The sequence below is a fragment of the Onychostoma macrolepis genome, chromosome 15 (assembly GCF_012432095.1).
Source record: "Onychostoma macrolepis isolate SWU-2019 chromosome 15, ASM1243209v1, whole genome shotgun sequence".
Classification (NCBI taxonomy): domain Eukaryota; kingdom Metazoa; phylum Chordata; class Actinopteri; order Cypriniformes; family Cyprinidae; genus Onychostoma; species Onychostoma macrolepis.
The window spans coordinates 24,807,827-24,920,530 of NC_081169.1; the positions used below are offsets into that span (position 1 = coordinate 24,807,827).

General features: G+C 37.4%; 3 protein-coding genes and 4 long non-coding RNA genes across 12 annotated transcripts; 3 read left to right on the forward strand and 4 right to left on the reverse strand.

Annotated features, from left to right (window-relative positions):
• Window positions 1-20,499: 20,499 nt before the first annotated feature.
• Window positions 20,500-31,440, reverse strand: LOC131554226 (B-cell receptor CD22-like). Its single transcript, XM_058799425.1, has 8 exons — window positions 31,431-31,440; window positions 31,124-31,375; window positions 29,264-29,515; window positions 28,880-29,143; window positions 28,694-28,775; window positions 28,495-28,578; window positions 27,754-27,829; window positions 20,500-22,126 (listed from the first exon to the last, which is right to left on the reverse strand). Exons 1-8 carry the CDS (start codon window positions 31,438-31,440, stop codon window positions 22,061-22,063), a joined length of 1,086 nt encoding a protein of 361 aa, XP_058655408.1. The 3' UTR covers window positions 20,500-22,060.
• On the reverse strand, window positions 31,190-40,964 carry LOC131554086 (sialoadhesin-like). The gene is made up of 5 exons (XM_058799164.1): window positions 40,927-40,964; window positions 40,739-40,805; window positions 35,329-35,688; window positions 34,815-35,104; window positions 31,190-31,375 (listed from the first exon to the last, which is right to left on the reverse strand). Exons 2-4 carry the CDS (start codon window positions 40,782-40,784, stop codon window positions 34,929-34,931), a joined length of 582 nt encoding a protein of 193 aa, XP_058655147.1. The 5' UTR covers window positions 40,785-40,805; window positions 40,927-40,964; the 3' UTR covers window positions 31,190-31,375; window positions 34,815-34,928.
• A 492-nt stretch (window positions 40,965-41,456) lies between these two features.
• Window positions 41,457-46,351, reverse strand: LOC131554088 (uncharacterized). Its single transcript, XR_009274327.1, has 6 exons — window positions 44,095-46,351; window positions 43,934-44,002; window positions 43,363-43,487; window positions 42,792-43,240; window positions 42,523-42,599; window positions 41,457-42,219 (listed from the first exon to the last, which is right to left on the reverse strand). It is a non-coding gene; the product is annotated as an uncharacterized LOC131554088 (long non-coding RNA).
• Window positions 46,352-55,001: 8,650 nt separating this feature from the next.
• Window positions 55,002-66,227, forward strand: LOC131554090 (uncharacterized). Its single transcript, XR_009274329.1, has 3 exons — window positions 55,002-55,121; window positions 61,266-61,450; window positions 63,669-66,227. It is a non-coding gene; the product is annotated as an uncharacterized LOC131554090 (long non-coding RNA).
• Window positions 55,115-67,422, reverse strand: LOC131554084 (sialic acid-binding Ig-like lectin 13). 6 transcript variants are annotated; one of them, XM_058799156.1, is made up of 10 exons: window positions 67,228-67,422; window positions 66,961-67,027; window positions 61,694-62,053; window positions 61,179-61,469; window positions 58,507-58,770; window positions 58,321-58,402; window positions 58,123-58,206; window positions 57,358-57,433; window positions 56,185-56,262; window positions 55,115-55,639 (listed from the first exon to the last, which is right to left on the reverse strand). In XM_058799156.1, the coding sequence occupies exons 2-10, from the start codon at window positions 67,004-67,006 to the stop codon at window positions 55,574-55,576; spliced, it is 1,347 nt and encodes a 448-aa protein (XP_058655139.1). In that variant the 5' UTR covers window positions 67,007-67,027; window positions 67,228-67,422; the 3' UTR covers window positions 55,115-55,573. The 6 variants fall into 6 exon arrangements, with proteins under 6 accessions (XP_058655139.1, XP_058655142.1, XP_058655138.1 ...); XM_058799159.1 differs by lacking the exons at window positions 66,961-67,027; window positions 67,228-67,422 and adding an exon at window positions 66,723-66,949 and having other exon boundaries at window positions 61,694-61,797; window positions 61,915-62,053; XM_058799155.1 differs by lacking the exons at window positions 66,961-67,027; window positions 67,228-67,422 and adding an exon at window positions 66,723-66,949 and having other exon boundaries at window positions 57,358-57,430.
• An 8,534-nt stretch (window positions 67,423-75,956) lies between these two features.
• LOC131554087 (uncharacterized) lies at window positions 75,957-77,557 on the forward strand. Its single transcript, XR_009274326.1, has 3 exons — window positions 75,957-75,992; window positions 76,250-76,312; window positions 76,932-77,557. It is a non-coding gene; the product is annotated as an uncharacterized LOC131554087 (long non-coding RNA).
• Window positions 77,558-105,068: 27,511 nt separating this feature from the next.
• LOC131554091 (uncharacterized) lies at window positions 105,069-106,049 on the forward strand. The gene is made up of 3 exons (XR_009274330.1): window positions 105,069-105,370; window positions 105,805-105,890; window positions 106,023-106,049. It is a non-coding gene; the product is annotated as an uncharacterized LOC131554091 (long non-coding RNA).
• Window positions 106,050-112,704: the final 6,655 nt, after the last annotated feature.

A 112,704-nucleotide genomic window follows, 5' to 3' on the forward strand; every position in this document is an offset into this window, starting at 1 on the left:
TCTCTCGCACTGTAAAAAGCATCAAAACTGTGTGCAAACATCAACTGAGAAGTTACATTATTCTTTACCTAACTCTTAAAAACTTCAATAAAAATATAAGCCATGATACTACTGTCATCAAAAATTCTAATAAATTTATAATGAGTTAGATGGTATTTTGGAAATTTTGGTAGCTATGCTCTACTCCATATAAAAATGATTATGATGGTCCTGGATCAACATTGATTAATTTAAACTGTATTGATTATGATGGTCCAGGATCAACAATGATTAATTTAAACTGTATTGATTATGACGGTCCAGGATCAACATTAGTGAATTTAGACGGTAACTTTATTTCGACAGTCCACTTTAGACATTCTACTAACAGTAAGTAACTTTGCAACTACATGTCAACTAGCAGTCATTAGAGTATTAGTAGACTGTCTGCTTAATATCTTCTAACATTTTATTTTGATGGGTCTACAACATACAACATACTGACTATGAGAAACTTTGCAAGTACGTCAACTTATTCTACTAACAATAAACCTACCCTACTGAGAGTTATTAGACATGTAGTTGACATGTAGTTACAAAGTTACTTATAGTTAGTAGAATGTCTAAAGTGAACTACCAAAATAAAGTGTAACCATTTAGACTTATTGATTATGATGGTCCTGGATCAACATTAGTAAATTTAAACTGTATTGATTATGATGGTCCAGGATCAACATAATTGAATTTAGACCGTATTGATTATGATTACGATGGTCCAGGATCAACATTGGTGAATTTAGACTGTATTGATTATGATTACGATGGTCCAGGATCATCATTGGTGAATTTAGACTGTATTGATTATGATGGTCCTGGATCAACATTAGTAAATTTAAACTGTATTGATTATGATGGTCCAGGATCAACATAATTGAATTTAGACCGTATTGATTATGATTACGATGGTCCAGGATCAACATTGGTGAATTTAGACTGTATTGATTATGATTACGATGGTCCAGGATCATCATTGGTGAATTTAGACTGTATTGATTATGATGGTCCTGGATCAACATTAGTAAATTTAAACTGTATTGATTATGATGGTCCTGGATCAACATTAGTACATTTAAACTGTATTGATTATGATGGTCCTGGATCAACATTAGTAAATTTAAACTGTATTGATTATGATGGTCCTGGATCAACATTAGTAAATTTAAACTGTATTGATTATGATGGTCCTGGATCAACATTAGTACATTTAGACTTACTGAAATTGTGATGATCCAGGATCAACATGCCAACACACATGGCACTTTTATTTTGAAATGACTTTACTACTTCCAGCTGCTCATTCAAACACACAAGGGAGATAAATAATGCACTCTCATAACAATCTAAAACATTTTTCAAAATATGAACTCCATAAAGTTAACATTGCAATAATTCATCAACATTGGATATTTGGATCATAAACAATCGCTAGGCATTAATGCATTAACTGATCATAAAATGCTATGAAACCTGTAGACCGAGCAATAGCAATAGTGCAACGTTGTTACTATGAAACAGGGTACATGTTTAATTAAATCACAGCCTTTTGAAAGGTAACAACCACAAGCCATATCGCGGTTACCCCTCCCCCACCCTCAAGCTTTTTATGACCGTAAATAAAAAAAATACCAAAATCTATGAATTGACTTTTTATTCGCGCATACACACCTACGTTCATTTTACTGCGCACACACAGCTACTTTTGGTCACAAAGGCGGGGGAAATACTTTAGCACTCATTAGCTAAAATGCACACCTGTTGAATGCAGTTGTTCAGTGTAGCATTACACTCATGTAAGTATTCAATTTCATGTATGTTTTAAATGTAATAAATACACTTATAATATTACATTTTGAGTAACAAGGAAGCTGAAAAAAGGAAGATATACAGAATAACTTACCTCTTTGGGGTCTGTCTGCATGAAAAAAGGAGGGAAAGATTCAAAAATGGATTGACCATGTTGGGTCGGCACACACTGATGACATCAGAGGGTTGATTGGTTGATTGAAATGTTGATCCAGGACCAACAAAGCGTGTTAATCCAGGATCGCATCCTACTTGGCAAAATCACGGTCACCGTCACGGATGATACCCAGATTTACCTCTCCAAATGACTATAGCCCCATTGACTCCCTCTGCCAATGCATTGATTAAATTAACAGTTTGATGTGTCAGAACTTTCTTCAGTTAAACGAGCAGAAAACTGAAGTCATTGCATTTGGAAACAAAGATGAAGTTCTCAAGGTGAATGCACACCTTGACTCTAGGGGTCAAACAACTAAAAATCAAGTCAAAAATCTTGGGGTGATCCTGGAGACAGACCTTAGTTTCAGTAGTCATGTCAAAGCAGTAACTAAATCAGCATACTATCATCTGAAAAACATTGTAAGAATTAGATTTTGTTTCCAGTCAAGGCTTGGAGAAACTTGTTCATGCCTTTATCACCAGCAGGGTGGATTATTGTAATGGTCTCCTCACCGGCCTTCCCAAGAAGACCATTAGACAGCTGCAGCTCATCCAGAACGCTGCTGCCAGGATTCTGACTAGAACCAGAAAATCTGAGCATATCACACCAGCCCTCAGGTCCTTACACTGGCTTCCAGTTACATTTAGAATTGATTTTAAAGTACCTTTACTCGTTTATAAATTACTCAATGGCCTAGGACCTAAACATTGATATGCTCACTGAATATAAACCTAACAGACCACTCAGATCATTAGGATCAAATCAGTTAGAAATACCAAGGGTTCACACAAAACAAGGGGAGTCCGCTTTTAGCTATTATACCTCCCACAGTTGGAACCAGCTTCCAGAAGAGATTAGATGTGCTAAAACATTAGCCACAATTAGATCCAGATTCAAAACTCATCTGTTTAGCTGTGCATTTGTTGAATAAGCACTGTGCTACGTCCAAACTGACTGCACTGTATTTTATGTATAATCATTTTTATTTCTAACTGTTCTAATTCATTTTAAATCATTTTAAAATTCTGGTTTTATTGTTGATTATTTTTTTATGATTATTTTACTTCCTTTTATGTAAAGCACTTTGAATTACCATTGTGTATGAAATGTGCTATATAAATAAACTTGCCTTGCCTTGCCTAAGGTCAAAAGAGGTCATCCAGTCTCTATGATTTTTTAAATATGTCTCTTTCCCTCTCTCTGTGTAAATACATGGTATTTTATTATACACCGAAATGTAATAAGGGTTTGATAAAACTCTGTTTGAGCAATAGTAGTAGATGAGCTCACTAATCAGAGATTCAGTAACACACTATGAAACAAACACAACGTGTAGCCTATTCTGAAGCTAAAACAGGTCATGTATTTGAGAAAACAGAAGTCAAAACCGTAGGTTTTTTTTTATTTTTTGGTCAGTATGGACCACTATTGATGTGACTGTGACCGTTGTGTGGGCTTGAATTTAACCTGTCTTAATTTGAACAGGATGTGGATTAGAAATTATATCTTGTGACTTCTCTGTATGTCATCATGTGTGGTTAATGGGTAAACATTTGGACTGTTAAAACAAACTTTGTGAGGTTCATTTCTGAGGAGCTACTTTGACCTTTGTCTGTCACCATCTCTACTATCTCTGCTGTTTGAGGTGCTGTAAAAAAGGCGATGATGAAACGGGGCTTGCAAAATCTTACAAAATTTAACTTTGCTGTTTATTTAATATCTGCATTATCTTTATTTAAAAGTGTCCCTATATTGTATTTGTAACACTTAATGGCTGAATTCTGTGTGCATTAGAAAACAAGATACCAATTTGTTTCAAGTTGTGATTTTTATTTAAAAATTCCACCAAAATCATACCTCATCTTTGAGAATTTAAGATCAGTTTTAAATCACAATAGTGTTGGAGATTATTTATCCAAAGATGGCTATTATTCAGATACAACAAATGCATATTTGAAATGCTGACTTGGACATGGTTTTCAGAAATATACTACAATTTATCATACATAAAATTCATGGCTTCCACTGATAATGAACAAGGGGAACGTCCTTTTTAAAGACAAGCAGGAACTACTCAAAAATTATTTAAATATTTGAATGGAACAGTTCTCTGAATATTTCCAAAACAGACTGTTATAAATCACACCCACCTCGATTTTTCAAGAGGTTTCAAGAGGTCCTGACATTTTCCACTAGGGGTCAGTATTGACTGTAAACTGAACAAGGTCTGTCAGCTTTGTGAAATGTTCTCCTCTACAAAGGCAGGATTGCACATTTCCCAACTCTGCACTGAAAATTCTTCCTGCTGAGACTCCAGTGTTGATGATAGATGGCAGTAACGGATGCGACTGCCTCTCGCAAGATTTAGTTTTGCCACACTGTAGTCTTTCTTGGACAGTACTTTTGAGTATTTGTCTTTCCGTAAGGCGTCAGCAAAAGGAACTTTGTCCTTTGGGTCATCCTCAGTGAGCTTTTCATTTCTCCTAATATTTTTTCTTGAGTCCTGGGTCATCAGAGGCCTAGATGTTCCATTGCCCATGATATATTGTGAAATGTGATGCTCTGGAGGGAAAAAAAGGATTAGAGTTCATTCTTGCTCAGAAATTATAAAATATGAACATACATAAACCACACTTATTACATGCAAAAGCAAATAAGGAATAGTATTCACTGACTGACCTGAGATGATTATGAATGGATGTCTCATTTGGTTTGCAATCGGTTGTGGATTTAAATAGTGCCCCATATTTAACTTCCTGTTTCAGCTCTCAGTGATTGATGTGAACAGCTTTGTGTTAGATTAGTTGTTTCTGTTATTTGACTGGATTGTGGAAATTAAATAAAGAATAGGATTACAGAACACAGTGGATCCTCTGATCCTTTACATCAATTGGTCAGTGATGAAGCATTATCCTCACAATCATTGATAGTAGCTATTTAAACTGACATTGATTCAATAAGCTCTGTGTAAACATTGACTGGCTGATGTGATTACATTTGAAGATTTTTCAGAGATGGTCTTTTTCAGCAATTTCATGGTGCTTACAAACAAACCTTAGCTGAAATTAACTGGGGAAATTTAGTGCTTTACTTGCTCACATAAATAAATGAATAAATAAATATATAAATAAATAAAAATAAATAAATAAATAAATACTTAGATCAAAAGTATATTTAATAAATTAAACAGTTTATTATGAATAAATAAAAGTTTTCTAATATTTCTTTGGATTATGCAATGTATTGCTAATATGTTAGGGGACGATAATTTCTAAGATTTTTAGTTCAAGATTTTTCAATGAGCCACAAGTCAAGTCAAGTCAAGTCATGTCATCTTTATTTATATAGCGCTTTTAACAATACAGATTGTGTCAAAGCACTTAACAGTATCGAATTGGAGGATAGAGTGTCAGTAATGTATAATGATAAGATTAAACACTCAATTTTCTCAATTTTCAGTTAAAGGCATTTCATTATTGAATTCAGAGATGTCATTGTCTAGCTCAGTTTAGTTTAAATAGTATTTGTGCAACCATATCGACGATAATTGCTAGAAATGAAGTGTCCCCAACTGAGCAAGCCAGAGGCGACAGCGGCAAGGAACCAAAACTCCCTTGGGAGAAACCAGACTCAGTCGGGGGGCCAGTTCTCCTCTGGACAGACGAAACCCGCAGTTCAATTCCAACAGCAGCCATGTCAGATTGTGTAAAGGGCTTATCTGATTCCCGTGGTCTTGTCCCGATGGAGCATTTTAATTTATAATTTAATGTATTTGTTATATTTGTCTTTTACTCATTATTTGAAGTTTTTCATTTATATGATTTATTAATTTGCTATAATTGTAATGTATAGTTTAATGCATTTATTGTTTCTCGGTGTATTTTTATAATATACCTGTATATTTGTTTGTTTATTATAATTTAAATTTATGTCTCAGGGACTCTCCGCTGACGATCAGGGCTGCAGACATCATCTCTTGGTGCTGATCCACCATCTGATCGGATACGGACTGAGAAACAGAATAAGAAAGAAACAGACAAATATTAGCATAGATGCCATTCTTCTTACGATGTAACAAGTACATCGTGTGTTATGGGGAGTGTTTCCGGTTTCAGTTTATCTAATTAATGCAGCCTAACAATCCTTTAACGGATTTGAATAATAGAAGCGTATTAGTGTGTTATGTGTACGCCAGGTTAAAGAGATGTGTCTTTAATCTAGATTTAAACTGACAGAGTGTGTCTGCCTCCCGAACAGTGTTAGGTAGATTGTTCCAGAGTTTGGACGCTAAATAGGAAAAGGATCTGCCTCCCACAGTCGATTTTGATATTCTAGGTATTATCAAACGGCCAGAATTTTGAGAACGCAGCAGACATGGAGGACTATAATATGATAAGAGCTCACTCAAGTACCGAGGAGCTAAGCCATTCAGGGCTTTATAAGTAATTAACAAGATTTTAAAATCTATCCGATGTTTGATAGGGAGCCAGTGCAGTGTTAACAGAACCGGGCTAATATGGTCATACTTCCTGGTTCTAGTAAGGACTCTAGCTGCTGCATTTTGGACCAACTGTAGTTTGTTGACCAAGCGTGCAGAACAACCACCCAATAAAGCATTACAGTAGTCTAACCTTGAGGTCATAAACGCATGAATTAGTATTTCTGCATTTGACGTTGAGAGCATAGGTCGCAATTTAGATATGTTTTTGAGATGGAAAAACGAGAGATGGATGAGATGGATGAGATGGATGAGGTGTTTCACCGGGCCGCGAAGAAATATAGTATCATCAGCATAACAGTGAAAGCTAACACCATGTCTCCTGATAATATCTCCCAAGGGTAACATGTAAAACGTGAAAAGTAACGGCCCTAGTACTGAGCTTTGAGGTACTCCATACTGCACTTTTGATTGATATGATACCTCTTCATTCACTGCTACGAACTGATGGCAGTCAGATAAGTATGATTTGAACCATGCTAAGGCACTTCCACTAATGCCAACAAAGTTTTCTAGTCTATTCAAAAGAATGTTGTGGTCGATTGTGTCGAACGCAGCGCTAAGATCCAGTAGAATTAATAAAGAGATACAACCACGATCAGATGATAGAAGCAGGCCATTTGTAACTCTAATGAGAGCAGTCTCAGTACTATGATATGCTCTAAATCCTGACTGGAATTCCTCACAGATACCATTTTTCTCTAAGAAAGAATATAATTGTGAGGATACTACCTTTTCTAGTATCTTTGACAGAAAAGGGAGATTTTTTTTTGTTATCAACATTTTTTTATTTTCCATACATAACATCCAAAATAAAAAACAAAACAAAAAAACAAACAACAGACACATACTCTATATCTCAAAGTCCAGTCAGAGGGAGGGAGAGAGGGAAGGACAAGAAAAACACAAAAGTCACTCCTTTATACAGTCACGTATATCCAAGAGAAAGCACTGCCAAGCATCGATGGTAGATGGCTTGGCCCCATTGATTCGTGCCGTTGTACGTTCATAAGTCACTATTTGCAGGAGGCTACGGATCCAATATGTTTTTCCACACATGTGCAGTGTAAACCAGTTTTGTATTATTGTCTTCTTCGCAGCTGTAAAACCAGCAAACAGAAAAGGGAGATTTGAGATTGGTCTGTAATTAACTAGATCTTTGGGGGACACAACAAATAAGCATAGGCCTATAACCAAAACCATTCATCTCCTTCATATTGAGCTACATTAGCCATATTCTTTTCAAACAGGCCCTAATAAATATGATTAATGATATAACTTTGGTAACTTTTTTACCTTTGCAAAAAAACATTATATTTACACTAGGGGTGTAACTGTACACAGATGTCACGGTGCCCGCCTCTGTGTCACCGTTGGAACGCGACTGAAGTACAAAGCCTATAATTTACATAATAAATAATAGTTTTGCAATCAGATACATCGCAAATATGGAAATATTATGGAATATTTGGATTTGTGCCAAATGAGAGAGATAGGATACACGAGCACAAAGCTCCATTTCACGAACAGTTGAGTGCGCAAGCATTTAAAGGTGGGGTAAGCAATTTCAGGAAGCCAATGTTGACATTTGAAATCACCAAAACAAACACACCCCTACCCCAAAAGGGTCTCGCCCCTATTTTGATAGCTCCGCCCCACACATATGTAGCCTACGCAACCCAGGCGACGATTAGTTCTGTGAAACAAAACAAAACCAATGTTACACCGTGTCTACACCGGATGCGAGCGGCGCGACAAAATACTATAGAAGTCATTATAATCAGTGATGCTGTCTACACTGGATGCTGCGCGGTGCAACAAAATACTATAGAAGTCATTATCAGCGATGCTGTCTACACTGGATGCTGCACGGCGCGACAAATCTCAGACAGAAAACTGCTGCCGCATTCTGTTTATGACGTGCTGACACAAATTAAAAATTATTTTCAACGGTCGCTATATCGCGTCCAGTGTTGGCAGACTTTAGCTGTTGCGGCGCGGTGCGTCCGTGTAGACACGGTGTTACTCACCTGTCGAGAAGAAACAAAGCAACCTCTGCGTCGGATTGCAGGCCTTCCGCTCCTTGAGTTCTCTTCAGCGCTGGAGAGCTGATCTGATATTTACACGGGTCCTACTTCTTGACTTATCGTTCCGCAGATGTATTCCTCTTTTGTTTTCTATTCGCCATCTCCATCTCTCTGTCGCTCGGCTCGGCTGTTCACTGAACGCTCTCTCCTCCACATCATGAGTAGACATGCCCCTTACTGCTGATTGTTTTTGAAAAATTATATACCCCACCTTTAAGTATCCTTTGTCATTGAGAGACGCGTTCAGAATCAGCACATGGTCACTGTCTAGTGGGCTTTGTTTTCAAGTGTGCAACTCATGGCAATCACTTTTCTTCTGCTGTCAGTTATCAAACAGCGTTGCATTACTGCGGGCACCCCTTCTAGATTGAGGGTGAATTGCCTGTATTCGTTGTAAGGTCTCATGCACCGAACCAAGATGTCCGTACCGTGACGGTTCGGTACGAATACATGTATTTTTACACCCCAATTTACACAAATAAAATACACATTAACATAAGCTAATAGCCTATATTTTTAAAGTCTGCTTTATAAATCCAGAACCAACGCGAATTTTGCTTGGATTTCTTTCTGATCGCAAAACTGGAAAATATCGATGAATTCACTTTTGGTTTTGGGTTTTATTCCCAGGGACTGACAGAAGTAGACCCTTAACCTATTGTAAGAAAGTGCGAGTTCTTGCTGATTATTATGTGTAGGTCATATTTTTCTGATGCGGTTGAATTCAATTAAAGACGTTACTGATGGATTGAAGTCAGATTCTGTGGGTGGTTTTATCACTTTGTTCGAACTTCTGATACCACCTATTCACTGCACACCATTTCTAAATTTCTCCAAATCTGTTCCGATGAAGAAAGTAATATAGATATTTTATGGCCTGAGGGTGAGTAAATTTTCAGCACATTTTCATTTTTGGGCGAACTATTCTTTTAAATATGCAATAGGCCTCCCAGTCAAGACATGAGATCATGCGTTGATTACAGTGACATCACACAATCCTCATACTGTGATCCTCACAGTGAGTAGTATTCGAGCTCAGTATGAACTCAAAAGATCCTCATACTGCAATACACAGTGTGAATACGTGAGTTCATTATGAATTCAATTTTGAGCTGGTTGTAAGGAGGCAGTTTAAATAGCGTTCACTGGTGATAAGATCATCTACATCTTGGATAAGATTCCTAAAAGTTTTGCACCTATACAGCACACATTACATTGATGCAGAAACTCTAATCAGCAGGGCCGTTTCTAGCCATTTTGATGCCTTAGGCGAAATCCCTATATGACTTTATCTGTTTTTTTGTTCAGTTGTTTTGTTGTTGTTGTGTCAGCTATTGCATTATTATTTCAGTCAAACCTATAAATCCTTTTGTTACCCCAAACTACATAGGCCTATAAAAGCCTGATCAGTGACATAAAAGAAATCAGAATGCAGCTAGCTCATTGATGCGAGAACTTCCCCTTTAAATAACGTGACGCTCTGCCCTCTATATGTATGACGCTTCTCCTTTTAAGCGCAGTTGGAAGCAATTATTATTTATTTATTTAGCGAATTAATTGATTCAGCATTTCTACACTTCCGTCAGGATGCGTTAAATTTGACAAAGCGGATTAATAAAGTATGTATTGATCTTAGTTGTATTGATTTTAATTGGCTGTAAAAGTTTTATATGGGAATATGACACACTGAACCTTTAACAATGCATTGGCCCAAAAACGCATACCTTTTAGACCAGTTTCACATGAAACATGATTTTGCGACTGCCACAAACATATGGAATTAGATTTGTGCCAAATAAAATGAATGTAATTTTTAAAGAAACGTATGAAAATATCAGTTGAAACTGAATAAAATGTATTTGAAACTAAAAAATAAATAAATTACAGGCAAAATCTTTGACCTCGTTTTTAATATACTGCATGTTTTGCAACTGTTTTCTCATCTTTCATTCGTTGATCTGTACTTACAAATGCACTTCCAGAGTTTTCATTTACGCTTCTAAAGTTTTCGTTTACGATTCTGAATATTTCATTTACGCTTCTAAAGTTTTCGTTTACGATTCTGAAGATTTCATTCGCCATTCTGGCACAAATCTCTCGTGGGGGCGGGTCTAACAGCGGTGTGTTCTCATTGGCTACTGAGTTTTTGATTGACAGCTTCTTGACCTGGAAGTGAAGGCGTCAGTATCGTTGCGCCTGTGTGGATGTGATTGTCTGTTAGCGGCTTCCTATTTCATTTTAATGATATAAAATGATATATAAAGATTTTTTATTATTATTTTATCAGTATTTTTCTGCTGCTACACTACATTGATGAGATGATATCTTAGGAATAGCACAGATGAATGATATAATCATCATGATCATCAATCATCGTCGTTATCAGGATAATGTTACTCACGGTAAGTTGTCTTGATTTAGTCCAATCACAGGACCTGGTTATCTACACACAGTTACAGTCTTCAATTAGATCATATTTGCTTCGATTAGTTCATATTTTCCCCCAGCACATAGAGTGTACAGTACTAAATTTACTGTATCTGACAATAACCAATGCTATTTTACAAGCGCGCTGTCAATCACTGCGCTGTCAACTTTAGCAATGTAAGCCTTTTTACCATGCTTTTTCTGTTAATGAAAAAATAGTCACTTCAGATGAACATTTCGGGGGAAAAACAAACAAATAATGCCTAAATATATATCCAAATGCAAAACCTAATACATGCAAATAATTATGACTGAAAACAGTTTCCAGCAACTAGGGTATACACACAGTCATGATTATATAGGCCTATACAGCCATATAATGGTTACACAGCGGTATTACAGATGATTAATGGTATATAACTTTGAGGTATTTTAGTACCAAGTTAATACTAATATATATTAAATAATTATATTGTGTATTTATTTGTTTGAAATATTTTAAGTTTGAAATGTGCCATGGGAGTTCAAAGCAGTTTGTATTGTTAGACTATGATACATGTCCGTTCTCTGTTTCCAGGGAACGGAGCAACTTTTCCATGAACTTCTGATGCTGACCCAGAGGATGTAGTGATAGTACCAGAGATCCATTGCCCTCATCAGACAAGAATCTTATTGTGTTCAGACACATCACCTTTGAATGACTGGGATCTTGATCTTCAGACACCTGATATTATGCAAATATCTTTACTTCTTTGGAGCTCTAGATAAAACAAACACTGTACACAAGAGGTTGCACTTTATTCTTATTAGTCTATGCTGATCTTGAATTGGCATACCAACAGCATATGATTGTTAAGGAGATAGTTCAAAAATAAAAATATATATATTTTTAATTTTACTCACCCTCATGCGGTCTCAAATGCATATTACTGTACTTTCTTTCTATTGGACAGGTAAACACAAGTTAAGATTTTTAGGCAAATAATTCATCTCTGTGAGTCCTAAAGATGCTTTAAAAACCACACACAGCGACCGTGACCGTAATCCATCTGACCTTAGTTTTTAAATCAGTATCTTTTGAAGTGAAACAACAGATAAGAAAAACACTAATAATATAAACTTTTGACTATTAATAATCGCTTCCACTCAACTGTAGTATGTGCATGGGTTACAGTTCACTTGTGTTATGTGGATTCTCAGAGATGGGTTATTTTCTTAAAAATCTTTGTGTCAAGAAAGAAAGTCATATACATCTGGAATAGCATGAAGGTGAGTAAATGAAAGAATCTTCTTTTTTTTGGCGTGGACTATCCCTGTAAAGACTGATATTGCACTCCAGTACATTACATACTCATTCACTGTTTTGTAACTTATACTGTAACAGGAACTGTTGAAAGGATCATTGCAGTGTTTAAAACATATGAATTTTAAACATTCTGTATGTTATGTTCTTGTGCATTTTGTGTGGTAATGTAAATTATAATAATACTGTGCATTATGTATACTATGCAGTTAGTGTTTTGTGGATTCTGGTCTTTCGTCACAACATAATTGCATCCAAGACTTTCACTTTGACACTTGTGTATATGCTATAGTGACAATAAAGAATGTCAATTTATTTGAATTAATTCATATTTTCATTTACATTCATTCAACTGGTTTATAAAAGTCACACTTGAAAGTTGATGATTGTTAAAAATGTATTTCCAATTTTAAATGTTAGATGATGATGTTGTTAACTAAATAAAATAACTAAACAAAATGAACAGCATCATGAAAACAATAGGCAGCAAGAACATTGTTTGTGTGGGATATGTAATAAAATAAGCTTGATTGCCTGGTTGGAGTGAGACTTTCTTGACGTCTGAATATCACAGGATAGTATTATATTTCAAATTTAACAGCTCAACCTAATTAGACCCTATAATGCAAAAGAATCAAGAGCAATAAACACATATAATAAGAGAACACTGGACATTATACAATATTTCCAGTATTACAGTAGGCTACTTTAATAATTAAACCTCAATATGACCTTTTTCTCTCTCGTTTTCTCGTGCTCCTAAAAGCTTATGTTGACAGAGTAGTAGCAACACATAAATACAGATTGAATTCAAAAACAAAACTCATAACTTTATATCATTAAAATGAAATAGGAAGCCGCTAACACAGACGCTTCCAGGTCAAGAAGCTGTCAATCAAAAACTCAGTAGCCAATGAGAACACACCGCTGTTAGACCCGCCCCCACGAGAGATTTGTGCCAGAATGGCGAACGAAAACTTCAGAATCGTAAATGAAATCTTCAGAATCGTAAACGAAAACTTTAGAAGCGTAAATGAAAACTTTGGAAGTGCATTTGTAAGTACAGATCAACGAATGAAAGATGAGAAAACAGTTGCAAAACATGCAGTATATTAAAAACGAGGTCAACGATTTTGCCTGTAATTTATTTATTTTTTAGTTTCAAAGACATTTTATTCAGTTTCAATTGATATTTTCATACGTTTCTTGAAAAATTACATTCATTTTATTTGGCACAAATCTAATTCCATACAAACACTGCCTAAACAAAATACTGATTTTGTGCACTTTTTATGTAGCCTACCGATATTTTAAATTGGCCTTTGAACTTGCATGGCAAAAAAAAAAAAAAAGCCTTACTGCCAAAACACTGACAGAACCCATTGATCTAATGACATTGTTGAGGGCTCCAAATCCAAATGCAAACTTTGCATGCAACAATCAGAGGCAGCAATTGACAGCGCTCTGATCCAATGGCATACATGCATCATCAGAATGACAGTACTCTAGCCCAATGATGTTGGGGGATCCAGTGGGGGCGGCAATCATATTTCAGTACAACTAAACTGATGGTCATATCTGATGTGAATCTTCTTTTTTTTTTTTTTTTTGCATTTTCTTTATTTACGTCAGTTGATTAACAACAGCTAGAGCAGTGGTTCCCAACCTTTTTTTCATGGGCCCCCCCTACGTACATATGGTAATCCCCCCACCCCCATATATATGCAATAATAATAATATTAATTTGTTGTCTCTTAGAAATGCATATTTGACATTGAGTTGACGTTAGTAGTTTGAGTTAGGATGCAGATGTAAATTTGTTCATTATCAAAATCAGTAACATTTGTAAAAAAATTGCAACAACCTCCTTTTTTATATGGTGAAATTTTATTTTTCTGACTGTTTTATTAAAATTAACCATTGTTCTTCCATAGTAGCACACATTTACATCATGATAACCAGAGTTAAAACCACACATATAGCACCTCAATACTGTGGTAAAAATCCAACTATATGGTTTCTAGGTAGCCTATTTATATGTAAAACAGTAGTCTAAATACATTTATTATAAATGCACAAACGCTAGCCAATAGCTTAATCACAAATATAGTGTAATTACATTCCATTACTCCATTAATACATTTAATACACCTCTACATTAATATAATAAATTTAATATAAATACCCCACATTTCTGCCACAATACCATGGTGCATAATGTTACTACAGTAAATTGTACTGGTAAACGATGGCGATTTGTAGATTGAAAAGCCTTGACTGTATCGTTGCACACAGTGTTTTCTGCTGTTTGTCAGCGCTGTTTTACCTGGATTTAAACTAGTTTATATCAGTTGACTGATATTGACTGATACTGGTTTATGCCAGCCATTTGTGTTCTTGGGTGAATTCAAGCGCTTCTCACTGGATCTCACAGCGCTGTTTAGTGCTCGCGTGATCTGCTGTACTCTGATAATCTCATAATTATATGAGTTTAAACCTCTTGATTGATTGATTGAAAATATGGTTAGGCCTTCATTAAATGGACTTGATTAATTTGTACAATCAGTCACTAGATGGCACCCATTAATTTATTTTCACACTAGTTTGTCAATTTGAAGTGGAAATGTGACACAATGTTAGTTGTACATAAGGGAGATTTTGCTCTCGCAGATCTGTAACAATCCATTAAGTGTAGCCTAAATAAGTTCTCTTGCAGTACCTTCTGCTTTTGAAAATAGCAATGTTGGTTATCTAAATGTGATTTCTTTCCACAAAAAAAAAAAAAAAAAAAAGTGAATTTATTTCCTTAAAGGATTTTGAGATTATACCATGATCAAATACATACCATGATTTTTACTGAAATGTATGAGTTTATTTAGGATTTATTATTCTTTTAGTTCAGTTTATTTATGATTGAATATCTACTTAATATTTAAATTACCTGCATATATGGTGCGCTATTAAGACTACTTAGATGTTTTTACTCAAGTGCACACTTGAGTAACACTGAACACACCCTTCCTCTAAAAGCACACTGATTAAGTGCCAAATGAAGGCAGCCTTTGACCGGGAGGAACCATTTCCTGTTTTGCATCCGACCATTCATCAGCCAATCCCATACTGCAGACTGCATACAGAGTATGTCAGGGTTTCTATGAGAGAGAGGACTCAAATGCAGGATAGAGTTGACGGTTTATTAACAAAACAGCAGACAGGACAAGATATGGTGAGAAGGGAAGAGAACACGGGCCAGACAATAGGCAGGGAATGAATGACGGCAGGCAGCCTAGGTGAGAGGCCACAGAGTCCAGTCCAGGATGGCAGACCACCAGAGAGCAGTGAAGGCAGCAAAGCTGGAGGCCAGAGTTTAGCAGCAATGGCCAGACACTCCACTTCACACTAGTGATGACACAGGCTCGGCACAGGCCTTGCAGCGTGGCAGACCCAGGGAGGGGACCGGTTTCCCAGCTGACTAGACTAGACTAGACTAGACTAGACTAGACACCAAATCTACAAACTACAAGGTAAGAAATAAGTAGTTTCACAGGACTGGTAAGACAGAGCAAGCAAACACTGACATAGCACAACGAACTGACCAAACAAGAGGGAAAGGGAGAACAATATAAAGGACAGAAGAACATGAGGAACAGGTGACAACACTCAGACAAACAAAGAGAGAACGAGAGGGACAGGTGACAGAACTCAGACAAACGAGATCAGAGACATGAGGGGCAGGTGACAATACTCAGACAAACGAGGACTAAACAAGGGAGTAACAAGTAACAAGGAGGCAGGACAGGGGAGCACATGGCAAACAACAACAAAGACAGAGCCATGTGCTCAAACACAAAACAAACATAGAAACATGGAACAAATACAGGACAGACAAGACTGTCAGGGGAGATTCCTGACAGATTACCAATCAGAACACCCATTTTAAGTTAATTTAAGGCCACTTCCTGATTTCCCTGGGGGCCAAAAAACCACACAATGCAGTATTAGATCCAGCAATCTCCTGTTAAAGAAAAAAAAAAATGTTCTTGGCTAATTTATTGCAAATGCTTTTTATGAAACACTCTCAGAAAAAAAAGGTGAAATGTGTCAAAAAGCACAAAATCTAAAATGTATGTCTTGGCCTATTTACCCTTAATTTGCATTGTAAATGTACATCTTAGTAGCTTTTGAAAAGATATCGCCGCAGTGACAGTTTGTACCTTTTTTCTGAGAGTGTACATTATAAAAATATAAATGTGTTGATAGTTTAAACAATGCAATCTTGCAGAAGTTTATTCAGCTGTATCTATTTGAATATGTGCCATATAGGTTTTTAATTAAAAAAAATAAAAAAAAAAAAATATTAGTTTGAATAATTACAAGGAGGGTTCAGGAAATTATGACTCTTGTGTTTATTCCTTTATGTGCTGCTAATATTACACAATTAGAAAATTTGGAGTGCTGATTTAGTCACAGAATTTCACAATGAAACTGACTGGAGAATTCATAATAATGAACTTTTATACTTTCACTTTCATTTCTGGAGAAAATATCTGTTTTCAGAAGATACAATACAATATATAGAAGATGTACAGGCACAGGATAGGGCTTTGAGTTGGGCAACAATAAATACATACAGTAACAATAAATACTTAAAGAAATAAGAAATGTTATCAAGTATTTAGAGCTATTTTTCTTGGGTTAAAAGACAGGGTCATTTTACCAGACAGAGCATTATGGATATTAATTTATGTAGATACAGGACACTGTATAGTCAAAGGTCATTTAAATATTCAGCTGGGTAGTAACTGATTACATATAATCTGGATTGCGTAATCAGGTTCCAAAAATGAAGTACTTGTAATTAGAGTAAATTTCATTTTAAAATACTTGTAATCAGTCTACAGTTACTTTTTTTTTATGGATTACATGATTACATATTATTCACACAATAGCAATAAATTATTCATAATTCATTGATTCTCCCTAATTTCTCTTTTTCATCTTTTAAATTTTAATTTCTAAAATAGCCTACCAATTATATGCATATTATATATGTACAGTATATGTAGTCCAGTTTTGTGGATGTTCACACAGAGATCAGTCATTAGTCAGGTGACGACAGCATTTGACCACTGGATTTACAAAAATCATTTTAGGTTAAAGAAGGGTTTCAAGATTGCATCAACTACTGATGAACACATTAGTTTTTATTTGAATTATTACTCTGTAGGTTTTTTTAACCATGTATTATTAATTATAACTAATTAAAATGCACATATTCACGTTATTTCTTGGTTACATGTAATGCAGGCATTCCAAAACTTTTTGTCATCTAAACCTTATTCACCAAATATATTTGCTTTAATTACCCCTGAGATTTTAAAATAAATATTTCAATAATTAAGTATCACATTTGCATGTTCACGGTTTCTTTGATGTTGATAAATGATCACATGGCATGCAAGTCAAGTCAAAATTTATTTCTATAGCACATTTAAAAGCAACAGATTTGCGCCAAAGTGCTGTACAACAAAATACAGTATATAAAAAGCATAAAAGAAAACATGCATCATATGAAAATTAAACACATAAAATAGAATCAGAGCAAATTGACATCAGAGCCTTAAGTAACATTAATCAAAAGCCAGAGAAAACAAATAAGGATTGAGGACAGACTTAAAACTAGCTAGTGAAGGAGCAAGTCTCACATTTACAGGCAAACTATTCCAAAGTTTAGGGGCTGCAGCTGAAAAAGCCCGATCACCCTTGATTTTACAGCGACAACGCGGGACAGTTAAGAAATGCTGATTATTAGACCTAAGTGCTCTTTGAGGAGAGTAAGAAATCAGAAGGTCCCTGATGTATTTAGGTGCAAGGCCAGATAAAGCCTTGTACACAAAGACAACTATTCTAAAATCAATTCTAAACTTTAAAGGAAGCCAGTGTAAAGACGCTAAAATTGGAGAAATGTGATCCCTCTTTTTTGTTCCAGTAAGCAGCCTCGCTGCAGCATTTTGGACAACTTGGAGACGAGAAATTGTCGTTTGAGGCAGGCCACAATACAGTGAGTTACAGCAATCCAGGCGTGATGTTACAAAAGCATGGATTACAGTCTCCAAATCTCAGATGGAAGAAGCTGCCCTTTACCACTGTGCCAATTTGTTTCTCAAAGTTGAGTAACGAATGGAATGTAACCCCAAGATTTCTTACATAGTGTTGAACACTGGCAGAGAGAAACCCTAAATTGAAAACAGATGAAGTCCTAGAGTGGCCTAAAATCAGAATTTCACTTTTGCTTTCGTTTAATTGTAGAAAATTATTAGCCATCCAACCTTTTATCTCCTCAAAACAATTAAAAAGCACATCCAAAGAGTCACTGCTGTCAGTTTTTGCTGGAAGATAGAACCGAGTATCGTCAGCATAGCAGTGGTAGGAGATCTTATATTTCTTAAAAATGGCACCCAAGGGAAACATGTAAAGTGAAAAGAGAAGAGGGCCTAAAATGGACCCTTGGGGCACACCACATGACAAAGGAGCCGACAAAGAAGTAAACTTGCCAATGCTCACTGAGAAGGTTCTGTCTTTGAGATAAGAAGCCAACCACTGCAAAGCAACACCCTGAATACCCACCAACTTTTCCAACCGATGTAACAGAATACTATGATCAATTGTATCGAATGCCGCACTTAAATCCAACAAAACAAGAACCGCATGTGAACCAGTATCAAGAACTTGCAAAAGGTCATTGCTAACTTTCAACAATGCAGTTTCTGTACTGTGCAGAGATCTAAAACCCGACTGGAAAGTATCCAAAACATTGGACATACTGATGTAGGAATCCAACTGACTGTAAACAACTCTCTCTAATAGTTTTGAGATAAAAGGCAATTTGGAAATATGTCTGAAATTACTGAGGATAGATGGATCAAGATGAGGTTTCTTAAGCACAGGGTGGACCACAGCATGTTTGAAACTCGCTGGTACAACTCCATTTGCTAAAGAATTATTAATGATGGCTGTTACGGCCGAACTAAAGGTTGCAAAAACACTTCCTTAAAAAGACGAGCTGGGATGTCATCAGACTCACAGCTGGATGATTTAACCTTAAAAACAATATCAGGAAGCTGTACAGAGGAAATAGGATTAAAACAAGTTAACAAATGCAGGTAAATAAAAATATTTAATATTTTTTAGTAAGTGTTTTATTTAAAACAAAGACTACAGAAATGCAAAGGCGGTTCACTCCTATACTTATGAATGGGAGAAACTGCAACGCACAAAATGGAGGAATAGTCCCAAAAAGAGCCAAATTTCCCATAGAAACCTGACTACACCAGCCAATGCACATGCACAGTAAGCACGTTATGACTCCGCATGCGCATTGGCTGGTCTAGCCTGAAAAATAAGCGTTTTAAATGCTATTTGAGCATAAGAAACAACATTCATGGGGCAATTAATTTCAGATTTTTGTTGTTGATTTGATGTAATTTAATTGTGAGTTCAGCGAGCAGTTTTTGAGATTTCAAGATTCCCCCATTCATTAAGGTCTTCTACGAGCTGCCTGGAGGAGTTGAGTGAAGAGACTTCCCTCGAAAGGGAGTTTGTTTTAAAATTATTTATTTTTATTTTTATTTTTTATGATTTTATTAATTGTCAGCTTTTCATTAAACTCACAACCCCCCTGCAGTTCCTTTACGAACCCTAGTTTGGGAAATTTTGATGTAATATAATGTTTAATGCACTTCATGTTGTAAATTACAATGAATGGAACAAGTTTTCTTACTCTGTGCATTTTTTTACATACTTATGGTACAAGATAATGCTATATAAATCAATGTGATAAACGAGTTAAATCAAAAGTAATCTAAAAGTAATCTGATTATATTACCTAAACTGTGTAATGTAACGGATTACGTTACTGACTACAATGTTTGTCATGTAATCTGGAATCAGTAATGGATTTGTAAGTAATCTACCCAGCTCTGGGAATGGAATATGCTGCCGTTAGATATTAAGTTATTAACAAATTGTGAGGGTTTCAGAATAAGGGTTAAGAGACTGTTTTTAGATAGGATGTCTTAAAATGTACAAGGAATTGTTGATCTATTTGTTATTTTATGGGAGTGAGCGGATTTTTTTACTAGGATTTTCTTCTCTCTTTTTAAAGCAAGGACCACAATGGAAATAAGTTACTGTGACTTTATTGTGTTATCAGTGGATAATGACAGTTAAAAACCATAACACAATGTGATCGTGCTAGTTAAGATGGCAAGTTTTTCACTTATAAGAAGAATAGGAAATAAAACCTCTTATTTATTTGAAAACAGAAATCTTCATTAGGAACTTCACGACAATCTGTGCCAGCTGGTGTAGAATTGAGGAACATGATAGCATGTGAGCTAACTGCTGTTAAACTCATTTCACAAGCATTCTAGTGCCCAGTATACAATGGTAACTGCCTTATAATTGCATACAAGATTACATAGAATTATTGCATAGAAGACTGCATAGAATTGAACATAACAGCAAGTCTTTAAAAATCTAAAGCGTGTTGCAGATTGCATCCCAAGGGGTATTGGTTAAACACTGTGTTTTTCCCCACACCCAAGCTAACCAATACCACATAACATGAATATACATTCAAGGAATAGTTCACCCAAAAACTACATTGTTACATTCTTGGAGTTGTGTGAATTACTTGTGAATTATTGTGATGTTTTTATCAGCTGTTTGGACTCTCATTCTCACGGCACCCATTCACTGCAGAGGATCCATTGGTAATGTTAGTAATGTTAAATTTCTCCACATCTGTTCTGATGAATACACAAACTCATCTACATCATGGATGGCCTGAGAGAGTTCCCCTAATTTTCATTTTTGGGTAAGCTATGTTTTGATGCAATATTAAGGCAGCGGCTATTTGCACTAAGAGTAAATAGCTATAGATTCTATTTACAGTATGTTAAAATAGCAAGATTTTCTGCTATTTATACTACTTATTGCAAATAGTGGCAATTATCTGCACCTCAGTATTGTAGTACATTATAAAACAGTACGCAATAATAACATATTGAGTGTAAATTATAGTTTTAATTCAAATTAGGCTATTTAATGGATGCCACTTAAAAAATTCATTCAAAAAGCACGCGCCTTACCATCTACACCACTAAACGGGTGTTGAACAAGAGTCTTTTTGCAGTGTTGACTATCGCAATCACACGTTGGTGGGCGGAGTTAGTGTAAATAGCCTTTGCCATCAAGGCAGGCTATTTGCACTTAATGTAAATAGACACTCCACAATATTAATGCAGTTATTATTGTGCTATTTTAGTCATTAACATCATATCTACAATACATTTTACTACTGTAATACTTACTGTATATATTTTTCTATTTGATTACTTGGAATGACATTTAAACTCAATAGCACTCTACATATTGTTGATGCTCTTTTGTTGATCTTGATTGCTTCTATTGTCCTCATTTGTAAATCGCTTTGGATTATGTGTCTGCTAAATGACTAAATATAAATTTAAATACATTTTGTCTTTTTAAATAAATTCTTTATATATTAAAACTTTGAAAGTATTAGATTCACACACAGTATGTTTTTCTCAGTTGCAAGATCTTTTTGGCTCTGAACATTTTCTGTACATATTAGATCTACAAAAATCAACAAAATTTAGTTTGCCTCTTTGGTCTTTCTCTGTATGTGTCATTTCTAGTAGGACGACGTGTTCTTATCTTCACATGTTAGCGTAGACTGCTTCATCTTCCAAGGCGCGGTCAGATGAGAATGGTCTCACATCACACTAATTAAAAAAGCAAAATATGTTAAAGACATCTCAAAGTAGATTTTGTCGATTAAACAATCTTTTTTTTTACATTGTAAATGTTAAGGCACATACTGTAGGCACATGCAGTGTTGTTTATAGTCATAGTTTTGCACAGGTATCTGCATGCATGAGTCTTCAGTGTGTTTTTATCAGTTTTAACAGCTAGCTGATGTGCAAATGACTTTTTTTTCCCTGTCCTGTTCCGCATGTACATACTAAGTACTTGTTATAGTAATTACAATAACTGGGTATTAACTGAATACCAGAGATGGGACCAAGTCATTGTTTTGCAAGTCACAAGTAAGTCTCAAGTCTTTGCATTCGAGTCTCGAGTCAAGTCCCGAGTCAAGACAGACAAGTCCCGAGTCAAGTCTTGAGTCAAGATAGGCAAGTCCCAAGTCAAGTCCTGAGTCAAGATAGGCAAGTCCAAGTCAAGTTGCAAGTCCTCAACTTTTAGCTCCAAGTCTTAAACAAGTCATTAGTGCTCTTTGCCCAAATTAGTGTCTCAGTATTAATTACCACATCAAATTTAGAGTAATTTATATCAGGATGTCGGGTAGAATATGTTTTACATAGGCTAGTTTAATTTCATGTGAGATGAGTGCCCTTAGTAAAACTATTCAAGTTAAATTTAGGGATTGTGCAAAAATACAAGCAGTGAAAAAGCTATTTCATTAGTAACAAAATAGCAAAGACAACAGAATTTCATAGAAATAACAGCTGCAATACTTTGCATGTGTGCATAAGAAGAATATATGCTTCTATGGTTATATCTAAGACAATGAGCCATTATTTGGAACATCAATGAAATAGATTTAAAAACGAGAGTGGAAACGCAGAAAGAACTGCTTTGAAACAACTAGAAGAAACAACTGCTACCATACTTTACAAGTGAGAGGAAACATGCAATACGGATGCGGACAAACTCATGAAGACAGTCATTCAGAAATGATGTGCTACCATCCTTTATAACTAACAGTAACAAAGACAAAATGTTGTACGTTAATGTTAAGTTTATAATATGCATAATTGATCGCTAAATTTAGGGGCTATGTGCGCTATATAGGCTACAGAATGATTTACAACACGTGAATTCAGTTAGCCTATTTATCCCAAAAGAAATAAAAGTGGAATGGGTGCCTGGCGAAGAGGGAGAAAAATGTAGTATATTTTATAGTTATATATACACAATGCTCATTTTGTGAAAGAAACATTTCTTCAAATTATGTTTTAAATGATCATTAGGCCTATTGCCGCTTTTTTTCCCTTCAAATTATAGCTAAATTGTTTGAAATGATTCATTTTAAATCTAGATTAAATCAATGTTTATCTAATAATTCTGTTGCACCAAACTTTATATCTTTAAAAATAAGCAGGTTTACATTTACAGCTAATGGCTTTATCAAAACAGAACGAATAATGAATAAACTATTTTTGGGAAAATGCAACTTTGCTAGCTCAACATGCTACCTCAGATTTGATGGTGAACTTTTGAAGCCAGACATTTACCTGATGAAAGTCATAACTGAAGTAGATATGTGTGTGCTTGATGCATGAAAACAATGATCATTGGTTCTCACATCAGGCACGCTTTATTTCAAGATGAAATACAATTGTAAGGAGTAAAAAGTACAGTTTTTTCTTCAGAAATGTAGTCAAGTAAAAGTACAAGTAGTAAGTTTAAATTGTACTTGAATAAAGTACAAATCCCCAAAATAATACTTAAGTACAGTAATCAAGTAAAATTACTCAAGTATTTTACACCTCTGGTCGAGTCTAAAGTTCTCAACTTCTTTAATTATGTCGAGTCGAGTCGCAAGTCATCAAATTTGGGACTCGAGTCCGAGTCAAGTCTCAAGTCATGTGACTCGAGTCCACACCCCTGCTAAATACTAACCCTGACCCTAAACCTAACCCATGTAGTTATCCTTATTTTATTAGGCAAGTACATTACAGGAAAGCACATGTTCTGTTAAAGGGGTGGTTGACTGTTTTTTTTTTTTTTTTCTAGGCTTGATTGTGTTTATGGGGAGCAGTCTAACGTGTTAATGCTTTGTTTAAAAAAAAAAACAACAACAAAAAAAAATACATTATTTTTCAGATAATTTACATTTATTCTATACCACTATGTCCCTTCTCCGTTGTACGTTCTGATGATTTCCTGGTTTTATGAAGCCCCTCCCTCAGAAATATGCAATGGACTGGTCCAGTGTGTTGTGATTGGCTAAACCGCCTCTAGTGCACGTGCAGAAACGTTGCATCCCTCACCTTAGTGGCATGTGATCCGGTTGAATTATAAACAATGGCGTTGTCAATATTGCTTATCAATTTGAGCCCGATTGAGACCTAGAGAATATTAGTGAAGAGGATCATGCAGAATCTGTGCAAGCACGGCTCTTACAGTACGTTTCATACTTTTAGATACACTATTATTTGTAAATGCTACTGTTTATGTAAGCTTTTAATATACGGTTTTATCCTGATTAAAGCTGTCACAAACCACACCTCTGTGGCTCTCTCCGATCGCCACCGGAGGGCACCCTCACCAGAGTACTAATACCATTATGGACCACATTACCCACATGCCCCGTGCCTTGGCCTGATTACCTACCCCAGGTGTTTGTCATTTCAATTCCCTATTTAAGCTGTGCTCTTCTCATCAACCATTGCAAAGTATTGTTAGCCCCGGCCACAATTTCTGAGCGTTTCTTCTGATTCTTTGATTCCCCGTGTATTGACCTAGGACTGTTTACTTTTCTCTGATTGCCTGCCTGTTGCCTTTGGACCTTTGAGCTTGCTTCTCCGTCTTTGATTCTCTGCTGCCTGCCCCGACCATAGCCTGGTATCTGTTACTGATTTTGGATTGTGTTTTGTGATTCTCTACGCTGTTGTTTTGACCCTGCCCATCTTGCACCATTAAAGTTTTATCGCAAATGGATCCAGACGTTTCTGACCCTTCATCACAAAAGCTGTAATACAGCAGAATACATGATTGCATTGTAGCATTTTTGTACAACTATTTGTACCTTTGTTGCATGTTCCCGTGAGCGGGGTTTATGTAAATTTCAGGGTTTGTGATGTCACCAACCCAGGAAGTAGCTCGTTGTAGTCCCTACGAGCCATTTTTGTAGGCGTTAAACTGCCATAATTTTAAAAGACAATATCTCCGTTTGCATTGAACTTTCAGCATTGTAACTTTGCAGATATTGTTTATGCTCAAACAGCAACATTACACACTATCAACCACCCCTTTAAATAAAGTGCAACCAGGTTCCATCAAGTAATTATTTTTATTTTTTTTACGTAACACAAACAACACATTAAAACCCATAAGAACCAATGGTGACGCGTGTGTCACAAACACTGGTGGTTATCTGGAAAGGTCTTTTTAAAGGGGTGGTTTATTGCAATTTAACTTTTTTAACGTTAGTTATTGTGTAATGTTGCTGTTTGAGCATAAACAATATCTGCAAAGTTGCAGCGCTGAAAGTTCAATGCAAACAGAGATATCGTCTTTTAAAATTCTGGAAGTTTAATGCCTACAAAAACGGCTGGTAAGGGACTACTTCCCGGGTCTGTTAGATCACTGACCCAGATAAACCCCGCCCTCGGGAACATGTAAGGAAGGGGGCGAGGCCATGCTACGCTGCTTTAGAGAAGAGGAAGAGAAAACTAGGGGTGCACGTAAAAATCTATTCATATATGAATCGCAATTCCGTCTTCTAACGATTTTAATGGATTCACAAGTTTCAAAATTAATGTTCTAAAACAGCCGTTCTTAATACTGTTCCTCCATCGCGTCACCCTGCTCTGCATCTCTCTCTCTCTCTCTCTCTCTCTCATTCAGATTGTCAGATCAGCTCCAACAAACTGTTCCAATTATACATTTTCACATAGCAATGAGAAGCGTTATACATGGATGCGTGTGTGGTTGCGGTACTGTATTAAAGCTTTAATCAGAATAAAACAGTATATTAAAAGCTAACATAAGCAGTAGCATAATAACAGCGTATCTAAAAGTATGAGACAATCAAACAAACATACCATTAAGAGCCGTGCTTGCACAGGTTCTGCGCGATCCTCTTCACTAATATTGTCTGCGTCTCAATCGGGCTCAAACTGATCAGCAATATAGACAAAGCCATTGTTTACAACACAACCGGAGCACATCCCGCTGAGCTGAGGGGCGGGACATTTAGACACACGCTCGGCGGTTTAGTGAATCACAAAACACTGAGCCAGCTAACCAATCAAAGCCCATCACGTATTTCTGAGGGAGGGGCTTCATAAAACCGGAAATAATCGAGGCGTTTGTCAGAGAAGGGACAGAGCAGTGTGGAATAAAGGTAAATTATTTTTAAAAAAACAAAGCATGAACACATGTTAGACTGCACCCCATAAACACAATCAAGCCTAGAAAAAAAACAGTAAACCACCCCTTTAAAGCATTATCCCTCACTTTCAACTCAGAAAGTTCCTAATTGACATATAATGAAAACCCAGGTTCAGTCATGTGACAATGTGTGCATTTTTTGGCAACATTTAAAAAATGGTGTCCTGTCTGGTTAGCACGTTACAGTGTCAGCAATTTTTAAAAACGCTTGTTTTTGTTACAAAAGGTATGCTTGTTTTAAAAACATATCCTAGATTACTCTTAACCTGATTTGAATACATTTCTTAAGCAAACTGATATAAAACAAGTTACAAAGATATTGTGCTGACACATATGTCACATCGGGCTATTAACCTTATAAAAGTAGGTTATTTTGTATATTTTAGTCATTTTGATGTGACGTATTTGTCAGATTAAGAAAAATGGTAACGAGCTGCTCAATTAATTTAGCTGATTCAATTATTTTAGTGTCATATATATTCTGCTGCAATTTTTTTTTCATATTTTAACAAATCTACGTGCATGTTGAACATGTTGACCTCCAGTGTGAGGTAGTTATTTATTTTTATTCAGTTTGCATATTTTCGAGTTGTGAAAAAAAAAAAAAGAATCTAAAAATCTAAAAAAATATTTCTGGTTAAACCATATACCTGAAAAGGTAGAATTTTGATATGTTACAAAAGAGTTGTTGTAAAATTTAATGGTCACAGTTATGTGGTTTTGAAATATGTTGTGGCAAAGCAAATAAAATGCAAAAACTATATAACTTATGAAAAAGGTTTTTGTTTTATCTTCCCAGAAAAGTAATCATTTTGCATTATGTTGTGGAAAAGCAAATAAACAGAAAAAAAATTATTTAGAAAAAAAATTATAAAATATATATTTTTTTTTAAATTGAGAAATAAACGACCAATGTCATATATATGTAACATTACAGATCTTTCACAGGGAGGGGTTGTATTTCAAAAACAACTGCAGAAACATGTTATAAGTGGTCCATTTGGTCTGTTTTATATGCCCCATAATTTTCCAATAAGGAGAAATTGGTCTGGGTTCTTATGGGTTAAGCTCACACGAAAATAAATACCTCCAAGAACTTGTCAATAAATGTCTAAAGAACTGCTGCGCTGCTCATAAATAGACTTTATTACTGCATTACTAATAGTTGTGAAAGAGTAAAAGGTTTGCACTGATGCAAAGTCGTACTCACCCCCCATTTGTCATAAACACGTCCTTTCGGGCAATTTGTGTAAATATCCCCATCACTGCCTTTCTCTTCTTTACTGCTTTTCATAAATTGATAGATACAAATCATTAGTAAAAGTTCTGATATATAGTTATGTAACAAACATTATATTATACACTACAGTCAAAAGTTTGGAATTATTAAGATGTCCTGTTTTATAATATGAGCCTTTTCTGCTCACCAAAGCAAAACAATACAGTAAAAGCAGTAATATTCTAAAATATTATTACAATTTAAGGTAAATATTTTCTTCTTTAATATATTTTAAAATGTGATTTATTTCTGTGATGCAAATCTGAATTTTCAGCATCATTACTCCAGTCTTAGTGTGACACGATCTTTCAAAAATCAATTTGATATGCTCATTCGCTGCTCCAGAAACATTTCTTATTATTATCAATGTTGAAAATAGTTATGCTACTATTTGTGGAAACCGTAATACATTTTTCTTCCGGATTCTTTTATGAATAGACAGTTTAAAATAATAACATTTATTTGAAATCTTTTGTAACATTTGGAATATGTCATGTCTAAACAATTTAGTGCATCTGTGCTGAAAAAAAAGAAAAGTATTAATTTTTTTAAAGAAAAGGTTGTTACCCCAAACTTTTGAATGTTTGTTAAAAAATAAAATAAAGTAATAAAAATATTAATGATTCAACAATTTTGACTTGTAGTGTATATAAGTTTATACTTTATATATACTTTTCTAAATCAGACTTGTTTTGGGTTGTCTTCATTTCATTCTGCTCATTCTTCATTACACGTAGTAGTGCAGCTCTGTTCCCACTGAAAAAAAAGAGGGATTTTAAAGTTGCCAGGAAACAAAGGAGTAACAAGACAGATGGAATAACAAGACCAACTGATTGAGTGAGTCAGTGAATGAGGGATGAGAGATCCTTACCAGCGTCTGATCACAACATACACTAAAATGCAGGCTAAAACAACTACAACAGCTGATGCAACAGCAATGTATGTTATTATGCCTGTGAAAAGAAACAAATATTTAAATTAATTATATGCGATAATTATTGTGATTATTATTATGCAATAAAACAATGATAGAGTGTTTTTAAAGATGAAGTCTCACCATTTTGAGGAGCTTCCAAAGTTATGGAGGAGTTTCCCAGACTGTTATTGGCAAAGCACTGGATAGTCTCCGGGAAACCCAGCCAACCCTGTAAGGTGAATATGGTAAGAGACTCATTTTGTTTAATGCTGGTGCTGGAGAAGGCTTTTGAGGAATCTGGACTAAACCACTTGACTTCGCTGGGAGGGTTGGAGTCCACAATACAGACACACACCGTCAAAATCTTAGACTGGCAAGAAGATTCACTTTTAATCTCAGGAGGATCTAGATAGATAGATAGATAGATAGATAGAGTATTAGCTATCATACATTATAAACAATGATCTTCTTTCACTAAAAATACCAGTTTAAACTGTTGAACCGAGGCCTTTCACTCATACGTACACAATATATTAAGTTTCCGTGGAGCAGAACTGTTTTTTCCCTCTGTGTTAATGGCTGTACAGGATATGGCCTCAGTATGTCGAGACACTCTCTCCAGTTTGTAAGTGGGGCTCTTTGCTAACATCGTCCCATCTGAGCTGAACCACTGGTAGCTGTTTGCAGGAGGATTGCTGTTACTGGAGCAGGTCAGTTCCACAGAGTCATTCTCCTTCACTGAGGGTTTAGTGATCACGTTTACATTATATGGAGGATCTGATTGAGACAAAATGTTGATAAAATGACAAACATTCAATGATGTTAAAGGTTCTTCATAGAACTATGGATGCCAATAAAGAACCTTAATTTTTTATGAATGTAGCAACTTTTCAGTGATTAAAATGCTGCTATAAACACACCTTAAAGAAATATTCCAGGTTTACTTTTTAAAGGTCAAGGCACCTACAACGGAAGTGAATGGAGCAATTTTTGGAGGACTTAAAAGCAGAATATGAAGTTTAAAGATTGGAAAAAAATGGATCTTTTAGCCGTTCACCTCACTTTGTTTCAGCAGGCAAAAGGAAGGTCGTTTTTCCTCACTGCCCCGTTCAGTCGAAAAACTTTGAGAACATCCAGAACTGCAAACTTTTTTTTCGTTGCTCAGTAGACAAGTCACACAATAAAATAGCATACCTTAAAACATACTTGTGACCCTGGACCACAAAACCAGTCTTAAGTCGGGTATATTTGTAGAAATAGCCAAAAATACATTGTATGGGTGAAAATTATCCATTTTTCTTTTATGCCAAAAATCATTAGGATATTAAATAAAGATCATTGTTACATGTCTGCCTGTCTTAGTCCTCGTTTCCCTTATTTGGTTTGGTTCCTGCTGCGACATCCAGGGCGCCCACCCCCCCTCCCGGTTGGAACTGTTACGGCGCGGGACGCGCCTACCAGGAGGGGGAGATACTGTTACATGTCTGCCTGTCTTAGTCCTCGTTTCCCTTATTTGGTTTGGTTCCCGCCTTCATTAGTTCATTATCGTTTGATTGTCCCCACCTGATTTTGATTATGTTGTTTGCTCTTTTGTTCCTGTTCCCTTTATAAGCCTTCAGTTTGGTGTTCCCCTCTGTCGAGTCTTGATGTTAGTTAATGTTAAAGTTATGTAGTGTTTAGTTGAAGTGAAATATCGTGATTCAATGTGATTTCTGTTATTCCTGAACGAGTATTCATCATTAAAGTATTTAAGTTTCGCTCCTTCGTCTCCTCGCACTTCTTGGAAGACACAACCGTGACAATCATGTTCCATGAAGATATTTTGTAAATTTCTTACCGTAAATGTATAAAAATTTCATTTTTGATTAGTAATATGCATTGCTAATAACTTAGTTTGGACAACTTTAAAGGCAATTTTCTCAATATTTCGATTTTTTTGCACCCTCAGATTCCAAATTTTCAAATAGTTGTATCTCGGCCAAATATTGCCCTATCCTAACAAACCATACATAAATGGAAAGCTTATTTATTCAGCTTGTTATTTATACAGATGCTTTATAAATCTCAATTTCGAAAAATTGACACTTAAGACCAGGGTCACATTTGAGTAAGTTTTATTTTTCAGTTCTTTCTACCACTTCCTGTGCACTTGTCGGGTCCAGTGGGTGTTAAAACCACTAAAACATTGAGTATTTTAACGTTTACGGATTAACCATTATTAACCATTGTAATTTTCTCACAATAACTCAGAACTGCTGACTTGAATAATGTTAACTTTTCTTTAAATTTAAAGGTGTGTATATTTTTTTTCCATGTTAAAAAAATGCTTTCTCCAATCAATAAAGGTTTAGTCACACTGACTGACACATAATACTTGGTACTTACACAGCACGTTAATTTTCTGTGGACCAGAACTGTTTTTTCCCACTGTGTTAATGGCTGTACAGGATATGGCCTCAGTATGTTGAGACACTCTCTCCAGTTTGTAAGTATATTTTTTTCCTAACATCGTCCCATCTGAGCTGAACCACTGGTAGCTGTTTGCAGGAGGATTGCTTTTACTGGAGCAGGACAGTTCCACAGAGTCATTCTCCTTCACTGAGGCTTTAGCGATCACGTTTACATTATATGGAGGATCTGAATGAGACAAAATTTTGATAAAATGCTATGTCAATGGTCTGATCAGTCTAACTCTCTGTCATACATTCAGTCCATTTAATAGATGCTTTAATTCAAACCAACTTAAAAGTTTTGCCTCTTTGTCGCCATCTCTGTTTGAAAACCTGGAATTGCAGCTGCTTGCGGAATTATCTTCATTGTGTGGGATGTGAATATTTGAGGTAAATGTGTGGCAGTCAGTCACGCACCGGTGTGGATGTTTACTGTACTTCGCAATCACAGATTCTAGCCTACATCTTGGAATATATGACCCAAATAAGAATTTTCAGCGTATATTGTCATCTGAACAAGTACGTAACAAGTCTGCCATGTTTGTTCTGACCAACTGAGGAAAAAAGCATTACAATAAATCGCGCTATAATGGTGATTAAATCTAAGGATTGGTTAGCTCATATTACATCAAACCGTGCAATTTATCATTATTGTTATACTTTATGTAAGGAATAATTGACGACGGGCCGTTGGATTATTAGAAAAATTAGGGTGTGCATTATTTTTATAATAATTCAATGGACCAAAGTCAATTATTCTGCTTATACTACGGTTGCCACACCTCAAGACATCGATCAGATGATATATTTCAAGGTATTCGTCCGGTATTTCTACTTAAATCGCTATTGTGAGTAGGATTATTTCTTTCGCATCTCATCCAATGCCTCCGTTGCTAATTCCAAAACGCCATTTTAAACCTAGTAACGGAGGCTTGAGCCGTTGATAACAGATTAATGCAGTAATACAGTTAATAACTAAGTTATGAGAGAGAGAGAGAGAGAGAGAGAGATTACCTCAATAGTGATCGGCAGCAATGTCTCTAGTTATAGTGAAACTTAGTTCCTTTTGTTCACGAACCGCGCCGTTGTTGTTACCTCGCTTGTGAGAAGTCATGTAGTTTTTAAGTTGTTTACTGATAAAATCGTCAGAGTAGCGCTAACAACATTAGCACGATGTATGCTAGTGTGTGCAAACTGTAACTGTTATGTATGTGCAGTCTGTGAAGTAGAGAGAGCGGGAGAGATAGAGTATGTGCTTTCTGTACATAATAAAGCGCAATTTTGTGGCAAAAACATGGACATGATCTGTCGTTTTTATCATATTGTTTACTATATTTATTTATTTTGCCAGTGTCCTTGTGGGTCTTGGTTATTTTGCTGTTGTAAGACCTTTGAACTAACAAAAATCATTTGGCGAAGTGATATGGTCATAATGCGGTCAAGAGCTGCCTGGAACTACGTTCGCCGTGCGTTTCCCTGAAAATAATTGCACACCTTAGAACGTTCGTCAGCCAATCAGATTCAAGCATTCAACGGCCCCGTAGTATAATCTCAAATTATTAATGTTAACAACATCAGCATTGCGTGACTATGAGTATATTGTGTATTAACGTGTAGATTTCAATTTATGTACAGTCTAATCTAATTGTCATGCCATTCGAATTTCATATTGAGAAATTCTTTTAACCTATGAAGCAAATTATGCTCCCTTCGAACTGGTTTTCTTTAAAATACAAATATTGTATAATCCCAGGCTATCTGTAATCAGAAGAACATTTAAAACTGGAATATAACTTAATTTCATTCACATGTGTTTCATAAACACAATCTTTTCTGGATTACAATCCACCATCAAAATGATACATTTAATTATTCTAGCTGCTGTGAGAAAAGGCTATAAACGATCCGCCACCTGCAGGATCCTCAAATGAGATAGCCTAGTAGCCGTGACAACTTCTTTATGTTTACAGACGTGACGTAATGACGCCGCAGCATGCTCAAATTTCCCACGAAAACCTACCCGTACCACTCAAATTAGAAAACGTTATTATAAGCTAACCGTTGTGAATCGGACTAAAGTAAGGCGATAGTTTTGAACACTGGCTGATTATGTACTTGCTCAAATATTGATTTCGGATCATTTTTAACCAAAACAAGTTACGGACTGCAGCTTTAAGTTAGTATTCTAAGACGGTGGTTTTCAACTAGAGGGCCTCTGCAAACTCTCAGTTTGACCGCAGGACCACTTGAAATTATCTAAATTAATACATTATACATTACAATATAATAGCTATATAATAGCTATATTAAGATAAAAATAATTAAACATAAAATAAAGAATTAAAAAACAAACTAAAAAAATAGTATGTACAAATAGTATTATATTGAGGTAAAAATATACAGTTCTTGAACATCTGGAATCACAAAATGAATTGAGGTTGATTAATTTAATGACATTTATAGTTTATTTTCTCAAACTCAAAAGTCTGAAAACCGAAATATACCGCATATGACTATTGTGTTGGACAATGGGGGCTTTAGAGTCAAAAAGGTTGTAAATCACAGTCCTAAATCCCACTCACACAGGTGAGTGGGCCTGTACAAACCACCTGTAGTAGCACACTCTCCTCCTCTATGCGCACTAGTCACTTTTCACACACACTGCTGTGTGTATACAAATTAGGGGTGTCAACATTAACGCGTTAACGCATGCGATTAATCCAAAAATTTTAACGCGTTAATATTTTTTGAACGCAGATTAATCGTTTGATAAGGTTTGACCCCAACTTCCCGTCATCGCAAGAAATGTTTTGTTGTATTTATTTAGAAATACTTTTGATAATAGTTGGGTAATTGTATACTGGGATTGAAGCGATGCGGCTTGGTGAACGTTTTATTGCCAGTATAAAGGCTGATAATGGCTGAAAAAAAAAAAGAATAATGATAAAAGAATAATAAGGATTATGTCTCATACCTAGCGGAAGTGTGAAAGGTTCTGTTTCCTTGAACTAGTTTGTCATGCATTTCTTTTTCAACACATTTCCAGGTAAATCCTAGTATTTTACATTTGTGATTAATCATGATTAATCACAGTCCACGACTGTGATTAACGCGATTAAATTTTTTAATCGATTGACAGCACTAATACAAATCCTACAAAAAGACTCAGTAATATACTGTATGTATGTTTACATGCTCATGCACTACAAATCATCCTGCACTATTCCCCAGCCAGCTGCTGACTCACAATGTTTCTCTTCGCACATGTACAGTATTTATCTGAAGTATTCGTATAGTTTGTATAGTTTGTATAGTTTGTATTTTTTAGTTTATGTATAGGTAAAACATTTTTTTATATATGGTATATTTATAGTCAAAATCTAGCAGTAGGATAGTTGTGTATAGGTTTATATTGTTTTACTTCATTGTTGTATGCCTGTATTTATGTAGCACCGTGGTCCTGTGGGGCACGACATTTCGTTCCACTGTATGCCCCCGCATGTAGCGGAATGACAATAAAGCTCAACTTGACTTGACTTGACTTTAAAACCATTAACAGCTAACAAGTAAAGATCTGAATTAGCATCTAATCATTTATTTGTTTTTAACTCACATAGCGGACTTACATTTAACTGTGAGTGTTTTGTAGCCTGTCACTGTCTTCCCTTTAAACTCTGCAGAGCAGCTGAGATGTTTATTATTGTCTTCTCTAGAAGGAGTGAAGGTCAGGCTGTAAGATGTCAGCTTCCATTGACCATGATTTTTGGCTGTGATGGACTCGAGTGTGTGCCAGCGTGGCTCCAGGTGACACGAGGCAAGTCTGATGGACAGGAATGAGACACGGCACAGGTGGCAGTCACCGGTTTCCCTGATGTCACTTCCTCTTCCACAGAGACGGTAGGATTCTCTGGTGTTTCTGATGAAGACACACAAATTGTTGATGCAACAGTTTTTCCACCATTTCTAATACCTGACATATTCATTGAAACATTAATTTGGATATTACACAACAAATCATAGTGATAACATTACCCTCATCTTGCGTTCCAGTAATTTTGATCTGGAGAGGATTTTCTTTTTCCAGAAAATTCTAGCTAATGTTATGACGGGCTTACAATAAATTGCTTATTTGAAAATTACCTTTCACTGTTATAGAAACTTTATTCTTCTCATAGCTGAACTTGTCCAGATGTTTAATCTCAATCCGGAACATGAATGACCCAGCGTCACTGCTGCTCAGAGAGCTGATTTTCAAAGAACAGTCATTATTGTGCAAATCACCAATGAGGCTAGTGCGACCTTTGAATGAGTCGATGATTTTTGAAGTGTCTGTATGATATACTATTGAATTTTCTTTGTACCAAATCCCTGCAAATTCTGTGTATGTTTTTCCATTTGCTGGATAGCTGAATGTACAGGGAATCAGCACACATGATCCAGACAAACCCACCACTGATTCTGGCATTTTAGCACTCCATTCCCCAGCATTAGCAGGTGACACTGAAAGAAGAATTAATCAAAATTATTTTATATTTTTTCTTGACAATTTATTGATCAATTAAAATTTTGTCTAATCTTACAAATGCCAATTTTAATGTTATTGTCATGGTGCACACAGCAGGGAGGAACGAGGAGACGAGAATAACTCAAAATACAGTCTTTAATGAATCCAAAACAGACAAGGCATGGCAGGGCAGACACACAGGAACACCGGGAATAACGAGTAGACCAGACAAAATCTAACAAAACTGCCATGAACTAAATACACATGACAGTTACTGATAATTAGACACACCTGAACTGAATAAAGTAATAATCACACTTAACAAGGACAGGAACATGACCAAATATGGAAACAAGAGGCGGGAACACATGACACACAGGACAGAGGACTGACAGTTATACCAATGACAGTACATCATAATGAAACATTTTCTCACTGATTCTTGAGACATGGGACAAAACATGTCCAGCAATTCTAAGGTTTAAAAAATGAAAATATTTTCAATTATAAATGTAATGAGGGATTAATAATATAATGCATTTAACACAATTATCCCCTTCAAATTAATTGTATCGGTAACACTTTATTTTAGGGTCTCTTAACTAGCTGCTTATTAGCATGCATATTACTACAATATTAGCCTTTTATTAGTAGTAATTAAGCACATATTAATGCCTTATTCTGCATGACCTTATTCTACATCCCTAATCCTACCCAATACCTAAACTTAACAACTACCTTACTAACTATTAATAAGCAGCAAATTAGAAATTTATTGAGGGAAAAGTCATAGTTAATAGTGAATAAGTGTTCCCTATTCTAAAGTGTTACCATTGTATCGTTATTATATGAAATCTATGACACTTATTGTCTTCTCACTACATCTAAAACAGTGTGTCCACAGAGAAGGGTTCAATCATTCATATGCTATAAAATGGATAAAAATGTTTTTGAATGATGAAAAAGAGCTTGTGTTTATCAAAAGCAACACTTAACGATATCTCATGTCAAAGCAAGGTTGTTTTTCAATGACATATGCGTGTTTCATAAGATTTCAAAATTATGTCCCCACTTTTTGTCAACATCATCAGACACTGATTAAAATGTAATAAAATCAGGGAATATCAGTGGCAGCTGTCACATTCCGCCTCTGCAGAGTACATCAGTGTCAGACAGGCTCTGGTAAATTTGATAGTTTTAGAATATCGTTAATCCTAATTTTAATGTTTCCTGTGTCACAACCATGATATGTCACCCTCTTCCAATTTCTGGGGAAATTATTTGAAGATCATTTTATTTTCCTGAAGCAGGTTCTATTAGCATCTAGTATCAACAGAGAAAACAAAATGGCTAATATATGAACTCCATTTGTTTTGTGAAAGTAATGCCAAATTTCTCAACACCATTAGATGTCAACACCATTAGATTTTCTGACGGTGGTGATGGGCCAATGACGGAGTTGACATTCAATGTGAAGTCATCATATTTTTGTGGATTTCAAGTCATTTTTAATTACATTAAATATAAAATAGTGTTTAATTTTTTTAATAATGTATACTGTAAATACTAAATTGTCACAGTCAGTTGTTGGATTGCCCAGTTTAGCCACTAGAGGGCACACTCTTTGAGTCATTGTTTGTGTGTTCTGCACTGCGTTTTCCATCACCCTTTGCACTCATTATTGGTTCATTATTGCCAGCTGTTTATCATTGACTCATTAGCCTCACCCTTTAAATACCTTGTTCATTTTGTCTTTAGTTGGGTCAGTATTAGGCCGTTTATCAAACAGAAGGCTGCATACTCTGGAGGTTGCATTTGTAGGCTGCATACATCGTAAAGAAGATCTTATTTTAGAATATTAACAGTTATACATTTGACCATTATTCTTAGTTAAGCGTAAATTGTTGTAATATGCTTATGACTTTGGAATGTAATGCTCAGTTAACTGAAATAAACCAGGCTTGATGACGTATGCAGCCTACAAATGCGACCTCCGGAGGATGCAACCTTCTAAATGAAACACAGCATTAGATTCTGTTTCTGTCTTTGTTTCCTGTTTTGGCTCCTGTGGATTATGTTTTTTGGACAGTGAAAATAAAACTGCAAATGGATCTTTTTGTGTGAGCATTTGTGACAGAATACTGAGGCTTGTGGACCATGGGCCTTCAAATTGTTCCTTCGGCTTCAAAGAAGGAGCGGAAGGCTCGGCTCGGCTCCAAATGTTGGCGGCTCTTCATCAACAGGGGATGGGAGTAGGAGGTCTGGCACAGACTTCTTGGACTTTGGCGGTAGCACAGGAACTTTGTAGTTCTGAGCTCAGCAAAATTTTTAATGATTGCCTAGACAACCCCTTGCCTCCTTGGGAGATGACTTGGCTCAAAACTCTCGACTTTTAGAATTTCATTGATTATCTCTGTTACCACAATTTAGTAATGTCATGTTGGTCTGAGCCCATTGCAGTGCCACTGGAGATGCCTGAGCCTGCTCCAGTTGATAGTGAATCTTCACTGACTCAGTCTCGCAAGCAAAGGTCGAGAAGGAGGTGGGCAGGAAAGTCCGCTTTGGTCTCTAGTCCGGTTGTCCTGGAGGACCTGACTTTGGTGGTCCTGAGTCTAGTGGTCCTGGAGGACCCGACCTTGGTGTTCTGAGAGGTTGCCACAGAGCCCAATTTCACTGCTACTGCCATAATCAAGAAGGCTGTCTTTGCCTTTGGCCTCTGGGCTGTTCTGTGTGCACGGGAGCAGTCAGAGTCCACTGCAGAGTCCACTCCAGACCGTGAGTCCTCAGAATCCACTCCAGAGTCCACTCCAGTCTGTGAGTTGTCAGAGTTCACTTCAGGGCCCACTCCAATTGAGGAGTTCTCAGAATCCACTCCAGAGCCCGCTCTGATCCAGGAAAGATCAGAGTTCACTCGAGTGTTCACTCCAGTCCAGGAGCCTTCAGAATCCACTGCAGAGCCCAATCCAGTCTACGAGTTCACTCCAGTTTGCAAGTCTGCTACAGAGCCTGCTCAAGTCTGAGTTCATTCCAGAGCTTGTTCCAATCTACGAGTCCACACCAGAGCCCACTCAAGTCTACGAGACCACTTCAGAGCCCGCTCCAGTTCCTCTCGAGGTGGCGGCTTCTGCTGCAGAACCTACCGAGGCAGCGGTGTCCACTTCAGCTCCTCTCTGGGCGGTGATGCCCACTCCTGAACTCTCAGTTTGCCCTGTTACGGCTAAAGAGACTGTTGTTGAACTGTCTGACTACCCTGTTTTGGTCAAGACCATAGCTGAGTTACCTGTCCGTCCTGTTGCAGCCGTTGACGCTGTTATTAAACTCTTTGTGCTTTTCTTTGCAGTCATGATGGTGTCGTTAGGAGGTCTATTGGTTGTGTTAGTCCCGTTGAGGTGGTTATCGGCCTCCCCTTTGCTGCCTGCTCTGCCAGCCCCACCCTGGCCCACTACTCTGTCGGCTCTCTGCCCTGGCACTCTGCTCTGCTACTGTCTCTAATCCCTCTTCCATTACATGGACCTGGCCCGCCATCCCTCCCCCTGATCCACCTCCGTTCCACCTCCCTCCTGAATGTTCTTGACTTTTTATGGAGCGTCTGGAAGCCGCTCTTTAGAGGAAGGGTAATTTCACAGTCAGTTGTTGGAGTTTCCAGATTAGCCACCAGAGGGCACTCTCTTTGAGTCATTGTTTGTGTGTTCTGGACTGCGTTTCCCATCACCCTTTGCACTCATTATTGGTTCATTACTGCCAGCTGTTTATCATTGACTCATTAGCCTCACCCTATATATACCCTGTTCATTTTGTCTTTAGTTGTGTCAGTATTAGATTCTGTTGCTGTCTTTGTTTCGGCTCCTGTGGATTGTTTTTTGGACTCTGAAAATAAAACTGCAAATGGATCTTTTTGTGTGAGCATTCGTGACACTTAATATGTGACCTGACAGCATATATTGCTTTTGTGGATTGATAGTCATCACTTCTAGCAGAGTTAGGGTTGAGGGAACATAAGGCTGAGGGAACATAGAACACTGGATAAAACGTATCTATACATAATACAGTTTGTTTGTATTCTGATAATATATGTATTTTTGGATCATTTAAGATGTTTAAATGTGAATATTAAGATCCTTGTGAAATTGATATAAGATGCAATGTAAATGGATATTGTTTTATTTGTTCATGTAATTGTTTTTAAAAGATACCTTGTTACCATAACAGATGCACAGCAGAGATACTGGTCAAAAGATGAGAGAAAAAAGATAATTTGTGTTCCAATGATATCAAAATACTTAAATGTGAATCTTGAATAAAATCTCTATAAACAATAACATACTCACTGTTTGTATTTGTTTTAAAACAGCAACTGATTGATTCAATGTATTTGATAGTTAAATTGACAACAAATTCAGGTTTTCGTCACCACTGTCAGATGTGTCAGGTCTGTCAACTCCGTCAGATGAATATTTTGATATTTCATTATGATATTTAATATTTGTTGAAGAATTGTTGGTCACATGTCTGTTAACATGAGAATATGTTTTGAAATGTTAAAAACATCTTGATTGCAAAACAAGTGATGGTGAGGTAAAAAGGACATTTTGATAAAAAAGAGAAAAGTTGAGAGGTTGTATCAAAGCATAGCTCAGTAGCTTAGTACATGTAAGGTACACAAATGTAGTTTAATTTGTAATTTGTAAGTACAAGGTTTTATTTTTTCAATATTGCATCCTGTTTTGTCCCACTTCTCAAGAATCAGTGTTCTAACAGTTTTACTTTAGTTTTAGCATTTGTTTAAATTCATCTCAGTTCACCTAATAGTTTCTTCCTCATAGATGACTGGAAGTACGCTGTAGTTCCTTTGTGTGAGGAATGACTCATTTTACTTTATTTTTTAAAACTGCATGGCCAAAGAGCAGAAAAAAATTAACTGATAATTAAAGACTTTTTGTGTCTATGTGTGTAAAATTCACTACAAAAAGACTAAACATTGATTATTTACAACTTAAACCAGCTGTCATACCTGATAAGCATTTTATCTAGTTACATTTTACTAACCTATGAGCCAAAGAAAGAGTGACAATAAACAGCTCCAGAAAACCATCTCTGCATCAAAGTTCAGTGCCTGGGAATACATTTTGTCATCATTTACAGAGCTTCATTTACCAGTAACCACTAAGTATTGTTTTAGAATGACAATAGAAGTAGCCACTGTGTAGAAAAAAAAATAAAAATTAGTAACTTACTTATTGTGTCCTCAAAAAGTGCCTGAGTTCATCAGAAGACGACTTGTGCACTAAATATCCGAGAGCTTCCTTCCCCCTATATCTGGCTGAGCGTGATGCTTGTAATAATTTGGTCACTTCCTATTTCAAAGTCTTCTGAAAGATTGTACGCATCACTCTAAAAAAACACTTTTAGTGCTATATAGCACCTTTGTCAAAAGGTGCTACGTAGAACCATAAGAGGTACCATATAGCACTTTATTGCAGTGGTTCTATGGCTTGTTATCATAGGGGAACGTCTTTTGGTACTATATGGCACATATTTTTAAAGATAAAAAGCTTAATCGCACATTTGTCAAAATGCCAATATGCTTCTAGATGACACTTTTACTTAAGATGAATGATAACTAATCATTTCTTACCAAATTGCAGCATTAAAGATTCAAATTCATGTACCAAATGCTTACTGAGAAACAAAATACATCCCACTTTCAAAACCTTTTAATTTATTTCTTTCAGCAGCAAATAAAATGAGTGCTGACAAGCCAGGGAATATACATATACAACATCACAACATACGGGGAGTTGTTGTTTTATACACATACAAAATAATGCAACAAGCTTGAAATATGTACATTTTTAAAGAAGAGAGAGTCCTGGTTTACATATATATACCGTAGCCCTGTAATCAGGTAACTTTTTCGCCTACGGTCTTAGGCCTACATTAGTTCTTTAATTTATTTGGAAAATCTAGTCTTTTTAATATTAATAGTGAGTGAGTGAAATTACTGAAAATTAATAATACACAACCACTTGCAAACTAAGTTGTACACTCTGAAGTACTGCAGTATCTTTCACTTTTTCACTGTCAACAGCATACTAACATTTTTGTAAGTCCTTCAGGATTTAAAAAAAACAATAGAAACTGCAACTAGACTTGGAAGAGGCCCAGAAATAGAGAATATTGACTTACAGTGACAGGAAGTAGTGTAAATCTGTGAATGAATGTTCCGTGTAGGAACCATGTCAGTCAGAACACAGTTAATTCATGGAGCTCTTTTCTAACGAGCTCATGATCTGAATCAGGTGTGTTAAATAAGTGAGACATGTACAACATGTGGGGGCAGGTCGGGACTAGAATTGAGAACCGCTGCTACAGGAGGAGTCCCAGTGCTGTCGAGATGTCCTTCATCTCCTCCGTGATTAACTGTCCATCCAACGTGAGCACAATGTGGTCATACTGCACAAGATGACCCTCCCTACAGCCTTTAAGCTTCATCTTAGGTGTTGGGATGGGCTGGTCTGAGAATGGCCCTGGAGGAGAGGGGATAATAGCATTAACCATCTTCTCATATTTATTTGCAAGGCAAAACTTATGAGTTAAATTAATTTTAACTACTGTCATACAACTGCTCAAATACTTCTGGTCATGAACTGAAAATTAACAACATTTTCTCTTCAATTTGATAGCATAGTTTGTGTGTAGACCAACAAACAAAAAAACTAATGTTTGCATTGAATTCTTCTGAATAACAAAATGTTATTGTGCAGTACAATAAGTGCAGTACTTTGATTAGATTGTGTTTCACACACTGTAGTCAACTGTTCATGGCTCACCTCAACTTCAAACATCAACCCCGGGTCCTCCTTGAGCAGAACAGGCAAGAGCAGAATAGCTGCTTCCAACTGTAGGCCTTTAAATAAAATAACCTCATTAGTTTAACATAACATGGTGGATGCTTTTACCCAATTTGATTTTTTTTTAACATCCATTACTGTGTGTAATACAGATAAATGCAGGAAAGAAGACAGGTATGATCTCAGGCAGAGTGGTAGGGTGTCAGTCAGTGGGACAAGGAAAATCCAAGCAGTAATGGTTTAATTACCTTTTTTCAGTCTGCAATCTTCACAGTCATCAATCATGCACCTGAACTTCTTCAGGGGACTCTGTGAAACTTGAAGGACTCGGGGTGTCATTACAGAGAGCTGTGTGAGAATTTGTTGGTCCACATCAACATTGGCGTGGTCTCACAGATCCAAAAGTATGTTAAGAGGAAGGCAAAGGAGAAAAGACGTATTAAAATATAGTCATAACTCATACAATTAAATAAGGAGGTAATAACACACTACTGTACTGAGCATTTTGGCCAGTATGAAACAAAAGAACTCAGAGAGTCTCCTCCGTGCTATATTTGGACACAAAATTTGTCCGGTAGCATTTTATCAGTGCTATCCTTTCTTTGAGGAGTTCTACGTTTGGTCTAAACTTCTCTGTTTCCTCCTTCATTACATGCAGATGTTCCCTGATGCTTTGTTAATTCCCTCCAGCATCAACCTATTGGGGTAGTTAAATTGTTTAAAATGGGGTCTGTCAATAAAATGTAAAAAACCCCCCAAAAAAACAGTCTTTAGAAAATCTTGACAATCAATAATCTTAAATATGAAAATGTGGCTTACCCATGTCTGTTATGTGTCCTAAAAATGTTAACAAGAGCTCTTTTCATCCAACTTGACAATGTACTGATGATTTTATACTCAAACACATTTCTTTTTGATTTTTCAGTTATTCCAGCATGAACCATCTGTAACAAAATTAGAGGAATGATTTGCTCAAAAATGTAATTCCAAACCCATATAACTCACTTTTGATGAACACAAATTATTATTATTATTCTAAAAAGCACCCACAAACACTTGTTAAAAGTAGCTCATGTAAGTCATGTGTCATATCTTGTGAGGTGACAAAATCACTTTAAAATTTTTTAAAAATAAAATAAGTCACTCAATATATAAAGTTTGAGTATACCGAAAATAGTTATTTCAAATGAATATTCGAAAATAGCACTCAAACCCAGTAAATCGATACATCAAAATAACTCAATGTACAAGCTTCATGATATGATATTTGTTCACGAGACACGCAAGAACCAATAACTTATATTACCATTTTAAATTTGGGGAGTTTACAATGGTTTGATTTGTCAATACGATGTTACAAAAAGCATTATAAATGAGGTATAACACTTACTTTAGGTGTCTTGTTGATAATTGGAACCTCTTTGCCTGCTCCACATCGTGAATCAAAGCAAATGTCTCTCTGAGAAAAGTTTAGGAGCGTACATCACATAATGTCGTTGTAAAACAATATGATGTTATAAATACATATTGTGAATGAGGTAAATCACTTACTTTTGGTGTTTTACAAAAAGCAACATCTTCGTCTTCTCAGTATCACGAGTCAAAGAAAATTATGTCTATGAGAAAAGTTTAGGACTGCACAGCACAAAAATATCTTCATAAAATAATATAACGTCATAAAATACATATGTAAATAAGACTGAACGCTTCAGTGTTCTCTCTGTTAAAACCTCCTTGTCTGCACCGCGAGTCAAAGGAAAGTTTCGGACCGTTTATAAATATCACTGTAAATCTATATGTTATAAAATACATATTGTAAATGAGATAAAACACTTACTTTCAGTGTTTTCCTTCTAAAAAGCAACCTGTGATAGTCCAGGTCCTCCAGAAGTGAGGTCAGTGTCCACAGTATGCCTTGACGCTTTCCTTGGGTGGCTGTTCTAGGATCTGGCGTAGAATGAAGATGTGGTCAATGCATGACCGTCCTTTCCTGAAACCAGCCTGTTCTTGTCGAAGAATGTCATCCACCGCTGCTATGATGTGCTGCAGTATGATATGGCTGAAGATCTTGCTGGTGAGAGAGAGTAGGGTGATGCCTCGCCAATTGTTGCAGTCCCCAAGATCCCCCTTCTTGGGAAGCTTGATGATGATTGCCACTTTTCCAGGTCTCTGGGGCTGTCTCTTTCTCCCAAAAGTCCTGTAGGATGCGCAGAAGGATCTGGGAGTCTCCTGTACTTCTGCCTTGAGCATCTCAGGGCACACACCATCCAGTCCTGGAGCCTTGCCGTTCTTCTGCTTGTTAATGGCTTCCCTGATCTTTACTACTCTAATGTCACCAATGTTGATGTCCAAATCCTCTTCTGCCTCTGGTATGTCAGCAAGCGCTGGTGGATCTGGCCAGTTCAGGATGGTCTTGAAATGTTCCCTCCACCTCTCTAGCTTAGCGCGTTATTCTGTGATGAGAGTTCCATCTGCTGCCTTTACTGGTATGTCCTGGTTCTGTCCTTTCTAGCCCCTTAGCTTCTTTGTGATCATGTACAAAGTTTTCATGTCATTCTGTTCTGCTGCTTTTTCTGCTACTTCTGCAAGATGTTCGACATACTGCTGTTTGTCTCGTCTTGCTGAAGTCTTCGCTTCTTTGTCCTTCTCTCTGTACTGAGCTGAGATTTTCTCATTCAACCTTAGTGACTTGGTGTCAAGCAGCTTCTTCTTGATCTGTTTTCTTTCTCCTATGGCTTTCCACGTGTCCTTGGATATCCACTCTTCTTGTATCCGACGGTTTCTTTTGCTGCCTCAGTCATAGCTTGGTTGAAGCTATCGATGGTCAGTGCTGCGTCATCCTGAAGGATGCTGAAGCGATTCTTCAGAGCAATGCAGAAATCCTTCCTTATAGCTGGGTCTTTCAGCTTGGCCACATCGAAGCATTGATTTCTACTGTCTCCGATCTTTGCCTTCCTCAACTTGAGTGTCAGCTTCGCCAGAAGTAGACTGTGGTTCTGGGTTTTCCCATCAGGTGAAGTCCAAGTAAGCTTGTGAATGGTTTTATGCTGAAAGAGTGTTCCACCAATGACCAGGTCGTTCTGTTCACAGAAGTCAATGAGCCTCTTCCCGTTGTCAGTGCAATCTGCAACTCCATGCTGCCCCATGACCCTCTCTCTGCCTGTGTTATCGCTGCCAACTTTTGTGTTGAGGTCTCCCAGTAGGAGGAACACGTCGTGTTTCGGGATGTCCTCAAGTGCTCCCTGCAGTGCGCTGTAGAGCTGGTCCTTTTCTTCTTCTTCAGCATTGTTGTGTGGGCATAGGCCACAAGAATGGACAGCTTGGCATACTTTGAGTTCAGCCTCATATACAACAGGTGTTCATTAATGGGGTTCCACTGCAGCAAAGTATTGGTGTACTTCTTGTTGATGAGTAAGGCCACTCCTTCTTGATGAACATCGTCCTATCTACCTGACCAGATGATCACTTCCTCACTGCTCAGCTTCTGTTTCCCCATCTTTGTCTATCTTGCCTCCGTGATTCCGAGTAGACTCAGATTGTTTCTGTTTAACTAGCTTACGGTCTGTGCTAACCTTCCGGCTTGGTGCAATGTTCGCACATTCCAGTTTCCAACTCTAATGTGGCATTTTGGCGTCAGGAGATCGGCTATCGGGCTGAGGACTTCCTTTCGTCTAGTCCAGTTGCCTGGCCTGCTTCCCTCCCTCTGCCGGGATTTTTTCCTTGCTGTTGTTTCTATAGCAAAAAGGTTTTTAATGGGTGGGGTTGCTAGCCCTACACCCAACCCTCCTCTTTTCTCAACCGGGCTTGGGACCGGCTACGGCGGAGTTAAGAAGAAGAAGAAGAACTTCATTTAGACAGCTTTAAATGCGATTTTCTCAATATTTTAATTTTGTTGCACCCTCAGATTCCAGATTTTCAAATAATTGTATCTTGGCCAAATATTTTCCTAACAAACCATACATCAATGGAAAGCTTATTTATTCAGCTTTCAGATGCGGTATAAATCTCAATTTTAAAAAAATCAGCCCTTATGACATGGTTTTGTGGTCCAGGTCCATGTACCGTAATATGAATATACCCACATATTTTTAAGAATATGGGTAACCAAACAGTTTCTGGTCCTCATTGATGGGTGTTGACAATTTCCTGCAGAGGCAGTCTTTTGTCACACTATGTTGTCATAATGTGATAAATTCCAGAGCGAGACTTTTGGCAGCTTGGTTTCAATAAAAGCTGTTTTTGAACTAACAAAATTTTTTGGAAATTTTGAGTTTTGAAAGTTACAGCATGTTTTTATAGTACATTGACCTGTTATATGTCAAAAGATCAAGGGAAATTAAGATTTCTCAGTTCATGACACCTTTAAGATGTTCAGAGTTATTTTTAATGCATTGCTGTATGGTATTTTGGGGGTTTTCTACAGGTGCTAGTAGCCTCTAGCTACTATTAATTTGGCTGTGTGGGCTTGAACTTAACCTCTGTCTTCATTTGAACAGGATGTAAGAAATTATATTTTGTGACTTCTATATATGTCATCACGTGTGGGTTGATGGGTAAACATTTGAACTATTAAAACAAACTTTGTGAGGTTCATTTGTAACTGAGGAACTACTTTGACCTTTGTCTGTCACCATCTCTACTATCTCTGCTGTTTGAGGTGCTGTAAAAAAGGCGATGATGAAATGGGACCTGTGAAATCTTAAAAAAAATATCTGCATTAACTTTATTTAAAAGTGTCCCTATATTGTATTTGTAACACTTAATGGCTGAATTCTGTGTGCATTAGAAAACAAGATACCAATTTGTTTCAAGTTGTCATTTTTATTTAAAAATTCCACCAAAATCATACCTCATCTTTGAGAATTTAAAGATCAGTTTTAAATCACAATAGTGTTGGAGATTATTTATCCAAAGATGGCTATTATTCAGATACAAAAAAAATGCATATTTGAAATGCTGACTTGGACATGGTTTTCAGAAATATACTACAATTTATCATACATAAAATTCATGGCTTCCACTGACAATGAACGAGGGCAGGGTCCTTTTTAAAGACAAGCAGGAACTACTCAAAAATTATTTAAATATCTGAATGGAACAGTTTTCTGAATATTTCCAAAACAGACTGTTATAAATCACACCCACCTCGATTTTTCAAGAGGTCCTGACATTTTCCACTAGGGGTCAGTATTGACTGTAAACTGAACAAGGTCTGTCAGCTTTGTGAAATGTTCTCCTCTACAAAGGCAGGATTGCACATTTCCCAACTCTGCACTGAAAATTCTTCCTGCTGAGACTCCAGTGTTGATGATAGATGGCAGTAACGGATCCGATTGCCTCTCATAGGATTTAATTTTGCCACACTGTAGTCTTTCTTGGACAGTACTTTTGAATGTTTGTCTTTCCGTAAAGCGTCAGCAAAAGGAACTTTGTCCTTTGGGTCATCCTCAGTGAGCTTTTCATTTCTCCTAATATTTTTTCTTGAGTCCTTGGTCATCAGAGGCCTAGATGTTCCATTGTCCATGATATATTGTGAAATGTGATGCTCTGGAGGGAAACAAATAAAAAATAAAAAATAAAAATACAATAAAAGGATTAGAGTTCATTCTTGCTCAGCAATTATAAAATATGAATATACATAAACCACACTTATTACATGCAAAAGCAAATAAGGAAAAGTATTTACTGACTGACCTGAGATGATTATGAATGGATGTCTCATTTGGTTTGCAATCGGTTGTGGATTTAAATAGTGCCCCATATTTAACTTCCTGTTTCAGCTCTCAGTGAGTGATATGAACAGCTTTGTGTTAGATTAGTTGTTTCTGTTATTTGACTGGATTGTGGAAATTAAATAAAGAACAGGATTACAGAACACAGTGGATCCTCTGATCCTTTACATCAATTGGTCAGTGATGAAGCATTATCCTCACAATCATTGATAGTAGCTATTTAAACTGACATTTATTCAATAAGCTCTGTGTAAACATTGACTGGCTGATGTGATTACATTTGAAGATTTTTCAGAGATGGTCTTTTTCAGCAATTTCATGGTGCTTACAAACAAACCTCAGCTGAAATGAACTGGGGAAATTTAGTGCTTTACTTGCACAAATAAATAAATGAATAAATAAATATATAAATAAATAAAAATAAACAAATAAATACTTAGATCAAAAGTATATTTAATAAATTAAACTGTTTATTATGAATAAATAAAAGTTTTCTAATATTTCTTTGGATTATGCAATGTATTGCTAATATGTTAGGGGATGTTAATATCTAAGATTTTTAGTTCAAGATTTTTCATTTAGCCACAACAAATAAGAATAGGCCTATAACCAAAACCATTCATCTCCTTCATATTGAGCTACATTAGCCATATTCTTTTCAAACAGGCCCTAATAAATATGATTAATGATATATGCATTTTAAGGTAATGTTTTACCTTTGCAAAAAAACATTAATATATTTACACTAGGGGTGTAACGGTACACAGATGTCACGGTGCCCGCCTCTGTGTCACCGTTGGAACGCGACTGAAGTACAAAGCCTATAATTTACATAATAAATAATAGTTTTGCAATCAGATACATCGCAAATATGGAAATATTATGGAATATTTGGATTTGTGCCAAATGAGAGAGGTAGGATACAAGAGCACAAAGCTCCATTTTACGAACAGTTGAGTGCGCAAGCCTTTAAAGGTGGGGTAAGCGATTTGTGGATATTTGAAATCGCCAAAACAAACACGCCCCTACCCCAAAAGGGTCTCGCCCCACACATAAGTAGCCTACGCAACCCAATGTTACACCGTGTCTACACCAGACGTGAGTGATGCTGTCTACACTGGATGCTGCGTGGCGTGACAAAATACTATATAAGTCATTATCATTGATGCTGTCTACACTGGATGCTGCATGGCGCGACAAATCTCCAACAGAAAACTGCTGCCACATTCTATTTATGTAAGGCCTCATGCACCGAACCGAGATGACGGTACCGTGATGGATCGGTACAAATACATGTATCGTTACACCCCATAATTTACACTAATAAAATACACATTAACATAAGCTAATAGCCTATATTTTTAAAGTCTGCTTTATAAATCCAGAACCAACGCGAATTTCGCTTGGATTTCTTTCTGATCGCAAAACTGGAAAATATCAATGAATTCACTTTTGGTTTCGGTTTTTATTCCCAGGGACTGACATAAGTAGTCCCTTAACCTATTGTGAGAAAGCACGAGTTCTTGCTGATTATTATGTGTAGGTCAAATTTTTCTGATGCGGTTGAATTCAATTAAAGACGTTATTGATGGATTGAAGTCAGATACTGTTGGGTGGTTTTATCACTTTCTTTGAACTTCTGATACCACCTATTCACTGCAGACTAGAGGTCGACCGATATATCGGGCCGATATTTGTAATTTTTTAATATATCGGCATCGACTGATATCCGTGTTTAGTAGCACCGATTTAAAGTCAGGCACGTCCGCGGGCAGCCCCGTGTTATTGGTGCGGTGGAACGTGCTGCTGCCGCATGTGAAGGACCCCAAGCCAAAACTTTTGGAAGATTCAACAACAGTCCTGGAAGATAAAGGTAAGGCTTAAATTCTGATATTTCAAAGTCCTATGGCCATATATTTACTATGGATTACTAGTAAACTATGAAGTGTTGCTTCACTTAGTGAAAGAAAAAACGAATAGCATAGAACCGTTGGGAACTGGCATAATGCTACAGCTGGTTGAAGGTTCGCTTACTTGCAGTTAACTTTAGTCTGTAGTTGAAAACTATCAGCAGCTTGCTTGCTAACATATTAGCCCCAATGTTATAAGTTCTGTTTTATTTTTCGTGTGTCGGAAGCGGAGAATTTCACTCGTGCGTGGGGTGGAGAAGGAGGCAGCTCTCACAAACACTGCAGCGTGATTGAGGGCTACTTTACTCTGCCCCGCTCACAGACAGCACCGTGCTCGGAGACACAGAGCTGTCCTGGAGCAGCCCAGAACGGTGTATGACATTTGTTTGGAAGTAGAGGTCTGCATTCCCGTGGCTGTCCCATATTTCTTCCGACCAGATTTCTTGCGACGCGGGATTAAATTCCCGAATAAAACATGGTAGCGGTCGGTAACTCTGGTGCAATTTGAACGGGAGCGGGCGGTCAAACAATATCCTGTTCCCGACGTCCTTTCAGAATAGCATATCTGCGCTTTATTCTTATCAAGCACCGGTACAGCCTACACTCGGACTGTTATGCACGCGCTGCACGCATAAAGTGCTTCGTTTTATTTGCGAGGTCTGTGCGCAGCATGTGCATAACGGTCCTCAGAGCAGGCCTACCAGTGGTGAATATACGGCCCGCGGACAGAACAGGCAGGTTGTCAATGAGTGATATAGCAGAATAAGGATGGAGCAGAGTGTGTATGTGCTGTCCTTGAAGAATGTTCAACTCAGTTTTGTTGAACGAATAAGACGAATAAAATTATAATAGGCCATTTTTGTACAACCTACATTTTTTTCTCTCTGCGACACTTGTTCCTATTGTGTTGTAAATGTTAAACGAATTGTATCTGTTATGTTTAAACTGACTGAACGCTAAAGAACTCAGTTCTACACGGGAGCTTGAACGGATGCTTCTTTTCTTTATTCACTCTCTGTCTCACGCACGCAACTCAAGAACTCTCTGTAACATGCTGAACACAACACTCCCCCCCCCCCCCCCTACTTGATGCACTTAATGAAACAAGTTTCAATGTGGCACTCAAACGATAAAACAGAAAAACATATAACCCCTATGCATGAAAGTGTGTGACATAATCTTCCAGGTAGGCAGGACGAGCCCTTGCCCAAACTGTTCTGCCTCCCGAAGTCGCCTGCTGGGGCATTTCCTGGCCATTTTGGGTAACATCAAGCAATGGCTGAGGAGGGTGAGCAGCATCTGCTGGCAGGAGTGGTGGCGGGTCAGGTCCTGGCTGTTGTGGGGGCTCCCTGAGCTGGACACCTTGAGGTGCCTGGTGCATCTGTGGCTGTACTGGTTCTGGTCGTGGGACTGGGGAACTGACTCCTTGTGCTGCGCCTGCATTGGGCTCTGTTGCCCACTGACCTCTTGTTGGTGTAAGAGGGATGGGCACTTTCTGCAATCTACTAGCATGCCAGCGTGAGCCATCACTTAACAGATCCTAACCGACGGACCACTTGGTGAGGTTCAGACTAAAACGATGCCATTTTACTGCTACGGTGAGGTCTGCGGACTCGCCCCCAGTCCACTACCTTTATGTCAGTATGCCTGACCTTGTGTCTATTATCGAAGTTATCCTTCATTCGCCCCTGGCTTGTAGTTACGGCCACTTTGACTGCTGCTTGGGGGCCAGTTACTACTGTTGTGGACAAGCCTTGTGCTCTGAGCCTGTCTATGGGGCAATTCCATCTCCCGGCCGAGCATGAGCAGAGCAGGTGAAGCCTGAGTGATGCTGTGCTGGCTAGCCCTGTAGTGCAACAAGGTTTGATTAAGTGCCATTTGAAATGAGTACCCCTGGACCAGATGCGCCCGAATCCCATTCTTAAGGCTCTGATTAAACCTTTCAATTAATTAAGGGGAAAACTTCAAGATATCGGCCCTAAAAATCGGCAGCACATATCGGCCATCGGCTGACCCTGACCTCTAAACATCGGCATCATTATAGAAAAACCCATATCGGTCGATCTCTACTGCAGACCATTTCTAAATTTCTCCAAATCTGTTCCGATGAAGAAAGTAGAATCTATATATTTTATGGCCTGAGGATGAGTAAATTTTCAGCACATTTTCATTTTTGGGAGAACTATTCTTCCCAGTCAACACGTGAGATCATGCGATGATTACAGTGACATCACACGATCCTCATACTGTGATCCTCACAGTGTGAATACGTGAGCTCATTATGAATTCAATTTTGAGCAGGTTGTAAAGAGGCAGTTTAAATATCGTTCACTGGTGATAAGATCATCTACATCTAGGATAAGATTCCTAAAAGTTTCGCTCCTATACAGCACACATTACATAAATGTAAATTATTCCTTTAAATTGTATATAAAATCTCTAACCACATATAAATAATATGATGATTCAGTCATAGATCAAAAAATCTACTTTGTTAAATTTAGTATTTAATCTGGAAATATGAAGCTGTTTCTTCTCAGGATGAATCTATATGAATAAAATTTAATCTTTTCTACTCTGTAGTAAATACACTCTCGGAAATAAAGGTAAAAGCTGTCACTGGGGCGGTACCTTTTCAAAAGGTACATGTTTGTACCTAAAGGGTCCATTTTGGTACCTTAAAGGTACATATTAGTACTTAAAGTGTACATACAGTATTTGAACCTACTAGGTACAAAAGTGTACCTTTTGAAAAGGTACCACCCCAGTTACAGCTTTTGTACCTTTATTTCTGAGAGTGTAGTTGCAGATTGCAGAATATCAATTATAGTAATGAGAAATAAAGAATTAAAGAAATGCATTGGTTCATTCTCAATACATGACAGTTTTACTTAATTATATGAGTTTAAACATCTTGATTGATTGATTCAAAATATGGTTAGGCCTTATTAAATGGGCTTGATTAATTTGTACAATCAGTCACTAGATGGCACCCATTAATTTATTTTCACACTAGTTTGTCAATTTGAAGTGAAAATGTGACACAATGTTAGTTGTACATAAGGGAGATTTTGCTCTTGCAGATCTGTAACAATCCATTACGTGTTGCAGTACTTTCTGCTTTTGATGTCTTTTGAAAATAGCAATGTTGGTTATCTAAATGTGATTTCTTTCCACCGTAAAAAAAAACAAAACAAACAAACAAAAAAAGTGACTTTATTTCCTTAAAGGATTTTGAGATTATACCATGATTAAATACATACCATGATTTTTACTGAAATGTATTTCGAGTTTATTTAGGATTTATTATTCTTTTAATTCAGTTTATTTATGATTGAATATCTATTTAATATTTAAATTACCTACATATATGGAGCGCGCTAAAAGACTACTTAGATGTTTTTACTCGAGTGCACACTCGAGTAACACTGAACGCACCCTTCCTCTAACAGCACACTGATTAAGCGCCAAATGATGAAGGCAGCCTTTGACCGGGAGGAACCATTTCCTGTTTTGCATCCGACCATTCATCAGCCAATCCCATACTGCAGAACTCATACTACATACTGGGTACCAATCAGAACACCCATTTTAAGTTCATTTAAGGCCACTTCCTGATTTCCCCTGGGGGCCAAAAACCACACAATGCACAGTATTAGATCCAACAATCTCCTGTTAAAGAAAAAAAAATGTTCTTGGCTAATTTATTGCAAATGCTTTTTATGATACACTCTCAGGAAAAAAAGGTGAAATGTGTCAAAAAGCACAAAAGCTAAAATGTATATCTATGCCCTATTTACTCTTAATTTGCATTTTAAATGTACATGTTAGTAGCTTTTGAAAAGATATCGCCCCAGTGACAGTTTGTACCTTTTTTCTGAGAGTACATTATGAAAATATAAATGTGTTGATAGTTCAAACAATGCAATCTTGCAGAAGTTTATTCAGTTGTATCTATTTGAATATGTGCCATATAGGTTTTTTTATTTATTTATTTTATTAGTTTGAATAATTACAAGGAGATCTCAGGAAATTATGACTCTTGTGTTTATTCCTTTATGTGCTGCTAATATAACACAATTTGAAATTTTGGAGTGCTGATTTAGTCAAATAATTTTACAATGAAACTGACTGGAGAAAATTTATAATAATGAACTTTTATACTTTCACTTTCATTTCTGGAGATCTGTTTTCAGAAGCTTTACAGGCACAGGATAGGGCTTTGAGTTGGGCAACAATAAATATGTACAGTAACAATGAATACTTAAAGAAATAAGAAATGTTATCAAGTATTTAGAGCTTTAGGTCAAAAATGACCATAACTCAATGTGATCATGCTAGTAAAGATGGAAAGTTTTTCACTTATAAAAAGAATAGGAAATGAAACCTCTTATTTATTTGAAAACAGAACTTCACATCAATCTGTGCCAGCTGGTGTAGAATTGAGGAACATGATAGCATGTGAGCTAACTGCTGTTAAACTCATTTCACAAGCATTCTAGTGACCAGTATACAATGGTAACGGCCTTATAATTGCATACAAGATTGCATATAATTATTGCATATAATTGAACATAACAGCAAGTCTTTACCAATCTAAAGCGTGTTGCAGATTGCATCCCAAGGGGTATTGGTTAAACACTGTGTTTTTCCCCACACCCAAGCTAACCAATACCACATAACATGAATATACATTCAAGGAATAGTTCACCCAAAAACTACATTCTTACATTCTTGGAGTTGTGTGGATTACTTGTGAATTATTGTGATGTTTTTATCAGCTGTTAGGTCTCTCATTCTCATGGCACCCATTCACTGCAGAGGATCCATTGGTAATGTTAGTAATGTTAAATTTCTCCACATCTGTTCTGATGAATACACAAACTCATCTACATCATGGATGGCCTGAGAGAGTTCCCCTAATTTTCATTTTTGGGTAAGCTATGTTTTAATGCAATATTAATGGAGTTATTATTGTGCTATTTTAGTCATTAACATCATATCTACAATACATTTTACTATTGTAATACGTATATATTTTTTTATTTGATTATTTGGAATGACATTTAAACTCAATAGCACTATACATATTGTTATTGCTCTTTTGTCGGTCTTGATTGCTTCTATTGTCCTCATTTGTAAATCGCTTTTGTCTGCTAAATGACTAAATATAAATACATTTTGTCTTTTTAAATACATTCTTTATATATTAAAACTTTGAAAATATTAGATTCACACAGTATGTTTTTCTCAGTTGCAAGACCTTTTCCTTTTTGGCTCTGAACATTTTCTGTACATATCAGATCTACAAAAGTCAACAAAATTTAGTTTGCCTCTTTGGTCTTTCTCTGTATGTGTCATTTCTAGTAGGACGACGTGTTCTTATCTTCACATGTTAGCGTAGACTGCTTCATCTTCCAAGGCGCGGTCAGATGAGAATGGTCTCACATCACACTAATTAAAAAAGCAAAATATGTTAAAGACATCTCAAAGTAGATTTTGTCGATTAAACAATCTTTTTTAAATTGTAAATGTTAAGGCACATAGGCACATGCAGTGTTGTTTATAGTCATAGTTTTGCACAGGTTTTAACAGCTAGCTGATGTGCAAAGTTGCAAGGTAGCACTTTTTTCCCTGTCCTGTTCCGCATGTACATACTATGAATTATATGTAATTACAATAACTGGGTAATAACTAAATACTAACCCTGAACCTATCCCTAAACCTAACCCATTTTTTTTTTCTTTTTCTAGGCTTGATTGTGTTTATGGGGAGCAGTCTAACATGTGTTAATGCTTTGTTTGAAAAATACAAAAAAACATTATTTTTCACATAATTTACACTTATTCTATACCACTCTGTCCCTTCTCCGCTGTATGTTCTGATGATTTCCTGGTTTTATGAAGCCCCTCCCTCAGAAATATGCAATGGACTGGTCCAGTGTGTTGTAATAGGCTAAACCGCCTCTAGTGCACGTGCAGAAACGTCACGTCCCTCACCTCAGTGGCATGTGATCCGGTTGAATTGTAAACAATGGCGTTGTCAATATTGCTTATCAATTTGAGCCCGATTGAGACCTAGAGAATATTAGTAAAGAGGATCATACAGAATATGTGCAAGCATGGCTCTTACAGGACGTTTCATACTTTTAGATACACTGTTATTTGTAAATGCTACTGTTTATGTAAGCTTTTAATATACGGTTTTATCCTGATTAAATCTATAATACAGCAGAATACATGACTGCATTGTAGCATTTTTGTACAACTATTTCTTCATCATTATCTTTATAGTTATCATTCTTGGTGTGAACGGGCCTTAAGAAGTGTTTGCCAGCATTGCTTGCTACCACGGCAACCGCGTGCGCATCCATGTTTAACGCTACTCGTAGCTATGTGAAAAATATCTGTCTGTCTATAAAGTGTATAATTGGAACGCAGTTCTTTGGAGCTGTGATGAGCTGATGATTTGAATGAGAGAGAAAGAGAGAGAGAGAGAGATGCAGAGCAGAGCGTGTGAACAGGATTAAGAACCGCTGCGTTAGAACATTGATTTTGAAACTTGTGAATCCATTAGAATCGTTTGAAGACAGAATCGCGATTCATATATGAATAGATTTTTTCATGCACACCTAGTTTTGACAGCATGACAACAGCTATTCCTCTTCTCTAAAGCAGCGCAACATGGCCTCGCCCCCTTTGTTGCATGTTCCCGTGAGCGGGGTTTATGTAAATTTCAGGGTTTGTGATGTCACCAACCCAGGAAGTAGCTCGTTGTAGTCCCTACGAGCCATTTTTGTAGGCGTTAAACTGCCATAATTTTAAAAGACAATATCTCCGTTTGCATTAAACTTTCAGTGTTGTAACTTTGTAGATATTGTTTATGCTCAAACAGCAACATTACACACTAACTAAAGTTAAAAAAGTTAAATCACAATCAACCACCCCTTTAAATAAAGTGCAACCAGGTTCCATCAAGTAATTATTATTATTATTTTTTTTACATACCTAACACAAACAACACATTAAGCTCACACCGAAAATCAATACCTCCAAGAACTTGTCAATAAATGTCTAAAGAACTGCTGCGCTGCTCATAAATAGACTTTATTACTGCATTACTAATAGTTGTGAAAGAGTAAAAGGTTTGCACTGATGCAAAGTCGTACTCACCCCCCAGTTGTCATAAACACGACCTTTCGGGCAATTTGTGTAAATATCCCCATCACTGCCTTTCTCTTCTTTACTGCTTTTCATAAATTGATAGATACAAATCATTAGTAAAAGTTCTGATATATAGTTATGTAACAAACATTATATTATACACTACAGTCAAAAGTTTGGAATTAAGATGTCCTGTTTTATATTATGAGCCTTTTCTGCTCACCAAAGCAAAACAATACAGTAAAGACAGTAATATTTTAAAAAATTAGTACAATTTAAGGTAAATGTTTTCTGTTTTAATATTTTTTAAAATGTGATTTATTTCTGTGATGCAAATCTGCATTTTCAGCATCATTACTACAGTCTTAGTGTGACACGATCTTTCAAAAATCAATTTGATATGCTCATTCGCTGCTCCAGAAACATTTCTTATTATTATCAATGTTGAAAATAGTTATGCTACTTTTTGTAGAAACGTTATACATTTTTCTTCAGGATTCTTTTATGAATAGACAGTTTAAAATAATAACATTTATTTGAAATCTTTTGTAACATTTGGAATATCTTTGGAATAAGTCATGTCTAAATTTAGTGTATCCGTGCTGAAAAAAAAAAAAAAAAAAGTATTAATTTCTTAAAAAAAGGTTGTTACCCCAAACTTTTGAATGTTTTTTTTAATTATTATTAATAATTAAATAAAATAATAAAAACATTCTAAATTCTAATTCTAAAATTTTGACTTGTAGTGTATATAAGTTTATACTTTATATATACTTTTCTAAATCAGACTTGTTTTGGGTTGTCTTCATTTCATTCTGCTCATTCTTCATTACACGTAGTTGTGCAGCTCTGTTCCCACTGAAAAAAAGAGGGATTTTAAAGTTGCCAGGAAACAAAGGAGTAACAAGACAGATGGAATAACAAGACCCACTGATTGAGTGAGTCAGTGAATGAGGGATGAGAGATCCTTACCAGCGTCTGATCACAACATACACTAAAATGCAGGCTAAAACAACTACAACAGCTGATGCAACAGCAATGTATGTTATTATGCCTGTGAAAAGAAACAAATATTTAAATTAATTATATGCGATAATTATTGTGATTATTATTATGAAATAAAACAATGATAGAGTGTTTTTAAAGATGAAGTCTCACCATTTTGAGGAGCTTCCAAAGTTATGGAGGAGTTTCCCAGACTGTTATTGGCAAAGCACTGGATAGTCTCCGGGAAACCCAGCCAACCCTGTAAGGTGAATATGGTAAGAGACTCATTTTGTTTAATGCTGGTGCTGGAGAAGGCTTCTGAGGAATCTGGACCAAACCACTTGACTTCGCTGGGAGGGTTGGAGTCCACAATACAGACACACACCGTCAAATTCTTAGACTGGCAAGAAGATTCACTTTTAATCTCAGGAGGATCTAGATAGATAGACAGATAGATAGATTTTTATCTATTTTTTATCAATTTTCTTCACAGGAAGATTGCTGTTACTGGAGCTGGACAAGTTCCACAGAGTCATTCTCCTTCACTGAGGCTCTAGTGAGCATGTTGACATTATATGGAGAATCTGAGTGAGACAAAATTTTGATAAAATGCTATTTATATCAATGGTCTGATCAGTCTAACTCTCTGTCCATTTCAAATTCAGTCCATTTAATAGATGCTTTAGTTCAAACCAACTTAAAGCTGCAGTCTGTAAATTTTGCCTCTTTGTCGCCATCTCTGTTTGAAAACCTGGAATTGCAGCTGCTTGCAGAATTATCTTCATTGTGTGGGATTTGCTCTGGCAAGGCTCCAGTGTGGATGAATCTAATGTTTTGAGGTGAATGTGTGGCAGTCTGTCACGCACCAGTGTGGATGTTTACTGTACTTCGCAATCACAGATTCTAGCCTACGTCTTGGAATATATGACCCAAATGAGAATTTTCAGCGTATATTGTCATCTGAACAAGTACGTAACAAGTCTGCCACGTTTTGTTCTGACCAACTGAGGAAAAAAGCATTACAATAAATCGCGCTACCAATGGTGATTAAATCTAAGGATTGGTTAGCTCATATCACATCAAACCTTGCAAATTATCATTATTGTTATACTTTATTCTCAAATTATTAATGTTAACAACATATTGTATAATCCCAGGCTATCTGTAATGAGAAGCACATTTAAAACTGGAATATAACTTAATTTAATTCACATGTGTTTCATAAACACATAATCCTTTTTGGATTACAATCCATCATCAAAATTATACATTTAATTATTCTAGCTGCTGTGAGAAAAGGCTATAAACGATCTGCCACCTGCAGGATCCTCACATGTTATAGCCTACTAGCCGGGACAACTTCTTTATGTTTACAGACGTGACGTTATGACGCAGTGCCATGCTCGAAATTCCCGTGAAATCCTACCCGTACCACTCAAATTAGAAAATGTTATTATAACCGTTGTGAATCGGACTAAAGTAAGGCAATAGTTTTGAATACTGGCTGATTATGTACTTGCTCAAATATTGATTTCGGATCATTTTTATCCAAAAAAAGTTACGGACTTCAGCTTTAAAGGGGTGGTTTACTGCGATTTCACTTTTTTCATTTTAAATAGTGTGTAATGTTGCTGTTGGTGCATGAACAGTATCTGCAAAGTTGCTGCGCTGAAAGTTCAAGGTAAGCGGAGATATCGTCTTTTAAAAATCAGGAAGTTTAATGCCTACAAAAACTCATACGGGACTACAACGAGATACTTCCCGGGTTGCATACGAAATAAACCCATCAACCCCTCCCTCCGGAACATGCAAAAAAGGGGGCAAGGCCATGTTCTGCGGCTATATTTTGTGTGTATAAGACAAACGTGTACAAACTTCAAAAAATGATATGTAATCACAACAGCAAACTTCCATTCAGAAACGTTTGTAAGAGCCATGCTTGCGGAAGTTCTGCTTGACTCTCTTCATTACCGCTTTCTTGGTCTGATTCTGGCTCAAACTGACACCGCAATATTGACACCATTATTTACATTTGACCGCAGCACATGCAACTGTCGCCCGTGAAGGTGATGGGCGTGAAGTTTCCGGACAACGTGCAGTACGCAGTTTAGCCAATCACAACACACCGGCCCGACTAACCAATCTGAGCCCATTGCCTGTTTCTGAGGGAGTGGTTTCAGAGAATCAGGAAGTCAACCGGTCGTTCAAATGACAGAGGAGAAAGCGGCTTACAATAAAGGTGAAATATCTGAAAAATAAGGCGTTTTTTAACAAACGAAACACGAAGACATGTTATATTGCACCCCATAAACACAATCAAGCAAAGAAAAAAAGCAGTAAACCACCCCTTTAAATTAGTATTCTAAGACGGTGGTTTTCAACTAGAGGGCCTCTGCAAACTCTCAGTTTGTCTCAGATTATCAAAATGAATACATTATTATCAATATAATAGCTATATTACGACAGTCTTATTAAAAAAAAAAAAAAAAATGAAATTAAACATGAAATAAAGAATTAAAAAACTAACTTAAAAAATAGTATGAGCAAATAGTATTATATTGAGGAAAAAATATACAGTTCTTGAACATCTGTTATCACAAAATGAATTGTGGTTAATTAATTTTAATTTTAGTTTCTTTTCTCAAACTCAAAAGTCTGAAAACAAACATTTTTGTCATTATTACTGCAGAAATATACAGCATATGACTATTGTGTTGGACAATGGGGACTTTAGAGTCAAAAAGGTTGTAAATCACAGTCCTAAAACCATTAACAGGTAACAAGTAAAGATTTGAATTAGCATCTAATCATTTATTTGTTTTTAACTCGCATAGCGGACTTACATTTAACTTTGAGTGTTTTGTAGCCTGTCACTGTCTTCCCTTTAAACTCTGCAGAGCAGCTGAGATGTTTATTATGGTCTTCTCTAGAAGGAGTGAAGGTCAGGCTGTAAGATGTCAGCTTCCATTGACCATGATTTTGTGGCTGTGATGGACTCGAGTGTGTGCCAGCGTGGCTCCAGGTGACACGAGGCAGGTCTGACGGACAGGAATGAGACACGGCACAGGTGGCAGTCACCGGTTTCCCTGATGTCACTTCCTCTTCCACAGAGACGGTAGGATTCTCTGGTGTTTCTGGTGAAGACACACAAATAATTGATGCAACAGTTTTTCCACCATTTCAAATACCTGACATATTCATTTAAACATTAATTTGGATATTACACAACAAATCATAGTGATAACATTACCCTCATCTTGCGTTCCAGTAATTTTGATCTGGAGAGGATTTTCTTTTTCCAGAAAATTCTAGCTAATGTTATGACGAGCTTACAATAAATTGCTTATCTGAAAATTACCTTTCACTGTTATAGAAACTTCATTCTTCTTATAGCTGAATTTGTTCAGATGTTTAATCTCAATCCGGAACATGAATGACCCAGCGTCACTGCTGCTCAGAGAGCTGATTTTCAAAGAACAGTCATTATTGTGCAAATCACCAATGAGGCTAGTGCGACCTTTGAATGAGTCGATGATTTTTGAAGTGTCTGTATGATATACTATTGAATTTTCTTTGTACCAAATCCCTGCAAATTCTGTGTATGTTTTTCCATTTGCTGGATAGCTGAATGTACAGGGAATCAGCACACATGATCCAGACAAACCCACCACTGATTCTGGCATTTTAGCACTCCATTCCCCAGCATTAGCAGGTGACACTGAAAGAAGAATTAATCAAAATTATTTTATATTTTTTCTTGACAATTTAGTGATCAACTAAAATATTTTATCTAATCTTACAAATGCCAATTTTAATGTTATACCAATGACAGTACATCATAATGAAACATTTTCTCACTGATTCTTGAGACAAAACATGTCCAGCAATTCTAACTGCTATTAGGTTTAAAAATGAAAATATTTTCAATTACAAATGTAATAAGGGATTAATAATAGAATGCATTTAACACAATTATCCTCTTCAAATTAATTGTATCGTTATTATATGAAATCTATGACACTTATTGTTTTCTCACTAACAGTGTGTCCACAGAGAAGGGTTCAATCATTCATATGCTATAAAATGGATAAAAATGTTTTTGAATGATGAAAAAGAGCTTGTGTTTATCAAAAGCAACACTTAACGATATCTCATGTCAAAGCTAGGTTGTTTTTCAATGACATATGCGTGTTTCATAAGATTTCAAAATTATGTCCCCACTTTTTGTCAAAATCATCAGACACTGATTCAAATGTAATAAAATCAGGGAATATCAGTGGCAGCTGTCACATTCCACCTCTGCAGAGTACATCAGTGTCAGACAGGCTCTGGTAAATTTTTATAGTTTTAGAATATCTTTAATCCTAATTTTAATGTTTCCTGTGTCACAACCATGATATGTCACCCTCTTCCAATTTCTGAGAAAATTATTTGAAGATCATTTTATTTTCCTGAAGCAGGTTCTATTAGCATCTAGTATCAACAGAGAAAACAAAATGGCTACTACATGAACTCCATTTGTTTTGTTAAAGTAATGCCAAATTTCTCAACACCGTTAGATGTCAACACCATTAGATTTTCTGACGGTGGTGATGGGCCAATGACGGAGTTGACATTCAATGTGAAGTCATCATATTTTTGTGGTTTTCAAGTCATTTTTAATTACATTAAGTATAAAATAGTGTGTAATACCTAGAATATCAAAATCACCTGCGGGCGGCAGATCCTTTTCCTATTTAGCGCCAAAACTCTGGAACAATCTACCTAACTGTCACGGTGCACACAGCAGGGAGGAACGAGGAACACGCAGACGAGGAGTAACTTCAAAATAATAGTCTTTAATGAGGACATCAGGACAGGGCAAGACAAGGCAAGGTTGACACAGACAGGAAAAACGAGTAGACCAGACGAAAACTAACTAAACAGGCAGGAACTAAATACACATGACAATCACTGATAATTTGACGAAACACGGCTGGACAAGACTTAACTAATAATCACACTTAACAAGGACAGGAACATGACCAAATATGGAAACAAGAGGCGAGAACACATGACAGACACGACAGAGGACTGACACTAACACTGTTCGGGAGGCAGACACACTCTGTCAGTTTAAATCTAGATTAAAGACCCATCTCTTTAGCCTGGCTTACACATAACACACTAATACGCTTCTATTATTCAAATCCGTTAAAGGATTGTTAGGCTGCATTAATTAGATCAACCGGAACCGGGAACACTCCCCATAACACATGATGTACTCGTTACATCGTAAGAAGAATGGCATCTACGCTAATATTTGTCTGTTTCTTTCTTATTCTGTTTCTCAGTCCGTATCCGATCAGATGGTGGATCAGCACCAAGAGATGATGTCTACAGCCCTGATCGTCAGCAGAGACCAGGACACCCAGATGAGCCCCAGAGACATATCCCCAGTGAAGACCTCGATTAAAATACAATAAAACTATAAATATAACAAAATAACTAAAAATATAATAAAATACATAATACTATTATTGTTAGAAATTGCAACAAAATAAAAAATAGAAATATAAACTTTTGAACTGCGGCTTTCGTCTGTCCAGAGGACAACTGGCCCCCGACTGAGTCTGGTTTCTCCCAAGGTTTTTTTCTCCATTCTGTCTCAGAGGGAGTTTTGGTTCCTTGCCGCTGTCGCCTCTGGCTTGCTCAGTTGGGGACACTTAATTTCTAGCGATTATCGCCGATTTGATTGCACAGATAATATTTAAACTAAACTGAGCTAAACAATGACATCTCTGAATTCAATAATGAAATGCCTTTAACTGAAAATTGAGCGTTTAATCTTATCATTATACATTACTGACACTCTATCTTCCAATTTGATACTGTTAAGTGCTTTGACACAATCTCTATTGTTAAAAGCGCTATATAAATAAAGGTGACTTGACTTGACTTGACTTTAATTTTTCTTATAATGTATAAATACTAAATATGTGATCTGACAGCATATATTGCTTTTCTGGATTGATAGTCATTACTTCTAGCCAGAGGTGTAAAAATTACTCAAAAATTGTAATCAAGTGAAAGTACAAGTATCTGGCCAAAACATACTTGAGTAAAAGTAAAAAAGTACAACTTTCAAATTGTACTCAAGTATTAAAAAATTAGAAGTACTTTCTTTTCTGACAGACATTCAGAAGTTTGGTTAAAGGGAGAAAACGAAACAAAATGCAATGGCACAGGTCAAACACGTATATCTTGTGCAACAACAACAACAATTAAAATACAGCACAGTGGAACACAGGAAGAAAAAAAAAAATACAGGGAAAAGGATTAAAAGGAAACTCCATGCTTTTCACCCTCATGCCATCCCAAATGCCTTTCATTTATCAAATGAACACACTAAGAGTTGGCCCGATCCGCGGCTTGTTGCAAGCGATTTTTTGTCCAAAAAATCCTCTATTGTGTGGTGTCATTACGATTATTTATCTGCTCCCGATCGAGACAGAATTAAAAAAAAATTTATAAAATCATTGGACAGTCCTAATTACTCAATGTGTCATATAATGACATATTATAAATACAACTTATCCACTACCTGGTAAGAACATCACTAAACATGAATTACAATTAATTTAACATACAATGTTTATTAAACACTTTGTGGAGATTTTTATTTAATTAAAAAAAAAAATATTTCCACAAAAATATTAATTGTATTTAAATTATCATCACTGATCTTATTTGCACTCCATCTTGTGCATTCAGCTAATATATCACACAGCTAATGGCTCTATCAAAACAGAATGAATAATAAATACACTTTTTGGGGGGGAAAATGCAACTTTGCTAGCTCAACATGCTACCTCAGATTTGATGGTGAACTTTTGAAGCCAGACATTTACCTGATGAAAGTCATAACTGAAGTAGATATGTGTGTGCTTGATGCATGAAAACAATGATCATTGGTTCTCACATCAGGCACGCTTTATTTCAAGATTAAATAAAATTGTAAGGAGTAAAAAGTACTGTTTTTTTTTCTTCAGAAATGTAGTCAAGTAAAAGTACAAATAGTAAGTTTAAATTGTACTTGAATAAATTACAAATCCCCCAAAATAATACTTAAGTACAGTAATCAAGTAAAATTACTGAAGTATTTTACACCTCTGCTTCTAGCAGAGTTAGGGTTGAGGGAACAGAGAACATAAGGCTGAGAGAACACATAACACTGGATAAAACTACATAATACAGTTTGTTTGTATTCTGATAATATATTTTTTGGATCATTTGTTAAGATGTTTAAATGTGAATATTAAGATCCTTGTGAAATTAAGATGAGTTACAATGTAAATGGATAGAGTTAAATGAACAAATTGTTTTATTTGTTCATATAATTGTTTTAAAATATACCTTGTTACCATAGCAGATGCACAGCAGAGATACTGTTAAGAGATGAGAGAAAATGGTCCCACTTTATATTAGGTGGCCTTAACTACTATGTACTTACATCAAAAAATACTTATTGTGTTCATACTATATTGCAAAACACTATTGCTGCCATTGAGGTGGGATACAGGTAAGGTTAGGGACAGGTTTGGTGGTCTAGGTTTAAGGGTGGGTTAAGGCGTAAGGGATGAGTCAACAGTGTAATTATAAATGTAATTACAGAAATTAATTACAGATGTAATTACATATTGGTATTTTTAAAAATATAAGTACAATGTAAAAACTTGTATGTACACAATAAGTGCATTGTACCAAATGATTAATTGGAATGTAAGTACATAGTAGTTAAGGCCACCTAATATAAAGTGGGACCGAGAAAATAGATCATTTGTGTTCCAATGATATATAAAATACTTAAATGTGAATCTTGAATAAAATCTTTATAAACAATAACATACTCACTGTTTGTTGTGTTTGTTTTAATACAGCAACTGATTGATTCAATGTATTTGATAGTTAAAGTGACTATTTTTTTTGTCACCACCATCTCTGTCAGGTCTGTTAACTCCGTCAGATGAATATTTTGATACTATTTCATTATGATATTTAATATTTGTTGAGGAATTGTTGGACACATGTCTGCTAACATGATAATGTGTTTTGAAATGTTAAAAACATCTTGATTGCTTGATTGCAAAACAAGTGATGGCGAGGTAAAAAGCACATTTTGATAAAAAAGAGAAAAGTTGAGAGGTTGTATCAAAGCATAGCTCAGTAGCGTAGTACATGTAAGGTACACGAATGTAGTTTAATTTGTAAGGTACAAGTACATGGTTTTATTTTTTCCAATATTGCACCCTGTTTTGTCCCAGTTCTCAAGAATCAGTGTTCTAACAGTTTTCCTTTAGTTTTAGCATGAGTTTAAATACTTTTACAAGACACTCATCTCGGTTCACCTAGTTTCATAGATGACTGGAAGTACGCTGTAGTTCCTTTGTGTGAGGAATGACTCATTTTACTTATTTATTTTTAAAACTGCATGGCCAAAGAGCAGGAAAATAAATCAACTGATAATTAAAGACTTTTTGTGTCTATGTGTGTAAAATTCACTACAAAAAGACTAAACATTGATTATTTACAACTTAAACCAGCTGTCATACATACATAACCATTTTATAGTAACTTTTTAATAACCTGTGAGCCAGAGAAAGAGTGACAATAAACAGCTCCAGAAAACCATCTCTGCATCAAAGTTCAGCACCTGGGAATAAATGTTGTCATCATTTACAGAGCTTCATTTACCAGTAACCACTAAGTATTGTTTTAGAATGACAGAACATAGTTTCATTTTTCACTGTTAATGGAGCACGTGCAGTGCGACATTTGCAATGCATTAGTTATTTAATAAAGGATTTAAATAGTCACTGTGTAGAAAAAAATATAAATTAGTAACTTGCTTACTGTTCTGTCCTCAAACTGTGCCTGAGCTCATCAGAAGAAGACTTGTGCACTAAATATCCGAGAGCTTCCTTCCCCCCTATATCTGGCTGAGCGTGATGCTTGTGATAATTTGGTCACTTCCTATTTCAAAGTCTTCTGAAAGACTGGCTGTACGCATAAAAAAACCTAACTTTCTTATATTCTAGATTCATTGCACACAAACTGAACCCACTGCGCCATGTGACGTCTTTTCCATGTTATTTTTTGAACGTCCAATTTAGGTCCACTGAAGGGGTTGTTTTGTAACGCCAGGCGACGTCTTTTTTCGATGTCTTCAGCATGTCATATATTGACGTCCGTGGGACTTCCGTGTAAGGGCTATTTATAGTCTTTTCAACGTCAAATTTAGACTTATTTATATATAATTTTTACTTAACTTCTATAACTGTAGTCCTATGTTTTGTTTGGCTCAGCAGCTAGATTCAACAGGAAATGCTTTACACCTTTGTATGTGTCTCCAGTTATCACCTGATGCTGAGACAATCAAATGGAGTTTTTGGAAAATTATCTGGAACTGTATGCCACCTTCTGAAATGGGACTAGATAATTTTCAAAAAACTCCATTTGATTGTCTCAGCATCAGGTGATAACTGGAGACACATTTCCTGTTGAATCTAGCTGCTGAGCCAAACAAAGCTACAGGAAAATTAACTGGCACAGAAAGCATGTAATCCACCCTCTGGAAACATGGGACTACATACAACACTACAGTTATACACATACAAATAAATCACAATTCAAGTTCGCCTTTACCATCTTTATTCAAAAATAAATTGCCCTGAGTGGCATCACAAGGGCACCAGACATATCAAGCACAATGGAGGCAGAATTATGAACAAATATTTAGATTAATTTAATTGAACTCTTAATTGAACTTCTATTTCAAGTCCTGTATAGGCTTGGCTCATCAGGGCGTAGTGAATCCTCCACCTCCAAGTCTTTGCGGCGCGTGCTTGAGGTGCTCAGACACGTTCACCTTGATGCAGTCCTCAGTGGCTGTGGAATCAAATTTCATGATCCCATCTACACAAGCAAAAAAAAGACAAATGATTTAGATATATGCAAAGGCCATCTGCAGTCATACACCCCAGTCCCCACATTTGTAAGTTTCCTGTGCATCCACTACCAATACTGGATTAATACAAAGCCATCGCAGCAACTGTTAACTAACACTTAGGCGGTCTACAAGAAGGGACCAAGCAGACTGTACCTTGAGAAAGCTTAGTTCCTTTAATGTGTGCATTAGAATGTTAAGTGTTTTATCAGCCTGTTGTGTTTAGTGCAATTTACAAAAACTGGCTCTGTGCTTGGAAACACATTAGACTCAGATGACATAGAAATTACTATTGATAAGAGTTATCTGTATCTATAAGTATTCTGGATAATACAACACATCAACTACATGTACTAATTGTCAGACAGCAAACTGTTTTCAGTTGGAGGCTACTTCAGCTTCAATGTAATAAGAACCGCCACAGGAAGTCATTCATACCCACTGGTATAACGGTTTGTAATGACTCAACTTTGTGCCGTGAATATTTGAGAATTGTGACTATTTACCATCTTTTACTTTCACCTTTGCTGTCTTTGTTTCTCTCTTAATGCTGTAACACCTTAATTTCCTCTTGTGGATGAATAAGGTCTATCCATGTATCAAGATATATGCTATATAAACCTTTGATCCCTCTAAAGGGCGTTTCCCCCTTTTCCCCTTGCCCTTCAAATTAAATTTGGCCATGAGGCTGTTGGTGAAGAGCCTAAAGAAAAATAAAATTCAGTAAATGAATGTGAAGGATATATGTAGGAACAACATTACACATGCAATAAACCCTTTACACTAGTTGATCAGTGTCCCCTAGGGTGTCCTTATCCCTCAACGTATCTCCTTAAGCACAGCTGGTCTATCTCACAATGCATTTAGTTGTGAACATGTATTTTCACCTATTCTGACATGCTCAGAAAGAAGGCAAATGAGAACACGCTAAAAATGTTGTAGATACCTGTCCAACACTTTGTGGACACAGTCCTTGGTGTTCCGCCCACCAATTCTTGAAATTTGCAGCACCTGTTGGCATAAGTCCATAATAAAGTTATTTATTTATTATTTTTTTAAACTGACACTCAGAATGTAACAGTGTGCGAGTGCACTGTATTTTATTCTAGGCTATCCAATACTTCCCAGGGGTGCAAACACATGTATGGTCAAAAAAGAGAGGTAATCGAAGCCCTCGTCTCGCGGCAAATATCCAGATACTTACATTGCCGCCATCCCCGGCCCACCCCTATAGGCACATATAGTCAAATGAAATTCTGAAAAACTATCTAGCACATCTTCTTGCTTTACTACTCCTTCCTGAAAACAATTTCACCTGATGATTTGAATAGCTCTTTTTGTAAATAATTAATAATTCTAGGATGATCGGGGTCATTTTGTAGGGTAGGCCTATAGCATCTGCATAGAAAATAATAAACAAATTACAAGCATATATAAATACAATAAAACACAAATACACGTGAAATAAAGCAGTGCTTTATGTTTATCAGGTAAATTAACTATTAAGTTACAGACATTGAATAATCAAATAATCAAATGTAAAATAACACTGCCTTCACAGTTTACATTCAATATGATTCATATAATTAATAGTTTTTCTTTAGAGTTTTATTTTTCATTAGTTTTGCCACTGTTATAATATTTGAACACTGTTGAAATATTTCAAGACTTTTTTTTTTTTTTTGTTCTAATTCTGGGCCCGTATTCATAAAAAATAGCGCTAAGAGTTGCTCCTAGTAACAAAATTCTAAGAAAATTCTTAGAAATGTGGGTGTTTCCCCTTAAATTTAAAGAAAATATCCTAGTAAAGAAAAAAGTAATTCAGAAAGCATCTTAACCCTTAAAAGAGGTCTTAGGTCCGTTTACGCAACAATAACAATACTTTTTGTTGGTTGTAATAAAGACTCGGAGCAATTATTTTTTAGCAAAAAACGTGCAGAACAAGAAGTGCGTTACACTTTACTGCGTGTTCAATAACAGGTGCTTATCTTCTTCAGTTTTGTTTCAGCTTTTTTTTTTTTCAAAATCACTCATGTAGGAATCCATGATCACCGTCCACTTGCAGTAGGCTACATTAACTCCAGTGACTACGTTTACATGGACATCAATACTCCGATTTTAATACGATTAAGACAATACTCTGATTAAGAGTCTACCATGTAAATAGAGATTTTTAATTACCTTAATACGGCTAAAGTCATAATCGAAGTAAACACAAATCAAATGAACCCTTTCAGTGATGAGTTTAAAATATTCTAGCTGTCCCCCCAGAGTGAGTTTTTTTAGGGCGACCGTTATTTTAGAACGTTTGCCCTTACTGTTTCCATGGCGACGCGTCATTATTGTCACGTGACACACCGCAGCCACAATAACACTCTATGACAGATTTTATTTAGCTTTTCCTATTGTATTTAATATATTCACAAACTTGCTTACCATGTCATGGACAATCTGATATTCCGATTCAGAAATATGCGTAAATGAGTGTGTTTTGTTGTTTAAACAGCTTTATAAATGATCTTGATCGTGATCTGTAACGTGAGATGGGCGCCGCCATGTTTGTTCGCGCCACAGTTCAGAGAGTCCTGTCAGTCTGATTTACAGCATGTGAATTCATCAATTTCTCCCGAAACACATGCAAGTAAGTGGCTGGTTGTCAGTCCTCTGTCATGTGTGTCGTGTGTTCCCGCCTCTTGTTTCCTTATTTGGTCATGTTCCTGTCCTTGTTTAGTGTGATTATTGGTTTATTCAGTTCAGGTGTGTGTATTTATCAGTGATTGTCATGTGTATTTAGTTCCTGCCTGTTTAGTTAGTTTTCGTCTGGTCTACTCGTTATTCCCCGATGTTCCTGTCTGTGTTAACCTTGCCTTGTCTTGCCCTGTCCTGATGACCTCATTAAAGACTATTATTTTGAAGTTTATCCTCGTCTGCGTGTTCCTCGTTCCTCCCTGCTGTGTGCACCGTGACACTGGTGAACTGGGTGAAGAATAGAGTGAACTTTATAGTTACTTACACTATGTGTATCTGATATGAATATAACACATCGGCAAATTAAATTTGAATGGATTGTTATAGTTGCTTCCATAGACATCTGTGTGTATTTTACAAGCTCTAAAAGTATTGTTTTACTAGTACTAATGTGTATTTAAATGTCTGTAACCTAAAATATGCATTATGCGGTTAAGAACACTGCATAGTTGTGATAATATGACAATCGCATTGCACGTCTCTCTCTGGCTCAGTGCCAGTCAACGCGCGAAACCACAGTTTGAATTTGGCAGTTATACGACGTCACCGAACGTTCTAAATCCCATATGTGGGACTGTACTCCCAGGGGCACGGAAGTAAAAATCCCATATGTGGGACCGTACCGCTCAAAAGGTTAAGACATGTGGAGTATTCCTATTTTTGTTGCATTTGTTGTGTTCATGTAATTGTTCTGACTATACTGATTGTGTACAATAGGGGGAACTCTAATGATATAGAGTCGAGAAGAGAGAATAAAGGAGATAGTAGTTCACCATGCGGTCTCTGTGCATTCTTTGATTACTGATGTTGAAAACATAACAAATTGGCGACAAGGATGGCGGTTTCTATCCCTGCTCCTGCTCCATTTTTACCCTGCCCGGGGGAATCTGCATTGCCCTTTCCAATTTGGCAAAAGATTTTTGAAAATTACCTGGCATTAATAAATGCTTCTGGGGATGGATGGACTGATGCTAGACGCCGAGCAATCCTCTTACTCTGTCTTGGGTTGGAAGGACAGAGACTCTTTTACACTTTACCTAATGCTGTAACAACAATGGCAGAAGCTTGGACAGCACTTGAGTTACATTTTGTCCCAAAAGTCAACGTTGTGGCTTGTCACCATGCCTTCCAACAATGACCACAAAGATCGGATGAAAGTTTTACACGATACATTGCAGTGTTACGCGATCTGGCTGATCGTGTGCGTTTGGTGATATGGAAGACGAAATGATCAGAGACCAATTAATAGAACACGCAAACCTTGGTCAAGTGAGAGATAGACTTCTGCAAGAGGAGGACATTACCTTGCAAACGGCCTTGACTTTGGCATGTCAGGTTGAATCAGCAGTACAAAATGCATCTATCCTCAATGAAGGAGCTGGAGCAGCTTTAGTACAGAACTTTATTGGTGGCCGCGCATGGACATGCTGGTACATTCAGTTATTGCATCCTATACCACCTGTCAGTCATCCGAAAAAACTGCCAGTATACATCCCACTCCAATGCAACCGGTTGAACTCCCTGATGGCACATTTCAGAAGGTTGCGGTGGATATCATGGGACCATTCGAGAAAGGGGAACAGGATTGCCGTTTTGCTATATGCTTGGTGGATTACTTTAGCAAATGGCCCGAAGTTGCATTTGCCGGGAGCGTCACTGCAAAGACTGTTACATCATTATTGGCCAGTGTTTTCTTGTGTGAAGGTAATCCTTGTTTGATTGTGACTGATAATGGCCCACAGTTTGTTTTATCTGTCTTTACTAATTTCCTGAAGGAAAACATTCGCTCTAGTGTCTATCATCCGCAGGCTAATGGCTGTGTGGAACGCTTCAACAGGGTCCTGAAAAATAGTATCCAGTTAGCAAAATTGCAGCAGAAACCCTGGGAGTCAGAAGTCACTAGGATGTTACACACTTACAGAGCGACTCTGCATGCCACTACCAATGCGACTCCTTTTCAGCTGATGAGAGGTCGACCGATGCGTACCAAACTGAATATATTGCCGGTCCACAATAAGGACGACTACAGCAATGTCAGAGAAAGAGTTGTAAAGATGCAAAAGAAGAGCAAGCAGTATACTGATAAAAGGAGAGGTGACAAATGGCTGCGGCTTAAACCAGGAGATATGATTCACGTAAGTAAACCTCAGCTGGTAAAAAAAAAGGTGTGACGAGGTTTTCGAGTCTTGTGCCAGTGAAACGGCAAGTTGGCCCGAGTATGTACATTCTTGCTGATGGGAAGGCGTGGAACACCGCAAGTTTAGCTATTTGCCCAGAAAATAGACAAATACCTATTAATGTTCCTCAGGAGGAGCCGAATGTAAAGACAGATAGTCCCAGGAGACCGAGACAGAAGAAGAGTCCTGAATGGCTTAAGGATTTTGTAATCACTTAAACAAAGAGTTAAGGATTGTTTTTGGGAACTGAAATTCCTATATTGGAAATAGACCATTCGTCTGATTGAGTTTGGGTTGTTCACTAGGTAGGTTAGGCCTATAGTTTTTTACTTTCAGTTATATTACTAGTGACTGAGTAGCTTACTAATGCAAGAGTAGCCTACATGTGTGCATAATTTAATTATGTGTTATTGATATTGCGATACGGGGTTATTTCAGGTTTAACCTATTGTTAATTCGTTAATTCGAATATGGCTTTTGTTGGAATAGTGGAAGTTTTGATTTGATTCCAAAATAACGGGTAAATGCTTTTCAGAAACGGGGAAATATGTTGTGTTTATGTAATTGTTCTGACTATACTGATTGTGTCCAGTAGGGGGAACTCTAATGATATAGAGTCGAGAAGAGAGAATAAAGGAGATAGTAGTTCACCATGCGGCCGTTGTGCTTTCTGTGCTTGCTGATGTTAAAAACATAACATCGAGGTGCAGTACAGACATGTACACACCTTAATCAAACTATTACTGTCGTGTAGGACTTTTCGCCGCATTTTGCAACAGGATACACACACGGCAGTGGTCAACCGTTTGACGGCAAATAAAAGAGCTTCAACACCGCCGTCGTCTGTATGCACATACAAATAATTAACTGCACTTGAAGCTTTCATAAAATTAAAAATGAAACACCCAAAACTGTATATGGCATCATCACGAAGACAAACTTTCGTTGCATGGTGATGTAATAACGCATGCCATTAATCGGCCTATGTACTATAACATGTAAAATGGGAACATGAAAGGATTATTCTAAAAGCAACTCATGTAAGCACCTTAATCATAATATTGTCTTATTCAGAATAAGGTAAATAATTAGATTACTGATGTCCATGTAAACGTAGTCACTGATGATTTGCGGTGCCATGTCATCAGAGGTGGTACCGGGTTTAAGACGGCACACAAGACATTGGCCAGATGTCAAATGCAGTATTTGGCCCAGATGTCAAATGCAGATATGTGGGCCACATAAGTATTGCCGATCTTGACCCACATTTAAAATCCATTTCAAATATTTTTGAGTAAAATGCCAATGTTTTCCCATACAGAAAGGTAATGTATTCACATATATGTGAAACTGTTAAATATATTTTGAAAATATATTTTTAAAATGCATAACATAAAGCTCTTACTGTGTGTTATTATGTGTTTGTATGCAAAATTATATTCATGCCTCACGATATTATATAATATATGATATTATATAGTATATTATAGAATAATATATTCTGTTGTTTTATATATATATATATATATATATATATATATATATATATATTCATCTGCCATTCATCTGGCACTGGCATACAGCATGTGGGCCAAACATGGCCCGAGATTGGCAGAGATGGTACCGGGTTTAAGACGGCACACAAGACATGGGCCAGATGTCAGATGTAGATATGTGGGCCACATAAGTATTGCCGATCTTGACCCACATTTAAAATCCATTTCAAATATTTTTGACTAAAATCCCAATGTTTTCCCATACAGAAAGGTAATATATTCACATATATGTGAAACACTGTTAAATATATTGAAATACATTTTGAAAATATATTTTTAAAATGCATAACATAAAGCTCATATTGTGTGTTTAATTGTGTTTGCATGTGAAATTATATTCATGCCCCATATGATATTATATTATAGAATAGTATATCCTGTTGTTTTATTTAGCCTATATAACTGACTTCAAACAATGTTTTGCATTCACTGCTTTCATATTCTCATTCAATTTACAGTTTGATGTAGGCCTACTAAACAATACATGATGAAATTTCAGGACATTTTATTTGACTTTTGTACTATTTATGTAAATGCGTAACTTTGATGTGTTTTAGGCCATGTTGGCCAATCAGAAGCCTGACAAAGTTTCCAGTAGGCGGAGATAACAGCGCAGGCTCCGACGTCACAAGCCAAAAACTCCGGTTTAGCTGTCTACATGATAACACTGCAGCAAGTTACACAAATAATACATACAACTGTTCCTGACACTTTCTTACATGTTACTGACACGTTTCTGTTGAATCTTTACTTTACAAGAGTGGTATAGTGTCTTCAAAAAGACCGTTAGCATCACAACCATTAACTATAGAGGCTAACAATTAGAGGTAAGGCAACTTATACATTTGAGCTCTTATTAATGAACGTTTGAGCTTTTAAGCACCTTTTATGTGTAGATGAGCGGCTTTGATAGTTTTGTAAATGTTTTGCTGATACTTTGTCAATAGATAAATGGAAGTCACTATAAGCTAATTAATTTAACCTAAAAGTCTGCACTGTGGGGTCAATCGGTGACGTCACTTACATGAACTAATGGGCTGAAACTATTTCAAACACGTTTTGAACTTTCATTGCAAACAAATATTGATAAATTGTACTGTGATTTCAGGAGCGTCAGAATAAAATACCTAAAACAGGAAGTTACAAAAAAATTTTTAATGTGAGCTGCTGACAGAGATACAGGAAACACAGGTGATCTGAGAAATCTTATTAAATAACTTTATATGAATTTTTCACAGTATATTTCAACTATATCATCATGCATCTGTAAAACCTAAAAATATGAATTCTGGTATCTTAAGATGTTTTGTATGTTTTGTATATTATTGTTATTGCATTTCACCTCTGCTGTAGTGTGTTTATTTCTAATAATCCTGACATTGAATACTACATTTGTTGGCTATGTGACATATTATTCCTATTCTTCCATGCTGATGGCTGTGCTGCAGAGCTGGAGCGGAGCAGATCTCCTGTCGAAGAACATCTCCAAAGCACCATGAACCATCTGACTAGTAAGTAAAACCTCAAACATTCAAAAGTTTGTCGAATATTCAAAAAAATATATCAAATAAATATCAAATATTTCCCAGACAGCAAGCAGTGTCGGCCCAGATCCGGCCCACATCTGGCCCGCATGGATTTCACGCGGGCCAGATGTGGGCCGGATCTGGGCCGACACTATGTCTGTCTGGGTTCCTGTATGTCCTACAAGGCCATCTTGTTTAACTCTGCTCTGAGGACACTTCATACACAACAACCTACAGAGGGGTCAATCATAATTAAAAAAAAAGACACAGATGATAATAAAAAAGTTCTTTGAAATTAAAATTTATAACGGTAAGACAGAACCAGTACTGTGAACGCACCTCACTTCAAACTGTAACGGTCTGTATATTATTGTCTAAACTTAAAATGTAGTGAAATTTTTGTTCAAGCAGACTTTGTTGCTCGTGGAAACCTCACGCGAGCCTGAAAGATACTTAAAATATTATTTGCACTCTTGAATACTGTTCACCAAATACTAAATTTCAGTCCAGCAGAATTTTCTGCACACTTCACCACCGAGGCCAAAAATGAGCATTGTGAATGTAAGAGCCTCACACTACATTGTTTGTTTGAATTGTATTTCAGGGCAGTTCGTGAAGACGGATAACCTGGACAGAAGTCAGTTCAAGATCCAGCCTCCACACCAGACTTCTCACTCACAAGGATTGCTGTCTACTAGATATTATGTGTACTCTTCAGACTTAGGTTCATGCAGATATTATTCAGGGACATGAACACTTGAATACTGCAAAAATAGAGAAACTACCTTATTTAAGAATTTTGTGTTAATTGCGTGAACATTAAACAAATATATATTTATTTTACTGTTTTTTGTTTTGTATTCCAAAGCACCTAAAAGCCAATTCACACTGCCATACTCCAACAGGGTGAACACACTGACCAAGCAAAACAAATAAGCATGTTTTTATAGTTTTTGTGAAAGTGTGAACTGACAATGCTGTATGTTAGGTGTGAGATTCATTCAACTTGGTTTGCTGATTAAACATGATTAAATATTTGTTCAGAATATTGTCGTTGTTGTGACTATTCATCTAGGAGGGGTGTGTATCAAGTGGCTTGGTTATGGTTTTGTTGAGGCTGACATGTGGAACCCATCTGATCCAGCATATAGGACCAGAACAGGGCCAGCTATGGTCATACAGAACCTCAGATCCCACATAGCAATTTTTCTCTGGCCCAGCTCCGGCCCACACAATCAGCTTTTGCTTGGCCCACATACCGCAATGACTTACGGTCCTAGTGTGTACCAGGTCTGGATTCCAGACAAGGGCCAAACATAGGCCAGAACTGGCCCAATTCAGGGCCAGTTATGGGTAATTAACTTGGCTGAGACTTGGGCCAGTCATGGCCCTTGTCTGGAATCCAGACCTGGTACAAACTAGGATCTGGGCCAACACGATGTTGCTGTCTGGGCCAGAATAGGGCCAGCTATGGTCATACAGGTATGGTCCCACATAGCAATTTTTCTCTGGCCCAGCTCCGGCCCACATAGCAATTTTTCTCTGGCCCAGCTCTGGCCCACACAATCAGCTTTTGCTTGGCCCACATACCGCAATGACTTACGGTCCTAGTGTGGACCAGGTCTGGATTCCAGACAAGGGCCACACATAGGCCAGAACTGGCCCAAACACAGATGATTGAAATAAATTATGAACTCTACAGACTCCAACCTTTCTCTTTGTAACATCTTGTTGAGGTTTGATTCGAATCATAATGTAACATTATTGAAAATTTGATTTTTTTCAGTTCTAAAAATGCAAAACTTTGACAAAAAATCATTTTTATTGTTATAATTGTGATTTCACAATATGTAGATATGAATCCAACTGAAAAAAACTTGTGAAAAGATATCTTTCAGTTGGTCAAATAGCAAATAGTAAATAGTGGAGCTCTGCAGTGGTAAAAATGATCATTTTTACTTTTGAAACTGCAATTTCCAAAATATGGACAAAAATTTTACACTAAACCATGTCAAATGATCCATGTTATCCCCATGAATGAAAGTTAGAAATGTGGGTCTTTTATTAAGTGAAATTTACATAAAAAGCTGTTTTTTGTATAAAAACCTATATAAAAAATATTTTTTAATTTATTTATATAAATTTTAAAAAAATATCAAAAATCCTCCAAAAACTACACAAATGTGGAGTAAAAACATTAATAAACAGAGTAAAATTACATTGGTTTAAAAAAAAACCCAACTATTTTGCTACAAAATTACATTTTGTTGCCTGGGGTCTCCAGAGACCCCAAAGACCATAAGTGCACAACCCAAAATGAAGACCGCACAAGGGTTAATAACAGTTTAATCAGTGGAAAAGTCCCATCTTATTTTAAGCATGCCATTGTGCAGCCGCTACTCAAAAAAGCAAATCTTGATCCAACAGTTTTTAAGAATTACCGTCCCATCTCTAAATTACCGTTTTTATCAAAAGTTTTGGAGAAGGTTGTGTTTAATCAGCTTTCCTCTTTCCTACAGGAAAATGATAATTTTGATAAATATCAGTCTGGTTTTAGACCTCAACACAGTACAGAATCTGCATTGCTAAAAGTATTAAATGACTTGTTGTTGATCGTCGATTCTGGAAATTGTGCGGTTTTAATTTTGCTGGATCTTAGCTCGGCATTCGACACTCTCGATCATGACATTCTTTTAAATCACTTACAGCAAATCGGGATTCAAGGTTGTGTTTTAAGTTGGTTTGTATCCTATTTAAAGGATCGAACCTTCTCGGTAGAGACTGGCAAATATTCTTCATCTTGTGCACCGGTTTTGTATGGGGTTCCACAGGGCTCAATTTTGGGTCCTGTTCTATTTTCTTTGTACATGCTCCCTTTGTATGCTATATTTAGGAAGCACAATGTCTCATACCATTGTTACGCATATGATACTCAGTGTTATGTTCCCTTGCACCCAAAGGATGTCTCCAGTCTACAGTGTTTATTTGATTGTCTGAGAGATGTTAAACAGTGGATGTCTGCCAACTTCCTCCAGTTAAATGAGTCTAAGAATGAGGTCCTACTCTTTGGCTCCCCTGCTTCTACAGAGGTTGTGGCCAGTATAATGGGGCCTCTATCTGGTAATCTTCATTCACATGTCAGAAACTTAGGCATTACTTTTGACTCTGCTTTGACTTTTGATAAACAGATCAATGCTGTGGTTAGAAGTTGTTTTTATCAGCTAAAGATGAAGTCATTCTTAACATTAAGAGACATGGAGTCTGGAATACATGCTTTTATCTCATCCAGATTAGATTATTGTAATGGATTGTACTTGGGTGTTTCACAGTCCCTACTGTAACGTCTTCAACTTGTTCAAAATGCTGCCACTAGATTGTTAACTGGAACAAGGAGGAGGGAACATATTTCACCAGTGCTGATCTCTCTTCACTGGCTCCCAGTTAAATATCGTATCCATTTTAAAACATTGCTGTTTGTATACAAGGGTTTGCATGGACTGGCTACGTCATATATCTCCGATCTCCTGTTTCACTGTAATGCTTCCAGGGAACTTCGATCAACCAGTAGTCTTCAGTTGACTGTTCCAAGGACACGCCTGAAATTGAAAGGTGACTGTGCCTTTTCAGTGGCTGCCCCACAGCTTTGGAACAATTTGCCATTTTATGTAAGATCTGCTCCAACATACGCTGATTTTAAGTCTCTTCTTAAAACGTACTTATTTACTGTTGCATATGGTCTCAAGTAAGCACAGTGGCGTAACTGTAGTGTACTATCTGTTTGCCGTGTATTGTTTACTTTTGTATTTTGGTATATGTTTCAATTTTGTACAGCACTTTGGCCAACAGCTGTTGTTTTTAAATGTGCTTTATAAATAAATATGACTGACTGACTGACTGAAATATATATATTTTATTTTTACGGCAATTCCTTGTAGTTATAATAACACTGTTGTTATAATACTAATAATTATGTAATGTTTTCATGTGTTGTTGACAAACACTACCCGATCCGTATTGGGCATAGTTATTTACTAGTGATTCTCTTGATATAATAAATACCCTTTTTTTGATAAAATATATAAATTAAATTATATTGATTAATCAATTAAATTTGCACAAATTAAATCAATTCAATCAATAAATAAAAGAAAACAAGTTTACATTTGCTAGACTATTATTTGTGTAATACACATGTGTATATAAGTGTTTTACATTTAATATTTAATTTTCTGAAGTTATGTTTTACTTATTTCAGCATACTTTAACAAATGTCTGCATCTAAGAAACACAAAAATATATATATTTTTTTCAAATAATTTATTCATTCCCTCCCTTCCTCCCTCCCTCCACTACAATTGCTGTTTGAGGAACATGGCATTGACCTTCTGGCCTTGTTTATCAACACAGTATGACAAAAATGTTTCCATGTCATCTTGCGACTGAAATATAAACAAAAAGTCATCCTTTGCTTCAGGGAATTCACTCCTCAGGGCCTTCCTGAGTGCATTTTTTTAATCTTCACTGTTCATCTGCAGAAAAGCAGGCTCTGTCACCGCTGCTGTTGCAATGGAACGTTCTATTGGCTTTCACTTCTTGTCAGTATAAGTTCTTTGGCGCCAATAACCAGACCAATAAACAAACACAGACCGTAAGTTAACTTCGGGCCAGGCACATGCGCCCGATGAAACCGTCTATCCATGGGTAGCAAAGGCGTCACTTCCGCTATGATCGCCGCCATATTTGTGTCCGATGTGAAAACAAGCACAGCACATCCATATGAGATTTAATAGATATTAATATATTGAAATAATAAATTACCTTTTACTACCGTTTCCTACACTGATCCCTGGACTTGATTGACAGCAAGTGTAACAGTTAGGCCATGTAAGGTAATGATTACTTGTAAATTTAAAACTGACATCAGCTCAAAGTACTTTTGAGTCAATGATAGTGTAATAAGATAATGCTAGCTAGCTAACTACACAATCTGAATAATGTCAATTTAGCTAATGTTAGCACAATTTATAATTATTTATTCTTTCTGGACAAATTATACTGTTTTAATTGCGAACGTAGCCGCTCGATGAAGGCTTTAAGACCTTGAAGAATCCTCTCCCGGCTGGTCGCTCCTGCTTCACAGCGAGCAAGACTCAACAATTCCCTTCTCAGTCCACGTTTTGATTTCAGCAAGTCAGTTTTGGTTAATGCAAACAACGTGATTACTGATCATGAGCCCAACATCCAGCAAGCCAAGAAAATATGCAATCTACCTGAGGGAAGACGTCTTTCACTTCCAGAGTATTCTTAAACCTGGATTTCATTATTGAAGCAGAAATTCAGGCAACAAAAGCAGCCCACACTAAGTTCTCTTTAATTAAAACTATGCATTTTCATTTATTCATATGCTACATGGCTGCAATAACATTTTAGTTCAAAATTTTGCCATTGTTAAAAAAATGCTTTACTGAGCATATATATAACAGTATACACTTGACTGCCGACATGGAAATGACATAGCCTATGTGGTACAATCCAAAATTTTAACATCCTTTATTCTCCTATAAATAATCACAATTGTCAATTATTATCCTTTTCTGAAGTTGGCAACCGTACGTTAGCTGTTAGTGGTGCCTTCTGATTTAAGCCAACAATTTATTCTGCCAATCTAACCTTTGGGATTGAATAAAATTGTAGTTTGGGGTTTTTCTGATGACTGTTATTTGTTACAGCACAACATAACCCGAGCATACTGTAACCTTGTGAACCTTCTGGGAGTGTTTCGTTGATCTTTCTCTTGTAGTCGTGGCTGCTGTGACCATAGACTGACAGGTCGTGCAGCCGTGACTCGGACACAAAAATGGCGGCGATATAACACTGTGACGTCACATGGAACCTATGGATAGTTTGTTTTAGTGATGTTTCATAAACAAATTTCGGGAAGAGCACGCACAGATAATTAACACGGCCAGTTAATTATTTCCCAGAGGATAACACCTTCGGCAACGCAGCTCTGCCTGCATCTCCAACCGACGTTCAGCACACCAGCACTCCGCAGGACACCTTAACCGAGCCCGCGGCTGCATCGCGGGGCCGCCGGCCTTCCCGCACCGCCGCCACTCATACCTCCAGTCGTCGGGGTTCGCCTTCACCTTCGTCTGCTAGGTGTCAACAACCGTCTCCAGCGTCATCCTACGCCTCAGCCCTCTCTTCCGCTCCAGCAGAGGAAAAATGGACTGTAGCGGGTGTAAGCCAAGCACCTTAACGCCGGTATCAACGCCCCTCTCCGTGCGAGCAAAGCGGACCTCCAAGTTCTCTATGCCTCGCTCCAGGCAGGGGCTCCACCTCCAATTTACACTCCATCCAAAGCAAAGGACAAAGCAAGTCGAGGCTGCAGTGCTCCCTATTCACGGCCTGATCAGTCCACCACTCCTTCAAGGATGAGCCTCCGATCATCAGGCCGCAGCAGAAGGCCTTCCGCAAGCCTGGGCCACGCTCTGGATCCAGCAGCCACCGGCTCCCAATCCTCCAAGCGTCAGCCCACAGCTCCTCCAGTTGACGCGCCAGTGCATGCTTCCACAAGCCGCCACGATAGTGCGAGCACGCCTCCGCCGGCAGCGCAGCCCCATCCTCAATCCTTGTTTTCCCATACTCCTAATCCTCTTCCCTACCTATGGCCCCCAGCCCCACCATTCAGCTCTAGCGCGAGGATGCCTCCGCTAGTAGTGAAACCCCGACGCTCGCTATTCCCTCTATTTTTCCTAATGTTTTGTCCGCTCCTGTAACTAGTGCAAGCTTGAGGCCGCCTCCGCTAATGCCGTAGGCCCCGACGCCTGCTATTCCCCCTCTCCTTCCCAATGTTTGGCCCACCCCCAGGGCCAGCCAAAGCGCGAGGCCACCTCCACTTATGGCACAGGCTCCGGTGCCCGTTATTCCTACCCTTTTTTCCTCCTTTTCATTCGATTCTGTGACCGTTCCAAGAACGAGACCGTTCTTCTCTTTGTCCACAGCCACACCCCTACCTATGCCGACGAATGCACTCGCATTGGATCCGCCTTCAGTTTCCAGCAACATCAGGAACCAAATTTTAGCAGGTGCAAATATCGATCTTTTTTCCCTTCTCTCTCCTATTTCTCCTCCATCAGCAGATCGCTAAATTGACTGCGGCGAATTTGCAGTCACTCTAAAAAATACGGCACACAATCATTCATGTACTTTATCTTTCTCCGAATTCCGAAAATCATCTGCTCAGTTTTCCCACACAGAAGATGCGAGCTCAGTCACTATCTCGTGATTATCGCTGAGCTTGTGTTATCATACGGGGGCTCACATTTCTACGCTTACCACAAGCTGTTCTCAGCTAAATGCGCCGTCCGAGTGGCCCAGTGGAATCAGTGTCCTTACTGGGGGGCTTTGGACACTGAACTCCACAACCGCGTATTTTTAGTCTGCCGCAATATACAATCCCGTAAATGTTTCTCATTTGTAGTCTGAATTGCTTTATCACCCTGACCCTAATTTCTCTGAATATTTTCTGTCGGGTCTCTCACATGACTTTCATCCAGGTGTTGAAAATCTCCCCTCTGAAAACCTATAATATCCTACCTAGTCCATCTCTTAGACGATTTTTTAATCATCTCGCCCCCCGACTCCAACCCAGCCGCACACCTTTTGACAATGCAAAAAGTCTTCGCAGAGCTCGGGATTCCCCTTGCTCAAGACAAAACCTTGGGCCCAAGCACTTCCATCGAATTTTTAGGCATCAACCTAGATTCACAAAACTTCCAAGCTTCTCTACCCAAAGAAAAAATTGACAGAACGATTCTGGTAGCTTCCACCCACTTAACCAACCCAAGCTGCTCCAAATGTGAGCTGCTATCCGTTCTCAGCCATTTAAATTTTGCAATGCGCATCATTCTGCAAGGCCGCCCTTTTATCTCTCACCTCCTCTCTCTCGCGTCCTCCGCTCATGATCTAGAGGATGGAATATCCATAACCGACTCATGCCTCAATGAGCTTGGTTTGTGGATATCCTTCCTTAAACAGTGGAACGGCTTATCCTTCTTTTACAGCGACTTGATTTCTTCTCCAGTCGATGTCCAGTTATTTACAGACGCCGCGCCAGCTGTTACAGCTATCTCAGATGCTAACATCCTCGGCGCTTTTCGAGCTATATCCTATAGTCGTGGCAGCCTTTCTGTGGGGAAAAGAGTGGTCCGCCACCAGCATCATTATTCACTGCGACAAAGAGGCTACCGTGCACTGCATTAATAAAGGCCGTTCTCATTCACACCCGTTCTCATGTCATCTTCATGAACCTATGGATAGTTTGTTTTAGTGATGTTTCATAAACAAATTTCAGGAGGAGCACGCACAGATAATTAACACGGCCAGCTAATCATTAGTGATTACACTATTTATCCAGTCAGCGCACAAGCAGTCTCCTATAAATAACCAAGTACGTCCTACCTCCATTATCTCGGCTTTCAGTATCCCTCCACCACCCCGATTCCACAACTTTAGCCCGTTCTACCTCCGCATGGGGAGAATCACTCGGGGGAGCACTTTGAGGCCGGACCAAACGCCAAGCTCGGACCCCTCTCCCCGGATAGGGGGAGAGCCCCGGGCTCTGGAGTCTTGCCAAGCTCGGAGCCCTCTCCCTGGACAGCTCGCCAAATACGCATAACCTTTACTCAGTTTGATTATATGTAAGTGTGAATTGAGTCGCGCCGCACCACTCGCTTCTGAGGAAGACACAGAAGCAGCGCGGCAGTGCCGTGGGTTTTGTCTGGGGATGAACCCGCGAGAGTGGGAGAGTTCCAGAGAACATCTACCCTGTGTGTCGATGCACCTTACGAGAAAATAAGACCTGCAAGCAAGGTAATGGCAATATGTACGTTTGTCTGTGTGTTTGTGTCAGATTTTTGCACACCAGTTTACCTAATGTTAGTAACATTTACCCGTCAACATGGCGGTAACAAACTTTACTATGGTAAACTGCGCTGCCGTTTTAAACAACTTTTGTCAGCTTATTGAATTAAGTTACCGAATTAAAATTATTTTTAACGAGCAACGCTTATCTTAGTAAGATTAGGTTAACTAATGTGAAATTTTGTTCAGGTTAGTTAGTAGATGGCCAGTAGCCTATTGAGAAAATAAAATCGTATGTTAGCTGGGTTAAACAAGTTTTATGGCTAGCTGCCTTTTCTAGTTTTAGAATTAGTTTGTTATAGTTTTTAATGGAATTTAAGATTTACTGCAGTTTTTGTATTTGTGTTTTAAAGGCAACTGTAATGAAGCATCAAGAAAGACATGTGGAGCAGTGCCAGCCACCCTGAGACTGATAATTCATGGTAAGAGAACAACTATGGTTTGAGAGGTTTGTTTATTTTATATGGGGTTTGCCTTTTAAAAGTGTGCCATTTCTACTTCTTGTTTTTCAGAGAAGACATTTCTGTCACAAACAAAGTGAATGGTGAGCAAAGGTGGTGGCCATGTTTTGGAGCAGCACCTGGGTTTTGCAGATAGCTATGTATTCTTTGGCTGTTTGTCTTTTTTCCTCATTATGTTTCTGTTGCCTAAAGATTCTTTGTGAGGATCCAGAGGACACAACATAATGCACTGCAAAACGTCCTAAGACAGGAGAAATGGTGAAGATGCACTGTTTCAGCATTGGAAGACTGTATTTTTAAGTGTTATACATGCAATGTTTTAAATAAAGAATTTGATATTTTGTAATTATTGTGCCTGTTTTAATTGAATGCCAGTAGTACCTATGTAAAGTAAAAAATAAAATGAATTCTATATAAAAAGAATCAAATCTAATGAAATCTATATTAAAATGAATGAATTACAGTAGTATACTGATGAATTGGATTTTTTTACAAAAATTTACTGTAAAACAGTACCATTTGCAACTGTAAATGAAATACAGTTTGCTACTGTAAATCTTAATTTCAGTAACTTACTGGCAACAGTGTTGGCAGTAAGTTACTGTAAAAACCCTTTGAAATGTCTAACAGTGCAGGTAAAATGCTTCTGACGTTGTTTCTGTTTCAGAAGTGGATTGGTAGCCCTTTTCCTGAAGACGTCTGAGCGTGGTGACTCTTGATGCACTGACTCCAGCTTCAGTCCACTCTTTGTGAAGCTCTCCCAAGTGTTTGAATTGGCTTTGCTTGACAGTATTCTCAAGCTTGCGGTCATCCCTGTTCCTTGTGCACCTTTTCCTACCCAATTTCTTCCTTCCAGTCAACTTTGCATTTAATATGCTTTGATGCAGCACTCTGTGAACAGCCACCCCTTTCAGTAATGACCCTCTGTGACTTACCCTCTTTGTGGAGGGTGTCTTCTGGACCATTGCCAAGTCAGCAGTCTTCCCCATTATTGTGGTTTCAAAGAACAAGAGATACCCGGAATTTATACTGTATGGCCATTTAATGAAACTCGAATGTAAATATTCTAATAATTTGAGATACTGGATTTTTGACTTTCATGAGCTGTAAGCTCTAATCATCAAAATTAAACCAAAAAACTTTTGAAATGTTTTACTTTACAAGTAATGAATCTAGAATATTTGAAAGTTTCACTTTTTGAAATGTTCCAAAAAAAAGAAAAAAACGTTTACACACACACGCGTGCGCATACCCCAAATCGAACAGACTATATATATTAGAACACAAAAATAAGTAACTAAATTATTATCAGAATTAAACTTCCATTATGTTTAATAACTTGGCAATAATTTCTGTAAAGAATTTAAATGAAACCATACCTTCAACTCAAATATCATTTGCACAGCCACACCAATATCCTGTTTAGATTTCACACAGGAAGTAACCGAAAGCTGACCAAAGTTGTTCCATCTTATTATAGTACACAACCTAAAATACCAGAACCGAACTAATACTCACACTAAACATGTATGATGATTAATACATTTCTTTGTAAATTTCTACTGTGTATTTCATTATGCGTTAAAACATGCTAAGTGCTCAATGGTTAGTTACTTTTACTTACTAAGAAAAGTTTCTGCTATTGCCCACTGCTTTGTGCAAGAGAACAATCACAACAATTAAGAGACTATACAGTATTTCCTATTTACACATTTTCACATAGCCTACAGTTGATTTTGAAATTGTACTGTAGGTACAGAACGTCTCAGGTTACCCATGTAACCATGGTTCCCTGAGAAGGGGAACGAGACACTGCGTCCCCTAGAGGACACTTTGGGGAACGCCCTCAGCGGGACCGGTGTCTGAAGTGCATGTGGAACATGACAATGAACTTGACATTGGCCTATGACGTGTTACTGGTGCGACCATGAGTATAAAAGGGCACCTGTAGAGCACGTCATCAGCTTCTTGTCTGAAGGAGACGTGCACAAGAATGCCTGAAGCATGGCAAGGGGACGCAGTGTCTCGTTCCCCTTCTCAGGGAACCGTGGTTACATGGGTAACCTGAGACGTTCCCTATCGAATGGGAACTCGCACTGCGTCCCCTAGAGGACACTTTGGGGAACGAATACCCACGCTGCCATGCTGAAGGAACAAGTGCCTTATCAGCAGGCACAAGCCAGGAACTCTAAGGAGTTCTCATCCCCAGAAATACACCAGCAACAGCCAACACACTGTAAGGGTCAGAGTTGAAGCGGGTCAGCTTCTCTATCCACGACCCTAAGTGAAATGAGAGGGCCTCATTGCACAACAGTGCTAAGAATTGGGAATGCGAGAGGCAATACTACCCCTCTTCCTAACCATAGTATCTCAAAGGTTACAGTGGGACGCGAGTCGCGGAATAGCCCACTAACTCCGCATACCTCTCATCTCTGAGTGCAAACGGAGGAAACCCTCCCCCGGCGCGATATCATATAGTACATAAAAAGAAGTGGGAACGCGAGAAGCGATACTGCCCATCTACTTTAAATCATATAATATTGTGAGGATCAGAGCCGAGGAAGTGGGACGCGAGCCGCGGAATAGCCCACCATCTCTGAATATCTCTCAAATCAGTGCGTATCGCACGGTAAATACAAGAAGTGGGAACGTGAGAAGCGATACTGCCCATCTACTTTAAATCATATAATATTGTGAGGATTAGAGCCGAGGACGTGGGACGCGAGCCGCGGAATAGCCCACCATCTCTGAGTATCTCTCAAATCAGTGCGTATCGCACGGTAAATACAAGAAGTGGGAACGCGAGAAGCGATACTGCCCATCTACTTTAAATCATATAATATTGTGAGGATTAGAGCCGAGGACGTGGGACGCGAGCCATGAATAGCCCACCATCTCTGAGTATCTCTCAAATCAGTGCGTATCGCACGGTAAATACAAGAAGTGGGAACGCGAGAAGCGATACTGCCCATCTACTTTAAATCATATAATATTGTGAGGATTAGAGCCGAGGAAGTGGGACGCGAGCCGCGGAATAGCCCACCATCTCTGCATACCTCTCACAATGTTAACGTAATACAGAGGCCTGCTTATAGTGTAACAGATAAAGAAGTGGGAGTGCAAACTGCAATACTGCCCACCTTCTCAACACATTTTATAATCTTGTGCAGAACGAAGGCGACCTGCCGTTTAAATGACATAAGAAGTGGGAAACAACAAGGACTCTGCCCAACTTTCTAAACCCAAAACACAATTCGTATAACAAAGAGAAGGATAACTGAGGAAGTGGGAGGCGATTCGCGGAAAGCCTACGTTCCTCAGCACATCTCATAACCTAACACCGATACAACGGGAAACCGCCGTTGTACTGGGAAAACTACGAATTGAAATTAGGGACTGATTCCTACTACAGGATGAAAATAAAGTAAAGAGGAAATAAGTATTCAACTAAGGCTAGGACTAAGGGGCTTTATTAACAAAGGTTTGCTTTTTCTTCAACAGTAAATAAACACAGCCCTGGACTCAAGGCTTCGAATTGCCTTTCTTGGCACCGATAACGTCCCTGAGGTCCTGTCTCTGCCATACGCGAGGTTGCTGCCTAGTGCCCCGACCCCTCGGGGGCGGTGCTCTTGCAGCTACGCTCGCCTTCTGACTCTGCCGCCAGCTGGGCCTGGTGGCCGGCTCAGCTTCAGGTGGTTGCCCGGACGGACGCCGCTTACGGCGAGGGATGTAGTGCTCAAACGCCGCTGACTTAACCTTCGCCTCCCTGAACTTACGAACCACTGTCTCGACAGCAGCTCTGAAAAGCCCGGCAGGCGAAACCGGGGCATCAAGGAGAAAAGACCTGTCCTTCTCCTTTAGCCCCGACAGGTTAAGCCATAAATGCCTCTCCGTGACAACGAGTGCCGCAAGGGAGCGGCCGATGGCGCGAGCCGCTTGCTTGGTCGCACGGAGGGCAAGGTCACATGAGCGGCGGAGCTCCTCGATTTCAACAGGAGCCACACCCCCCGCCGCATCAGCGTCCCTTAGCAGATCCGCCTGGTAAGCCTGCAATACCGAAATGGTATGCAGGGTACCGCCCGCCTGCCCAGCCGCCGCGCATGCCTTGCCGACGAGCCTAGACGTAAACTGGCACGGCTTCGAAGGCAAAGTAGGAGCCCTCCACGAAGATGCCAGGGGAGCAGCCAGATAACCCGCAAGGGACTCCTCCATCCGAGGCTGCCCGTGTACCCGCTGTCTTCCAACCCCTTTACATTAGCGTGGTTGGACTTGCTAGGGGAAAGACGCGGGCAGAAAAGGATTCCTCCATGACCTCAGCAGCTCGCTGTGAAGCTCAGGGAGGAACGGAAGGCTCGGGGCGGAGCGTTTATGACCCGCCAGGAAGCGCTCATCCAGCCGGCTAGTAGACGCCGTTCCTGCACCTCCACTGACCAGTCCAGGGTTAACCTGGCAGTTGCGCGGTCATGACGTCCAGGAGTTCCCCATACGCGGGTGACGAGGAGGAGGCGGTTTCTGATGTTGCGTCCGCCTCGATTCCTGTCACGTCTATCTCCTCGGAGCTGGACCGGCCGAGTAACATGCTCTCTGCCGGACCGGAAGAAACCGAGTGGGCTTCAGATTCGGTTCGAGAGCAACAGAGCTGGCGACCGAGGATTGGGATAGGAGAGACCCGTCCCAAGCTCATCGGCCAGATCTAACTGCGAGCCCCATGAGTGCAGACGGCGCGCTGCCTCGGCAGCAGCGGGTCCAGCACCACGAGGCGCAGAAGCTTGGCTTCCGTCCTCTGTAAACAGAGCCAGCGGGAGCGCAGCTGCCTCACTGTGAAACGATCACAGTGAGCACAGCCGGCCCCTCAAGAGCCGACCGTGCATGCTGCACCCCAGGCACACTACACAAAGCTCATGTGAGTCGCTAGGAGTGATGTACCTTACGCACGGTGGGACACATCTCTTAAAACTGTGCTCACTCATCGCTTTTCTTTCTCTTTTTAAAGTTCTGCTTCACACAAGCACACACAAACAAACGGCTCCTGAAGACAAGAAGCTGATGACGTGCTCTACAGGTGCCCTTTTATACTCATGGTCGCACCAGTAACACGTCATAGGCCAATGTCAAGTTCATTGTCATGTTCCACATGCACTTCAGACACCGGTCCCGCTGAGGCGTTCCCAAAGTGTCCTCTAGGGGACGCAGTGCGAGTTCCCATTCGATAGGGAACAGTAACTTTTCAAACAGATCATGTTTCAATAAATGTTGGTAATAGTGCTAAAACCTTTGACATTTCAAAGAAAAATATCAGGAAAACATATGACAGTAAAATATCAGATGGTGTTTTCCCACATAAAACTCCTGAAGTGATAGAGATAGTTCACCCATAAATCTTCAAGTTGTTCCAAACCTGCATGAATTTCTTTCTTCTGCTGATCATAAAAGAACATATTTCTTTAAGAGATGTGACCCTGGACCACAAAACCAGTCACAAGAACAGGTATATTTGTAGCAATAGCCAACAATACATTGTATGGGTCAAAATTATCGATTTTTCTTTTATGCCAAAAATCATTAGGATATTAAGTAAAGATCCCATGAAGATATTTTGTATATTTCCTACCTTAAATATATAAAAACTTAATTTTTGATTGGTAATATGCATTGCTAAGAACTTCATTTAGGCAGCTTTAAATGCGATTTTCTCAATATTTTAATTTTGTTGCACCCTCAGATTCCAGATTTTCAAATATGGAATTAGATTTGTGCCAAATAAAATGAATGTAATTTTAAAGAAACGTATGAAAATATCAAGTGAAACTGAATAAAATGTCTTTGAAACTAAAAATAAATAAATTACAGGCAAAATCTTTGACCTCGTTTTAATACACTGCAGGTTTTGCAACTGTTTTCTCATCTTTCATTCGTTGATCTGTACTTACAAATGCACTTCCAGAGTTTTCATTTACGCTTCTAAAGTTTTCGTTTACGATTCTGAAGATTTCATTTACGCTTCTGAAGTTTTCGTTCGCCATTCTGACACAAAGCTCTCGTGGGGGCGGGGTTAACAGCGGTGTGTTCTCATTGGCTACTGAGTTTTTGATTGACAGCTTCTTGACCTGGAAGTGAAGGCGTCAGTATCGTTGCGCCTGTGTGGATGTGAGCGTCTGTTAGCGGCTTCCTATTTCATTTTAATGATATAAAATGATATATAAAGATTTTTTATTATTATTTTATCAGTATTTTTCTGCTGCTACACTACATTGATGAGATGATTTCTTAGGAATAGCACAGATGAATGATATAATCATCATGATCATCAATCATCGTTGTTATCAGGATACTCACGGTAAGTGTTCTTGATTTAGTCCAATCACAGGACCTGGTTATCTACACACAGTTACAGTCTTCAATTAGATCATATTTGCTTCGATTAGTTCATATTTTCCCCCAGCACATAGATTGTACAGTACTAAATTTACTGTATCTGACAATAACCAATGCTATTTTACAAGCCCGCTGTCAATCACTGCGCTGTCAACTTTAGCAAGGTAAGCCTTTTACAAACAAACAAACAAACTTTGACAAATAATGCCTAAATATATATCCAAATGCAAAACCTAATACATGCAAATAATTATGACTGAAAACAGTTTCCAGCAACTAGGGTATACACAGTCATGATTATATAGGGCTATACAGAGCCATCTAATGGTTACACAGCGGTATTACAGATGATTAATGGTACATAACTTTGAGGTATTTTAGTACCAAGTTAATACTAATATATATATTAAATAATTATATTGTGTATTTATTTGTTTGAAATATTTTAAGTTTGAAATGTGCCATGGGAGTTCAAAGCAGTTTGTATTGTTAGACTATGATACATGTCCTTTCTCTGTTTCCAGAGAGAAGAGCAACTCTTCCATGAACTTCTGATGCTGACCCAGAGGATGTAGTGATAGTACCAGAGAGCCCTCATCAGACAAGAATCTTATTGTGTTCAGACACATCACCTTTGAATGACTGGGATCTTGATCTTCAGACACCTGATATTATGCAAATATCTTTACTTCTTTGGAGCTCTAGATAAAACAAACACTGTTCACAAGTACACAAGAGGTTGCACTTTATTCTTATTAGTCTATGCTGATCTCGAATTGGCATACCAACAGCATGTGATTGTTAAGGGATAGTTCAAAAATAAAAAATATATATTTTAATTTTACTCACCCTCATGCTGTCTCAAATGCATATTACTGTACTTTCTTTCTACTGGACAGGTAAACACAAGTTAAGATTTTTAGGCAAATAATTAATCTCTGTGAGTCCTAAAGATGCTTTAAAAACCACACACAGCGACCATGACCGTAATCCATCTGACCTTAGTTTTTAAATCAGTATCTTTTGAAGTGAAATAACAGATAAGAAAAACACTAATAATATAAACTTTTGACTATTAATAATCACTTCCACTCAACTGTCAAATGTGCATGGGTTACAGTTCACTTGTGTTATGTGCATTCTCAGAAATGGATTATTTTCTTAAAAATCTTTGTGTCAAGAAAGAAAGTTATATACATCTGGAATAGCATGAAAGTGAGTAAATGAAATAATTTTCTTTTTTTTGGCGTGGACTATCCCCGTAAAGACTGATATTGCACTCCAGTACATTACATACTCATTCACTGTTTTGTAACTTATACTGTAACAGGAACTGTTGAAAGGATCATTGCAGTGTTTAAAACACATGAATTTTAAACATTCTGTATGTTATGTTCTTCTGCATTTTGTGTGGTAATGTAAAATATAATAGTACTGTGCATTATGTATATATGCAGTTAGTGTTTTGTGGATTCTGGTCTTTCCTGTCACAACATAATTGCATCCAAGACTTTCACTTTGATACTTGTGTATATGCTATAGTGACAATAAAGAATGTCAATTTATTTGAATTAATTCATATTTTAATTTACATTCATTCAACTGGTTTATAAAAGTCACACTTGAAAGAGTTGATGATTGTTAAAAATGTATTTCCAATTTTAAATGTTAGATGATGTTAACTAAATAAAATAACTAAACAAAATGATCAGCATGATAAAACAATTGGCAGCAAGAACATTGTTTGTGTGGGATATGTAATAAAATGAGCTTGATTGCCTGGTTGGAGTGAGACTTTCTTGACGTCTGAATATCACAGTATAGTATTGTATTTCAAATGTAACAGCTCAACCTAATTAGACCCTATAATGCAAAAGAATCAAGAGCAATAAACACATATAATAAGAGAACACTGGACATTATACGATATTTCCAGTATTACAGTACTTTAATAATTAAACCTCAATATGACCTTTTTCTCTCGCATTTTCTCATGCTCCTAAAAGCTTATGTTGACAGAGTAGTAGCAACAGATGAATACAGATTGAATTCAAAAACAAAACTCCTAACTTTATATCATTAAAATGAAATAGGAAGCCGCTAACAGACGCTCACATCCACACAGGCGCAACGATACTGACGCCTTCACTTCCAGGTCAAGAAGCTGTCAATCAAAAACTCAGTAGCCAATGAGAACACACCGCTGTTAACCCCGCCCCCACGAGAGCTTTGTGTCAGAATGGCGAACGAAAACTTCAGAAGCGTAAATGAAATCTTCAGAATCGTAAACGAAAACTTTAGAAGCGTAAATGAAAACTCTGGAAGTGCATTTGTAAGTACAGATCAACGAATGAAAGATGAGAAAACAGTTGCAAAACCTGCAGTGTATTAAAAACGAGGTCAAAGATTTTGCCTGTAATTTATTTATTTTTTAGTTTCAAAGACATTTTATTCAGTTTCACTTGATATTTTCATACGTTTCTTTAAAAATTACATTCATTTTATTTGGCACAAATCTAATTCCATATTTGAAAATCTGGAATCTGAGGGTGCAACAAAATTAAAATATTGAGAAAATCGCATTTAAAGCTGCCTAAATGAAGTTCTTAGCAATGCATATTACCAATCAAAAATTAAGTTTTTATATATTTAAGGTAGGAAATATACAAAATATCTTCATGGGATCTTTACTTAATATCCTAATGATTTTTGGCATAAAAGAAAAATCGATAATTTTGACCCATACAATGTATTGTTGGCTATTGCTACAAATATACCTGTTCTTATGACTGGTTTTGTGGTCCAGGGTCACATCTCTTAAAGAAATATGTTCTTTTATGATCAGCAGAAGAAAGAAATTCATGCAGGTTTGGAACAACTTGAAGATTTATGGGTGAACTATCTCTATCACTTCAGGGAGTTTTATGTGGGAAAACACCATCTGATATTTTACTGTCATATGTTTTCCCTGATATTTTTCTTTGAAATGTCAAAGGTTTTAGCACTATTACCAACATTTATTGAAACATGATCTGTTTGAAAAGTTACTGTTCCCTATCGAATGGGAACTCGCACTGCGTCCCCTAGAGGACACTTTGGGGAACGCCCTCAGCGGGACCGGTGTCTGAAGTGCATGTGGAACATGACAATGAACTTGACATTGGCCTATGACGTGTTACTGGTGCGACCATGAGTATAAAAGGGCACCTGTAGAGCACGTCATCAGCTTCTTGTCTTCAGGAGCCGTTTGTTTGTGTGTGCTTGTGTGAAGCAGAACTTTAAAAAAGAGAAAGAAAAGCGATGAGTGAGCACAGTTTTAAGAGATGTGTCCCACCGTGCGTAAGGTACATCACTCCTAGCGACTCACATGAGCTTTGTGTAGTGTGCCTGGGGGTGCAGCATGCACGGTCGGCTCTTGAGGGGGCCGGCTGTGCTCACTGTGATCGTTTCACAGTGAGGCAGCTGCGCTCCCGCTTGGCTCTGTTTACAGAGGACGGAAGCCAAGCTTCTGCGCCTCGTGGTGCTGGACCCGCTGCTGCCGAGGCAGCGCGCCGTCTGCACTCATGGGGCTCGCAGTTAGATCTGTTTGTTTGTAAAAGGCTTACCTTGCTAAAGTTGACAGCGCAGTGATTGACAGCGGGCTTGTAAAATAGCATTGGTTATTGTCAGATACAGTAAATTTAGTACTGTACAATCTATGTGCTGGGGGAAAATATGAACTAATCGAAGCAAATATGATCTAATTGAAGACTGTAACTGTGTGTAGATAACCAGGTCCTGTGATTGGACTAAATCAAGAACACTTACCGTGAGTATCCTGATAACAACGATGATTGATGATCATGATGATTATATCATTCATCTGTGCTATTCCTAAGAAATCATCTCATCAATGTAGTGTAGCAGCAGAAAAATACTGATAAAATAATAATAAAAAATCTTTATATATCATTTTATATCATTAAAATGAAATAGGAAGCCGCTAACAGACGCTCACATCCACACAGGCGCAACGATACTGACGCCTTCACTTCCAGGTCAAGAAGCTGTCAATCAAAAACTCAGTAGCCAATGAGAACACACCGCTGTTAACCCCGCCCCCACGAGAGCTTTGTGTCAGAATGGCGAACGAAAACTTCAGAAGCGTAAATGAAATCTTCAGAATCGTAAACGAAAACTTTAGAAGCGTAAGTACAGATCAACGAATGAAAGATGAGAAAACAGTTGCAAAACCTGCAGTGTATTAAAAACGAGGTCAAAGATTTTGCCTGTAATTTATTTATTTTTTAGTTTCAAAGACATTTTATTCAGTTTCACTTGATATTTTCATACGTTTCTTTAAAAATTACATTCATTTTATTTGGCACAAATCTAATTCCATATTCAAATAGCTGTATCTCTGCCAAATATTGTCCTATCCTAACAGACATCAATGGAAAGCTTATTTATTCAGCGTTCAGTTGCAGTATAAATCTCAATTTAAAAAAAAAAAATAAATAACCCTTATGACTGCTTTTGTGGTCCAGGGTCACGTATATGAATATACTCACATATTTTGAAGAATATGGGTAACCAAACAGTTTCTGGTCCTCATTGATGGGTGTTGACAATTTTCTGCAGAGGCACTGCAGAATTTTGTCGTACTGTCGTCATAATGTGATAAATTCCAGAGCGAGACTTTTGGCAGCTTGGTTTCAATAAAAGCTGTTTTTGAACTAACCAAAATGCTCTGAGTTCTGAAAGTTACAGCATGTTTTTATAGTACATTGACTTGTTATATGTCAAAAAATCAAGGGAAATTAGATTTCTCAGTTCATGACACCTTTGAGATGTTCAGAGTTATTTTGAATGCATTGCTGTATGGTATTTTGGGGGGTTTCTACAGGTCCTAGTAGCCTTCTAGCTAAGGTCAAAAGAGGTAATCCAGTCTCTATGAGTTTTTAAATATGCCTCTGTCCCTCTTTCTGTGTAAATGCATGGTATTTCCCTGTTTCATTTTTATTACATACCGAAATGTAATAAGGGTTTGATAAAACTCTGTGTATGAGCAATAGTAATAGAGGAGCTCACTAATCAGAGATTAAGTAACACACTATGAAACAAACACAACGTGTAGCCTATTCTGAAGCTAAAACTGAGGTCATGTATTTGAGAAAACAGAAGTCAAAACCGTTATGTTTTACTTTTGGTCATATGGACCACTATTGATGTGACTGTGAACGCTGTGTGGGCTTGAACTTAACCTCTGTCTTCATTTGAACAAGACGTTAGAAATTATATCTTGTGATTTCTCTATATGTCATCACGTGTGGGTTGATGGGTAAACATTTGGACTGTTAAAACAAACTTTGTGAGGTTCATTTTTGAGGAGCTACTTTGGCCTTTGTCTGTCACCATCTCTACTATCTCTGCTGTTTGAGGTGCTGTAAAAAAGGCGATGATGAAATGGTGCTTGCAAAATCTTACAAAATTTAACTTTGCTGTTTATTTAATATCTGCATTATCTTTATTTAAAAGTGTCCCTATATTGTATTTGTAACACTTAATGGCTGAATTCTGTGTGCATTAGAAAACAAGATACCAATTTGTTTCAAGTTGTGATTTTTATTTAAAAATTCCACCAAAATCATACCTCATCTTTGAGAATTTAAGATCAGTTTTAAATCACAAGGATGGCTATTATTCAAATACAACAAATGCATATTTGAAATGCTGACTTTGGTTTTGGAAATGGTTTTCAGAAATAGGCTACAATTTATCATACATAAAATTCATGGCTTCCACTGACAATGAACGAGGGCAGGGTCCTTTTTAAAGACAAGCAGGAACTACTCAAAAAATATTTAAATATTTGAATGGAACAGTTTTCTGAATATTTCCAAAACAGACTTATAAATCACACCCACCTCGATTTTTCAAGAGGTTTCAAGAGGTCCTGACATTTTCCACTAGGGGTCAGTATTGACTGTAAACTGAACAAGGTCTGTCAGCTTTGTGAAATGTTCTCCTCTACAAAGGCAGGATTGCACATTGCACAAAATTCTTCCTGCTGAGACTCCAGTGTTGATGATAGATGGCAGTAACGGATGCGATTGCCTCTCGCAAGATTTAGTTTTGCCACACTGTAGTCTTTCTTGGACAGTACTTTTGAATGTGATGCTCTGGAAAAAAAAAAAAAAAACATACAATAAAAGGATTAGAGTTCTTTCTTGATCACCAATTATAAAATATGAACATACATAAACCACACTTATTACATGAAAAAGCAAATAAGGAAAAGTATTCACTGACTGACCTGAGATGATTATGAATGGATGTCTCATTTGGTTTGCAATCGGTTGCGGATTTAAATAGTGCCGCATATTTAACTTCCTGTTTCAGCTCTCAGTGAGTGATATGAACAGCTTTGTGTTAGATTAGTTGTTTCTGTTATTTGACTGGATTGTGGAAATTAAATAAAGAATAGGATTACAGAACACAGTGGATCCTCTGATCCTTTACATCAATTGGTCAGTGATGAAGCATTATCCTCACAATCATTGATAGTAGCTATTTAAACTGACATTGATTCAATAAGCTCAGTGTAAACGTTGACTGGCTGATGTGATTACATTTGAAGACATTTGATGGTCTTTTTCAGCAATTTCATGTTGCTTACTAACAAACCTCACCTGAAATTAACTGGGGAAATGTAGTGCTTTACTTGCTCAAAAAAAAAAAAAAAAAAAAAAAAATATATATATATATATAGATCAAAAGTGTATTTAATAAATTAAACTGTTTATTATGAATAAATAAAAGTTTTCTAATATTTCTTTGGATTATGCAATGTATTGCTAATATGTTAGGGGAGGTTAACATGTAGAAGATTTTTAGTTCAAGATTTTTCATTGAGCCACAACAAATAAGCATACGCCTATAACCAAAACCATTCATCTCCTTTATATTGAGCTACATTAGCCATATTCTTTTCAAACACGCCCTAATAAATATGATTAATGATATGTGAATTTTAAGGTTTGTTTTTTTTTTTTACTTTTGCAAAAAACATTAATATATTTACACTAGGGGTGTAACGGCACACACACAGATGTCACGATTTGATGCATTACCTCGGTTCGGGGTCACGGTTCGGTATTATTCGGTACAACAAGAAAAATAAAATCTACTATGCTTGGTTTCTTTTCATTTATTTTGAACAGACAGTAGGCTAGTACACATGACAATATATATATATATATATATATATATATATACACACACACTGTAAAAAAAAAAAAGTTAAGCCAACTTAAAATTTTAAGGCAACCAGCTTCAGCAGATTTTTGAGTTTTCTAAACTTTTTTTAAGTTTATTCAACAAAAAGTTGAGATGATTCAAAAATCTTCTACAAAAATAAGTTAAGAAAACTAAAAAATCTGCGAAGCTGGTTGCCTTAAAATTTTAAGTTGGCTCAACTTTTATATATATATATATATACAGGTGCATCTCAATAAATTAGAATGTCGTGGAAAAGTTCATTTCTTTCAGTAATTCAACTCAAATTGTGAAACTCGTGTATTAAATAAATTCAATGCACACAGACTGAAGTAGTTTAAGTGTTTGGTTATTTTAATTGTGATGATTCTGGCTCACATTTAACAAAAACCCACCAATTCACTATCTCAACAAATTAGAATATGGTGACATGCCAATCAGCTAATCAACTCAAAACACCTGCAAAGGTTTCCTGAGCCTTCAAAATGGTCTCTCAGTTTGGTTCACTAGGCTACACAATCATGGGGAAGACTGCTGATCTGACAGTTGTCCAGAAGACAATCATTGACACCCTTCACAAGGAGGGTAAGCCACAAACATTCATTGCCAAATAAGCTGGCTGTTCACAGAGTGCTGTATCCAAGCATGTTAACAGAAAGTTGAGTGGAAGGAAAAAGTGTGGAAGAAAAAGATGCACAACCAACCGAGAGAACCGCAGCCTTATGAGGATTGTCAAGCTAAATCGATTCAAGGCATCAAGAGCCACCACACACAGACGTGTCAAGGAATTTGGCTACTGTATTCCTCTTGTTAAGCCACTCCTGAACCACAGACAATGTCAGAGGCGTCTTACCTGGGCTAAGGAGAAGAAGAACTGGACTGTTGCCCAGTGGTCCAAAGTCCTCTTTTCAGATGAGAGCAAGTTTTGTATTTAATTTGCAAACCAAGGTCCTAGAGTCTGGAGGAAGGGTGGAGAAGCTCATAGCCCAAGTTGCTTGAAGTCCAGTGTTAAGTTTCCACAGTCTGTGATGATTTGGGGTGCAATGTCATCTGCTGGTGTTGGTCCATTGTGTTTATTGAAAACCAAAGGCACTGCACCTGTTTACCAATAAATTTTGGAACACTTCATGCTTCTTTCTGCTGACCAGCTTTTTAAAGATGCTGATTTCATTTTCCAGCAGGATTTGGCACCTGGCCACACTGCCAAAAGCACCAAAAGTTGGTTAAATGACCATGGTGTTGATGTGCTTGACTGGCCAGCAAACTCACCAGACCTGAACCCCATAGAGAATCTATGGCTTATTGTCAAGAGGAAAATGAGAAACAAGAGACCAAAAAATGCAGATGAGCTGAAGGCCACTGTCAAAGAAACCTGGGCTTCCATACCACCTCAGCAGTGCCACAAACTGATCACCTCCATGCCACGAATTGAGGCAGTAATTAAAGCAAAACGAGCCCCTACCAAGTATTGAGTACATATACAGTAAATTAACATACTTTCCAGAAGGCCAACAATTCACTAAAAATGTTTCTTTTTTTTTTAATATTGGTCTTATGAAATATTCTAATTTGTTGAGATAGTGAATTGGTGGGTTTTTGTTAAATGTGAGCCAAAATCATCACAATTAAAAGAACCAAAGTCTTAAACTACTTCAGTCTGTGTGCATTGAATTTATTTAATACACGAGTTTCACAATTTGAGTTGAATTACTGAAATAAATTAACTTTTCCACGACATTCTAATTTATTGAGATGCACCTGTGTATATATATATATATATATATATAAATCTGCAGTACATACAGTATATACATTCAAGGAATAAATACTTTAAATATATTTGATTTAGTAAACAGATAAAGGGGATACAGTGAATACAGAATACAGTGAACCAAACATCAGCGCACCCGCCTCTGTGTCATCGTTGGAATGCGACTGAAGTAGGCTAAGCCTATGATTTACATAATAAATAATCATTTAAATCTATTTGATATTGGGTGAAGAAAATCCCCACTTTCGGGTTTTGTTTTAAAACCGCGTAAGTCTCTCATGAACAGATAAAATCTCTTCAGGACAGCCACTTAAGTTTTAACTGTGTGATGAGAAAAAATCTCACTACAGTATTGGGTACGTCGTCTGTTTATTGTCGCGTATCATTGCATTCATATTAATCCATTGATGTGATGCAATTGATGGTCGATTTAATGGTGTAATGCTTTGCCATTGTCTGTGAAGTGAACGCGCTGTGTAAATTATGAATGAAGTGTGAAGAACAGGTCATGACTGGCTGAGCGAGATTCCCATGCATGTTTACATCTGGCTCACGTGCTTCACGCACACCGGCTGTTAAGCGTGCATCGGTTTCTTAGCGATAGTGAGCCTTTCCGGTTCAAACTCAAGACAGCGCACACATCACAGACTAATGTAAACAGACCACTGCATGTAGCGAAGCTACTGCGCTAATGGCCCTACATGGGTAGAAGCTAAAGCCCCTTTACCTCAGCTGTTAGCTGTTAGCATCCGACTAACACTTAGAGACAGTGTGTGTAAAATGTAACAGTTCCTTCCTCCTCTACAGCTTCTTTTTGTTCCACCTTCTGTTGGGCTATCAGTTACTTTGGTCTCCCCACATGCTTGGTTTATTTGTGTATTTTATTTTACTGTGTTATTTGCAGCAATTATTTATTTATTTTATTTGGGCTTATTTTATTTCATCTACTCCAGTCTGTGGTTAAGTCTAGCTACACCTATTGAGCCAAACTGAATTTACTTAGATTTTAAATCTATTAAAAACAATTCTCCATTTACTTTCCTAAGAAATTAGGACATTTTAACTTTGTTTCTAATTTCAATTTTATTTCGTTACCCATTTCCTCTCCATAGGCATAGGTAATGCTAGCCACTGCGGTGTACAATGAGCCCTCAAACCTATTAGTGGCCCACCGTCACATGTCTGATTCCCTTGCTCATTGGCATCAAGCTGCTTCATGTATCGTAGACGCTTAATCGCTCTGTTGTCCCCTCTCAATATTCCCTGTTAGGTAGCATGCCCCTGTGCTTGGGCGGCAAGTTGATGAGTTATCCATGGGGAATTCTCGGTGACTGGACTCGTCTGCCTGACCTACCCGACATGTACTGGAGGGCACCTTGGATGCCTCTGCCTCTGCCCCTGGAGGCAACACGCAGCACAACATCAGCAATGGGGTACCACAAGTGTACCGCATCTTGTATCAACCATAGTGACTGACGCATAAGGGCAATTTTGGTTAATTACCCTGTGAAGTTACACGGTGGTCCACCCTTTTGAGAGGAGCGAGCCCACCAGAGCTCAAGGCCCAAAAGGGGTCCGTGTAACTTGGGACCCACAGGCGAAACCCTTTTGGCTATGCCAGCTAGTTGTTGACCCTTCTACACTTGAGTGATGCAACATTGTGCCAAAAGTCATTGCTGTTTGAGTGGTTGCCACCGGTGCTGCGAGTGATCAGGAGCCCCTGCAGTTGCATGCTCGGGAGAGTCAAGGGAAATGGCCCAACCATTGGAGTTCACCTGAGTAACCTCAGCTCACCACCAAGCAGGCACACAACGTCATAAGACGTTAATATTTGGTTAGATTTAGGTCGTGACGTCAGGTGACCAAAATTCAGTGTCAAGCCAACGTCTAATGACAACGTTATTGTGACGTCAATACCGATGTCAGCCAGTGTTGATATTTTGTTGTTTTAGGTTGTGTTGTAAAGTAACCAAAATCCAACGTCGACCCAACATCTCAAGCCAACGTCACATTGACGTCAAATACTGATATTTAGTCGTCAGGTATGGCAACCAAATCCTAACGTCTCCTAGACATCATAATGGTAACGCCCACACAACGTCAAACTCTAACATCATTAGACGTTGATATTTAGTTAGATTTAGGTTGGGGCATTAACTAACCAAAATCCAACGTCTTCATCCAACGTCATATTGATGTCAAATACTGACATTTAGTCGTCAGGTATGGCGACCAAAACCCAACGTCTTGTAGATGTCATATTGGTAATTCCACACAACGTCCAACTCTAACATCATTAGATGTTGATCTTTTGTTAGTTTTAGGTTGTGGCATTAACTAACCAAAATCCAACGTCAAGCCAACGTCTTAAGCCAATATCATATTGATGTCAAATACTGATATTTAGTTGTCAGGTATGGCAACCAAAACCCAACGTCTCCTAGACGTCATAATGGTAACATCCACACAACGTCAAATTCTAACATCATTAGACGTTTATCTTTTGTTAGTTTTAGGTTGTGGCATTAACTAACCAAAATCCAACGTCCAGCCAATGTCTTAATCCAACGTCATATTGATGTCAAATACTAACATTTAGTCGTCAGGTACGGTGACCAAAACCCAACGTCTTGTAGAGGTCATTTTGGTAACGTCCACTCAACGTCAAACTCTAACATCATTCGACGTTGATCTTTTGTTAGTTTTAGGTTGTGGCATTAACTAACCAAAATCCAACGTCAAGCCAATGTCTTAAGCCAACGTCATATTGATGTCAGTTACTGACATTTAGTCGTCAGGTATGGTGACCAAAACCCAACGTCTCGTATACGTCATATTGGTAACGTCCACATAAAGTCCAACTCTAACATCATTAGACGTTGATCTTTTGTTAGTTTTAGGTTGTGGCAATAACTAACCAAAATCCAATGTCAAGCCAACGTCATATTGATGTCAAATACTGACATTTAGTCGTCAGGTATGGCGACCAAATCCCAACATCTTGTAGACATCATAATGGTAACGTCCACACAACGTCAAACTCTAACATCATTAGACTTGATACTTGATACTTGATACTTTATTTTGTCATTTCTATGTAACATAGAAACGAAATTGTGTTTCACACGTCCACATCTTACAATTCAGTGCATTATATAATACATATAAATCAGTTCAATAAAATTATTTAAAATAATAAAGCATAAATATTCTAATAAAATTATTTCAAATGCTCTAAAATGTTAAAAGAATAAATCACAAAAGATTAGACATTGATCATTTGTTAGTTTTAGGTTGTGGCATTAACTAACCAAAATCCAACATCAAGCCAACGCCTTAAGCCAACGTCATATTGATGTCAGTTACTGATATTTAGTCGTTAGTTATGGCAACCAAAACCCAACGTCTCCTATCGTCATATTGGTAACGTCCACACAACGTTACAAGTCAACAGTGTAATCTGTAGACAAATGTTGCAATTATGACAGTGTTTGCAGTAAGTGTTACTGTGGACAAAGGAATAAACCTAAACCAACAGGTGGTGTAACACTGTCTGCAATACAGCAAAGGGTCAGATACAGAAAATGCCACAGTTGTATGCACAGCTGCATTTAGGCATAAGAGTGGTTATACAGTTGAGACAAGGGATTTGCTAAAGTTCAAAAGGGTCATTATTGGTCATGTGAATGTAACTGTAATTTACAGTATAGACAGACATGTACACACTGTCTGTACTCCTAAACCTAACCCTATTTTAACTCTAAATTCATAGGAAATTATAGGTGAATAGTGAATAGCACACATACACTTGTAAGCATAAGTGAAAACACCATTTTACCAATTAATTACATGTAACGGCCTAAAAATAAAAATCAATATACATACATATTTGCTATCTTTTGTTTAAAACTAGTTTTTCTACAGTTGCAATGCTATTTGATGTCTCTCTTTGTTGCTTTGGTCGTGATTGGTTAATCTAAACGTCATCCAGGAATCTGGCCAATGACAACTGGGCACGCCTCCTACCGCTCAAATTTGAATTTACACACCAGTCCGTTGCTGCTCTGTTTATCTGCAGTCCTGCTCCGTTCAGTGCAGTAGTAATGGCTTTTACATGGATTATCACATATCTGACAGATTAATTCTTATTTTGACCAATTTTTGAGTTATGCGGTGCAGATTGAGAACGAAAAAGCGCGAATATGAACACAGACACAATGGCTAATGGACACATATTGCAAACGGCAGAAGGTAAATACCATTTATAATTTTTCTACTGTTACTGTTAAAGTGATATGCTAATCGCGATGACATAATCTGTTACTGTTTTGTTATTATGTTTTAATAAAGATAAGGCTGTGTGTATAATGACGATGTCGTGGCCATGATTTAAAGTGACTACTTTGTGTTTTTAAATATTTGTTTATATCGCGGAATGTAAATATATCCACGTAACATAGTGCTACAAGTTACTGACGTTTTAATAGAGAAACATGCATGAATGACAGAATAAATAGCGGGACATGTATGATGTTAATATGAGTTAAGTACAGAAGGCCGCCTTTTGCTGATCTTATTTTTAATAACAGAATGAAATAGTAAAAATAACTAACGTTATATTGTTATTTTATTGTAAAATAAAATGTCTCACTGTGGAAAAACTGGCATATACACTTGTTCAACAGAGAGGACATGACACCACCATTCTTGGACTCTGAAGAATACTATGCAAACCATGCTTTTGGATCTACTAGTTTTTGTAATAAAGCTGGTGAGTAGGCTAAATTTCTGTAAGCCCATATCTCTGTCAGTAAGTCAACAATATTGTTTTATTAAACCTGTTAATATTCATTTGTGTGTGTGTGTGTGTGTGTGTGTCTGTGTTTTCCCTCTCATGGTCCAGAGGTTTTGGGATTGAAAATCTTGTGCCACATGATCTTCCGTAAAAGTGAGTATACATGTCATACTAATATTAATACTTTAAATGATCATGTGCCATTATATGTGCTGAAATGAACACAGCAAAGCAGGCAAACTCTGCACCAAGGCACCACTCTGATTCAAAGTTAATTATTGAGTTTAGCTCACTCAAAATGAAAACTCCCTCATCATTTTCTCACCCTCATGTCTTTTTGATCTTCTTTGTGTTCCACAGAAAAAGTCAGTTATGCAGATTGGAAAAGACATGGGTGAGTAAATGATGACATATCCACTAGGGCTGGGCGATATGGCTGAAAACTGTATCACGATATCAGTGTTTCATATCGGTCGATATCGATAATTATTTATATTTTTATGAGCCATTTAAAATAATGGGTCATAAAATATTTATAAATAAGGACCAGGAGAAATATTTTAAATAAGGACCAGGAGAAAGATATATTACATTTAAACATTTTTATTTTAAACTTAACCTTCCTCTGATCATAATCCCTCAGTTATTAAGACAGAAATGTAAACAACCATGGAAAACAAATAATTAAAATGTAAACATAAGTCTAAAGTCACAATGAACACTTAACAATTATCTCTTAACATTTAAGGTGCAAAATGAAAGAAAATGTAAGAAATGTTTAATAAAGTGTAATAAAATAGTGCAAAGTGTTAAATATAAACAGAGAAACCTGAGAATTTTGTCCCAAGTTTAGTGCTAGGAAGTTCACTAGCTGTTCACCTTCTGGTGAATAAAGTGTTTTTAAAATATGTGCAGTGTTTTGTAAACATAAATAAAACTGAGGTAAACTGAGATACATCTGTAATATAAAAAAACAAACCTGATACAGTACAGTAACATTGTTTGAAATATAAAACCTGCAGAAATATGAAAAAGTAACTCTTCAAGTTATTCTTACTCTAATCATATTTGAAGTTGGTGGTCTGCTGCTTGTGCGGTGTTGCAGCTACAGATGTTGTTGGTTGAATACGGCTGTGCTCCAAAGGGTGAGCGTGGCTAAGGTGGTACATCAAGTTCGTGGTATTACCAGTCTTGGCGGGGACGACGGTCTTGCATAATTTGCAGACGACATTGGTCTGACTACGGTCAGACTTATAATATCCAAAAAACTGCCATACTGGCGAGCTGACTTTTCCTCTTTTATTTACAATTTCCTCGCTCGCTGCAGCACTCATTTTCTGCTTATGAAAAGGAATCCAGCAGACCAGCACGAGACAACGATATGGCGCAACCAAACTGATACTGTTACATGATTGGCTGTTAGCGTGTCACTCCCTACGTTGCTAGGTTACCAGAGAGCAGTGCCTTTGTTAATGCAACCTCTGTTTTCTTCCGACAAAGAATAAAAAATATCGAACGTTTTATCGAACACATTTTTTATTGATATCGATCACGTGTCTATCGCGATACATATCGTTATCGTTTTATCGCCCAGCCCTAATATCCACCTTATTCTTCACATAAAAATGGGCCATTTGTAGATTTTATAGGTCTTGCTTCCGGTCTCTTTTGCTTCCAAATATTCTTAGCTGTACAGAACCGCTCGTTTTGCTGCTTGATATTGCAATTTGGTGTGTCTTACCATGTTATTTTAGTGTATTAGCTTAATTATGAACACACTGACTTGTAATGCAAACAGTTTTACCGTTTACTGCATGTTGTTATTCTTGTCGTTGTTTCCTATAGCGGCTAATGAACTGGAAGTCTTGCCCATAGGCTTACTTCCGTGTTTAGGAATAAGGTGGATAAGTATTATATCTTGAGTAATTTAATGATCTCCTCAAGTACATTTGTTAGACATTTCACCCCGTTGTGATAGAAAAACAGTGTAAACCGATTAATAATTATATTAGTTATAAATATACAGGTATTAGCATATTAGCAATTGATAAAAATATGAATTATTTTTATTTTTTGGTGTACTAATTGATTTACTTCATGATACATCTGAGAAAAGTTGTTCATTGTTGTGAATAATACTAATTTCTTTATAACTACCATCTCAAAGTAGAGTACACACACAGCAGTGAGTAAAGAACACACACCCAGAGCAGTAGTCAGACATTTTTATTGTGCGGCCCGTGTGGGTAACGTGCCTTGCTCAAGGGCACCTCAGGCCCGTTTACACTAGTGCGTTTTGAAAAGAGCGCTGTTCATTCACTCATCTACATTTCCTGCCAGTATTGAGACTCGAACCCATGACCTTCAGGTTACAAATCTGACTCTTAAACCATTAGGTCACAACTAGATCATTAAATTAGCCAGAATGTCTCATAATGTGAAATGTTGTTTATAGAAAAGGTACACAAATGAAGTCCCTTTCAATAAATCTCTTTTCCTTTTTTTCTTTTTTTATTTAACCCCAGATGCAGCAAGGATCCAGCTGATTACTTCAGATTTGGTGGACTGCTCTTTATCTGCTGTGACTGTCACTTTTGGTGCAGAATCATGGACCTTTATTTGTATATTTTGATTTTACTTATTATTACACTTGTGTAGCTAGTATTCAGGATTAAAATACAATGTAATTTTTGTCCACATATAATATCAGAGCTATATTGAATCCAATAGGGTCAGTCAAATATTGAGAAAAAACACTATAAACCTGATTGGGAAAATACAAGCTAAAATACAGTTCCCTCCACAATCTTTTTCAAAGAAAAAATCATGATACTATAACCCTAACTTGTAAGATAAAAATGTAATTTTAATTCCTCCTCAGGAATTTGTTTACATAAATTCACATCTAAATAATGAAACAGTTTTAAGCATGGAATACACTACACGACTTCTGAACAGATTTTTAAAACAGATTTTTGACTTACAAAGTCAGTATATGTATGATGCTTAGTGTTTTAAAAATCTGTTCAGATTTTAAAAGTCATGTAGTGTATTCCAGCCTTTAGAATTAACAGTCATTTGAAACAGTGACAATCTTGTAGATGTTGTGTATTTCTTCTTTTGAGAATATTTAATTCAACTTCTGATCAAACTGTTCTGTTGATCATTGTTTTATGTATTTAATCTTACTTTGTTTGTTTTATTATGTTTATTGTGTGCTGCTACCTTGGCCAGGGCTCACTTGTAAATGAGATAATTATCTCAATGTGATTTTCTTCCCTGGTTAAATAAAGGTATAATAAATAAAAAAAAGTTAATTGGTACAGTATTGTAAATGTTGAAATGTATTTCCAAATTCAAATTTGTACTTTTGAATGATTACATTTTCAGTTTTGTGCAGTATATGTACAGACTTTGCATTTTGTCTTTCAAAATAAAACTTTTAATTTACAATCTTGAGCATGCTTTAACACTTTCATTTTTTTAACCTGTAAAATAACAAGTGTTTCTCTGCAGAACGTTTGGGCTAGTGCTTTCAGCACTTTATTGAATGCGTTTGATCATAAAAATCTAGGAAAAATCTGTAAAATGATAGTGTTCCTCTGTACAGTGTTTAGTGATGTCACTTTATTGAATTTGTCAGTAATAATCTAAGACAAATCCATAAAATAACAGTTTTGCACTGTAAAGAAAAAAAAAAAAGAAAGAGTCCAATGACTGGCAGTAGCGGCTGCCAAACAAAAACCATAAAACTGAAGTAAATTTTTAAAAAATGGGACAAACCATGCTCATATTGATGTAATGTGGAATACCATTCATAGGCCTTAAATACGGGACGATTCTATGTTAATGTCAAACCCTGTTTGCAAATATGTGCTAATATTGCCAACTTCTTGGAAAATTATGGCAGACTGCTGATATTACTGAACTCATAGTGTGAAATATCCCAAAACATTGCTTTTGGTACCATATAATAGTCATAAATTGCTCAGTCAGTTGTTGTTTGTTCTCTCTTTTGTGTACATGCAACAGACCCAAGTAAATGTTAAGAGATGTGTTCACATCCTCACTGCCTTTTAGCATCAACATCAGGAAGGTTTTAGGTTTTGAAATTGCGTGATATCAGTCGTGTCTCCAGATGATAAAAACCTAGCAGTTTGGGTGGGCCCATGATCTTCCATCTAGCACCACAGTAGAACCAATGTGACTTCTACATTAGATATGACAGACTTGACACAAACTATAACAATCGGTTCATAATGTGTTATGTATAATCAATTATTTAGACATTTAACTCCATGACAAATTGATGACAAATGTGGTAATGGCCAGTTTCAATAGGGATGTAATGCAATGTCTGTCCAACATTGAAATCAATTTAACTTTGGTTTCTGAAATCAACCCGATTTTCATTTTCAACCAAAATGCAACATCTGTCCAACATTGGAGATTGATGGCAATTTGACGATGGGTTCTGACGTCAATCTGACATCGGGTTCTGACTTCAACCTGATTTTCATTTTCAACCAAAATGCAACGTTTATCCAACGTTGGAGATTGACGTCAATCTTACGTTGGGTTCTGACGTCAACCTGATCAGCCAAAGGCTTGGCTAAGCGCTGCAACAGACGCTCTCCGGTCCGGGACCACTCCTGATCTACAGCACCTGAGCGAAACAGCTGGATGACAACCTGAACTGGCAGACAGACCATGATCAAACCAGGGCTACAGCCACAGAGAGACAGCCAGGATCATCGGTGATCTTGCCTACAACCGCATCATCCAGTTAAAGCCAAGCGAAAGATGCTTCAACCACAACGAGGCCCGGAGGACCGGGAGCGTGTGCAGAACCGCCAGACCAGCTGGACCAGCAAGTGACAGCGGATGAAGAGGACAAGGAATATCACGATTTTTAGAAATATCACGATTCACAATTTTATCACGATTCTTTGACATGTTGGTTTTACTATTTTGCAAGTTACTAACTAAAACTAATTTCCTATTATAAAGACAAAGCCTTTCAAGGTAAAAAAAAAAAGAATGGCAGATACAGTATTTAGGCCAAAGTGTGCGAAGATAAAAATCTTTGTCATTATTTTATCTTTCTTATTAAAAAATAAGAACAAAAGATACACATTACAAATACACATAATATACAAATAAAACAAACAGTGCTTTATTTTCAGGTACAATAGGTATATTTAGCTGGAGCATTCAAGAAATTGAATGAACATATAAAAATAAAAAAACTATATAGACTGATTCCTAAAGCAACTGTATTAAAGTTTTTCAGTCAAGAGTAGTGAGTGATTTTTCTCATTGCGTTTTGTTGTTTTATTAACGTTAAAGGAATAGTTCACCCAAAAATAAAAATTCTGTCATCTGTCTGTCAATTCTGTCATAGTGTTTTATTTTTATACCCTCATTTTCTCAAAAGTTGTTTTAAACCTGAGCGACTCTTTCTTCTGCTGAACATAAATGCTATTTTGAAGAATGTGGAAAACCAAACAGTTCCTGGTCCACAGTGACTTCCATAGTATTTTTCCCTACTATCAAATTCAATGTGGACCTTCAACTGTTTGGTTACCCACATTCTTCAAAATATCTTCTTTTATGTTCAGCACAAGAAAGAAATTAATACAGGTTTGGGACAACATGTGAGTGAGTAAATAATGACAGAAATAAAATTTTAGAGTGAACTATCCCTTTAATGACAGTCGACAGCATGTTTAGTTCTGTCCCTTTAAGACCTGCACGCGTCTAATTTACAGGCATATACAGGTATCCATTTTTCTCTCAACTATTAACTTTCATTTTAGACATAACCAGCTGAGTCTATATGTAAACCTTGTGTGTTTTGACAGTATTAGTGCAAAAGATAACTTAGTTCAGTAATCATGCGCTGTTTTACGCTTGTATGCGCTCAGAAAAAGCGGACGTCAGACCAGCGCGCGAATGAAACATTTAACCGGCAAGGCTATGCAAATAATGTACTTTTGCGATCGCGAATAAGTACAGTGTCTTGTCAGAGTAACGCTACCGCTGTATGTCGTGTTGTATACATGGCTGGTTGCGGGGGGACGGAGTCCGGGGAGTGAATTTCGAGGGGGGACGGCGTTTCATTTCTATATGGTTAGGCTTATTTGGAAATTATGATTTCTATATTTTATCCATTCAAAAGACTACGAAAGCGATCCCAGTTCTGCATATAAACGTGGCGCTGTGTTTATGGTTCGCTGCGCAATGAGTCTTTTGCCATTTAATACCTGCAGACTGCAGCCAATAGAAATGCTTCTCTATCGCTGCACGTCCTGCTCCTGGGACATTCTAAAACGCTTAACGTGAAAAACGCTTAACGTGAATTAACGTGTAAACATCGACCAGGGAAACCCACATTTCTGTCAAACCTTACTTGTAATAAACACTAACTAGCCCTTATTCCACAGATAAACTGAATAATTTCACGTTAGCGTTTTCTCCCCATAGAAGTCCATTATAAGGAAACAGCTTAACGTGCCTTAACAACGACCGGGAAAACCACATTTCTGTCAAATTTTACTTATAATAAACACTTTCTGCTGTCAAAAGAACGAGCTCTTATTCAGCATCTAAAGTGAATAATTTAATGTTAAGCGTTCTCCACCATAGAAGTCCATTATAAGGAAACAGCTTAACGCGATATTACCGTATTGTCCCGAATATAAAACGACCCTGATTATAAGACGACCCCCCTTTTTCCAGATGTACCTTTTGGAAAAAGGCTTTTTGAAAACCAAATCTTGTTTTTGTG

Coding starts and splice junctions, on each gene's coding strand:
- LOC131554226 (XM_058799425.1), bottom strand. Junction 29,516..31,123: donor ACAGAAAATTAACGTGCTGT/GTAAGTACCAAG, acceptor TGTCTCAATCAG/ATCCTCCATATAATGTAAAC. Junction 22,127..27,753: donor GTGTTTATGACAAATGGGGG/GTGAGTACGACT, acceptor TTTTTTAATTAG/TGTGATGTGAGACCATTCTC.
- LOC131554086 (XM_058799164.1), bottom strand. CDS start 40,784: ATGGTTTTCTGGAGCTGTTTATTGTCACTCTTTCTTTGGCTCATAG. Junction 35,689..40,738: donor ACTCTTTCTTTGGCTCATAG/GTTAGTAAAATG, acceptor TTCTTCTTTCAG/TGTCACCTGCTAATGCTGGG. Junction 35,105..35,328: donor AGTTTCTATAACAGTGAAAG/GTAATTTTCAAA, acceptor TGTCTTCATCAG/AAACACCAGAGAATCCTACC.
- LOC131554084 (XM_058799154.1), bottom strand. CDS start 66,780: ATGAGTCATTCCTCACACAAAGGAACTACAGCGTACTTCCAGTCATCT. Junction 61,470..61,693: donor AGTTTCTATAACAGTGAAAG/GTAATTTTCAGA, acceptor TGTCTTCACCAG/AAACACCAGAGAATCCTACC. Junction 58,207..58,320: donor TATGTTGTGATCAGACGCTG/GTAAGGATCTCT, acceptor TCTTTTTTTCAG/TGGGAACAGAGCTGCACAAC.